Consider the following 144,179-nt stretch of genomic DNA (forward strand, 5'->3'; position numbering starts at 1 on the left):
TATCTCGGCTTTTGAATATGCTATCTAGGTTGGTCATAACTTTTCTTCCAAGGAGTAAGCGTCTTTTAATTTCATGGCTGCAATCACCATCTGCAGTGATTTTGGAGCCCCAAAAAATAAAGGCTGAGACTGTTTCCACTATTTACCCATCTATTTCCCATGAAGTGATGGGATTGGATGCCATGATCTTCGTTTTCTGAAATTGAGCTTTAAGCCAACTTTTTCACTCTCTACTTTCAGTATCATCAAGAGGCTTTATAGTTCTTCTTCACTTTCTGCCATAAGGGTGGTGTCATCTGCATATCTGAGGTTATTGATATTTCTCCCGGCAATCTTGATTCCAGCTTGTGTTTCCTCCAGTCCAGCATTTCTCATGATGTACACTGCTGCTGCTGCTGCTAAGTCTCTTCAGTAGTGTCCAACTCTGCAACCCCACAGATGGCAGCCCACCAGGCTCCACCGTCCCTGGGATTCTCCAGACAAGAACACTGGAGTGGTCTACCATCTCTTTCTCCAATGTATGACAGTGAAAAGTGAAAGAGAAGTCGTTCAGTCATGTCCGACTCTCTACAACCCCATGGACTGCAGCCCACCAGGCTCCTCCATCCATGGGATTCTCCAGGCCAGAGCACTGTATTTAAGTTAAATAAGCAGGGTGACTATATACAGCCTTGACGTACGCCTTTTCCTATTTGGAACCAGTCTGTTGTTCCATGTCCAGTTCTAACTGTTGCTTCCTGACCTGCATACAGGTTTCTCAAGAGGCAGGTCAGGTGGTCTGGTATTCCCATCTATTGAAGAATTTTCCACAGTTTGTGGTAATCCACACAGTCAAAGGCTTTGGCATAGTCAATACAGCAGAAATAGATGTTTATCTGGAACTCTCTTGCTTCTTCCATGATCCAGCGGATGTTGGCAATTTGATCTCTGTTTCCTCTGCCTTTTCTAAATCCAGCTTGAACATCAGGAGGTTCACGGTTCATGTATTGCTGAAGCCTGGCTTGGAGAATTTTGACCATTACTTTACTAGCATGTGAGATGAGTGCAACTGTGCAGTAGTTTGAGCATTCTTTTCCATTGCCCTTCTTTGGGATTGGAATGAAAACTGACCTTTTCCAGTCCTGTGGTCACTGCTGAGTCTTCCAAATTTGCTGGCATATTGAGTGAGCACTTTCACAGCATCATCTTTCAGGATTTGAAATAGCTCCACTGGAATTCCATCACCTCTACTACCTTTGTTTGCAGTGATGCCTTCTAAGGCCTACTTGACTTCACATTCCAGGATGTCTGGCTCTAGATGAGTGATCACACCATCATGATTATCTGGGTCATGAAGATCTTCTTTGTACAGTTCTTCTGTGTATTCCTGCCACCTCTTCTTAGTATCTTCTGCTTCTGTTAGGTCCATACCATTTCTGTCCTTTATCGAGCCCATCTTTGCATGAAATGTTCCCTTGGTATCTCTAATTTTCTTGAAGAGCTCTCTAGTCTTTCCCATTCTGTTGTTTTCCTCTATTTCTTTGCATTGATCTCTGAGGAAGGCTTTCTTATCTCTTCTTGCTATTCATTGGAACTCTGCATTCAGATGCTTATATCTTTCCTTTTCTCCTTTGCTTCTTGCTTCTCTTCTTTTCACAGCTATTTGTAAGGCCTCCCCAGACAGCCATTTTGCTTTTTTGCATTTCTTTTCCATGGGGATGGTCTTGATCCCTGTCTCCTGTACAATGTCACGAACCTCAGTCCATAGTTCATCAGGCACTCTACCTATCAGATCTAGTCCTTAAATCTATTTCTCACTTCCAATGTATAATCATAAGTGATTTGAAGGCGATCAGCCCTGGGATTTCTTTGGAAGGAATGATGCTATAGCTGAAACTCCAGTATTTGGGCACCTCATGCAAAGAGTTGACTCATTGGAAAAGACTCTGATGCTGGGAGGGATTGGTAGCAGGAGGAGAAGGGGACGACAGAGGATGAGATGGCTGGATGGCATCACTGACTCGATGGACATGAGTCTGAGTGAACTCCAGGAGTTGGTGATGCACAGGAAGGCCTGGGGTGCTGCGATTCATGGGGTCGCAAAGAGTTGGACACGACTGAGCAACTGAACTGAACTGAACTGAACTGTGTGGTCTAACGGTTTTCCCTACTTTCTTCAATTTAAGTCTGAATGGAGTTCAGCGTCTGAGCCACAGTCAGCTCCTGGCCTTGTTTTTGTTGACTGTATAGAGCTTCTCCATCTTTGGCTGCAAAGAACATAATCAATCTGATTTTGGTGTTGACCATCTGGTGATGTCCATGTGTAGAGTCTTCTCTTGTTTTGTTGGGAGAGGGTGTTTGCTATGACCAGTGCATTTTCTTGGCAAAACTCTATTAGTCTTTGCCCTGCTTCATTATGCATTCCAAGGCCAAATTTGCCTGTTACCCTAGGTGTTTCTTGACTTCCTACTTTTGCATTCCAGTCCCCTATAATGAAAAGGACATCTTTTTTGGGTGTTAGTTCTAAAAGGTCTTGTAGGTCTTCATAAAACCATTCAACTTCAACTTCTTCAGCGTTACTGGTTAGGGCATAGACTTGAATTACTGTGATATTAAATGGTTTGCCTTGGAAATGAACAGAGATCATTCTGTCGTTTTTGAGATTGCATCCAAGTACTGCATTTCAGAATCTTTTGCTGACCGTGATGGCTACTCCATTTCTTCTGAGGGATTCCTGCCCGCAGTAGTAGGTATAATGGTCATCTGAGTTAAATTCACCCATTCCAGTCCATTTTAGTTCTCTGATTCCTAGAATGTTGATGTTCACTCTTGCCATCTCTTGTTTGATCACTTCCCATTTGCCTTGATTCATGGACCTGACATTCCAGATTCCTAGCAATATTGTTCTTTACAGCATCAGACCTTGCTTCTATCACCAGTCACATCCACAGCTGGGTATTGTTTTTGCTTTGGCTCCATCCCTTCATTCTTTCTGGAGTTATTTCTCCACTGATCTCCAGTAGCATGTTGGACACCTACTGACCTGGGGAGTTCCTCTTTCACTATCCTATCATTTTGCCTTTTCATACTGTTCATGGGGTTCTCAAGGCAGGAATACTGAAGTGGTTTGCCATTCCCTTCTCCAGTGGACCACATTCTGTCAGACCTCTCCACCATGACCCACCCGTCTTGGGTTGCCCTGTGGGCATGGCTTAGTTTCATTGAGTTAGACAAGGCTGCGGTCTTAGTGTGATTAGACTGACTAGTTTTCTGTGAGTATGTTTTCAGTGTGTCTGACCTCTTGCAACATCTATCATCTTACTTGGGTTTCTGTTACCTCAGGTGTAGGTTATCTCTTCACGGCTGCTCCAGCAAAGTGCAGCCACTGCTCCTTACCTTGGACAGGGGGTATCTCCTCACCACCGCCCTTCTTGACCTTCAACATGGGATAGCTCCTCTAGGCCCTTCTGCACCCGCACAGCCACCGCTCCTTGGCTGTGGGGTTGTTCCTCCCGGCCGCCGCCTCTGGCATCCGACCCAGGGTGGCTCCTCTTGGCTGCCAACCCTGGCCTCGGCGGTGAGGTAGCTCCTCCGGGCCGCCGCCCCTGACCTTAAACATGGGGTAGCTCCTCTCGGCTGTTCCTGCAGAGTCTCAGCCTGGTGCTCTCGGCCGCTGGCCCTGACCTCCGAAGTGGGGTAACTCCTCTTGGCTGCCGCCCTTCGGGCATGGGGTCCTTCCGGCTTCTGCCCCTGACCTCGGGCATGGTGTAGCTCCTCTCGGCCGCGCTTAGTGCGCCGGTTGCAACCGCCCGCACTTAGTGTGCTGGTGCAGCCATGATAAAAAGATTCATATACTCTATCACCAAGAAAGTCCACTTCTAGATTCCTATCCTAAAAAACAAAAGCAATAGCAACAACAAAACCATCTTAGATATGTCCAAAGAGATCTGTACAAAGATATTTATTGTAGAATTGTTTAGAATTGTCAAAAGGGGGAATCCCAATTCTTCCTCAGTGGCGACAGTAGGAAGAGGGATAGAAATGGTGGAACACTCATGTAATGGAAAATAATAACAATAATCCCCATACATTATGTGCTGAATTGTGTCACCCCAAAACTCAAGTTTAAAAGCCCTAACCCTAGTGCCTCAGAATGTGATTGCTCTTGGACATAGGTCCTTTAGAGAGATGGTTAACTTAGAATGAGGGCCTTCTAAGTTAAGTGAAAGTTGCTAAGTCACATCCAACTCTTTGCGACCTCATGGACTCGAGCCTGCCAGGCTCCTCTGTCCATGGAATTTTCCAGGCCAGAATACTAGAATGGGTAGCCATTCCCTTCTCCAGGGGATCTTCCCAAGGTGGAGATCGAACCCAGGTCTCCAGCATTAGAGGTGGATTCTTTGCCATGTGAGCCACCAGGGAAGCCCAGGGTGTAAGCTAAGTTTGGGCCTTAATCTTATCTGACTGGTGTCCCTATAAGAAGAAGAAAGTTGGACGCAGAGAGACACCAGGAACACATGAGCACAGAGAAGACCATGTGACAACACAAAAAGACAGCCTCCTGCCTGAGAAGAAACCAAACCTACAGGCACCTTGATCTTGGACTTCAGCTTCCATGTGTGTGTGCTCAGTTGCTAAGTCATGTCTAATTCTTTGTGACCCCATGAACTGTAGCCCACTAGGTTCCTCTGTCCGCAGGATTTTCCAGGCAAGAATACTGGAGTGGGTTGCCATTGCTTTCTCCGGGGTAACTTCTCAACCTAGGGATAAAACCCGCCTTAGCAGGTGGATTCTTTACCACTTGAGCCACCTGGCAGGCTCTCCAGCTTCCATAATTGTGAGAAAATAAACTTCCACTGTTTAAGCACATAGTTTTGAGCATTTTGTTATGGCAGCTCCATAACTAAAATACACTAACTTCATGACCTCCTTAATCTTTACTACAATTAAGTGATATTGATATTATTATTCTCATATGATGTATAGGAAATGAAGATATATAAATTGAAGATTATATAAATTGCCCAACTTCATGTGCTTAGTTAATAGTGGTGCTCAGACTGGAGAATTCCAGGGATGGAGGAGTCTGGTGGGCTGCCATCTATGGGGTTGCACAGAGTCGGACATGACTGAAGCGACTTAGAGATACATGCCTAAAATATAATGTTGAATGTGTAAAAAGCCTCTAGCATACTGCCAATATATCAATTATGATTATTTTTACAACATACACAATAGAAGTTATACCTTTAGAAAAAGGAAGGAAGAGGGTTGGAGTTAGCTATGTTTCTTTCCTTTTTTTTTGTTTGTCTTAGAGAGAGCTGAAACAGATATGTCAAAATGTTAAGATGTGTTTAGACATTGTGAGAGATAATAAGTATTTGCCAGATTATTTTCTCTGCATAAAGTGTTTCAAAATTTTAAAAACACTTTCTTTTTAAAAGGCATAATATATTACTTTAGACATCATTCATTGTGGTGAAGTCAAGCAGTAAACCCTTTGTCATAAAAGAGCAGTTCATTCTTTCTGTCTTGAGTGCAAACACTAAAGAAAACGTTTCTTGCATGTTTGTTTGTTTTGTAATTGGAATATTAAAAGGGCAATTTTCTTTAACATATGTTGGTTGACTTGCAAAACAGTCTGGATCCCTTTACAAATCAGGTTCCTGAGTTGATCATACAGTGAAGACCAAAGAAAGTGATTGGAAACAGATGTGACATTTTAAAAGCTTCCATTGTAAAAAGCAGAAAAGAGACAAAGATGGGGCTGGGGCATGGTTGAAGGACACAGCATACTTCCACAGACATACCTCTGCTCTTACTAACAGAAAGCTTGTTGCTGCCCCCCATTCCGAATATATGGAGAAGATCATTTTTCTCTATGTACACAAGAAAAAACACTGGTTCAGGAGCTGATTGCTCTGAGATACCATTAACACTCAGACCTGAAACAGTGGCTGGAATCTCATGCTGCCTATTTAGAAGGAAAAAAGCATTAATATAGGATTTATATGCTGGAAAGCCCTACAGAAGCTGAAATAGAGTGGCAAGATAGTCTTAAGAAACCAGGGGGAGTTATGAAATTAACTGAGTTGACTAATTTCTGAAAGTGGAAGTTGCTCAGTCACGTCTGACTCTTTGCAACCCCATGGATTATACAGCCCATGGAATTCTCCAGGCCGGAATACTGAAGTGAGTAGCCGTTCCCTTCTCCAAGGGATCTTCCCAACCCAGGGATCAAACCCAGGTCTCCTGCATTGCAGGTGGATTCTTTACCAGCTGAGCCACAAAGGAAGCCCTTGTGAATACTTTCTGAGACCCTGGTAAAAATGCCTATAGGTCTGTTTGTTCTCTTCCAAAAGGAAGCACTATTACTCAGTGTTTGGTGGGGAGACAGCTGTCCATGAGTCTCTCCCATTTCTGTACATCTTTTGAGCAGAGGAGATGACATCTTTTGTTCTGAACTAAATTATCAAGGATATTCATACAGTAAACAACCTGAGAAAATAGACAGAGTGTCTCTCTCTAGAGAGAGGAGCAGGTTTGTTTGCTGTCCAACATAAAATATAAAGGTTTCCTGGCTCAGGATTTCTCAGCTGTGAAGCAAACCATCTGGGTCATGGCACATCACCCTCAAGGGATTTGGGAGTCAAGCGGAGCCAGTGAAAACAAACGCTCATGCTATTTGTTGTCCTTTGAGTAATGGCATTCCTTGTCTCTGACCCAGGGGTCTTATGACTTTTGTCAGCATCCATGAAGCTGCAGCAGAGTAACCGGTATATTCGCTTGGAGGTTGAAGAAAGTCTTAGACCTTCTACAACCCTTAACAAGTGTTACTTCTAAGCTTAATGGTTAAATATATCAAATATGGTGAAATGGTTAAATATTCAACAAATACGCAGTGATCACTTACCAAATGTCCTGCTGCTGCTGCTAAGTCGCTTCAGTCATGTCCGACTCTGGGTGACCCCAGAGATGGCAGCCCATCAGGCTCCCCCGCCCCTGGGGTTCTCCAGGCAAGAACACTGGAGTGGGTTGCCATTTCCTTCTCCAAATGCCCATTACTGTGCTAAGTGAGCACTTGACATCTATTATCTCATTTAATCTTCCATTGGCTCTAGGAAGAAGTGAGGCATAGCCAGGTTATATGATCCACTGAAAATCATACAGTTTATGAGGAACAGCTTCAGGCATCTAGCCCAGCCAGTCTGACTGGAGCAGTCAGTCCACTCTTATGATTTTCTATCTATACAGCACCACTTTGCTGTCCCTATTAACAATAAGGAAACTGAAATTCTGAATGGCCAGTGCTTGTTCAAAGTCACAAAATTCATGCATGTGAAGTTAAGATATATCAACTCCATGATAAAATGAAAAGGCAATGTGGCATTAAAAGAGTGATTTGTGCTATAATCTTCCAATATTGTCTATTTATTTTGCAAGTAAGCAAAAGAAGCACATAGTGGCAGATAAGAACAACTAAAAGATGCCAAAATTAGTGCACAATAGTTTGAAGAGAAAAGGGATTAACATAATTTCAAGTTATCTTGCCCCCAAAACTTATCAACTGAAAAGGGAAAAATAGTAACTTTAAAATAAAGAAACTTAGCAGATGCCAACTTACCCTAGTGATTAAGGTGCATTACCAGCAATAAGGCAATCAACATCCTTAACTCATTGATATGATACACTGGGAAGGACACATCATTTTTTCATATTCTTGCCAAAATGCCAAAATCTAATACATGTCTTATTCCAATCACGAGAAAACATCAGACATACACAGATTGAGGAATGTTCTACAAAATAGCTAATCAGTATTCCTTAAAAGTGTCAGGGACATAAAAGCCAAGGAAAAACTGGAGAACTGTTAAAAACCAGAAGAGACAAAGCAGAAATAACAAGAGACACCATGTGAGATGATGAATAGGACTTTGGAACAAACACAGACAAACACCTATGTCAAAATTGGTGAAATAAGAAAAAGTCTGTAACTTAGTTAACAGTGTTATTTTCTTGTACTTGATAATTGTGCTAAGGTTATTTAAGATGATAAGGGGAGCAGGGTGAAGAATATAAGGAAATCTTTTTTGTATTTTTTTTCAACTTTTGTAAGTCTAATATTAGTTCAAAATAAAATTTTTTTAAAAAAATCTATTACGTCACTTATATAAAACAATGTTTTCTGAAATGTAGTATAGTAGCGAAGAGCATATTCTCTCCATTTAAACCCTGATTCTTCTACTTGTATCATTTTGAACAAGTTATGCTAATCATTCTATGCTCCAATTTTCTCATCTGAAAAATGAATGGCATTACATGAAAAAAGAATCTAAAAAGTGTATATGATTGACTCAATTCACCGTACATATGAACACAACATTGTAAATCAACTATACTCCAGCAAAAAAAATTTTTTGAAAAGGGTCATAATAATTCCTAAGATTATTGTTATGAAGATTAAATAAAGGAATCCTAGATGAATGCTAAAAACAGAGGTTGTTCCAGAAAAACACTCAATATATACTGACTTTGTTGTTACTATGCAGCGGTTTACGTATGCCAGGCATGCTCGGGTTTCACCTGTCAAAGATGTTCAGAGACTGAAGTAGGCTCTTGGAAGAGAGGAGGGGGAGAGTACAAGGAGCAATGGTTGCCTCACCAGGGTGTCCTCTGAACTAGCTCAAATGCCAGCAAAGCCACACCTGAGACACAGTGAATGAAGGCGGTCTGGGTGGGAATGTGGTGAACTGGAGAGCCAGAGCCTCATCCAAGGAAACAACTGCACTCTTGCTGTCCCCTGATAGACTCTAGTCAAATATTGCCAGCTCTTCTAATTTTTCAAGAAAAGCAAGAGCCTTGGCTTTTAATAGGAAAACCCCTAACTTTGAAATGTTGATAAATTATTTAAAAATGTAAAACTCTCTGAGGTAAATACTATAAGGGCCCAATCAAACTCTTAGAAAAGAGCTGGATGCTGCAGGCTCATTTATAAGCCTGTCGTGAATGGCCAACAAATTGGCAGGTACAACCTGGCAACTACTGGCAAGAGGGCTGGGCTTTGAGGTCAAAATACCCTGGTGCAAAGTTGCTTCTGCCATGAATTAGTATAACCTGGGCAAATAGTCAGACATGACTGAGAGACTAACATTTTTCACACACATGTGTTTACACACACAGACACACACACACACACATCACCTAGTCAGATAAGCTTGGGAAATTCAATTAAACAAAATTAAATACAGTTTTTCGAATTTCAAGTCTCAGAACCTTCCATATGCTCGAGTCCACTGTGAATCCAGATTAGAAGCTCTGCTATGTTTTTCTTTTTTCCAATTTCATCTGCCACCCAGCATTTTTCTGAGAACTATTAATGGGACAAGGATTGTGTGAAAATACTTAGGGCACATAGGACTAGGTGATCACTGATGCTCTCCCTGCCTGGCCCTGATCCTCCACCATCCTGAGCCAGCAGCAGGACCACCTTTTCCTCTGTTTCCCATGGGTCTTTCTGTGTGGTAGACTCTTGGTCAGTGCTTACCAAACTAATTGCCTTTGCAAAGAAATGTGAGGCTCTCAAAGCAGCCTGTACTTCAACTTGAAAAGAAAGCCAGATGCCACGTTGGACTGAGCAAGCTTGCCGGTTCAGCCAGTTGGCTTTGATTGCTTACAGAGGAAAAGCCAAACAAAGGAGGAGGTGGAATTTATTTCAGTAAACAGTATCTTTCAAAGAGAAAGAACTCAATCTCCTCCAGGAGAGGCGGCCTCACTGCTGTTACAATCAGAAAACATTTGCAAACAACCACTTGGTTAAGGAAAACAACATGTTCAAACGACAGAACTGCAGGTTTCCTCTGGGCATTTGCGAGGGGTGTGTGTGTTCAGGGAGACATGCCTTTAACGTACCTCTCTCTGCTGAAGAGCATCTACTGTCCCAGGATTGAAGAGCAGAGGGTTTATGCACACAGTGCATTTAAGCACTAAGGGATCTCACTTTTGCCAAAACTCCTCAATTGGCACATGTGGGAAGAAGTCCCAGAGTGGCCGAGCGGCTTTGCCAAGAAATAGATTCCAGCCCTGTTCCCATCCTCCCCTACTCCCTTCTGCCTGCTGTTCTCTCCTCTATATACTATCTCTTAAAGGACAGGAGCATTTTAAGAAATGGTTTACAAAACCACAATTATAAATAGATAATACCAGCAACGAAAAAACAAACACACGTGGAAAATGGCAAAAGAGTTGAGCATTGGTCAAGGTGAGGAATTAAACAATAGGATGGCATACTCAGATCCAAAGAAAACCTGATCATGTTGCTGAGAGATTTTATAAATGACTCTGATAATAACACCCCCGCCTAGCGACTAGCATTTCCTGAGCTCTGCCTGTGCTCCCCGCTGTCCTGAGTGCTTTGTTCTCCATTGTGTTCAATCCTAACAGCCACTCTTTCTGTGAGAATGGCACCACTACCACTATTTCAACACAAGGAAGGGCTGAGGGTCAGGAGGTCTAACTAAGTAATGCCCACGGTTGTAACTGAGAAGTAAGCATGTTGGGACGTGAAGCCAGATCTGCCTGGTTCCAAGGGCTTCCCCAGTGGTGCAGTGGTAAAGAATCTGTCTGCCAATGCAGGAGATGCAAAAGATGTGGGTTTGATCCCTGGGTCGGGAAGATCCCCTGGAGGAGGAAATGGCAACACACTCCAGTATTCTTCCCTGGAAAATCCCCTGGACAGAAGAGCCTTGTGGGCTACAGTCCATAGTGTCACAAAGAGATACAACACACACACACACGCGCCTGCCTGGTTCCAAAGCCCTGAGTTGTTCTCCTACATCAAAAGGAATGAAAAAAAGCAACTTGTATATTTCAAAGTAGAAGTCAATTTTTGCATGTCTAAAGAAAATGTTCATTCTTAATCTACTATGCCCAACATGAGTCAGACACTGGTCCATGCTGAGGATGAAGCAGTGCATTAGACCCTGCCAGGGCACTCTAGGTGGGATCTGGGGAGGGAGAGGAAGGCAAGATAAGGATGCTCTAAGTCATAGGGGAGCACCATGGGGACATTACAGTCAATTAATCAGGGTTCTTGGAGGAGTACCTGGAATTGATGGCATTTCACGACTGAAGCGACTTAGCAGCAGCAGCAGCAGCAGCAGCAGCAGATAGTCCATGAAAGAGAGAAAGATCCTCAAAGGGGAGGCAGAATGACAACTCCATTCTTCACACAATGGAAAGATTGGAGAGCAATGGGATGTGTCAGGGAAAAGCATCCACTGAAACGTGACTGGGGCGTGAGTGTGTCAAGAGGTAGTGGGAAACAAATTCAGAAAGCCTGGGGATCTTCAACTTCAAGCTAAGCAATTTGAGTTTTGTGCTGTAGGTAATAATAATGGGATGGAGTAGGTTCAGTTTAAGACATGTGACCATAAAATGACCCAGGTGCCAGAAGAATTAGCCTGTATGGAGCACAGGTTAACAAGAACAGGGGGCAATCTTTTCCAATCAGATCTGTGTTGGAATTGCAGCTCTGCTACCCACTAGCTGTGTGACCTTCAAGCTCCTCACCTCCCCGAGCCTTTACTTCCTCATTTGCACAATGGGAATAATAAGAATATCTAGCTCACAGGACTGCTGTGAGGGTTAAAGAAAGATCTACACAGAGTGCTTCTGAAAGTACCTTACACATGTGAGTTATTATTCACATGGTGGGTCCTGATTTGCATAATGTTTGGTTTGTCAGTGGTTTGGGATAATCAATGCTAACATCTTTTTTTTTTTTTAATTTGCCTGCTGGCTATTATACACAGAGATTCCGCGGTGTAATAGAAAGGACCACTAGTTTCAGAGACAGGCAGTCTCAGTTTCTGATTCCGACTCCCCAGGTTGCTGCTGCTGCTAAGTCGCCTCAGTCGTGTCCGACTCTGTGCAACCCCATAGACGGCAGCCCGCCAGGCTCCCCCGTCCCTGGGATTCTCCAGGCAAGAACACTGGAGTGGGTTGCCATTTCCTTCTCCAATGCATGAAAGTGAAAAGTGAAAAGGAAGTCGCTCAGTTGTGTCCGACTCTTATCGACCCCATGGACTGCAGCCTACCAGGCTCTTCCATCCATGGGATTTTCCAGGCAAGAGTACTGGAGTGGGGTGCCATTGCCTTCTCCACCCCAAGTTGCTGGTGGAGCCTAAATTGAGTGACTAGGCCAATTATGACCCTTCTCTGAGATTTGGCTACTCTTTCAGCACAAGAAGCACAAATTGATTATCAACAAATATTAACGCCCTCTCTTCCTTTCTAGGCCTGGTATTGCCTATGATTTTAGTAAGTCACTTAACTTCTCTGAGCTTCAGTGTTCTCCTTAGGAAAATGGGAATAATAATCTGCACTGGGTACTTCATGGGATTATACTGGATATAACATAGCAGGCGGGATAATACAGACCAATGTTTTATAAACTGAATCTCTTTGTAAATAGGTGGGACCATCATTATAAATTCAGCCAATATTCAGATAATTTCATTGAAGTACTGAATCCATGAGGCAAGATGGAGTCCATATTGGCATAGCCACGTGAGCTCCAAGGAAGAATAACAATGAAACTTTCTCTCCTAGCCGAGTAATAGTGAGAAATGGTTTATGTTTATGAACCTCTTTATTGCTACTCCATGAAAACAGAGTTGTGCGTGTGTGTTTAGCCACTCAGTCGTGTCCAATTCTGTGACCCCCATGGACTGTAGCCTACCAAGATCCTCTGTCCATGGCATTCTCCAGGCAAGAATACTGGAGTGGGTTGCCATTTCCTTCTCCAAAAACAGAGCTAAATGCTGTTAAAGGAGGACAATAAGATCTACACAGTTCTATTTCCTGCCTCCTTTAAATTTCACCTCTCTCCTCAGCTCCCCAAAAATAGTCACCCCCAGTCTTATTATGGTGAAGTCTTTTATTTGTGATCATAAAAAGCACAACACACATTGGAAAAAATCACCCTAGACACACAGAGACACACATAAAACATGCACAGACACATATGCACAGGCGCATTAGCACATCCCACCCCAACAGCGTCTTTAAGAGACGACCAGTTGGGAAGAGCTGATTTGATGCAGTCACTGAGCAACCTTGAGCTGGCCATGAGCCATGAGTGTTTCTTGAATCCTTTCACATTTTCCATTTACCAAGACAAGGCTTGGTATATGGAAAAGCTTATCCTTGAATATTCAAGGCTTATTCAAGGCTTATCCTTGAATCAGCCCTGAAGTGACATTCAGAACCTAAATGCCCTTTAATTAAACAAAATACCAGAACATTGGTTCCAAGGGTCTGCAAGAGTTACCAATCAGTGGGGACTTCCCTTGTGTTTCTTTTTCTGTTATTGGGAAATGGAACTGTTACCCACCAGATCACCCATGGATATGTAACATCCTGATTTGGAAATATTGTATTTTACTTTTTATTTTTACTTTTGCTCCTTTGGGAACAGGGTGAAAGGCCTGGGCTGTGGTGGGGGAAAAAAAAGCAAACCACTGGACTTAAAGTGAAACTATCAGAACTTAAGTACTTATTGTTTCCCATATAAGCTATGCTATGTTGCGTGAGTCACTTCTCACCTGTAATATGGGGTAATGATGCCCACCTTGCAGGATTGTTGGGAGGCTTGATAGAAGTATTACAGAAATAAAGAGCCTTTTATAATTTAAATGTTGAATAAACATGAGCTGTCATCGCTCTAAAGAGCAGTGAATTAGAGCCAGGGGACACAGAGCTTGAATCCTGACTCTGCCACTAAGTGGCTGGGTTGACCTTCACAAATGATTTACCTCTTGGAGATTCGTTTTCCTCACGTCGCTCAAGAAATAGTCACAAAACCTCCCTTATGTGGCGGGTTTCTGTGAATCATTCTGTAAAGTGTTAGTGTTAGCCAAACATAAGGTATAAACATTATATTATTGACTAGTTACTGCAGTACTGGTTAATTATGTAAACTATAAAATGTCATCATTTCAACGCAGTAAATTTTCCTATGATCTACATTTCTAGATTATATTATAATCTATACTATAATTAGAATAGAAATGTTTTCTAGATTATATTATAATCTGAAATGTAAAAGTCTATTCTAATTTATGTTTTCCCAGGTTCTGAATATTAAATATGTTAAATTTCTGCTTGACCATTTTAGTATAGCCACATTGAGTAAGCTGCTGCAAATACTTTACAGAATGAATGTGATAGTGATATATAAACACACAAGTAAGAGTGGAGAGAAATCCTCCAGGATTAAAATTCACTGGTTTTGTCTGCATCTATTCCAAGTAAATCTCAAGTCATTTTCAAACCTATCCTAGTGTAAGGATTAAAATAGAAATACCTGCTTTTATAAGATTAAATAACACCTTACAAAAGGGAAGATACATCCTGGGACGGTTGCTTTAATTCGTATATATTATAAAAAACAATTATCTGTAGTTTTTCTGATAACCAGTCTTGAAAATGGGAGAAAAGCCTTGAAGTCAAAGAGTGTTCTTTGACAACTATGGATTGGTGGTAACTCCCACCAGGAAAGGGCTTGGGGGAGAAACAGAAAGAGGAGGATGCGACTGGCTACAGGGGCTACTTTTATGGACACCTACTATGAAAAGTGTCTTACATCTATACTTAAGGCATCTGACACCACCCTCTTCATAACTGCTCAAGCCCACATGGCTATGGAATTCAGACTGCAGTTTTTCCAACCCGATTTGCACCATCTTTCCACTCCATGGTGCTGATTCCCTTCCTATCTTCGCTGCATGTTAGCACATCCTATAGCAACAGCCTTGGGCTGTCCAAGGATGCCTCTGAAATGTGAATGAGTTTAACAGGGACACAGTACAACCATCTGACTAACCATCTGACTCCTGGCCCATAGCTGTTTCACACTGGCCACATACAACAAACTTAATAAAGAAACAGCCTGAGTCTCAGTGTATACTTCATCCAGGATGAGGAGGAAAAGCTTCTAGTTGTGCTTAAGAGAAACTGTCTTCCATTTTGGATGCTTGTATTACATGAGAGAACTCAGGTTGATATAATGGAAGGAGCGCAGAACTGTGTCATAAAGATTTTAGTTGAAAGCCAGCACCATAGCAGTTTTTCTATAGTAGCACTTTCTGTGATGATGGAAATATTCTATATCTGTGCTTTCCAGTTTGGTAGCCACTAGCCATGTGCAGTAATAGAGTACTTGAAATGTGGCTAGTGCAGCTGAACAACTCATTTTTCAATTTTAGTTAGAATTAACTCATTTAAATTTGGATGAACACACAAAGCTAGTGGACAGTACAGCTCTCTTTCTGCCTAGCTGTGTGACCTTGAACAAGTCACTTCATTTCTCTGAGCCTGATATCACTCATCTGTTCTTGATCTTGCCACCTCACAACTTCACTGGCCTGACAAGGTGAGAAAAGAACCACAAGAGTGCCTACCACAAAATTTTATACTTAATAAGTACTCAAGAGAATTTAGTCAAATCTGAAAATGTGAATCTCACAGCAGTCCAAGAGAAATCCGTGTTAAAAATCTAAGCCTAGATTTTTCTCCAGAATTAATTCCTTATGATTGCTTTTTTTCATCCAAACCTCATTTGCCTGCCAAGAATGACCTCTGAAAAAAGGAGGGCTGAAGACAGCCTTGCTAGTTATAGGACTGTGGGTAACATCCCTGCCTCTGACTACTCTGTTTCCCCCTGGAAGCTCTGACATGTCATTTTCTCCAGGTGGTAATGATGGGAGGAGCTGAAAGCAAGGCAAAGTGCTGTCCATCTGATGTAGCCACATATCATAGAATTTTTCCAAAATTTTCTCTCTTCCTCTACTTTTTAATCACGTTGTTTTCAGGAAAATTTACCCATCTGGTTCTGATTCATTTGCACTTAACTCATCAGAGGGTGGTGTTGTAATAACAGATTGACATGAAAAGTTCCAATTCACATATCCCCTAGCCTCTTTCCTTAGGAAGAGGAGAATGGGTTTGGCCAATAGATGGGCAAAGCGCACCCAAGATGGGACAAAGGGCACGAGATGGCAGTACCAGCTCTGCTGCAAACTCTGTGGGGTCTGGGTATCCCCTCCTGGGAAATGAGAGTTTCAACTAAGTGGCGACTCAGTTCCATACCAACAATAATAGTTCCTTAGTGTTGAAAAGTCAAGTGTTTTTACAAATAGCACTATTATCACTAAGAACTCACACAAAATTGGACAGTTTGATGAAAGAAGTCTAGAATATGTTTTGCAATGACCCAAAACAAAAGGAAATGTGGTTATCAGAAATTCAGAAAAATCAAACACTCCTCGGTTAGCCTTGCTCTCTAGCTGATAAAATCACTAGATTACTAGACCAGGTCTAATATTTGAATAGCTCTACATTGAATAAAGTCTTCTGGGATGATCTGAGGGATGAAAGACAGCAACGAGGACTGGATGGTAGTATAGTTTAAGTGGCAAATCCTGGAATTAACTGTCAGTTAGTTTGAAACCAGAAACCTACTCCATTTGCACAAAATTTTTATTAGACATCTGTTGGATACAGCGTATTCAGGACTTGCCAGGGCCGCCTGATGGACTGAATACCTCATGGATTCTTTTCTTTATTTTTATTCGTTAATTCATTTAATCATTTCTTCATTCATTACACACTTTCTCAACACTTCCTGAGTGCCAGGCTATGAACTTAGTGCTAACATAGCACAGATGAACAAATAAAATAAGGCTGACAGTCTATTGAAGAAGATTAAACTTCATTGGAAATTTCTCACCAACAATCAACACACAATCTGACTTTCCTGATTATCTTTTTCTCTGCTCTGTCTCCCTTTAAAGTCATTTGTAGTGCCTTTTCCTCCTCCCAGCTTACCCTTTATTATGATAATGACTTCAAACATCAGGCATTGCTATTCAGGGCACTGTGAAAATGTGTTTTTCCCATCAGTCCTGATGAAATAGTTTCCACTGTCTGTTTCCCTTGCAGATAGCAATCAAAGTCCGGTCGTAACAATTAAAAAAAAAAGTCTAAACTCTTGTCCGATATAGAATCTAAAACTTGTCCTTGGAAAGTGACACCCAAGGGAATTTAATCACAAATATTCTTCACTTGCATCAACCCATTGATGCTAAATACAGATTTGGAATGATCCGTTTCTGGGAGCTCATTTTCCTATTCTTCCCCCTTAGTCTTCCGAGAAGGCCAAAATAAGAGGGCTTTGAAGAATGTTATTCCCTTAAGACCTCTGCTGGGATCTCCAGGGTCTCACACCAACTCTCAACCTAACTCTCAACTTTTTCCTACCTCCTCTGGTTGTAGCCCCCTTTATACAGTCCCGTTCCCCTGAGCTCTTCACTTTCTCAGGTACAGGTTGACTTTGAATCACCAGTCAATGTCTATCACTTACTATCCACACCAGGCCCTATCACTTACTAGTTATATGACCTTGGATAACTATTCATCTCCTGGCCTCAGTGTTCCCATTGATTAAAAAAAGAAAAAGCAGTATACATCTGTGTCTCAGAGGATGGTTTTGAAGTTAAATTATGTAATATAGCAAGCACCACATGGAAACTGATTCTGAACTGGTTGGAGGACTATAGATTGTCCTCCTCACTGTTAATCTCTCTTTTCTCTGAACTTGTGTAACACTAATGGTATCAAACATAGAACTCACAGCCAGAATGGCCTTTGGAGATGGATCTGAAAATTCCATCTCAAATGCTTAGTACACTCACACACACATCACACACACACACACACACACACACACACACACACACACACACACACCCTAAACTGGGTATTTGGACATCTGCCATTTCAGATTCCAAGGATGGCGTGTCTTCACTGCTCTTGTCTCCTCTTGTGATTTGACCTTTGTAACTAGGAAAATAGCCCTGGTGGTCAGTCCAAAGAGGTTCTGAGAAACGCTGTGGGAAACCTAAGGAAAAGGGATGAGCTGTTTTTTCTAAAGCCTTTTGTTCTTTGGTGAGTTTAGACCCTATTCCCGTGTCCATGGGTGATGGTTGCTAACAAATAACTACGAAGTAAAGTATATACAGGACATTCACCCTCTATCAGGCACCATCTTGGTGCATTGCTTATAGGATGCATTTAACCCTTGCAGCACATCTAATCAGATACAGCTCTGAAGCAATCAAGCTGCAGGGGGAGCAGTCACCCCCAATATTCTCTATTGCCAAGGTCCCACTCAACAGCTGGAATCCCCACTCCAGCTTTGATCACTAGCAGTTAGAAGAGCAATTGTATCTCAAACTGTGACAAGCGATTAGCCAGCTAAAGGACACCATGGGTGCCGGTCTTACTGACATAAATGTTCCCAAAAAGTAACAAGTGGGCATCCAGGGATCAGGGACTATGGGACTGACTAGCACCTTTGCCATTTCATCATACTGCTAATGCCTGGTATCTCTCAGAAGTTCAGTCATTCCAGAGCCCTTGTGATGCTTGGCACTCTTGGCTCCAGATTATAATCAGTAAATATAGCTTTGTTCCTCCAAAAGCAGAGTGATTTCTTTAGAGACCAAGCCAGATGTTCTCTGCTAACCTATCACTGGCTGTCAGGTATGATTAAAGTTGTGGGCTTTTGCTGTCAAAGGGTAGCATTAACAATCCACCCATGTCATCATACCGTACTAGGATAGGACATAGCTATCCAGCCCCAGAGATTTACAGAGGCACGGGTTTCCAATGCCTCTGTAAATTTGGCCAGGCAACTCAAATTCCAGTGATATCGTTTATGGAGAGGGCTGTCTCCTTTGGGACAATTTAGCCATGTAGAAATTATTAAAAAAAAAACTACTCTTATCCCTTTAAATAAAATATAGAGGGCACATGTATCCTTAACATATATGGAAATTCTGAAATTTCAAGATAATACAAGACTAAAAGGACTGACTCCTGATAGGGTCAACATTTTCTGTTCCTGTTCCATCTCAGGGCTGGGTCAGATGCCCTAAGACCAACTTCCTCCTTCTCATTCACATTGCTGTCAGCTCCTAAACTGCTTTCGTGTTCATTAATCATTCACAATGACCTTGAAGGAGTATCATTTGTGTTTCCCAGATGTGGAAACTATGTGGAACAGATAGGATAAGTAACTCACCAAATGTCCCACAGCCCATGATGGCAGAGATGGAATATGATGATTTAGTGTTCACACTTTTGCTTCCAGCCAGCCCAGATTTCCATCTGCAAGTTGGTACCCACTAACATTCTAGGGGATGATCTAGGCTATCTGAGCCAGGTGAGTGGAAGAAGTAAGGCAGGGGTCCCTTTTAAATATTGGGAAACTCCATTTCTCCCCACATGCTGATCCCAATTGGCATTTGACTCCAATTCATCTTGAAATTGCAGCTCGATGTCATTTTCTCAAGTGGTTTTTCCTGACATCTCCATCTAAATTAGGGTTTCTACTGTTATCCCACAACATCTTGCCCTTCCTATTTAGTAATAGTCTTCATTTTCACAATAGCTTTTTCAATTGCTGTTTTATTTATTAAGCTATAGCTCAGTTGGTAAGGAATCTGCCTACCATACCGGAGACCTGAGTTCAATTCCTTGGTCGGGAAGATCCCCTGGAGAAGGAAATGGCAACCCACTCCAGTATTCTTGCCTGGAGAATCCCACAGACAGAGGAGCCTGGCAGGCTACAGTCCATAGGGTCACAAGAGTCGGACACAACTTAGCAACAAACGACCGCCACCACCAAGTGCCATGAAGGCAGGGGCCATATTCAACTAGCACAAACCCTAGTTTCCATTAGCACTCAAGACATGTATAGAATGAAAGAACAAAAAGTTTCCTCTCATAAAGAAGTCTGAACAGGGTCAGAGAGTGTCAACCCACCAGTCAGAAGGAGACTTACCAGAAGTAGCCAGGGAGAAGTACAAAAACATGACCAAGAGCTCAGCAGCTGGTCAGATGATGTAAACCATTTGTTGTCAGGTCTAAACTGGGGCTAGGAGCCAGGAGTAGGACCCCAGGGGAGGGGAGAAGACCCAGAGCCTTTGTTTCCAGCAGGGTGGGTCACTCAAACTAGGGGCCAGAGGACAGGCATCCCAATAACAAGACTAGAAAAATAAATTTCACAGCTCTCTTTGGTGCTGTTCAGTTAAAACAGGTGGCTCTGTATCTTTCCTTCATCTTCTATGGCCAAGCATTTCTAATAGCAGTTATTGGGGAGCTATAGATAAATGCACAGGTGGAATATCATGGCAGAAAGTGTATTTAAGGAAGATTATCGTGGCTCATTGGAAAAGACTTTGATGCTGGGAGGGATTGGGGGCAGGAGGAGAAGGGGACGACAGAGGATGAAATGGCTGGATGGCATCACTGACTCGATGGGCATGACTCCGAGTGAACTCCGGGAGTTGGTGATGGACAGGGAGGCCTGGCGTGCTGCGATTCATGGGTTGCAAAGAGTCGGACACGACTGAGCGACTGAACTGAATTGAACTGAACTGATTGTTAGGATAGAGAAAAACCACAAAAGAATCTGGAAGACCAGGGACTTCTCTGGCAGTCCAGCAGTTAAGATTCCATGCTTCCACAGAGGGGGCACAGGTTCAATATCTGGTCTAGGAATTAAGATTCTGCATGTCATGCATGGTGGCAAAAAGAGAGACAGAAAGAGAAGAGAATTTACTAAAAAAAAAAAAAAAAATCAGAATCAGGAAGACCAGTTAAGATGATAATAGACAAGAGAGAAGCAATGAGAAATGAATTCAAAAGGGACCATTTTAACAGAATGAAAAGAACTGAAATATATTTCAGAGGTACACTCTGTTGAGCATAACTGATAGTGTGTGTAATAGGATCCCCTTTGGATTTGTTTTCTTTTTACTAAGTACTTAACCTTATTAAAGCCTCCTAAGGAGCCTGTATGTTGAATAGATATGGACACAGGCTTGAAAACTGACCTGCCCATGTCAGAGAAGCTGGGCTGGGGCTGGAGTCCAGTCTCCTGACCACCATCTCCAGAACTCTAGACAGCTTCAGGACGTTGTGTAACTCAGAGTTACAGGAATGAGCTCACCTCACTCCTCAAGGATCAAGCAGTCTTTGATCTCGTTTGTGTACTCATGTTTATGTAAATACACATTTATAACTGTGCATTTCCCAGAAGAGAGGTCGGAGGATTTCCATCAGCTCTGGGAGTTTGATAACAGCTTCAGCAGTGGCTGCACCAAAGACCCCAGTGCCTCACGACAGGCTCTCTCCCTGTGAGTCAGACCTGTTCTTCATCTTTACTGTTTTTCCTGATTACTAAAGAAATTCCAGGGTCACTGTAAAATAACCAAATAAACTTTTTAAAGATAAAATACTGTATACTCTGCTTCAACTTACTCTTTATTTGATAATACAAAATACTTACTGGCATTTATGGATCCTCTATTAGTTGCCAGGCACTGGGTGAGTCACTTTAAATGAGGATCTCATTTAATCCTCACAACAGTCTCCCGCAAGTACTGTTACTACCCCTAGTCTACAGCTGAGAAAACAGTCTCCCAGAGAGTCACATACCCAAGTTCACAGCGCTAGAGAATGGCAGAAACAGAATTCTGGGCAGGTCCCGAGATCCGGAATGTACACACCTCACTGCAGCTGTGCATCAGGGGTATCTTTCCAAGCCAGACATGTTGTTGTTGTTCAGTGCTAAGTCATGTCTGACTCTTTGCAACCCCATGGACTGCAGCACATCAGGCTCCCCTGTCCTCCACTACCTCCTGGAGTTTGTGCAAATTCATGCCCATTGAGTCAGCCATATTATCTAACCATCTCCTCCTCTGCCATTCCCTTCTCCTTTTGTCTTCCATCTTTTTTTAGCATCAGGGTCTTTTTCAATTATTCAATCATATTTCGTTCTTGAAGAAAAGGTTGTTGTCTTCTCCTATTCCCAAGACTCCTATCCCCTCGAACCTTATCTTAGTAAACATAAGACTCCTATCCCCTTGAACCTTATCTAGAGTAAAAGGGCCAAACCATAATTCATTTTTTTGAGGCTTTGAAAATGCATTTCTTTTTTTATTGAAGTATATAGTTGATATACCATGTTGTGTTAGTTTCAGATGTACAGTAAAGTGATTCATTTATACATACGTATATATCTTTTTTTTTTCAGATTCTTTTCCCTTATAGGTTATTGTATAGTTCCCTGTGTTACAATAGGTTCTTTTTGGTTATCTATTTAATAGTTTATCAATATATATAGTAGTTTTTTTTTTCTTTCAAAAGCAGTCATATTCTTCAACTTAAGTAGGTTTTCTCATATCTACTTCCTGAGTCAGAAATCCTTAGCTATGTCCCCTTATCTATGGTGGATAAAGCACTTGGCTAAAACAAGAAGCTCAAATCTTGCGTTAGGTAATAGCTATACTATTCACCTATTGGGTGATCAGAAGCAAGTACCCTCTCTGCCTGCATCTCAGTTTCCCCAACCTTATAATGGAAATTTGGGGTGGATTCCAAGGACCCTTTCAGTTCATCACATGTTGTCTCTCATGATTTATTGGAAAGTAGATGGGCTTATTTTATAAGATCATTTATTTAGTTCTAATGAGGTGAATGAACCTAGAGATGTTATACAGAGTGAAGTAAGTCAGAAAAAGAAAAATAAATATCATATATTAATGCATATAATATGGAATCTACAAAAATGGTACTGATGAACTTATTTGCAGGGGAGCAATGGAGATGCCTGTACTAGTAGCTCAGATAATAAAGCATCTGCCTACAATGCAGGAGACCCGGGTTTGACCCCTGGGTAGGAAAGATCCCCTGGAGAAGGAAATGGCAACCCACTCCAGTATTCTAGCCTGGAAAATCCCATGGACCGAGGAACCTGGTAGGCTACAGTCCATGGGGTCGCAAAGAGTCAGACACGACGAAGCAACTTCACTAATGGAGATGCAGACATAGAGAACAGGCTTGTGAACCCAGCGAGGGGGCAGGGGAAGAGGGTGGGGATGAACTGAGAGTAGCAGTGAAACATATGCTTTACTAGATGTAAAATAGATACCGAATACGGAGGTGCTGTGTAACACAGGAGATCAACCCAGTGCTCTGTGATAACTTCGAGGGGTAGGATGGGGTGGGGGGTAGCAGGGAGGTTCAAGAGGGAGGAAACACATGTTTACTCATGGCTGATTCATGTCGTTGTATGGCAAAAACCAACACAACATCGTAAAGCAATTATAATTAAAACTTTTAAAATTTATTTGTAGTTGGAGGATAATTGCTTTACAGTGTTGTGCTGGTTTCTGCCACACAGCAGCATGAATCAGCCATGAGTAAACATAAGACTCCTATCCTCTTGAGCCTTATCTTAGACAAAGGAGGAAAGAAAACACAATGGAGAAAAGACAGTCTCTTCAACAAGGGATGCTGGGGAAACTGATCAGCTACGTGTAAAAGAATGAAATTAGAACACTTCCTAATAGCATATACCATAAAAAAAAAAAAAAAAGCTCAAAATGGATGAAAGACCTAAATGTAAGACCAGAAACTGAAACTCAGAGAAAAACATAGGTAGAACACTCTTTGACATAAATCACAGTAAGATCTTCTGTGACTCATCTCCTAGAGTAATGGAAATAAAAGCAAAAATAAACAAATAGGACCTAATTAAACTTAAAAGCTTCTGTACAATGAAGGAAACTATAAGCAAGGTTATAAAAGACAGTCCTCAGAATGGGAGAAAGTAATAGTGAATGAAACAACTGACAAAGGATTAAAATCTCTAAAATATAGAATGAGCTGTGTTCAGCTCAATACCAGGAAAATAAACAACCTAATCAAGAAGTGAACAGAAGACCTCAGTAGATATTTCTCCAAAGACATACAGATGGCTAATAAACACATGAAAAGATGTTCAACATCACTCATTATTAGAGAAATGCAAAGCAGAACTACAAGGAGGTGTCATCTCACACCAATCAAAATGGCCATCATCAAAAATTCTACAGACAATAAGTGCTGGAGAGGTTTTAGAGAAAAGGGAACCTTCTTGCCCTGTTGGTGGGATCGTAAAATGGTACAGCCACTATGGAGAATAGTATGGAGGTTCCTTAACAAACTAGTAATAAAATTACCACATGATCCAGAAATCCCACTATTAGGCATATACCTGAGAAAGCCAGAAGTCAGAAAGAAAAAGACAACTATCGTGTATTAATGCATATACATAGGATCTAGAAAGACGGTACTGATGATTCTATTTGCAGATCAGCAAGGGAGACACAGACATAAAGGACATACTTCTGAACACAGTGTGGGAAGGAGAGAGTGGGATGATTGGAGAGAAAAGCATTGAAACATACACATTACCATATGGTAAAATAGATAGCCAGTGGGAATTTGCTGTATAATGCAGGAAACCCAAAGCCAGTGCTCTGTGACAACCTATAGGAGTGAGATGGGGAGGAAGGTGGGAGGGAGGTTCAGGAAGCAGAGGACATATGTATACCTATGGCTGATTCATGTTGTTATATGGAAGAAACCACAATATTGTAATTACCCTCCAATTAAAGATAAATTTTAAAAAACTCTAAAAGTAAAATAACAATAATGACATGGAAAATAATTAATTAATTAATTTTAAAGATGTAAAAAAAAAAAAATTTTAACAGTGGAAAAATACATATAAAATGTGTCATCCTACCCATCTTAAGTGTACAATATACTAAGTATTGTGTAACCAGTCTTCAGAATTCTTTTCATTTTGCAAAACAAAAATTTAACTTTTAAAATGAAAACATATTAAATGACTATGGAAAAATGTTAATGTTCATAGTAACATTCAAAATAGTAGAATGGCTAAGGAAAGGAGATGAATGTTACATCAGCCTTCTAAGGTCATTGACACAAATGAGAGAATTTAGTTTGGGGAGTTCCAAAATCACTGCAGATGGTTACTGTAGCTATGACATTAAAGGATGCTTGCTCCTTGGAGGAAAAATTATGACCAACCTAGACAGCATATTAAAAAGCAGAGACGTTACTTTGCCAATAAAAGGTCCGTCTAGTCAAAGCTATGGTTTTTCCAGTAGTCATGCGTGGATGTGAGAGTTGGACTATAAAGAAAGCTGAGCACCAAAGAATTGATGTTTTTGAACTGTGGTTCTGGAGAAGACTCTTGAGAATCCCTTGGACAGCAAGGAGATCCAACCAGTCCATCATAAAGGAAATAAGTCCTGAATATTCATTGGAAGGACAGATCTTAAAGCTGAAACTCTAATATATTGGCTACCTGATGTGAAGATCTGACTCACTGGAAAAGACCCTGATGCTGAGAAGGATTGAGGGCAGGAGGAGAAGAGGATGACAGAGGATGAGATGGTTGGATGGCATCACCGACTCAATGGACATGAGTTTGAGCAAGTTCTAGGAGTTGGTGGTAGACAGGGACATCTGGCGTGCTGCAGTCCATGGGGCTGCAAAGAGTAGGACATGACTGAGCGACTGAACTGAACTGAACTGAACTGATACCCAACTGAATGCAGAGTTCCAGAGACTAGTAAGGAGGGACAAGAAAGCATTCTTAAGTGAGCAATGCAAATAAATGGGAAAGACTAAAGATCTCTTCAAGAAAGCTAGAGTTATCAAGAGAACAATTCATGAACATATGGGCACAATAAAGCACAGAAACAGCAAGGACCTAACAGAAGCAATTAAGAAGCAGTGGCAAGAATAAAGAGAAGAACTACATAAGGTTTGGCAGAAAATAGAAAAATTCTGTAAAGCAATTATCCTTCAATAAAAAATAAATAAAATTTTTAAAAAGTCTTAATGACTCAGATAACCACAATTGAGTGGTCACTAACCTAGAGCCGGACATCCTGGAGTGTGAAGTCAAGGGGGCCTTAGGAAACATATTCCCTCCAGCACTCAGAAAAGCCTCTGTAAATCATGATTATGATTCCTGTTTTAAAATGAGGAAATGTAGGACTCGCCTAGTAGTCCAGCAGTAAAGAATCTGCCTTCCAATACAGTGGACGTGGGTTGGATACCTGGCTGAGGAGCTAAGATTCCACATGCTGCAGGGCAACTAATAAGCTCATATGCCACAACTACAAAGAAGACCGTCCATCACAATTAGAGAAGCCCACGCTCTACCATGAAGATCTCACATGCCACAACTAAGACCCAATGCCAGCCAAATAAATACTAATAAAATAAAATGAGGAAATGTAATTCTTAGGTTAGTTGACTATTCAAAATGGTGCAACCGAAAAAGTCAGAGTTCACACCCTGTCCAAGTCCAAACTTCATACTCTTTCCCCAATTCATGCTTCTCCCCTTATCTCTAGCACCTACTACAGTATCTAGAACATAGAAGCCTCTTGAGGAAATCGTTGCTGGATAAGAATAATTCAAAAAGCAGAAAATGGAAGCAAAGACGTGTTTATACTATGCACGAGCTATGCTTCCTTTGTGATGCTGGAAATCACAAGGCATATGTGTGGGAGAGGACAAGCAGAGGCAGATAGAGCAGTGATACACAAAATAAAGTCTTACAACTCTCTACATTGCGTAAAGCAATTTTCACAGGTATTGTTGTATTTGATTCTCACAAAACACCTGGGAGGTATGAAACATCAGGAAGTAGATTCTTACTTTCAGAAATAGAAATATAATCTGAAGTGTTACCTAACTGTAATTCCTATGTGATAGAGATAGGACTCAAAGCCAGATCATAGGACTTCTTGTCCAATGCCTTTCCATCTGGGCAGCACTGCTTGCGCTTGCCGTGGACTCTCCCTGTAGGCCACAAATTCCTTACCAATAACTTGCTCACAGCTTCTGGGGCCAGCAGCCTTCCACCAGCCCCCTATTACAACCACAAGTAAACACACACATAAACGTCCTTTTGCTATATTTATAATGCCCTAGGAGTGAAGAAAACATGAATGGGAGACTTGAGGAAGGTATAGAGAATCTGTAAAGGGCACAGGATCCGACTAATGATACTGTCATCACAGCTTTCCCAGAAGTTCTTGAGAATTTTTTCCAATGGCTATTATAAATATACTGTATATGTGTATATATTTCTAGGTGTGACTCATGCTTGTGACTTAAGAAGTCATAGATCATCCAATATAGTCTTGGTGTCCTTGAAAAGCTTCAAAGTCAAACCTGTTTGAACACCCAGCTCTCTCATCCTCTTGCTGTGGGACAGTGGACCAATTTCTCTCACTTTATCTGTAAAAAAGAACTACATAATGATTTTAAGTATAAAAGTGACCATCAGTGTAACATGCCCAATACTATTAAAGCAAATAATTATTATTTAACCTATTCAGCTAACCATTAAATTCTTATGTAAAATGGATATATTTACATATCCATTCTTTGAAAATATAACAATTTCACTGCATTAGTGCAATAACTCTAATAAGTCACAAGTTATAAGTAAATTAAATGTAGCTTGTAAGCTCCTGTAGGCTAAAACCTCCATGAAAATGGAAATGGTTTACTTACTTAACATTCTATTTTCAATGTAAGATACAATGTCTGGTACATAATAAGCCATCAGTCAATGTGTAGTAGAGAAGGTGGAAACTAAACAATGAATTGGAATGAGTAAAAATATCAATTTAGGCAACCACAACTTTTACTCATATGTACATAAAGGGAGCGTCAAAAGAAGCTGTTTGAATGTATATTCTAGTTAGAAATTCACGTTATGTTTCAATTAGAAAAGGCTTAAAAATAATTTTGCTTAACACCAAGAAATCAAACTTGTTATTTCATACAGCAAATTTATAATTCCTAAATTATTATTTACTCTATTAGATTGTGCTGAGCATTTGTAGTTTTACCTACTTATTCCCTTTTCCCTTAACATCTGCACATGCCATCCCAATTTTCTTTTAGGAACCCCCTTACTCCACTCTTCACTCTATGAATAGAATTCCTCACTCCTGGACCCAAGGATGACAGTGTTATCTACCAACAAATGATAATACAATAGCATCCTGGACACTGCTATTGGCCCAGATATGGGCATGTAACAGGCAATCCCTGGATCTGAGTTAGATTATTGGTACACCATCTCTGTCTTCCAGTTGATATTTTCAAACTAGCAAAATACATGCCTAAGGATATGAAAATATTATCTTGTTGCCAAGAGAATTTGCTTGAGAATTAAGCCAGTAAGAGGAAAGCAGGTTGAGATAAGGAATGAGGTAAGTTGCTAAAGATATTACAAGTCCAGCCATGTCAGGTAAATGAGCCAATTAACTTCCCTTTTGTTTTCTTAAGTCAGTTTCAATGTGTTTCTTAAATAACCAAAACGTAATTCTAATACATATTATCACATTAAAATTACCAACGTTTTAAGAAAAATTGATAGGGAAAAACATAAAATTTGGACGCTTCTTTCTGTTAATTAATTTTGCTGTGTATGATAAGAGTACCATCATTTGCTTTTCAAGAGCAACTAACATTCAACATATGATCATCTAAATAGATGCAGTAAAACCATTTGACTAAATACAATATCCATTTATAATTTAAAAATAACTCAACAATATGGGTATAGAGGAAACATACCTCAACATATAAAGGCCATATATGATATACCTACAGCAAACATTATCCTCAGTGGTGAAAAGTTAAAAAGCTTTCCCTCTCAGATAAGAAATAAGACAAGGATGCCCACTCATACCACTTCTATTCAACAAAGAACTGAAAGTCCAAGCTTATCAATCAGGCAAGAAAAACAAATAAAAGGCATCCAAATTAGAAAGAAAGTAGTAAAACTGTCACTATTTGCAGATTGTGTGATACTATACATAGAAAGTCCTAAAGAATCCATCACAATGACTATTAGAACTAATAAATGAATTCAGTGAATTTACAAAATTAATACACAGAACTGTATTACATTTACATACACTAATAATGAACTATCAGAAAGAGAAATTAATAAATCAATCTGATTTACAATTGCATCAAAAAGAATAAAATACCTAGGAATAAATCTAACCAGGAGGTAAAAGACCTATACTCTGAAAATTATATGACATTGATGAAAAAATTGGGAACAACATAAATAAATGCAAAGATGTACCATGTTCATGAATATTGTTAAAATGTCCATACCACCCAAAACAACCTACAAATTCAATCCTTATCAAAATACTCATGGCATTTTTCACAGAAACAGAATAAATAAATGTAAAATTTGTATGAAACCACGAAAGACCCTGAATAGGCAAAGCAATCTTGAGAAAGAACAAAGCAAAGGGTACCACATTCCCTGATTTAAAATTATACTACAAAGCTATAGTAATTCAAACAGAATGGAACTGGCACAGACACACAGATTAATGGAACAGAACAGAAAGCTCATAAATAAACCCACATTTATACTGCCAATTAACCTATGGCAATGAAGACAAGAATATAAATTAGAGAAAAACAGTATCGTCAATAAATGGTGTAGGGAAAACTGGACAAATACTTGCAAAAGAATGAAGCTAGACCACTTTCTTATGACATGTACACAAGAAACTCAAAATATATTGAAGACTTAAAACTAAGATCTGAAATCATTAAACTTCTAGAAAAAACCATATAGGCAATACACTCTTTGGCATCAATTTTAGCAATAATTTTTGGATATCTGTCCTTCTACAAGGACAACATAAATGAAATAAACAAATGGGACTATGTCAAACTGAAAACCTTTAATACAGCAAAGGAAACCATTAACAAAATGAAAAGGCAACTGAGTGAATAAAAAGATAATTTCAAACAGTAAGTCTAATAGTTAATATTTAAAATACATATAGAACTCTTACAACTCAATATCAATCAAAACCAAACAACCCTATTAAAATGTGAGCAGAGGATCTGAATCTAATTTTCTCTTCCAAATTATACAGAGAGTCAATAGGCACATGAAAAAATGCTAATCATCACTAACCATCAGAGAAACGCAACTGAAAACCACATGAGCCATCACCTTACACCTGTCAGAATGAATATTAACCAAAAGACAAGAAATAATGTATTAGCAAGGGTGTGGAAAAAGGGAACCCTTCTGCACTGCTGTTGGGAATGTAAGTTTATCAACCCTTATGAGAAGCAGTATTAAGATTTAATAAATTGTAATAATTTAATAATAAATTTTAAAAGCTAAGAACAGAAGTATCATAAGTTCAGCTCAGTTAAGTCACTCAGTTGTGTCTGATTCTTTACAACCTCATGAATTGCAGCACACCAAGCTTCCCTGTCTGTCAACAACTCCCGGAGTACACTCAAATTCAAGTCCATCAAGTCAGTGATGCCATCCACCCATCTCATGCTCTGTCATCCCCTTCTCCTCCTGCCCTCAATCCCTCCTGGCATCAGTCTTTTCCAATGAGTCAACTTTTCACATGAGGTGGCCAAAGTATTGGAGTTTCAGCTTTAGCATCATTCCTTCCAAAGACTGATCTCCTTTAGAATGGACTGGTTGGATCTCCTTGCAGTCCAAGGGACTCTCAAGAGTCTTCTCCAACACCACAGTTCAAAAACATCCATTCTTCAGCGCTCAGCTTTCTTCACAGTCCAACTCTCACATCCATACATGACAACTGGAGAAACCACAGCCTTGACTAGACGGACCTTTGTTGGCAAAGTAATGTCTCTGCTTTTCAATATGCTATCTAGGTTGGTCATAACTTTTCTTCCAAGGAGTAAGTGTCTTTTAATTTCATGGCTACAGTCACCATCTGCAGTGATTTTGGAGCCCCAAAAAATAAAGTCAGCCACTGTTTCCACTCTTTCCCCATCTATTCATCATGAAGTGATGGGATCAGATGCCATGATCTTCGTTTTCTGAATGTTGAGCTTTAAGCCAACTTTTTCACTCTCCTCTTTCACTTTCATCAAGAAGCTTTTTAGTTCCTCTTCACTTTCTGCCATAAGGGTGGTGTCATCTGCATATCTAAGGTTATTGCTATTTCCCAGCAGTCTTGATTCTAGCTTGTGCTTCTTCCAGCCCAGTATTTCTCATGATGTACTCTGCATAGAAGTTAAATAAGTAGGATGACAATATACAGCCTTGATGTACTCCTTTTCCTATTTGGAACCAGTCTGTTGTTCCATGTCCAGTTCTAGCTGTTGCTTCCTGACCTGCATATAAGTTTCTCAAGAGGCAGGTCAGGTGGTCAGGTATTCTCATCTCTTTCAGAATTTTCCACAGTTTATTGTGATCCACACAGTCAAAGGCTTTGGCATAGTCAATAAAGCAGAAATAGATGTTTTTTTCTGGAACTCTCTTGCTTTTTGATGATCCAGGTGATGTTGGCAATTTGATCTCTGGTTCCTCTGCCTTTTCTAAAACCAGCTTGAACATCTGGAAGTTCACGGTTCACATTGCTGAAGTCTGGCTTGGAGAATTTTGAGCATTACTTTACTAGCGTGTGAGATGAGTGCAATTGTGCAGTGGTTTGAGCATTCTTTTGCATTGCCTTTCTTTGGGATTAGAATGAAAACTGACCTTTTCCAGTCCTGTGGTCACTGCTCAGTTTTCCATATTTGCTGGCATACCGAATGCAGCACTTTCACAGCATCATCTTTCAAGATTTGAAATAGCTCCACTGGAATTCCATCACCTCCACTAGCTTTGTTCATAGTGATGCTTCCTAAGGCCCGCTTGAGTTCGTATTCCAGGATGTCTGGCTCTAGGTGAGTGATCACACCCTTGTGGTTATCTTGGTTGTGAAGATCTTTTTTGTAAGGTTCTTCTGTGTATTCTTGCCACTTCTTCTTAATATCTTCTGCTTCTGTTAGGTCCAGACCATTTCTGTCCTTTATCGAGCCCATCTTTGCATGAAATGTTCCCTTGGTATCTCTAATTTTCTTGAAGAGATTTGTAGTCTTTCCCATTCTGTTGTTTTCCTCTATTTCTTTGCATTGATCTCTGAGGAAGGCTTTCTTATCTCTTCTTGCTATTTGCTGGAACTCTGCATTCAGATGCTTATATCTTTCCTTTTCTCCTTTGCTTTTCGTCTCTCTTCTTTTCACAACTATTTGTAAGGCCTCCCCAGACAGCCATTTTGCTTTTTTGCATTTCTTTTCCATGAGGATGGTCTTGATCCCTGTCTCCTGTACAATGCCACGAACCTCAGTCCATAGTTCATCAGGCACTCTATCTATCAGATCTAGGCCCTTAAATCTATTTCTCACTTCCACTGTATAATCATAAGGGATTTGATTTAGGTCATACCTGAATGGTCTAGTGGTTTTCCCTACTTTCTTCAATTTTAGTCTGAATTTGGCAATAAGGAGTTCATGATCTGAGCCACAATGAGCTCCCAGTCTTGTTTTTGCTGACTGTATAGAGCTTCTCCATCTTTGGCTGCAAAGAATATAATCAATCTGATTTCAGTGTTGACCATCTGGTGATGTCCATGTGTAGAGTCTTCTCTTGCGTTGTTGGAAGAGGGTGTTTGCTGTCATATAATCCAGCAATTCTACTTCAATGTATTTATTCAAAGAAAATGAAAGCACTTTAAAAAGTACATGTGAACCTCAATATTTATTACACCACAACTTATAATAGCCAAGATTGGAGACAACCTAAATATTCATCAATAGATGAATGGATAAAATAATAAACACTTATCTACATATATGCAATGGGATATTACTTGGTCATAAAAAAGAATGAAATCTTGCTGTTTGCAGCAACTTGGATAGACCCAGAGTGTACTATGCTAAGTGAAATAAGTTAGGCAAATACTGTATGATTTCACTTATATAGTGAAATATAAAACACAGAACAAATAGATGTAAAAGAGAAACAGACTCATAGAGGAAACAAAATGGTGATTTCCAGAGGCGGGAGTGAACGTCAACAAAATAGTGGAACAGAATGAAGTACAAAGTTCCAGTTATAAAATAAACAAATAACAGGGATGTAATGTATAGCATAGGGAATGTAGTTAATAATATTGTAATAAATTTGCATGGTGAGAGATGGTGATTAAACTTATTCTGGTGATGATTTCATAATGTATATAAATATTGAATACCATGTTGTACCTGAAACTAATATAATATTGTAAGCCAATTATAATTTGACTGAAAAAAAGGAACATCTAACACTGATTGCATTGATTGAGCACAGTCAATATTTACGAGCACTGGGCAAAGTCCTCACATGAACATACATAGGACTAGCAATTGCCTTTGAGGGTTGACACAATTAAAAAATGTCAATGCATGAGGATGGATGGGTTTTCCTTGCAAGGGCCATTAAGTTGGCTCTCTCTTATGTCTGGCCTGAAGCATGTAAGTGATTCTGAATGACTTTATTAAAGACTGAATTAAAGGTCAGAAGTGAATTTTCCTTAGTCCTTAATTTCCTGTATGTGTGCCAAGGGCAGAAAGGGGAGAGGGCATTGTGGGAGGTACAATGTGTTAAATCCCAGATGAGCATCCTGGGTCACTAGGACAGCTGTACCACAGGCCTGGTTAGTCAGGTCTGGAGGCTGAAACTTTGGAAAAATGATTCCACATCCCTGTGGTGGAATGTTTCACACTGTCAAGGATGATAGTTGAAGGGGTGATTAAAAAGGGGGAAAAAATCAGGGCTTATCATTTAAGCATATGAGGTGTAAGAGTAAGAAACAGATGCTCAGCTTTCACTACAACTAGGCAACTGAGGACACACAAAGTATCCGATGTCATTTTCCACTTTTTGGTTTGATTCTATTATTATATATCTTTGAAACAGTCCCCTGCCCCGGGCTTTCCTTGTGCTAAATTACCACAAGGAGTCAAGCTGATCTGGAGTTGAACAAAGGCTCTGTCACTGGTTTTCTGATTGCCTCTCTGAGCCTCGCTTTCTTCATTTTAAAGTCAGAACATCAAACTCGGCCTCTAGGATGGTATAAGAACTTTGTGGTGATGCACACAGAAGCACTTTAATAAAGCCTTGTGCATTCAGGAATACCACAAACACTCCCCTCCCTTCTCTGGGTCACATGGCATTTTATGGAGCAAGGTGGTGGAATGGGACAAAGACATGAGTGGGGTAAGATATGTGGAATGTGTATCTTGTATCTACTATTTACTACCCGTGAGACTTTGCAGACAGTGTTCCCCTTTAAAGTTCAGCATTTTTTAATCTTTAAAAGAAACATACCACTATTGTCTCTTCTACTTCACAGCATTGCTAAAAGGATCAAAATCAATCAACAAATTTTAAAATGCTTTGTAAATGGACGTGTGTCAAATATTAATATATGTGTGTGCATATATATATACACACATGTATACATAGCTATATGTCTATCAAACTGTACATTATCTAAAAGGCATACAAAAAAGTACAAACATTAAAAAAATATTGGTCTTCATGATGTTGGATTTGGCAATGAATTCTAAGATATGATATCAAAAGCATGAGTAACAAGAGATAATAAAAAACTGGACAATTTCAAAGTTAAAAACCATTTGTATATCAAAGGATATTATCAAGAAAGTGACTAAGCAAACCACAGAATGGGAAAAATATTTGCAAATCACGTATCTGATAAGAGTCAAGTAGTCACAATATTTAAAAATTCCCATGATTTAAACTATAGAGATTAAAGAAAATAAGGGGGCTAAAGATTTGAATACACATTTTATCAAAGAAGATACACAAATGGCCAACAAGCACATGAAAAGATGCTCAACATTATTAGTCAGTAGAAAAATGCAAATTAAAACCACAATAAAGTATCATTTCACACCCACTAGAATGGTTATTTTTTTTTAATGTAACAATGGAAGATAACAACTGTTGGGGAAAATGTGGACAACTCAGAACACTTGTATATTGCTATTGGGAATGTAAAATGGTTAAGCTTCTGTGGAAAACAGTTTAATATACCCTCAAACAGTTAAGCAGTGGCACCCCACTCCAGTACTCTTGCCTGGAAAATCCCATGGTCGGAGGAGCCTGATGGGCTGCAGTCCATGGGGTCGCTGAGAGTCGGACACAACTGAGCAGCTTCACTTTCACTTTTCACTTTCATGCATTGGAGAAGGAAATGGCAACCCACTCCAGTGTTCTTGCCTTGAGAATCCCAGGGACGGGGAAGCCTGGTGGGCTGCCGTCTCTGGGGTTGCACAGAGTCAGACACAACTGAAGCGACTTAGCAGCAGCAGCAGCAGCAGCAGCAAACAGTTAAACATAAAATTACCATATAAGAATTACCGTATCCAAAAGAATTAAAAACAGATACACAAGCAAGTACCTGTACACATATGCTCATAGCAGTATTACCCACAGGAGCCAAAAGATGGAAACAGTTCAAACATCCATCAATAGATTAAAGGATAAACCAATTGTAGTACATAGATTCAACAGACTGTGGAAAATCTTAAAGGGAGGGGAATAACAGACCACCTTCCTTGCCTCCTGAGAAATCTGTATGCAAGTCAAGAAGCAACAGTTAGAAGTGGACATGGAACAACAGACTGGTTCCAAATTGGGAAAGGAGTATGTCAAGGCTGTATATCATCACCCTGTTTATTTAACTTATATGCAAAGTACATCATGAGAAATTCTGGGCTGGATGAAGCACAAGCTGGAATCAAGATTGCCAAGAGAAATATCCATAACCTCAAATACGCAGATGACGCCATCCTTATGGCAGAAAGTGAAGAACTAAAGAGCCTCTTGATGAAAGTGAAAGAGGAGAGTGAAAAAATTGGCTTAAAAGCTCAACATTCAGAAAACTAAGGTCATATCTGATCCCATCACTTCATGGCAAATAGACAGGGAAACAATGGAAATAGTGAGAGACATTATTTTGGGGGGTTCCAAAATCACTTCACATGGTGACTGCAGCCATGAAATTAAATGACACTTGCTCCTTGGAAGAAAAGCTATGATCAACCTAGAGAGCATATTAAAAAGCAGAGACATTATTTTGCCAACAAAGGTCTGTCTAGTCAAGGCTATAGTTTTTCCAGTACTCATGTATAGATGTGAGAGTTGGACTATAAAGAAAGCAGACTGAAGGATTGATGCTTTTGAACTGTGGTGTTGGAGAAGACTCTTGAGAGTCTCTTGAACTGCAAGGAGATCCAACCAGTGAATTCTAAAGGAAATAATTCCTGAATATTCATTGGAAGGACTCATTCTGAAGCTGAAACTCCAATACTTTGGCCACCTTATGTGAAGACTGACTCATTGGAAAAGACCCTGATGCTGGGAAAGATTGAAGACAGGAGGAGAAGGGGATGACAGAGGATGAGATGGTTGGATGGCATCACTGACTCGATGGACATGAGTTTTAGTAAGCTCTGGGAGTTGATGAAGGACAGGGAAGCCTGGCATGCTGCAATCCATGGGATCACAGAGTCAGACATGACTGAGCAACTGGACTGAACTGAACTGAGATGCAGATAGAATGTTATTCAGCTATGAAAAAAAAGAGATATTGATATACGCTATGACATGAATGAAACTTGAAAACACCATGCTATGTGAAAAAAAAATCTAAAACATCACGTATTGTATTATTCCACTCATGAGAAATACCCAGAATAAATACATTTATATAGAGAGAATGAAGCTTGGTGGCTGCTTGGGGTTGAGGAGGGGACAGGGAAGGGTGAATGGGGAAAACCACTTAAGGTGTAAGAGGTTTTACTTGGAGTGACGGAATGTTTTGGAAATAGATAAAGGTGGTTATTCTCAACGTTGTGACTATACTAAATGCCACTAAATTGTTCACCTTAAAATGGTTAATTCTAGGGACTTCCCTGGCAGTCCAGTGGTTAAGATTCTGTGCTTCCCCTGCAGGGGGCACGGGTGTGATCCCTAGTCAGGGAACTAAGGGGCTTCCCCAGTGGCTCAGGGGTAAAGAGTCTGCCTGCAATGCAGGAGATGAGGTAAGATTTCTGGGTAAGGAAGATCCCCTGAAGAAAGAAATACAACCAGTATTCTTGCCTGGAGGATCCCAAGGACACAGAAGCCTGGAGGGCTATGGTACATTGGGTCACAAAATCAGACAGGACTGTAGTGACTGAGGACACATGCAGGGAACTAAGATCTTGCACGCCACATGGAAAGGCCAAAAACTGGAAAAATGATAATATAAAAAGCTTCTGTTTCTTAAAAAAATGGTTAATTCTATTGTGTGAATTTTATCTGAATAAATTATTTTTCAATAGATTGATAGCTTCAATAGTGTTCAAAGAAGGTCCTTCAAAGGACTATTCTACATCTAAATATTTTGAGTTTTTTTTAAAGAAATTAAAGTAGTTATTTCATAAATGTTTTTCATAAACCAATAAGTACATCAATAAATCAACTAATAATATCTTGGAAAAAAGTCTATTGTAAGAAATACAGAGCAGACTCCAAATAAATTTTTAAACAGCATAACAGAATCATTGCCAATGATATCACTGTTTTGTGTCAAACCATTACCAAGTGAAACTGAAAAAAAAATTAAAATTATCCATAAATTTGCCAAAATAGTATGTAATACTATGACATAATGGTAAGTTTTTCCAAAGTATGTTACTTGTTTATATTATTTTTTGGTAATTCCTGTCCTGTCTCTACTGAAGAATGTTCTTTCTTCAAATTAAAACTAGCCAAAAACTATTTAAAGAACACTAAGTGACAACATTTATCTCAGCTCTGAAGCTCAGTCAGCTGAAAAAATAAAGTTGAAAAAAGTACAATTAATTTTGTTATTGCTAAATCACAATGAAGACCATTCTAAGTTTGTTGATGATTCTGAAGTGTGCTTATATTGACAGGATATTTTCTTTTCTATTATGTGTTTTAAAGTTTCAAAGTTTATCTATGTGAAAATATTTCTCTGTTGCAAAGACTATCTGATCATTAATGAAAGTTGGTCTGTGTGTGTTTATATATCACTCTGAATCTAACCTGTTAAACAAAAACCTGTTAAACAAGTGTCTAAAATAGAAGGAATCTAATATAAGGAATTGGTTACACAGAAGATAAAAAGAGTGAGAAGCTACATGGATGACCAGGGGGCACTCCACATGTTAGTTGCTACCATCTATAAACTGGAAGGACAAAGCAAGGTGTCCAAGAGCCAAGGTCAGTTGACTAAAGTTGGAATCATCATGAGCTGGGGGTCATGGAAGAGATAAAGCCACAGTCTGCGAGAAAAGGCATACATTGAGAAGGGGAACACTCTGGCTTTTCCTTTCTCCCCGCTCTCCAATCTCTCGCCAGTACATCTCATTGGGGAAACCCAGGCAGAAGTTAGGTGATTGGCATAGGAGCCTGGGAAACAGACCTCAGGGCCAGCCCCCCTGCAACATAAGTACAAGCAGGGAAGGATGAGGAATGTATCTTAAGGCAAGATGGTCAAGGACCAACACAGAGGGCAAAACTAATGAGCGTGTGATGGGCGCAATAGCACACAAACTGCTAAGTCACTTCAGTCGTGTTCAACTCTGTGCGACCCCATAGACGGCAGCCCACCAGGCTCCCCCGTCCCTAGGATTCTCCAGGCAAGAACACTGGAGTGGGTTGCCATTTCCTTCTCCAGTGCAGGAAAGTGAAAAGTGAAAGTGAAGTCACTCAGTCGTGTCTGACTCTTAGCGACCCCGTGGACTGCAGCCTACCAGGCTTCTCCATCCATGGGATTTTCCAGGCAAGAGTACTGGAGTGGGGTGCCATTGCCTTCTCCGAGCACACAAACTAGAGACACGCAATCATAGACATTGAGTTTCTGACCTCAAGGACCTCACCATCTTCTTAGGAAACAGATTCTGTGATCATTACTTATTGGTATAGAGTTCAATGCTGGGTATAAAAACAGCATAGATAATAATTAAAACATTCTATTCCATGTATCATGAAATAGCACATTACATAGCATTTTCACATGCATTATTTCCATTCTTGAGATGATTAAAACTTAAGGAGTTGCCATGATCCTGAACCCACCATGAGCTTTGATTTCTCTCTTCATCAAATCCCCTCATCATGAAGTCCTAACTGTTTTTCTCTTTATTTCTCGAATTCATCCACTTCTTTCCACCTGAGTGGAATCCTTTACCCTGAGTCTGATCAATCTCTCGCCTGGACTACTATCATTAGCTACAGATAATTTCCTTGAGTCCACCCTCCAGTTTGTTTCTCTCACAGCAATAGTGACATCTCTTAAAAAGCACAAATATAGCAATGCTACTTCTTTACTAAAACCCCTTCAAATTCTTCCTGTTGCTCTTGAGTTACAGACCAAAACCCTAATGTAGTGTAAATTGACTTGTAAATCTGACCTCTCCTCAACATTTTATCACCTCATGCCCCTTCTCCCTAAGCTCCAAACTCACTAATCTAATACATCAGTTTTTCCCAAATGCAAGCCCCCTTTAACTCCAGGGCCTTTGCATATTCTAGTCCTTCAGCCTTCCTTCTGCCTGGAATATAATCTCCATCTCCCACCCCAGGCCTCATCCCATAATCCAAGTTGTTATGAAACAATAAATTGCTTTTTTATTTCTGGAAAAGATGATTTATTCATTCATTCAATAAATATTGATAACTCCTCTCACATACAAATTCTGCCTGTGTGGTAATTCATCTCCCTGCCTCTAAAATCTGCCCCATCTAGCCTTTCCTATAGAAACTAACTGCCTTCTTAATATTAACAATAACAGCAATAATAAAGGCCAAAGAAGAAATGCTACTGTTTAGAATTTTAAAGCCTTTGTGTCAGCCTGGACCATGGGAAGAACTGAGTCATCAGATCCATATATTCAAGTTGGCAACAAGCACTTTCTTGGTGATGTGGCTTTTGAAATCCTGCACATGGAAACAAGAAAACTTGAAATCCTTTGGCCCACGATATTGTTATAAGGCCTCACCCTAATAATGAGCAGTGTTTTTCCTATTTTCTCACTAAAAGATTTCAAGAGTCCTCCTTACCTGGGGCTCTAGTTGGCCTTCCAGCTATAACAGTAACACTAGAATTCTATAAGAATTACAACTGCAATAAAGGGAATCCCACTCAGCATGGAAGGATGAGTTTTAGCGCTGACCATCAGGGCTTTAGTGTAGAAGGATGAGTGCCCACACCCCCTGTTCCAGCTCTCTGAGAAGAGGAAGTATGGGCTGGTGTTCTCCAGGCCGCCTTCCACCAGCAGGGCTGGTCTTCCTGTGCCAATGGGGGAAGAGGGAGGGGCCCCTTTCACGCTCAAGTGAGAGAATAGACTATAAAAGAACAAAGAAGCCCCTTTGTGTCTATTCACACAATGGAAAGAAGCCTGGCTTTGTAATCACACAAAAAGTGAAAATTGAAAATGTTAGTTCCTCTGTCCTGTCCAAGTATTTGCAACCCCAGGTACTGTAGCCCACCAGGCTCCTCTGCCTTTGGAATTTCTCCAGGCAAGAATACTGGAGTAAGTATTCATTACCTTCTCCAGGGGATCTTCCTGACCCAGGGATCGAACCTGCATCTCCTGCATTGCAGGCAAATTCTTCACCATCTGAGCCACCAGGAAAGCCTCAGGGAAGCCCAAACTAGGGCTCAAATTCACACAGACCAAGGCTCAAATTCAAAGTCTGCCACTTGCTAGCTGTGTTATCTCCTAAAGCTGCACTGTCCCATGAAGTACCAACCAGTTCCTGGGCACTATTTAAATGCAAACTAACTAAGATGACATAAAACTTAATATTTAGTTTCTTAGTTGCACTGGCTACATGTCAAATTACCAGTAGTCTAGTTGCTACCATACTGGAAAGCACAGATGAAATATATTCATTACTGGAAAATTCTACTGTTAATGGATCATTAATGGATCATTCTATAGCAATGATCTAGAAAAAGTAAGTCAATCTCTCTCTCCCTCCCTCTCCTTGGTCCTCCATCTCCTCATCTCAAATGAGACCACAGGTGAGACCATCTGTACAAAGTGCAGCGCTTGGCACAGAGCAGGTTCTCAATGTGTTGTATGTTCTCTCCCTTCTGTTCTTCAAGGTCTATGTGTTACTTGGAGGAAAGGATCGTACTTCATCACTTTTGTATCCCCAGTGCCTTCCTAGCACAATAGACAGCTCAGAGGAGGTGCTCAATATTATTATTTATGTATGTGGCAGCCTGGATCGGAGGAGAGTTTGGGGCAGAATGGATGCATGTGTATGTATGACTAAGTCTCTCTGCTATACACCTGAAACTATCCCAACATTGTTCATCAGCCATACTCCAAGAGTGGGGACGGAGGTGGGAGGGGGTTCAGGATGGTGGGACACGTGTACACCCATGGCTGTTTCATGTTGATGTATGGCAAAAACCACCACAATATTGTAAAGTAATTAGCCTCCAATTAAAATAAATAAGTTAATTTTAAAATAAAATAAAAAGTTAAAAAATAATAAAAATAAGTAAATATTTGTTGAACTATACAACTAATCCTTTCAAATAGAGCTCAAATCTATCTTCCATGCCATCACCTGAATGCAGTGCACTAGGGATTAAAGAAAAGTTTTATATATAGTATATATAAAAATAATATATAAATTGAATAACATATCACTATTAATCATCAATTTTATGTTAATAAAATACAATACTATTAATCACTATTAATTTTATTTATTGATCATTAATACAATTAATTTTATATTAATAAAAATATATATAATGTAAGGAAGGAAAACTAGCTAACAATTGTCAATATTTATTCAATGCAGTGTGATGTGCTTTGTTTACAATAAGTCATTTAATCCTCATGAAAGTCCCATGACATGACATTTCAACACACATTTGGCTGATGAAGTAACTTAGGCTCAGATTTCAGAACCACAATTCAAACCCATATAATTCTGAGGTCAAAGTGCATGCTCTCAGCTGTTATATCCCACAACCTCCCAATGATGAAGGAATAATATTATCCCTTGACTACTCCAGCAGATTCTTGTGATAAAATGATCATACATGAGAACATCCATCATAAACTCTAAATATCCATGCAAAGTGGCCTAATCTCAAAATCAGAATATCAATCATCAGAATCAGAATATCAATAATAGGATAATAACACTTTTGTGTGCCTCATAGACTAATTGTGAAGATTATATGGATTAGTGTATTTAAAGTGCTTCTAATAGTTTCTGGTATAACTTTAGCCAACAATATCACAGTTATTACTATGTTATTACTTTTAAATGGTGAAGAAATGGGAATAAAAATTGCTTAGAACAGAAAGATATTCCGAATAAAAGTGAAGCCCAGTTCTCCAATATTTTTTTCTAAGTCAAAGTATGTGAAAGGGTTTTCCTTGATCTTAATCACTTAATCAAAACTCTCATGGGGACTATTCACCTGGAACATTTCAGTATTTGGGGGAGAAAAATTTAATCATTTCCCAGCCCAGGGTCTCATCAACAGCCACCAGATGTATCAGTCAGCGTACCACGGGGTTCAGCTCACCTTGTCAGGTGCAGACGCTGCAGGGAGAAAAATTCTAGGTTGTCATGGCTTAGAGAACAGAACCTGAAAACTGGCAATGAGGCCAACATTTCCTTCGGCAATCACAAAGCAAGTTTTAGAAGTTTCTGGACAACTTGCAGCAGTGACAGGTGGACAAAATTTCACACTCTCTGGTCTTGTGGAACCCCCAAGCCACTCTGTTAATAGTAAGAGAATGAGAATTAAAGTTAGAGTCTATTGTATCAATCTAACAGTATTTATTACTAACATACACACTTAGAATGATGCATCTCAAGTACATGTTCTTTCTTTTTTCATTTGAACGAGTATAAAAGACAACTCCCCAATAAAATACTGAGAACCTGGCTTAAGAGTCTAGCAGCCCTCCTCCTCCAGGTTCACAGAAAATAAGCGACAGGGATTCCTAGACCATAAGCCACTAAGAATTAGACTCACAAGTAGGAGGGACTTGACATCAGAATGGGACTATAGAAAGTGCTGGATGAAAAATTTCTATTCTTGATAGAATGTATTGAATATGATTGATAGTTGTTAAATGTGAATGACAAGAATAAGAATGTCTATAAAAGAACTCTAAGATTCTACTTAGCATTTGAGAAGACAATGGTGTTATTCGTTGAGAGACAGTTTAACAGGAAGAAAGTGGGATACAGGAGGGGAAAAGGGAGAAAACCAATTGTAGTAAACACCTCTATGTGCCAAGCCCCTGAAGTAGGCATTTCACAAACATCCTTTCATTTAATCTCCACTGAAATCTGTAAGGTAGATATTATCATCCCATTTTATAAATTAGGAAGTTGAGGTTCAGAAAACTAATGTAAGATATTACAGTTCTTAAATATTAAGATGCTATTCAGACTTAGGACTTTGTTGCCTGAAAGCTCATGATCTTGCTAAAACATCTCTATGAATTACGAGGGATATTATCATCGAGAATCCTCATTACACCTCATTATGTAGCTATTATTAGTCCCATTTTACAACTGGGGAAACTGAGGTTCCGAGGGATGCAATGATATGCCAGTAGAACTAAATGGAGAGAGCCTAAACTCTGGAGGCAGATAAGTCTTAGATTCGAATCTCAGTTTTGTTACGTAATACTTTCATCACCTGATGCAAAGAGCCAACTCATTGGAAAAGACCCTGATGTTGTGAAATGCTGAAGCAAAAGGAGAAAACGGCAGCGGAGGATGAGATGGTTAGATAGCATCACTGAATCAATGGACATGAATCTGAGCAAACTCCAGGAGATAGTGAAGGAGAGGAAGCCTGGCATACTGTAGTCCACGGGGTCGCAAAGAGTTGGACCTCACTTGGCAACTGAACAACAATGACAAAGTGATTATGATTTTTTAATTCCCTTCTGTCATATAGGAATCACATACTTTCTGAGGTTGCTGTGAGGATCTAAAAAGGCAAGACATGTTAAATACCTGCATGGCATGAATTCTCAATGCATTGTCATCATTATCCAACTTACATCTCCTTTGTGAAATTAAATGAAGCAATGTAAAGGCATAGCACACTACCTACTACACAGTAAGTACTCAATAAGTGATAGCTATTATCGTTGTTAAGTGACAAAAATTGCCTTTGCTCTCTCATCGCTGATTCAAAAACCCACAAGAGAAGTCTTGTCCGGTCTTGCCAGCAGGATTTCCTCCATAATAAAGCCCTCTGAGTTCACTCAGGTGCAATCTGATCTCTTCTCCCCTTGGCTTTGGTAACCACTGGTATTCCACCTCTCTTGACCTCCTTCTCCCCCTAGGCCCAGGGCAGAATAATATCCCTGTCCTTCCTCTGAGGGGTGTAAGGCGGCTTAAATAATTAACAGTTGTGAGATGCTTTGAAAAGAGAGTGCAAAACACCATAAATCCCAGGAATTAATTCATAAAATCAGTGGTGGGCTTGACAATTATATATGTCATATTTGTTCAGCTGTGAGAATGGTGTAGAACGTCAAAGTTTGGAGTGTGGTCCAAATCTCTCAAGACCAAGGATTTCCTGCAACTCTATATTGTCTGTGTTCTCTAAGACTAAGATTGTAAAATTCCAATCTCTTAAACACAGCATTAGGAATAGTTGCATTCTATTAATTTTTTTTTTAATTTAAAGTTCTCCACTAGTCAGACCTAACCCACATTGCAGTCTGGGTTTTGGAAAGCAAATGGTGGAATGAAAAGCACACAAAGCTTGGAGTTATCAGAACTTTCCTGGAGCTCTGGTTTCATCACTCTCTGACTGGGAACATTTTAGTTCATTATATGACATATCACAGTATTCACCTTCTCCTTAGAAAAAGACTAATAATTGTTCTAGTAATTCAGGTTGTTTTAATGAACTGATGAGATGCTGCTTAATACATTCATTCATCAGAAGATTACTGAGTATTTTATTCTGTGCCAGACTATTGGGCAATAGCAATCCAAAAAGCCCTTGGTCTCATGGAGATCAAACTTGTGGCTACAAAAGGAGAGAGGGGTGAGGGAGGAAGGGTTGGGAGCCTGGGGTTAGTAGATGCAAACTACAATGTATAGAATGAATAAACAACAAGGTCCTACTATATAGCATGGTTGTTGCTCTGTTGCTCAGTTGTGTCCAGCTCTTTGTGACCTCATGGACTACAGCACACCAGGCTTCTCTGTATAGCCTAGGGAACTGTATTCAGTGTCTTGGGATAAACCATAATGGAAAATAATATAAAAAGGATGCATTTATGTGTGTAACTGATTCACTTTTCTGTACAGCAGAAATTAACTCAACATTGTAAATCAGCTATACCTCAATAAAAATAAAAATTTTTAAAATGTCTTGGTCTCAGTAACCTCAAAGGACAAATAAACTGATTATTGCAATAGGATGGGCTAAGATCTTGTCATTCCAAGTGTGGTCCATGGATCAGCAGCAGCATCACCATCTGAGAGATTTTTTTTTAAATGCTGATTCTTATTCCCCACTCAGACCTATTAAGGCAGCAGCAGCACTTTCACAAGGTTCTAAGGTATTCCTATGCTTGTTGAAGATTGAGATGCACTGGGCTCAGGACAACACTAAGATAAGTACAGGGTGCTATGGAGAACTTAAGCTAGATAAAATATAATGTTGTTGCTATCTAGCTGGGTGGGGCAGGTGGGCAGTGAAGAGAGGCTGGCAGAATTTGTGGGGCATTTGATCCAAAGGGAGGGGTATATGCAAAAGCACAGAAGTATGAACCAGCATGGCAGCTTGAAAACTGTAAGGAGCTCAATGTTTCAGCACTGGGATGGGAATTTTATCAATAAAGTGCTACCGATTGTCAGTGGTCCTTGTCATTCAAGCATAACCCCTAAAAATCATCTGAGATCCTGTCTGAGATGTTTATTTTGGCATGCACTACATGCACATCAAACTGCCTCTGAACTTCAGCTTTAACTACAAGCGCTTCTGTCATACAAATTGCAAAGGCATTAACTGGCAAGAAATCTCCAAGAGGAAGTAGAGGGTCAGGTTAAAATCGATCACCTGTAGCCCCTCACATATGTTTGATGTTGTTGAAAGAAAGAAAGAGACACAGAGTTTGGGAGGAGGGTAGGAGGAAGGGAGGAAGAGAAAGAACAAAGGAAAAGAAAAAAGGGGAAAAAAGAAGAAAAATGCACATTTCTTTTAGGATTAGATTTTTTTCTGCATCTTCATGCCTGAGCTTTTGTTCTTCAGGGGACTTTCGTCGTTGGGATCTTTCACTCTTTTTGTCTTCTATTGAGTTAAACTTTGTTGTTTTCGTACGTAGTTTTAGAGATGCTTTGCATTTGTTCAATATATTTAAACTTGTCCAAACACCTCATGTCTGGCTCATAAGACCTTCATATCAGGCATTTCTAACTTCATTCAATTCCTTTTCCCAGTAGCAAGCAAAAATAATTTTGCTTCCAGAGAATACTCAGCTGTGCCCCATTCAGTCCTTTTGAAATACTCTTTCCTCTGCCCGAGCCCCTTTATCCTCAGGAAAATCCTCATTCTTTAGTAGAAACGGTTGCCATGACTACCACCTACTTAGGACCAATTACATGTACTCAATTTTTATTCACTCTTTTCTTTTTTTCTCTTTCCAATTTTATTTATTTATTTATTTATTTTTTGCATTTATACTTTTTTTTTATTTTTTTTTATTTTTTTAATTTTAAAATCTTTAATTCTTACATGCGTTCCCAAACATGACCCCCCCTCCCACCTCCCTCCCCACAGCATCTCTCTGGGTCATCCCCATGCACCAGCCCCAAGCATGCTGTATCCTGCATCAGACATGGACTGGCGATTCAATTCTTACATGATAGTATACATGTTAGAATTCCCATTCTCCCAAATCATCCCACCCTCTCCCTCTCCCTCTGAGTCCAAAAGTCCATTATACACATCTGTGTCTTTTTTGCTGTCTTGCATACAGGGTCGTCATTGCCATCTTCCTAAATTCCATATATATGTGTTAGTATACTGTATTGGTGTTTTTCTTTCTGGCTTACTTCACTCTGTATGATCAGCTCCAGTTTCATCCATCTCATCAGAACTGATTCAAATGAATTCTTTTTAACGGCTGAGTAATACACCATTGTGTATATGTACCACAGCTTTCTTATCCATTCATCTGCTGATGGACATCTAGGTTATTCACTCTTTTCTTATTACTGGGTTCTTTTTCTTAGGGAACCCAAACAATAACATTAAAAATTTGCCAAACACCTTCACATTGATGTTCTCATTTTAATCTCAAACTATCCAGGACTGTATGTATCAATTATATTTAACAATGATTTGAAGCAATGATCATTATTAACTGGATTTGAATATTCATTTATTCAACAAATGTTCCCTGAGCAGCTACTATATTCTAGGCATTGTTCAGTACAGTTTATCACTCTTCTTTCTCACACTTCTGTAAAATCTGATTTAATTCTTGCCTTGCATGTTTTCAAGCTCTTAGGTTTGGTTGACCTTTGTAGTCAGCTCATCCAGCCTTTGGCCCCACATAGAGGGCCCACCCAGAGCACCCTTGACTATAGTCAGCTTCTGCCTGAGCACTTGTAGTTGAGGAGAAATACTTTCTCTGTCCTTTATCATAGTCAGCCAAAATCTTCCTACTGTATCTACCACCAACCAGTCCAGTTCCGCTCTCTGTTCCTTCACAGAATGTCAGGGCTTGCTTTTCTTTCTTTCTTTTAACAGAAACATCAAATGAAACTCAAGTATCATCTTCTACAGTTTCCTCATTTCAGACGGAAGTATTGAAGCAACTTGTCAATAACAAACTGCACATGAGTGAAATGCCTGCAATGAAAACCTTCTCATTCTAGGCCAATGCTCTTGCCCTGACAGTGTGTGGCCTCTTATTCGTTCTGAGTGATTTACCCAACACGCCAGCCCCTTATGCACGTTTCATGTGTGTGTTCTTTCTGTTGCTTCTGCTAACAGCTCTCAGCCTTGACAAGACTTGTTAAATAAGCAAAGATTTGTGGTTTTACTATGTCTTATTAAAAACTCAGTTGCTTCTAATTAGAGTAATTAAATTAATATTTAAATTATCTTTCCAGTTTCCATAAAGATCACGATATCTTATGGAAGACCAGCTTATTCATTCAACAAATGTATATTCAATGTATTCTGTGTGTCAGGCTGAGAGTCACACAACTGAAAGAGCCATGGCATCTGCTGTAGAGAAGCTCACAGCAATCAAGTTGGGAAGATATATATATATATACACACTAACGCAGAGGGTAGGGGTATGGACTCCAGTGTCCGAAGGACATGTAAGAGAACCTAGCTCTCCCACTAGCTAATTACATCACACTGGTCAAGCTATCTAGCATTGGTAGATCTCTATTTCATCATTAGTAAAATAAGGTTATGTAATACAGTATTAACTTCAGTGTACTCTGCTGATGATTAAATGCTTAATAAATTATAACCATCTTTATATGGTATGTAATTACCGATTAAGTAGTGACAGCCATTATTACAGCTATTATAATTAATGAAAATTGTGTTAGTTTAGCAAATGTTTATTATGTTTTTGCCAAGAGGCAAACTAGTATTTATAGTTGACATGGATATGGGTCATCCAGATTGCCTTCAAGGAAGGACTTTCTGACCAGCTGTGGAGGTGCCAGCAACATCAGAGTGCATTAGCTGGAAGGAGCTGCTTTGCCTGTGGTCCTGCCTTCCCCAGAGAAGCCCTATCTGGAGACTAGCAAGGCAGAAATATAGAGGTCCAGCCAGCCCAGCCCAGGTCAGATCAACTATAATGAGCAATATATTCCAGCATTCTTCACCAGCTCTGCCCAAATTGAGTTCTCCCTCCCCCCATCTTGCTTTCTCATAGGGGCCCTGAACTCTTATCTCCCCATCTGCCTCCAGAGAACCCAACCAGAAACAGTACTATAACCAAGAACATGGGTTCTGAGCCACACTGTGTAGGTTTAATTCTGACCTCCACTCTCTGGTCTCCCTCAAATGAGTCACTCAATGGTATGTTTTCTTGGTTTCTTCATCTACAAAATGGAAATTAGAGTAACACCTACCTCATAGAGGTGTTGTGAAGACCAAATGAGTTAATCCGTGTTAAGTGTGTCTGGCAATTTTAAGCATCCAGGAATGCTGGTTGTTATCCTTTCCAACATTACTATATACTCAGCACCACACCACACCTTGGTCACACAAAGACCAAGTGTGTTGGTCCTTGCCCGTGAGGACTTCTATTAAGTATTATGATAAATGTGTCTGTTCAGGAAAGACATTCTGTCATTGCAGAGTGAATTGTTTTCTGTGATAATCCTTAATTGGGACACAAGATCCTCCTGAGGCTGAAAAAAATATGGGGAGATTTAATCAGGCATTACTTCATAAAGGAGGGAGGCACTCATGTGTTTGCACAAAGAATGAAGAGAAGGGTTTAAATGAGGTCCAGGTCACTGTGATATCTAGCCTACTTCAATTCTGCCCTAAACAATGGTGAAAAGTGAAAGTGAAAGTGAAGTCACTCAGTCCCCATGGACTGGAGCCAACCCAGACTCCTCCACGCATGGACTTTTCCAGGCAAGGGTCTGGAGTGGGTGGCCATCTCCTTCTCCAGGGAAACAGTGGTGGATATGGACAATAATGCACACTGCTATACTGCCAGAACAGAAAGGATTTTTCACTTCTGCTCCCTTTCTGTTAGTTTTTGCTTCCATCCTGAATTCTGCACTCAGGGATTTCTCCCATTCACAAGCTTTACCAGTTGGGACAGCAAAAAATGAACATATATAATATTAGCCCCTCTGAACTATTTTTTCTCATAAATTTTATTTATAATGCAAATAAAAGAACAAAGTTTGTTACTTGTACTTATAACCCTTTTGAAGACAGAGTAGGGTGATTTTTATGTTTGATTACCATCTGTTTGACTTATGTATTTTAATAAAACCAGTAATGTGTATCTATTCTCCCAATATTCATGGGAGGTCATGGGAGCTGTAAATTACATTTACACTAACTTGCTTAGGATTGACACTGTTACACAAAAACAAATGACATATTCAGCTTTTTTTTTTCTTTTACTGAGTCTCCATTTAAAGAACCAAATGAGAAAGAAAAGTATGAGGAAGGAAGAAAACATGTTCATTTTACTCTCCTGACAACTTTAATGAAACAGAGAAAATCTTACTCCCATTTTCCATGTAAGTAATGAGGCTCATAAACAATGGAGTAAGACAGATGCTCAATGGCTAAAACAATCAAGACCAAAATAAAATAAACAAACAAAAACAAGTGCTCTGCTCTGATAGGCATGCTGTATGGGAAGAATTCAAGGTTTGGAATCCAAAAGATCCAAGTTCAAATTGTAGCTTTGCCATCCATTGTTTGTGTGACCTTGGGCATGTTTTGAACTTCTTTGAGCCTCAGTCACTTCAACTGTAAAATGGTAGGCAGAGCAACACTAGTCACTTACATCCGTGAGAAGTAAACGAGGTGAAGAACGCAATAGCTGTTCAATATTTATTAGTTGTCCCTTGTTACTTCTCACCATATTCCCTGGATCTCTCACTCCACCTGCAAGTGGGGGGTTTCTAGGGTCACAATGTCAAATCATGATGCCCCATCCCTGTTAACTGGATCACTATAGAGCAATAGCTCATAGCTGGATCCCCAGTACAACCAGCTCAGAGTCCTAATTCCCCTTTCCTGACCCCTCTGATACCACAAAGAAATCCTAACTTACTCCACTATGAACAGCTTCCTTTACAAGGAGATTATAACCCAGTCTGGGTCAAAGCCTGGAATTCCTAGAATCTTGGCAGTGGAAGGATTTCCTTACACACCCAGCACAGAACTTTCCCAGCATGAGTTCTACAGATCATTTGTCCCATAGGATATTAACTAATGCAATTTCAGGTATGGTGTGTCTCGCTTGAGGTATCACAATGTCCATTTTCAAATCAAGTGAACCAAAAAGACTTGCAACAAAGGCATATCCTTAACTTTGTTTTCTCAGCCATTTTCAAGCTCTATCATTCTCTTTTTGCAGAAGACTTAACAACACTTTGAAGAACTGGCACTCTACAACACACAACTTCAAAGATATGGTCTCAATTATAGTAACTTAGATATAGAGTTAGCTTCTAACCCACAGAGACTCTTACTAAAACTTTAAGTTCTAGGACCCAGGAGGTAAGAAGACACTGATCATTATCTAAGTCCAACAGGTACGAGGTTCAGAGATGGGAAGTGATTTTCCCAAAACCAATCAGTAAGCTGGGGGCACACGTGGCCCCTGTACCCAGTTTCCTGGGCCTCACATCGATATTCTCTCTGTAACCACAGGGCCTTTCTGTTTTAAGCCTGGGCCACAAATTGAAGTAAGTGGGTTTGCCTAGTGCATCCATCCATTGATACACTCATTCATTCATTTGCAAATCCTCCTGTGTGCAAGAAAAGACACTAAGCACTAAAGACATAAAAGCTTTGACCTCTCCCTTCCAGGAGCTGACATTGTCATGTAAATGAAGACATACAAACAAACAAATAGAGAACATGATCTGGTTCTGCTTTCAGGGCTGTATGCACAACAGAGAAGGAAAATAGAGAGGTAAGAGATAGAAGGAGGAGGCATCTACCATGTGACTAAAGTCTGGAGAAGAGGATGGCAGAGGGCATGCCAGACACAGGACAAGGCTTGTACACAAGTATGGAGGCTTGGGGCAGGGTGGGGAGCTTGGACCCTTGATGACATGCCTCACTTGGTGCATGTGAGCGTGCTAAGTTGCTTTAGTTGTGTCCAACTCTTTGCAACCCTATGGAAACTGAACACAAATGGGAAGGTCTGAGGTGTTCCCAAAGCTTGGACGTGTCATTTCCCTTCCTGCTCTTGTTTATTCATTCATTCATTCACTCATTCAGTCATCTGACAAATATTGAATAGCATTTACATTGGGATCTGGGTATGTGGGATACATCAACGGGTCCTTCCAAGCCACCCTGCCTCCAAGCCTCTACTCATTCCCTCTTCTTTCTCTCTCCCCCTCCTTTCTTTCACACATGCCCACACACACACATCCTCACTTGCACACACTCAGTAATTTCTTTCTCCTGGCTTAATGAGCACAGTAGAGAATAGTAATTGTCCTGAGCATAAGAGATACTCCATCAACCAAAACTCCCCCTGGCCTCTGTGTTTTAAAACTATCTGCTCTCCTGACTCCGGGCAGTTCTCACAGTTCATAAGTGCCCACTGCTCTTCCCTGAGACTATTCCAGGGTAACAGTTGCCTTTCAGAGGGTTGTGCTTTGCTTCATGAATGGGAGAGAGTTTAGTCTCCATCCACCATGTCCACTGATACTGCAGTATTCTGGCTCCTATTCAGAGTCACAGAAGCACTTCTTACAGCTCAGGCCCAACTCTTAATAGATTACCTGTCTCTGAGATTGAAAGAAATGCCATCCACCTTGAGACAATAGATCTTTTTTTTCCTTATGAGAATTTCCTTTGAGGAGATACAGTATGAAGCACCAGCAAAGCACTGAGCTTGGTCATCTGAAAGAACTGAGTTAGGTTTTTGAATGATTTTACCTTTCTGAGACTCAATTTATAGCATTACTGAAATGGAGATAGTTGGTCCTTCCCAATAGGCTAATTACTAGCATTCAATAAGATAGTATGGGTAAAACCCTTGAAATATAATACAGTAGGTGTGTAGTGGCTATTCTAGCTCTTCTTTGGCTTCAGCCAAAGTTGAAGTTGCTTGTTGACAAATGTTGAGATCTCAAGTCTCCAAAGGCAACCAAAGGCAGAATTCACAGAGAGTTTAATAATTAGCTTCTCTTTCTATTTCCTTGAATTAGTAGCTCATTAATGTTTCTTGAAAGCTAGATGTTACAGTTCCTTGTGGGTCAAATTACAAATGCTATTTATCTATGGGAAATTCCACATTTAATTCATAATTAATGAAACTAGAATTTTTTTTCATGGTTATCCATTTGAAAGTTGCACTTCTTACAAATAGCCATGTATCCCTAAGCTGGTAACCTATGTTCTTTGACTCTCAGTTTTCCCAACTAATTATATATGTCATAAAAATATGATGAAGAATGAATGAGAAAAATGTACATACAGCACAATTTTTTCAATGTTATTTCCATGGTCTTTAAAATGAAAGAAAATTAAAACTCTCCCTGCCTCCCCATCAGTTAGTGTTCAGGAAAAAAATAAAAACAAACAAACAAAAGAAAAAAAAGTTAGCTGTTAAATAAAGAAACATTCATTATGAATTTTATTACTTCAACTACTGTAAACTGTGTAGGAATCTGAGCTGCAAAGCTGCCCATTAAACTGTCTGCTCTTTCCTGTTTAAACAAGGCCCCTCTTGGGTCCTGGCTGCCTGAGCCTTCATGAGTCTGAATCCAGGAAGGAAGACGTTTCTACGGTAACCGCTGAGGCCTTCTCTGGAGGTTCTCTGGGAGAGGCCAGGGTCTGGTGCAAGTGACAAACCCCAGTTCCCTTGATAATGCACAGAGAGGCAGCAGCCATGATGTCCAAGCACGAGCAGAATGAGAGCATTCAGGCGTGAAATCCCTTTCAATCGCTCGTTTGTTTCCCATGATGGAGAATTCACTTTGTGCAGCTCTTGAAAAATGGTCGATCTAGGCTCAGGGATGTATAAATAATAAACGTTCCAGAAGGAAAGATATTTTTGTGACTTGGAAAAGGGGCTATTGACACCCCAACATCATTGGGGTCAAAGATTTAGATCATAAAGAAGAGTCCAGTAGACTTATTTTGTAAACTGTGAAATAGATCATCAGAAGGGAGTAGGAGGAGGTGGGTTAAAGTCATCTAAGGAGGCTGGAATCAAAAAACATCCTAAGCTGCTGGTGAATAAGGTTTGTGTTGTACAGTCGTGACTGTCACCATAAAGTGTGGTAAGTGCTCAGAAAGAAAGCTGGACAAGAAGCAGCGGGAATATGAAAGGGGGATACCTGAGGTGACCAGACTCAAAGAAGAGATAGAGCTTGAGCTGAGACATGAAGAATGAGTCAAAGTTGCTATCATTTATTTATGTAGCATAATGAAGGAGAAGGGGGCAACAGAGGATGAGATGGTTGTCTGGCATTATCGACTCAATGGGCCTGAGTTTGAGCAAACTCGGGGAGATAGCAAAAAACAGGGAAGCCTGGCATGTTGCAGTCCATGGGGTCAAATAGAGTCAGACATGACTGAGCAACTGAACAACAACAACAGTGTAGCATTTGGGCTTCCCCAGTGGCTCAACTGGCAAAGAATCTGCCTGCCAATGCAGAAGGTGCAAGAGACACGGGTTCGATCCCTGGGTCAGGAAGATCCCCTGGAGAAGGAAATAGTAACTCAATCCAGTATTCTTTCCCTGGACACAGGACCCTGGCAGGCTAGTCCATAGGGCCACAAAGACTTGGACACGACTGAAGTGACTTAGCATGCATGCATGTAGCATTTATGTATGACAATGTGCTAGACACTTTCTATGCATCATCTCATTTAATCTTCACAAGAGTCCTTTTGTATGGACACCATTACTGGTCACTGTTTTTAAGATGAAGGAAATAGGCCTAAAGAGGTTAGCTACTTTCCCACACAGCTAGTGGATGGCAGGGTTAAGATTCAAATCCAGGTCAATCTAATTCCTACACCCAGCTCTTTGACTATTGGCATACAGTCTTCCATAAATAAGTGCAAGAATCTAGCATGTGGGTAAGTTGGGGGTAGTGTTCTGGGCAGGAAAAAAAAAAAACCAGCACAAGCAAAAGTACAAAGTTACAATGCGTGTTTGATCTGGTACTTATCGATGCTTAGTGGCACCACCTATCTTCCACAGCCTTGTCTAAGGATATGTGAGCCTCAATGTTGCTTCTGACTCCTAACAATCTGGCCATAGTGAGACCATCTGATGCTTGCTGCTGCTGCTGCCAAGTCGTTTCATTTGTGTCCGACTCTGTGCGACCCCATAGACAGCAGCCCACCAGGCTTCCCCATCCCCGCGATTCTCCAGGCAAGAACACTGGAGTGGGTTGCCATTTCCTTCTCCAATGCATGAAAGTAAAAAGTGAAAGTGAAGTTGCTCAGTCGTTTTTGACTCTTAGTGACCCCATGGACTGTAGCCCACCAGGCTCCTCTGTCCATGGGATTTTCCAAGCAAGAGTACTGGAGTGGGGTGCCATGGCCTTCTCTGATCTGATGCTTACCCAATAATAAAAATCCACACACAACTGGTGGCCTGGATGAAGTCCCTACATCTTCCATAGAAGTCAGAACGGTAAAAATCTATTAGGAACCACTGTCTCTTTTACAACTCACTTTTACAGCCTGTGGATTTCTGGAAGCGCTCATCATTTGAGTCTCCCTGTATTCTGCACACTCAGAGTAGAAACAATTTCCATCTCAGTTTCTTTCCACGGGGACATGCTGACCCATGGTGCTTAGAGTCAAAGTAGTTCCAGTTCAGTAAAACGGCTTTCATGGAAAATCCATGGTGGAGCTTGGTGGAAAAAGTGCCTGCCCATGCCAAACACAGTGAAAAATAAAGAAAGTTATCCAGATGTCAAGGCCAAACTGGCCACGTAGTGGTAGGAGCTATCCAGGTCATAAGAGCCAACATTAAGTGCTTGCTCTGCAGGTACTCTTTAAAATATATATATATTTATTTTTAATTGAAGGATAATTGCTTTACAATATTGTGTTGGTTTCTGCCATACATCAGCATGAATCAGCCATACGTATACATATGCCCCCTCCCTCTTGAACCTCCCTTCCATGTCTCACCCCCCTGGGTTGTCACAGAGCACTAGTTTGAGCTCCCTGAGTCACACAGCGAATTCCCACTGGCTTTCCGTTTTGCATACGGTAGCGCATATGTTTTCATCCTGCTCTCTCATTCGTCACACGCCCTCCTCCTAACCGCCCCCACCACGGCCACAGGTCTGTTTTCTTTGTCTGTGTCTGCATTGCTGCCCTTCTGCAGGTCCTCTTTGTATATAGATTCTTATTCTTATTCTCTCCACAATCCCTCTTTGCCTCTGTACAGAGGAAGGATCTGAGTCTCAGAAAGGTTTGGTTGCTTTTCAGAGATCATATAGAGTATTCCTACCCAGGACTCTCTGAGCCCCAAACCTCCACTTTTACACATCATTTCAAAATCATCAATCTAGTAGCTGATTGGAATTATCATAATTTTGCCACTATTTTGCTCTGGGTTCCACTATTTTGCTCTGGATGTCCACTGGTTAGCATATATGCTGATGCTTTGGCGAGAAAGTACTTTCTGTGTCCCAGGTTCTCTGCTGGGTCCAGAACATTTGGAGACTGCTTCATTCTGTGAGTTAGTCAGTCACTGAATATTTGCAAGGACCGATTACATGCAAAGTGCTGAGGCTAAAGGGGTGAGCCAAAAGCAGAGACAGACCTTCATGAAATACCCTCACACTGTAGTGGGTGCCATGAAGAAGAGGCACGAGGAGCTGTGAGTAGATGAAACGAGTGGGGGACAGGACTTGGTGCTTCCATTCAAGTCAGAGGAGTCCCCAAAGAGGTTCCTGGGCAAGATGGGGCAATAGTGCGGGTGAGGGAGATAAGCTGGAACGACTGATGAAAACCGAGAGGAATAGGGACAAGTAAAGCAGGCAACTATAGGAGAGAGATTCAGTATTACAGTCAAGTAAGCCACGAAGCCAGAAGCACAGAGGAAGTGGAGTTCACCTGTCTGAGGGCAGGGGTAGCTGGAGAACACCTTCAGGAGGTAGTGATGTCTAAGCCGAGAACTGAGGCTGCACCAGAATCCAACAGAGAAGGGGCTGTTTGGTGCACGCAGAGGAAACAACACACACAAATCCAAAGACAAGAGAGCATGTGATTTGTCTGGGGAACTGCAAGTGCTTGTCTATGTCGTGGGGGACCAAGAGAACTAAGACAGACCCAGGATGAGGGTAAGTCATGCTAAAGGGAGCAGCTCTGGTGTTGAATAAAAATAGTGCTGAGGAGCATTATTCTGATGGCAAATGCGCAGTCAGAGCATGGGATGTGTCCTGCGGATATTAACAAGGCAGATGCCAGCATTATAAATGGGGAGAGAAATGGGGAAGAGGAAAGGAGTAAGAAAAGGAACTGATATTTATTTGATATGGCACCTACTAACTGCCAGATACAGTCAGGTAGAGCTCCATTCTTTAGATGCACCAGAAAGTGAAGCAAATTGTCTGTGGGAACATTCATGCTTCATTCTTCCTCCTTGACTCCCAGAACTGTCTTGTTCCTCTTATTTCCAAGGGCTGTTCCTCTTATTTCCTCATCCCTCCAGAATATTACCCAAGTGGGTGATTAAGATTGGCATGAGTCAGGACTCTTATCTGTAAATGGCGAGAATCAAAATTCAACTAGCTTAGGTAAATGAGACACAGTATCTATGTCAGAATTAAGGAAATTAATAAGGAAATGTTTAGCACTAAGGCATAAGAGGGGCAGGAGTTCACCTGGGGCTCAGAAACTGCTAAATTCACTAGGGCCCTCTGTCTCTCCTCTGTAACTCTCTACCCATAACTTTATTCTCTCTTACTACCAACCATTTCCTTCTTCCATATTAGCAGGAGCTTGGTCACCCATAGTTCTGGGGCTTTCTGCTACAAAAGGACATGCTCTTTGTTTCAGTTTTTAAGTCCAGGGAAAGATTTCTGATTAGGCCAGGGTGGGTGGTATCCACTCATGAATCAATCAGCCACAACCAGTAACACAAACATGGCTATCCAAAGGTCACCCCTGTGATTTGGAGGTCATTCTCCCAAACTCTTCGTGCATCAAGAAGCCATTCCGAAGAGGATCTACTAAAATCATAGCAATATTTGCCATTAATGGGATATTTAAGGCATGGCAGGCTCTGAACATTGTTCACATTATTCTTTGATAACCTTATTTGATTTCCCCAACAACCATGAGAAGCAAAGATACCTAATTTATATATCGGAAAGCTGAAGCTCAGAGAGGCCTATTGATTTGTTCAATGTCCCACAGCTAGGAAGTGGTTGGAGCAAAATTTGAATCCTGGACTGACTCCAAATCCATGCCTTTAACTCTCAACCTAATTACACCTACTTTGGCTTCCTTGGGAACTAAATGGAGGGTGGTAAAATCCAGGAGTCCTGGGATCCACCTCTGCACTGTCGAGCTGTGTGGCCTTGGACAAAACCCCTAAACTCTCCAGTTTTATTGTGTGCCAAATAAGGATAACAATTACTGCTCATTTACTTTTATAATCATAAGATTAAGTGAGACTGAAAGTGAAAGAGCTGAGAAAAGAATTTCATGCTAATGAAGATGAGGCTTCACTGTCATTTTATTCCTCCATATTCCAGCATGCCATGGTTTTGAAACATCCTGTAAAGCACTATTCTTTGAAATAAGAGTACATTTGTGAAGAGCCAACAGACAGACCTGCATATTTTACATTATATTTTTTTAATAATTCCAGATTGACAGACTTTAACTGAGGAAACAAAAATAGAGTTAATTTATCCTGGATCCAAATGTTAGGCTCCTCTAGGTTTTTTTCAAAACAGACATTAATTTTGTTCCTCTGGATTCCTTCTGTGCTGACACCACCTGGTTTCTGCTTACTTTTCTTTTTCACCTGTTTCTGTGACATGAGATTATAATTGGTTTCTGCTGAACTTTCTCTTGCTGTGATGTACTGATTAACAAAGAAAATGAAATTTTCCTTTCATTTAGGCAATGAGTTCTGCCCCACTGCAATGTTTCAGATGGCAATCCTTTAAGGAACTATGGTTCTGTGGAATAATTTCCATACTTAGGAAATAACTGCAAGGTTCTACTGGAAGCCTTTGTCAGCCAACATTCTCTCTATGGCCCATCAGCTACAAATTTGCCCAGACTAGGAACTGTGGCGTAATCCTCCTACTCCTAAACCCACACATGAAGTCAGGCTCTAGGCCAGGTGATGGACTTCCCCAGCCCACCTCCTGTCTGGGTCCCCTTCCACTTTGTGTCACAGCCTCAGCCCAGGCCTTCGCACTTCCACCCTGGGACTGTTTAAAAAGCCTCCTAATCAGTCATTCACCTCTACAATGGCGCCAGGGTGATCTTCATAAAACAGAGATTCTGACCACATCAGCGCTGCTGATCACCTTTCTGCTGCTTCCTATTTGCTAGATAATATGGTCCTCCATGGGCTTCCCTGGTGGCTCAGATGATAAAGAATCTGCCTGCAGTGCAGGAGACCTGGGTTCAATCTCTAGGTCAGGAAGATCCCCTGGAGAAGGGAATGGCTGCCCACTCCAGTATTCTTGCCTGGAGAATTCCATAGACAGAGGACCCTGGCAGGCTACAGTCCATGGGGTCGCAAAGAGTCAGACATGATCAAGCAACTAACACTTTCACTGTCTTAGGGTCCTCTATAACTTGACCTCTGCACATCCTTCTAGCAGCATCCCATTGCCGCCCTGGCCTACCACACCATCAGGATCCACCTTACTCAACATGACAATGATACTAACACGTTTATCTTTTATTGCATGTCTGAGTCTGTAGAACAATTTTTCACAAATTCTCAGAAACATCCTACAAGATATTTTATACTTTTATTATACTCAGATTCAGACACTTAAAGAATCTACCCAGGATCACACAGCTGATCTCACAGGTGGCAAACTTGAGACCCAAACCCAGGTCCATCTGATTCCCAAACTCTTTGTACTCTGCCATGTGAACATTCTGAAATACTGGCAGTTCTCTGAATGAGCCATGCCCTTTATACCCTACCATCATCTTTGTAATCACTCTTGCTACAGCCTTTAATAATCTTCCCTTTCCTTGGCTGGCTGGCTGACTGATACTCATGCCATAAGGTTTGTCTGAAATATCACATAGGGCTTCCCTTGTGGCTCAGCTGGTAAAGAATATGCCTCCAGTGCAGGAGACCTGGATTCGATCCCTGGGTTCAATCCCTGGGTTGGGAAGATCCCCTGGAGAAAGGAAAGGCTACCCACTCCAGTATTCTGGCCTAGAGAATTCCATGGACTCTATAGTCCATGGGATCGCAATGAGTCAGACATGACTGAGTGATTCCACTTTCACATCACATTGGAGTGAAAGTCTGAGCAATTGCAGACGCAGAGTTAAAGAAAGAAATAGAACCAGACTGGAAACCAGGAAACTAGGTGAGTCTCTGCAGCTCTGTTCACAAGATTCCTTGTATGAAATCTGCATAACTCTGCCTGCAACCTGGAGTTTCGAGGAGGATCAAATGGGACTTTATATTTGAAACCACTTCACAAACTATCAAGCCCCATATAAATATGTTATTATTCATTGTTATGTTAATTAAGTAATTAAATCTCAGCTATAATAATGAACCTTAAAAATAACTGTTAATGGCTATTAATCAAAATACAGGCTGAGAGTAATCATACTCATTAAAATTGTCAGTAATAATGATAATTGGCCCTGATACTGAGAAGTGGTCCATGGGGCGTGGATTCACATGAAACTGGGAAGTAAATAACACAAGTGAGAGTTGGCAAAGGGACCCAGAAGCAGGCTAATAACAAAACAAGCAGATGAGCCACACTATTCCTGGCTGAGAGTGCTGCCATGCTGAGGGAAAAGGGATCGATAAACACCAAAACCACCCAGTGTTATATGAATATTTGGCTTGCAATGGTGCATATAGTTATCTGTCTCTGTACATCTCTGGGTGGTAACACCTTCATATTTAGCTTCACCACATTAAACTACATGTGAGTCCATTATCATGCTGTTCCCTAATACTACCTACTTGTCAATCCTAAAGGAAATCAACCCTGAATATTCATTGGCTGAAGCTGAAGCTCTAATACTTTGGCCACCTGATGCAAAGAGCTGACTCATTGAAAGCGACCCTGAGGCTGGGAAAGATTGAAGGCAGGAGAAGAAGGAAATGACAGAGGATGAGATGATTCAACGGCATCACCGACTCAATGAACATGAGTTTAAGCAAACTCCTGGAGATGGTGAAGGACTGTGAAGCTTGGTGTGCTGCAGTCCATGGGGTCGCAAAGAGTCAAACACTACTGAGCAACTGAACAACAACAATCACATCACCATGTTTCCTGACAAATCCAAGATTCTTCATGGCCTGATTCATGGCCTATTGTATGAAGACTTCCTGGATTTTTCCTGGGAGACTAGGGATGTTTTTCTGATCTCCTTTACCGCTATAAGCCTTCCCTTGGAAATTACAGTCCCAGTCCATCACTTACTAGCCGAGTTTCAAGATGTTACTTAGCACCTCTTTTATATTAGCTAAATGAGGATAATAGCAGTATGGACCAGGCAGGATTGTTTTGAGAATTAACTAAGGTGTCTAAGTCTTTTAGAATAGGATTAGACACATAGTACTCCATTACTGTTCATCATTATTAGTACCATTATTGCTGTTGCAATTATTTGTCTCTATATCTATCACTCTGCCAGACTGTGAGCTCCTTCTCTTTGTGTCCCTTATTCCTGGACTTACTACATAATAGCTGTCCCTTTCATTGTTGATGTTACAACGGAAATGGATGAAGAATATTCTTGAGGAACCTGTGGACAAGACTAAGGGCAGTGAGCTGGAAAATTCATTGACCATGAAGTCATATTTGATTTAAATCTTGATTCTGCTACTTATTTAGACATTGGTTTTGTGCAAGTCACCTCCCCTTCTAGACTCAGTTTTTTCATCCAGAAAATAGAAACAATAATCTCTGGCCTATTTCCTTCCATCATGGGGTGGGAATAAGGACACAGATGCGAAACCACTCTGTAAACTGAAAGTGAAAGGAAAGTCGCTCGGTCGTGTCCAATTCTTTGACTGTGTCCAATTCTCTGTTACTGTGGACTGTAACCTACCAGGCTCCTCCATCCATGGGATTCTCCAGGGAAGAATACTGGTGTGGGTTGCCATTTCCTTCTCCCGGGGATCTTCCTGACCCAGGGATTGAACCCGGGTCTCCCACCTTGCAGGCAGACGCTTTAACCTCTGAGCCACCAGCACAAATCAAATATAAAATACTTTTACTGTTATTAGAACCATCTGGAAGTTGTTTGGACTTACAAATTGATAGAATCAGTCAGCACCTACTTGACTTACACAAAAAGCAGTTGTTATGCTTGGGTATTTTTTAAGCCCTTAACCCTATGGATATTCCAAGTCTTTTCTCCAGATTCACGCCCAATTTGAGAATGTTCAAGTTTATTTTCCCAAAAACTGAATAACAATAGGAATTCAAAATATAGCTAAGGCTGAAACTTCGCTCAAGATTTCAGTTTCTATTTCCCTTAAGGAAGTTGCTAGAATCCTAGCTCATAACTGAATTATTAAATGCAGCTCAATTCACAGGGCTTGTCAAGGTAAAGGGAAGCTCAACCTTAGAGGTTGCTTAAAGGTAATGGAAGTTTAAGATGGAGAGTAAATTGCAAAACAAGAAAGAACCATATAGATGGTAAGAACACCGGACTAGGCGTCAGAAATCCTAAATTCTAACCTAGCTTTGCAGTCTTCTAGTTTAAACATCTTCCCTATCTGGGCTTTAGTTTTCTCAGTAAAACGTAGATAACCTCTCCCGGTTTCATTAACCTTTGCCATAGAGTAAATCACCTCAAAATTCAGTGATGTAGAAGAGCAAGAGCTTCTTTCCCACAATTCTGTGGGCTGGTGGATAGTTCTGTTCATCTCTCTGGGCCCACTCAAGGAGCAGCATTTAGTTGAGGAGTCAGCTGGGACTTGGGCCCCATGGACACAGTTAGGACTCTGAGCCTCTCTTTCTGTACAGAGTCTTGCATACTTAAGGTGCTAGACTGGGCCTCCTTACATTCTGATGCTGTTCCAGGAGAGGAGAAGTGGGATTGTAGGGGTGCTTAAAGCATCACCTCACACAGAGTCACTCTCCTCATGTTCTATTGGTCAAAACAAGTTACAGGGTCTGCCCAGACTCAAGGATTGGGGAAACAGACTAGACTCTTTGATGGGATGAAGGCAAAGTCAAATTACAAAAAGGGACATTGGTACAGAGAGGCATGATTCATGGGGATTCATGGATGTGGGGGCGGGGAGCTTTTTGTACCACTCTAACACACATCTGTCCTGCCTCCAGGGCTATTTGCAAACATCTAAGCTAATATAATCAGAGACACTTTGTAAAGGATAAAGTGCTATGTCATACAGATGGAAGAGCATTCAACTTTTGTTCTACCATTTGTATTCATATTATTTAACTGATTTCAAGATGATCTGGATTAAGTTTTCTGATTTTGATTCCCTGTTAGTTAAGAAAAGTGTATGTGAATATAAGGAGAAGCGTCCAGACAGGTAATACAATATCATCGTTCTGCAATCCATCATGAATTAGTGGATGTAGGCTTCAAGCATCCGTGGCTTTTCACCTTACAAAACCCAGGACAATTTGATCTTTTTTTTTTTTTTTAGTTTTTTATTTTTTAAATTTTAAAATCTTTAATTCTTACATGCGTTCCCAAACATGAACCCCCCTCCCACCTCCCTCCCCATAACATCTCTCTGGGTCATCCCCATGCACCAGCCCCAAGCATGCTGTATCCTGCATCAGACATAGACTGGCGATTCGATTCTTACATGATAGTATACATGTTAGAATGCCATTCTCCCAAATCATCCCACCCTCTCCCTCTCCCTCTGAGTCCAAAAGTCCGTTATACACATCTGTGTCTTTTTTCCTGTCTTGCATACAGGGTCGTCATTGCCATCTTCCTAAATTCCATATATATGTGTTAGTATACTGTATTGGTGTTTTTCTTTCTGGCTTACTTCACTCTGTATAATCGGCTCCAGTTTCATCCATCTCATCAGAACTGATTCAAATGAACTCTTTTTAATGGCTGAGTAATACACCATTGTGTATATGTACCACAGCTTTCTTATCCATTCATGTGCTGATGGACATCTAGGTTGTTTCCATGTCCTGGCTATTATAAACAGTGCTGCGATGAACATTGGGGTACATGTGTCTCTTTCCATTCTGGTTTCCTTGGTGTGTATGCCCAGCAGTCAAGACAGTATGGTACTGGCACAAAGACAGACATATAGATCAATGGAACAAAATAGAAAGCCCAGAGATAAATCCACACACCTATGGACACCTTATCTTTGACAAAGGAGGCAAGAATATACAATGGAGTAAAGACAATCTCTTTAACAAGTGGTGCTGGGAAAACTCGTCAACCACTTGTAAAAGAATGAAACTAGATCACTTCCTAACACCGCACACAAAAATAAACTCAAAATGGATTAAAGATCTAAATGTAAGATCAGAAACTATAAAACTCCTAGAGGAGAACATAGGCAAAACACTCTCAGACATAAATCACAGCAGGATCCTCTATGATCCACCTCCTAGAATTCTGGAAATAAAAGCAAAAATAAACAAATGGGATCTAATTAAAATTAAAAGCTTCTGCACAACAAAGGAAAATATAAGCAAGGTGAAAAGACAGCCTTCTGAATGGGAGAAAATAATAGCAAATGAAGCAACTGACAGACAACTAATCTCAAAAATATACAAGCAACTTATGCAGCTCAATTCCAGAAAAATAAACGACCCAATCAAAAAATGGGCCAAAGAACTAAATAGACATTTCTCCAAAGAAGACATACGAATGGCTAACAAACACATGAAAAGATGTTCAACATCACTCATTATTAGAGAAATGCAAATCAAAACCACAATGAGGTACCACTTCACACCAGTCAGAATGTCTGCGATCCAAAAATCTGCAAGCAATAAATGCTGGAGAGGGTGTGGAGAAAAGGGAACCCTCCTACACTGTTGGTGGGAATGCAAACTAGTATAGCCACTATGGAGAACAGTGTGGAGATTCCTTTAAAAATTGCAAATAGAACTACCTTATGACCCAACAATTTGATCTTATATGTCTACTGAGGCGGAATGGATTACCTAGGAAGCTCTCTTGCTAAATTTAAAAAAAAAAAAAAAAGATCCTTGATTTGATCAAGACTTTAGTTCAGCTATCAATTTTCAGGGAACACAGAAGACAAAGGAACATGCTAAGCCATACCACAGAAGCATCATCTGCAAATTCAGACTAGGAAAAACCACTCTAGGAAAACAACCTGGTTTCCTCAACAAATAAATTAGGAAGGGGAAAAACAGAGCTGGGGAAGAAGCATGTGCGTTAAGAGAGACCAATAACAATGTGTGGAAGTTATTTGGATCCAGACTCAAATAAACTACTTTAAAAATTATGACATTTTTATCATTTTGGAAATATATAAACTGACAGGATAATGAAATTAAAAACTTAAAGCTATGTTTAGGGGTGAACTGTTATTATAGTTATGTATTTTTAAAAGACTCCTTAGACTTTAGGGTACATATTGAAATATTTTCTTGTGATTTGATAACATGTGTGTGTGTGTGTGCACATGCTCAGATGCTGAGTCATGTGCAATTCTTTGCAACTCATTGGACTGTAGCCCACCAGGCTCCCCTGGCCATGAATTTTCCCACCAAGAATACTGGAGTAGGTTACCATTTCCTCCTCTGGGGATCTTCCTGACCCAGGGATTGAACCTGCATCTCCTGTTTTTCCTGCATTGGAAGTGGATTCTTTACCACTAAGCTACCTGAGAAGCCTGAGCTGATATTATAGCTAAGATTTAGTAATACAGAATGGGAATAGATGGGTGGGGCTAGACATGAAACAAAAGTATCCCTGAATTGATAACTGTCTAATCTAGGTGATAACTACATGGGCATTGATTATTCAGGTCAGGCTACTTTAGTATACGTTTGAAATTCTTCATAAAATTTTTTAAGTAGTTCGACAAGAAGTCAGACAGCCCTGGATTCAACTAGCAGCCCCCATATCTCTTCTCTTTAACCATATGTTCCATGGAAATTCACTTCACTTTTCTAAGCTTCCATTTCCCTAAAAATAATGTAGACATAATCTCCTTTCATTATTTCCAAATGATACTCTAAGGGCCAAATGAGTCCATGAAGGTGAAAACACTTTATAAACCATGAAAGGCTATAAATATGCTCAGAACTGTTTTTGTTACTATCACTATTGACCTGAAAATAATTTAGATCTTTTGGGTTCTGTCTTACCCTTAGTAACATCCTTGGTCTCTTCATCCTTGGTCTGTTCCCATGTAAAATTAACCACAGACAATTCAGAAAGCTTTGGGGCAGTGGTTATGAATTTGACAAAGGGTCTGAAGATAATTTTTTAAATTTCATATTTTCCCTTTATCTCAAATCCAGATGGGAAGAATTTCTGCTACGGGTGAAGTAACAGGGACTGTATTTGCCCTCCCGCTGGATACAACCAAGAAATAGACTATATGTATGTTATTCACAAGAGGTGGCAAGAATACACAGAAGAACTATACAAAAAAGATCTTCATGACCCAGATAACCACAGTGGTGTGATCACTCACCTAGAGCCAGCCATCCTGAGGTATGAAGTCAAGTGGGCCTTAGGAAGCATCACTATGAACAAAACTAGTGGAGGTGATGGAATTCCAGCTGAGCTATTTCAAATCCGAAAAGATGATGCTCTGAAAGTGCTCCACTTAATATGCCAGCAAATGTGGAAAACTCAGCAGTGGCCACAGGAATGGAAAAGGTCAGTTTTCATTCCAATCCCAAAGAAAAGCAACACCAAAGAATGCTCAAACTACCGCAAAATTGTACTCATCTCACACGCCAGCAAAGTAATGCTGAAAATTCTCCAAACTAGGCTTCAACAGTATATGAACTGAGAACTTCCAGATGTTCAAGCTGGATTTTGAAAAGGCAGAGAAACCAGACATCAAATTTCCAACATCCATTGGATCATAGAAAAAGCAACAGAATTCCAGAAAAACATCTACTTCTGCTTTATTGACTATGTTAAAGCCTTTGACTGTGTGGATCACAACAAACTGTGAAAAATTTTTAAAGAGGTAGGAATACCAGACCACTTTACCTGCCTATTGAAAAACATATATGCAGGTCAAGAAGCAATAGTTAGAACTGGACATGGAACAATAGACTGGTTCCAAATTGGGGAAGGAGTATATGTCAAGGCTGTATATTGTTATCGTGCTTATTTAACTTATATGAAGAATACATCTTGCAAAATGCCAGGGTGGATGAAGCACAAGCTGGAATCAAGATTGCCAGGAGAAATATCAATAACCTCAGTTTTTGATACAGATGATACCACCCTTATGGCAGAAAGTGAAGAACTAAAGAACCTCTTGATGAAAGTGAAAGAGGAGAGTGAAAAAGCTGGCTTAAAACTCACATTCAAAAAATGAGGATCATGGCATCCAGTCCCCCTCACTTCATGGGAAATAGATGGGGGGACAATGGAAACAGTGAGAGACTTTTTATTTTGGGGGTTTCCAAAATCACTGCAGATAGTGACTGCAGCCATGAAATTAAAAGACACTTGATCCTTGTTAGAAAAGCTATGACCAATCTAGACAGCATATTAAAAAGCAAAGATATTACTTTGCCTAAAAAAGTCCATATACTCAAAGCTATGATTTTTCCCATAGTCATGTATGGATATGTGGATTGGACCATAAAGAAGGTTGAACACCAACCAACTGATGCTTTTGAACTGTGGTGTTGGAGAAGACTCTTGAGAGTCCCTTGGACTGCAAGGAGATTGAACCAGTCAACCCTAAAGGAAATTAATCCTGAATATTCACTGGAAGAATTGATGCTGAAGCTCCAATACTTTGTCCATCTGATGTGAAGAGCTAACTCATTAGAAAAGACCCTGATCCTGGGAGAGAATGAAGGCAAGAGGAGACAGGGATGACAGAGGACGAGATGGTTGAATGGCATCACCCACTCAATGGACACAAGTGTGAGCAAGCTCCAGGAGATGGTGAAGGACAGGGAACCCTGGCATGCTACAGTCCATTGGGTCTCAAAGAGTCGGACATGACTGAATGACTTAACAACAGCAGCAATGTTATTTGAGTATAGATTTATATATATTATATATATATACACATACACATATAAATTATATATATATACACACACACATAGGTTTACATATATTTACATATACATGAGAATGATTTTTAAGGAACTGAGTACCAGGCCCAAAAGGATAGTGGTCACTGATGTGTAAGAAGCAAACAAGTTGAGTCTCACAATTACCTCAGTTTCCTGCTTCAATTGAGACAGTTTCCAGACCCCCAAAAAGGGAAAAAAAGATATCCATATTGGATGGGAAGAAGTGAAGCTGACTCTAGTCACAGATGACATGATCACCTATATAGAAAATCTAACAGAATCTACAAAAAAAAAATAAAAAAAGACAATCAGAACTGAGTGACTTTAGCAGGTCTATAATGATCAATTATATATATATATATAGTAGCAGTAAAATATCAGAAGTTTTACATATCAAAAATACGTCATTGTCAATAGCATAAAAATGTGAAATATTTAGTGATGAATCTGGAAAATCTGTGAATTATCTATACACTGAAAAATAGTAAAACATTGCTGAGCGATGTTTAAGAAACTCTGAGTAAATGGCAAGATTACTATGATCATATGCTGGACAACTCAATCCCCAATATTAAAGATATTCTCCCCAAATTTATGGATAGATTCAATGCTACCCCAGTCAAAATGCCAGCAGAATATTTTTTAATAAGTTGACAAACTGATTCAAAAATTCATATGAAAGTGGAAAGGATCTAAATCAGCCAAACGAACTTCTACAAAGAACAAATTTAGATAACTTCCACTATCTGATTTTATCTGATTTCAAGAGTTATTAGAAATTACATTAATCAAAAGAGTTGTATTGGTATGAAGATAGACAATAAGCTCAATGGTACAGAATAGAGTCCAAAGATATAAGGAGATGTATATATATATATATGATATATATATATATGATTTTTAATATAAGTGCAAAGACTATTCTGTCAAGAAGAGTAGTCTTTTCAACAAATAGTGCTAGATTTGGATATACTTGTGAAAATAAATAAATAAAACACAACTTTCAATCTGTTTTTTGTTCCATAAACAAGAATTAACTCTAAATGGACCATAGACCTACATGTAAAATCTGAAACTATGCAATTTATAGAAGAAAACATAGGAGAAAACCTTTGTGATCTTGAGCTAGTGAAGGTTTCCTGGGATCCAGCATCACAAGCACAATCTAGGGAAGAATGAAGTGGGTTGAGGACAGGAGGATTCACTCTGCTGGTAACATCATTACTAGATGGTCATTTAGGTTCTGGTGAGAAAGGGAAGAGTTCAATGAAAGTTCCTATGAAAATCTGTGAGAAAATTCGACTCAAATAGGTTTTCTGAAATTCCTTGGAGACAAAAAGGCCATATCTGAAAAGATCAGTTCCATTTTAGTTTTTGTTTTTTTTTTTAAGATCTAAAACTTCCTTTTTGTTTTGTTCTGTCTCAGCATTTGCCACCACCAACCCTCCTCCTCCCCCTTAGACTTCTTTCTCTGTCTTTTGAGAATTGGGGAACTACTGTTCAGACTTTTCAAACTTCCTCTGGCTTTCAATAGCCTGCTCCAACATTTTTACATAACCACTGTGCAACCACAGATGAGATATTAAGACTCTTTATGTCTCAGTTTATAATAAAGCTTTTGGAGGACCCAGTCTATAAGATCTATTTAACTTTGAGCCCCTTATTCTATGCTTTCCAAGAAGAATGATTTAACAATAAAACAGCATGAACAAGATTTTTTTTCACTTTGATAGTAGATTGTACCCAAGAATAGGAGGGATTGTACCCAAGAATAGGTGTATGTGTTATTGACATAATTCATAAACTGCGTTGGAATGAAGCTACATTGGATTTAGACAAATTCTGGGGTGTCTGTTAAATAGCCACTCATATTTCCTCTTGGCTCATACTTTCATTCATTCATCAAACTAATATTTACTAATGACTTACTACACCCCAGGTACTTTTCTGGGTATTAAGATGCAGGGTTCACATCTGGCGAGTAAGACCAACAAAATTTTTCCCACTACAGTGTCTTTACACCTCTATGACTTCTTCCTGGGACAGCCTTCCCCTCCTCTCTTCATCTGGCCAACTTCTATTTTTGATTTAAAGAACCCAAATGTGACTTCTATAGAGAGAACTTGCCTTCCATGAAGTGAATGCAGTCCTCCCATTACTTATTTTCTTGTGCCTCTCTACACTTTTTCCTTCCCAGCCTTTAACAAAATCTAGGACCATTTTATTTCTCATTGCATTTCTCAGCACATGTGGCACAGTCCTTGAAAGGAGCAGTTGCTTAACCAACATATATACATTACCATGTGTAAAACAGATAGCTAGTGGGAAGCCACTGCATAGCATAGGAAGCTCAGCTCCGTGTTCTATGGTAAAGATGGGTGGGACGGGGGAAGTGGAGGGAGGTTTAAGAGGAAGGAGATATACGTATGCTGCTGCTGCTGCTGCTGCTAAGTCGCTTCAGTCATGTCTGACTCTGTGCGACCCCATAGACAGCAGCCCACCAGGCTCCCCCGTCCCTGGGATTCTCCAGGCAAGAACTCTGGAGTGGGTCGCCGTTTCCTTCTCCAATGCATGAAAGTGAAAAATGAAAGTGAAGTCATTCAGTCATGTCTGACTCCTAGCGACCCCATGGACTGCAGCCCACTAGGCCCCTCTGTCCATGGGATTTTCCAGGCAAGAGTACTGGAGTGGGGTGCCATTGCCTTCTCCGAGATATATATACACATATAGCTAATTCTCACTGTAGTACAGCAGAAACTAACAAAGCAATTGTACTCTAATACAAAAGCAAATAATAATAAATAATGAAATAAAGCTAAAATCATCATAACAACACTTAAAAAATACCTGTAAGGTAAGTGAATTAACCAATGAACAGATAAAGGGCACATAAATGGATGGGAAGAAGGAAGTTGGAACGGACTCCTAGAATTATTAGGTCTTTAGCGTGGCCAGGATTTAGGTGGGTGAAAGGTGAAGGAAATGGACAAGCAGATGTCTCATCTCCAGTTCACGATCTCTTATCTGGGAAACAGTCCCCTAACAGGTCTCAAAATTTTTGGTCTCTTTAGTTTTTCAGGCTAAGAGTTATCACACTACAAAGTCAATTATATGACATCACTTAACATCTCTAAAATGCAGTGGACACCCTACTGGAAAATAGCCAAATTCTCCTGCATCGCACTACCCCCTCCCCCCAAAATGATCTGGCTTTCAACCCTTTGTCTGTATGTATTTCCCAGTAAATCCACCCACTTAATTTACAAAGCAGTCATAATGAAGAGGCCATCCCCCACTGACCAGATACATATCCTGCCCTTTCCTGTTTCCACGCTATGCGCTTTCCTCCATTCTCCCTCTGCTAAAGTTGTCATCTGATTCAAGTATGACTCAAATGCCATCTTCCCTAAAGAAGCTTCTATGGCAAAGCACCCTTCCTCCCCTGAAGGAATCTCTCCTCCCTTTCTGCATCCACTTCACGTGCTTATACTTCCTTTTTGTGCACCTAAGTCATTCTGCTTCACACCGCGGTTCCTATCTACATATCTTTCAGTAGCTGATGAACTCTTCTAGATCAGAGGCAGCTCCCAAACTGCCCCCAAAATAAGGTAAACACTCAGTAGATGTTTGTTGGACTAAATGGCCTGATATATCCACCCAGGGATCCCTTTCTACTATCCCTTGCTACCTGTGGTGTTCACTAGGAGAGCATTAAGATACAGTCTTCTCAAAAACCAGACTGTATAGCCTTCCCCCAACTCTGGTAATTTATTTATTCATCAGATGTTCATTGAACATCTATCATATTTTAGACACTTTTCTAGTTACTGAAGATACCAAAAAATAGAAAATATTTCTGTCCTCAAAGCACTTATATTTAAGTGCGTAGGAGACTCAGTATACTATGAAGTGCATCAGATAGTGAAAAATACTATAAGAAATATAAAGTACAAACGGGGATAGAGAATCATTGCCTCCTGGAGGTAAGTGATATTTTAAGGAGTGTTCCTACAAGTCCTCTAATAAAAGGTGACTATGGAGCAAACTCTAAGAAAATAAAAGAGCAGGCAAATAGGAGAGTGTGAGGCACACCAGACAAAGGAATATCTAGCACCGAGGCCCCAAGGCAGCACCAATGGCAACAATCCAATTTAGAGAAAATGACCACCTGTTCTGCAATGGTGTATTTAGGATCAAGTCTGAGACCAGTGTGGGTAAAAGAGCATAAGCGAAAGGACAAAGCGAGTAGATAAGGAGGAAATGGGATGTGGACACATAAAGCCTAAGAGGTCATAGTAAGGACTTAGACCTTCCCTGTCTGTGAAATAGGAAGCTGTTGGAAGGTTTTGAAGAGCAAAATGAGATCGACTAATATGTGTTTTAAAAGCATAAAAGTCTGGTTGTGGTGTTGAGGAGACATCACAGGGGAGTGGGAGCAGAAACAGACAGAGAGCACTGTGTGCAATAACCCAGGAATGAAGGAGGCTCTGGACAGAGGGCCGCAGGTGCAGGCTAAGAGGTGGACAAAGTCAGCCAACACTTGCTGTCTGTCGTTTTGATATAATAGCCATCCCAATGCCTGTGAGGTGAGAATCTCACTGTGAAGACTATGAGAGAAACAGAGCTTGTGGAAGGACAAGGATTCAAGAATTCAGCTGTGGGCCATTGAAGTCTGAAATGGTTTTATCATCCAGGTGAGATGTCAAGTTGGCAATTAGAAAGAAGAGTCTAGAGTTCACAGAAGAAGCCAGAGCTAAAAATATAAATTTGGGACATATCAACCTAATGAGATGATTTCAACTTATGATTTCACCAAGGGGGATAGTAAAGACAGAGAAGAGAAGAGGGCCTGGGGCTAAACCTGATATTAAGGGATCCAAGATTTAGGAACCAGTACAAAGAAAAAGCAGCCAGCAAGGTAGGAGAAAAACCCAGGGGGGTGGTATATAAGCGATGAAGGAATCACTTACGCCAACTGTTGGGCCAAAATAAAAGTGCACAATTGACCATCAGTTCTAACAATGTAGAAACTGGTGAACTGAACAAGGTTTTGTGAACAGTTGCACACAAGCTTGCTTAGAGGAAGGTCCTTGAGCAAATGGGAGGAATGGAACTAGTGACCGAGTGTAGACAGGGCCACCATATGCCTTTGTTTGCTATCACAATCCCAGTCTGCACCTGCAGGCGAGTGTTATGGCCTGGTCAAAAGCGTCCCAGTCTAGATGGTAAATCATAGAACAAAACAATCTTAAGTATAGACAGCTCTGTCTAGGTTTCTGTTAACACACTGTATATAACAGTGCACTTTCCCCTTTCTAATTTTCCTGATGTAAAGAAATCTCAAATCTCTCCCAGACCAGAGATCAAAGGCCTAGAGAACTCTCCCTAAAGTAATAATATTCAGTATGATGCTGTGGCCACACAAAAAGGACCAGGGCTTTAACCTCAACAATTTTAAATTCCATTAATCGGACATATAGCCTGGGCTTATATCTCCTCCAGGAGATTCTAGTGTGTAGCCAGGGATGGGGACCACTGCGCTGATTAATGCAGAAACAAGCAGGTGAGTCTGACGGAGGTTATTATGTAAGCCTCTTCAGCCATCTCTGCAGAATCTTCCTCCCTGTCCATCCCATAGTCAATGCTCTGGTTCATGTGGTCATTTTTTCTCCCTGGACTATTGATGTTGCTCTCTAGATAGTTCTTCTGCCTCTGGGCTTACCTCCTTTGATTCATTTCCTCTCATATTACTAACCTATTCCTTTGAACTGACTGTTTTTCTTTCTTTCTTTTTTTTTAAAATTATTTATTTTTTAAAATTTTTTATTATTTTTTTAATTTTATTTTTACTTTATTTTATTTTACAATACTGTATTGGTTTTGCCATACATTGACATGAATCCACCATGGGTGTATACAAGCTCCAAATCCTGAATCTCCTTCCCACCTCCCACCCCATATCATCTCTCTGGATCATCCCCATGCACCAGCCCCAAGCATCCTGTATCCTGTATCGAACATAGACTGGCACTTCGTTTCTTACATGATAGTATACATGTTTCAATGCCATTCTCCCGAATCATCCCACCCTCTCCCTCTCCCTCAGAGTCCAAAAGTCCATTCTATACATCTGTGTCTCTTTTGCTGTCTCGCATCCAGGGTCATCATTACCATCTTTCTAAATTCTGTATATATGTGTCAGTATACTGTATTGGTGTTTTTCTTTCTGGCTTACTTCACTCTGTATAAGCAGCTCCAGTTTCATCCACCTCATTAGAACTGATTCAAATGCATTCCTTTTAATGGCTGAGTAATACTCCATTGTGTATATGTACCACAGCTTTCTTATCCATTCATCTGCTGATGGATGTCTAGGTTGTTTCCATGTCCTGGCTATTATAAACAGTGCTGCGATGAACATTGGGGTACATGTGTCTCTTTCAATTCTGTTTTCCTCAGTGTGTCTGCCCAGCAGTGGGATTGCTGGGTCATAAGGCAGTTTTATTTGCTGTTTTTTAAGGAATCTCCATACTGTTCTCCATAGTGGCTGTACTAGTTTGCATTCCCACCAACAGTGTAAGAGGGTTCCCTTTTCTCCACACCCTCTCCCGCATTTATTGCTTGTAGACTTTTGGATCACAGCCATTCTGACTGGTGTGAAATGGTACCTCATTGTGGTCGTGATTTGCATTTCTCTGATAATGAGTGATGTTGAGCATCTTTTCATGTGTTTGTTAGCCATCCGTATGTCTTCTTTGGAGAAATGTCTGTTTAGTTCTTTTAAAACTTCTGATGTCACTTTATCGACTTCAGATTAAAGTTCAAATTTCTTATGATGTCATTCAGAGTCCTGTGAGTGCTCCACAGTTATACTGGAGTCAAAGCACTGGGGTAAACAGAGACATATACAGCGAAGGAATAACAGAACCAACAATATGGGTGCAGATGGGGAGCTTTTAAAATCCCATCAGAACTTTAAGGATGTTACCAGAGGGACAGGAGGGAAGGTTGGGAAGCATAAACTGGGAGATTGGGGTTGACATATACACCCTATTATATATAAAATGGGGCTTCCTAGGTGGCTCAGTGGTGAAGAATCCACCTACCAATGCAGGAGATGCGACCAGGGTCAGGATCCTGGAGAAGGAAATGGCAACCCATTCTAGTATTCTTCTCTGGAAAATCCCATGGACAGAGCTACAGTCCATGGAGTGGCAAAAGAGTCAGACACAACTTCAAGACTAAACATAAAATTCTTAACTAATAAGGACCTACCCTATAGCACATGGAACTCTAACCAACTTTCTGTAATAACTTAAAGGGGAAAGCATCTTCAAAAGAGTAGATATATGTATATACATAACTGATTCTCTTTGCTGTACACCTAAAATTAGCACAGCATTGTAAATCAACTATACTCCAATAAAAAAAATTTTTAAAGAATGTATGAATCTATAAATGGTAAGGAATTTCCCACTAGACATATTCTCTAGCACATTTTGCTTGTGCAAACCTGTCAGACATGAGTTGGAATACAGAGAAGAGAGGAAAAGTGGGGAGTGAGATGCTTCATCTCACTTGTGTTCACTCCATCTTTACCCTACATCCACCAGGAAATTACATTCATTCCTCAAACAAGTCATGTTTTTTTACCTCTAGGATATAACACATATTGTATCCTCCTCCTGGATTACACTGCATCTCCCTTCTTTAAGTAGCTAATTTCTACTCATCCCTGAGATCTCAGCTACATGATGAATTCCTCTGACAAAACTGGCCCAACGCCTGTCATCCTCTACTTGACCAGCTTCACTCGGTCTGGATCGAGGGTGTTTCCTGCAGTATCCCGCACTATCCTGGACTTCCTCCACCATGGCCCTTCTCTCACTGAATTGTAATTGTCACTTTACGTGTCTGTTTTTCCCACTAGATTACCAAGACCATACCTATTTCGAGGTTCAAAAATTCTTCGCTAAATGAACACTAATATGAATTCAATCTAACAGGCTGGTAGAAAAATCGATACATAAAACAAGTACTCACAACTTACAGGTACGGAACTCTCCTTTGCAATTTGACAGCCCCAAGGATGTCCTACCTAACCCTGGTCTTGCTTTGCCCCACACCCACTGGTGGACATGTGCTTCCCATTGGCCTCGGTGTCCGTGACATGAGTCATGCTGAAAGCACATTGGAAACCCTCATCTTTATAGCTCTTTTCTGAGAAAATTACCCAATCTGGCACTCCTTCTGGCCCCAAGGCCACTTGACAGATCCCAATGAGCCAGGCCAGATGGGAGGGGGGATGAACTCCACCATCAACTTGTCCAACGCCTAAAAAATGTTGGCTTTGGGATGCTGCAGGTCCTTTTTTGTGTGTTGCCTATAATTGGAGGAAGGTGTTCTCCGCCAGGCCAAGGCAGTGAGGTCTCTGTGTTCCTGGCTGAGGCCCCCAAGTCGGTTCTGTCTCCACCACAGAGCTCCCTGCCAGGTGGAGTGTCACAGCTGTGGAATCAGAGAAGTTGTGCAAGAGGAGAAAAAAAAAAGTTTTCCAACTCAGCAAAAGAACAAGTTTTGGAGCGAGAGAGCTAGGGGAGAGTAAGAGTCCAAACCAAGGCTGAGAATCATGAAATAAAGTCCACGTAGCAAGAACTAAGAATCGTAGCAACTGCAGTAACTAGAGGGAAGTAAATGAGCAGAAAGTTAAAGAGAAGAATGAGTGTGGTCAGGAAAACACAAGGAATTTCACTGCTTTCCTATAGTCCAAAGTTTGTTGCAAAGCATTTTATAAGTCATATGTGTATGCTCAGTCACTTCAGTCCTGTCTAATTCTCTGTGACCCTGTGGACCATGGCCCGCCAGGCTCCTCTGTCCATGGAATTCTCCACCCAAGAATATTGGAGTGGGTTGCCATGCCCTTCTCCAGGGAACCTTCTGAACCCACGATGAGATGAGACTCCGGATCAAATCCGAGTCTCTTACATCTCCTGCAGTGGAAGGTGGATTCTTTACCACTAGCGCCACCTGGGAAATCCTCTACAAAGTCAAGTCATATATTAATTAACTCACCAAGCACTTGCAGATACTTTGGACTTAACCCCCTTGATCTGCACAACTCCCTAGCTTCTATTATTATTCCATTTTACGAATAAGAAAAATGAATTTCAATGAGATTCATAAGTGACCAAGAAAAACTTCATGCCCGGGACCTGTCTGATCACAGGCCCATCTTCTGGATGGTAGCCCACCCCAAACCACCTTACACACTGGGCAACCCTGAGGAAAGTCATGCTCTTTGATCTTATCTATAAAATGAGAATGCTATAACCACTGAGATAATCTATAGGAAAGGATTTCTTCAACAGTAAAGCATCATGGAAATATGAGTTACATATACTGGTTTATTCACTAGCTTGTTTCTTTATAGTCTATTTCATTTCGCAATAAGGCCGAAGTGAGACCACACACAGTGAAATAATACTGCTCAGTCATCCAGATATCAGTGCCAAAGAGATTAAATTCTCCATTTGTCAGATCTTCATGGAGGAAGACTCTGCAGGCACAAACCTTGTGGATACCAATCTCACATTCATAAAAGCAATCGCCTCAACATGCCCTTACCAAAACCCTGTGTGTGCATGCTCAATTGCTCATTCACCTCTGACCCTTTGCTGTCCCATGGACTGTAACCCACCAGGCTCCTCTGTCCGTGGGATTCTCCAGGCAAGAATACTGGAGTGGGTTGCCATTTCCTTCTCGACGGGATCTTCCCGACCCAGGGATCAAACCCCTGTCTCCTGCAGCTCCTGCATTGGCAGGTGGATTCTGTACTGGACCAAATCTGGAGGCAGTATATAAGTGTGAATAAAACAAGTCCCTGCCCCCAGGATCTCACAGTCTAGAAGAGACAGCAGAATAATAAAGATGACATTTTAAGAGTGTGCTCAAGAAATTCCCTGGTGGTCCAGGGGTTATGAATCCACCTTCCAATGCAGGGGACACAGGTTCGATCCCTGGTCAGGGAACTAGAGCCTACATGCCTCAACAAAAGATCCCATGTGCCACAACCAAGATCCAATGCAGTCAAATAAATAAATATTTCTCTAAAAGTGTAAAAAAGACTGTGCTCAGCGCAACAGGAAAGGAGAAGACATCAAGTTGTAAGCCTGGAGAACGTGACAGAGGCACTTAACCCAGGAAAGTGCTTCTGGAGGTAGGAACTACTGAGCTGTTTCCCGAAATGGACTGGAGTCTACCAGGCAAAGCTTGGGGGTGAACAAGAAGTAGAATGTTCACACCCAGGGATGGGAGGGTATGTGAGCTGGCAGTGTTGTGGGTCTGCAAATAATTGGCCTGGCTGAAGCTTCGAGTTGCAGGGGCGAGCAGGATGTGTAGGAAGAAGCTCCTAGAACAAAAATAACTTCCTTGGCTCTGCTCATGCGTGTCCTCACTCCAGGGCACAGTGAGACATCCAGGAGGCTGCCAGAGCCCTCCAGAGCCTTCCGCCTTACTCTGACACATCAGCTTCCCTAATTGCTCCAATAAGTAAACCAGGCCTCAGCAACCTCTTACCTAAATGACATCTCGCATTCCACATAAGCAAAGACAAATTGCCCAAAGCCTGAACAGACTGTGTCTATTTCCCTTCGCTCAGTTGTAATGGTTCAGACCTTGGGCCTGGAGTTAGACTGGCCCACCTTGCAAGCCTGTTATGGCTGTTTCCCTACTATGTAACACTGGGAAAATAATTTACTTTCTCATATCTGTTTCCTCATCTGTAAAGATGGTCAATAATATCACCTGCCACATAGGGTTTCTGTGAGAATTCAATGAGATAATACAAATAAAGAATAAGAACAATGCCTTCTACATAGCAGTCATTCAGTAAGTGTTAATAATTATCATTATTATAATAATTACCTGAAACATCAACTTCTACAACCCCAGTCACTTTACTTTGAATTATAATTCTTTCCAGTAACTGGGGAAATGTGCATCAAGAGAGAATGAGAAAACATACGCAGAAGAATCATTGATTAATATGGGAGAAAGAACACAAATACCCAGACCACAAAGTCTCACATGGCTGGGATGGTTTCGTTTCAAGTTTGACGTCCAGTTTCCTGGCAGCCAAAGCAGAAGGGAGAACCAATTTGTAATTGCTTTCCCAGGACAGGTCCAAAAAAAATTTCTTCCACCAGCTTCACAGAGACAAGACATGACGTAGTGAACATATCCACAGTGGGGTCCGGATTGGTCTGTTGGAGCTGCCGTAAGAGAGAACCACAGACTGGGTGATTTAAACAACAGAAATTAATTTGAAATTTATTTTCTCACAGTTCTGGAGGCTAGAAGCCAGAGATCAAGGTGTTGGCAGAGATTTTTGCTCTGCTTTGTTGGGTTTTTGTTGTCGCTGTTGTTGAAAACTCTCTCCTTGGCTTATAAATGGCTTTTATCTTTTTAAATCTTATCTTCACATGGTCTTTCCTGTGTGTGTCTGTGTCCTAATCTCTCCTTATAAAACCACCAGTCATATAGAACAAGAGCCCACCCATATGATCTCATTTTCCCTTAATTACCTGTCAACTACAAATGGCCACTTGCCAAGAGCATTGCCAGCAGCTCAACAACAACAGAAAGGGCATTTGCCATCTGCCTCTGTGGAGGCCGAACCCTGTCCTGCTGCAGCTGGTGACCTTCAGCAGTCCTCCCTGAGGGAGTTCAGAGTGGAGTGAAGCACTCTGTGTTCCAGGGACCTGGTGGGACAGGTCTTTAGATAGTTGGATATTTTCAGGAACAGATTTCATGATTCTAATCTTTGCATCTCTTCATATCTAGAGAAGCCCTAAATCCCTTCATGGTGACGGCATCTCCTTGTGACTAGCAGAACATCTTTTGTAAAATAAGCACTTGATTGCATTGAAGTCCCCCTTCGCCAAAATCTTATATATTGACCTTCCCCAACTTTGGAGCAACCTCTCAGAGCTATTTGTGGAGCTCCATCCTGGCCTGCAGTCCTCATTTTGGCTCAAATAAAACTTAACTTACAGCTCTCACATTGTGCATCTTTTTTCAGTCCACACCTCTTGAAAGTCTCTATTTCCAAATACAGGCACAGCATGAGGTATTGAGGGTTAGAACTTCAACATATAGATTGTGGATGGGAACACACAATTTAACCCATGATAATGTCCCTGAGGCAGAGGCAGGGAGGAGAAAACATAGCTTGACTCCACAAGTCTTCCTGACTCTGCAGTCCTCTGACCTTCTGATGGCCCAGCTGATTTCAGAAGAGAACCCAGAGAGTCTAGAGTGGTGGATGGACTATTTACATTCCAAAGATTTGGGGAAAAGATCATGTCCCTCAACCAATACTAGAAGGTGAAAGTGGGGTAAGAGAAATAGAGACCCTACTTCACACTGTGAGCCTGGAGTGTATTCAGTATTAGTTTGCTGGGTAAGGAACCTTTAAAAAGGTAATATTGCTTTAAAGCATCATTCTCGAGCAGCGGTGTGTGGCTAAGAGAAAATGGGAAAGCAGTTAAGAGTGGGTTGGAAATACTTAGGTTAAGGCTGCAATCTAAACTGGGCCATGTCAGTGGAGATAGATGCCAGGAGATGGATCTGCCTCATGCAACCTACTTCATGCTTATGGTTCAGAAAAGGTCTCCACTTGGTTAACAAGTAGAAAGAAGTGGTGAGGATGATGAATGGAGCAGGCTCGGAGGAGAGGATTTCAGTTTCCAGTTAGGACAGATCTGAGTTAAAGCCTCTGGAGCAAGAGTCATTCTGCTCTGTGACTGCTGTGGACCCTGCCCTCCTGGAAATGAAGAGTGCCCTTTACTGATAGGGTCTCTGCAACAGTCACAGAGTCGATCTGTATTATTACATTTGATCATGTGATTCCCAAACTAGTTAGATGTTATTTTCTGTATATAATAGTAAGGAAACTGAGGATCAGAAGAGTAAAGTAAGTCACTTAAGGACACATGGTAAATGACAGAGGCAGAATTCAAACCATTCTGATGACTTTAGTTAGTGTGACCTTAACCAATGTACAGTCAGTGCCCCACCCACATTGCTGGGTGCTCTAGGATCAACTGAGATTTCAGAGGTTAACAGCCTTCAACATATTTTAAAGTCAATCAGCAGCAACTGACACAAACTTGCTCTTGCCCCCTTGATCACTGAAACCACCTGAAACCATTTTTCTGAATGGAGGTACCAGAGTCCTTAGTCGTCTGCATTTTCATGGACAGAAATGGGATAGAAAACGTCACAAAGCCATAGTAATGCCAGGGCTCCATAGCCTCTCAGACACCTTTTCTTGGGCCTTTTAAAAGCAACCCAAACAACTGAAGAACCATCTAGTCAGCATCCTATTAGCATCTATGAAGGGCAACTCCAAGACGCCCCAGATTCAAGTCTCAGAAGAGAAAACACAGATTCAGAGTACTTCACAGAATTCTCATTCCCAGAGGAAAATGTCTATCTTTTTCAGCATTCAAGAAACCAGCTGCCCTCCCATTTCATGAGGTCCACTGCACCCCTTGACTGTCCTTCATGTGAAATAAGGAGATGGAGGTGGGCCTGGAATGGACAGCTTCCTTCACTCAGTACATGTGTTGAGCCCCCTGTTGGGGCAGCTAGGCACAAGGAGGAGCAAGAACCTCAGCATTAGGTTTGACCTGGTTTTGATTCCCACCCCTGCCACTGGGTGACCTTGGGTGAGTCATTTAAACTCTCTGAATTTCAGGCTATCATCAAAAATAAAAATGCTGGTGGGACGCAGACTACTAGGGAGTGTCAGGACTAGCCAGTTCCACTGAAGTAAAGCAAACCAGTGGGCCAGCATGCAGGGGCAGAAAGTTACAATTAAACACAGTCAGGCTCAAGTCTCAGCTTCACTACTTACAAGTCTGGGATGCTGAGATCTCACTTAACTCTTTGACCTTCCATTTCCCCACTATAAAATGGGTTAATAATACTTGCCTTACGGAGCTATTATAGGAATGAGAAACACTTTTGCCTCTGAAATACAGCAAGTTCTTAAAAAGTGGTGATTGTCACTGTTTATGAGATGCCATGCTAGGCTCTGGAGATGTGAAGATGAAAAGTCAGCGATACTCTCTACCATCAGAGTTCACATCTCTGGGTATCCAGTTCCTTGTCCATCGTATAAGGTAACATGCCCTTCCCTGACTTGTTCATAGGGCTAATGATAAAATTAATAGCACAACTGTAATTATAGTATCTATACTAATTGAATATGATTACAATGTGGCTAGGCACGTTATCAAGTGTATTAGCTGAATTTTTTATTTAATCTTTTTGGTAGGCAGAATAATGGCCCCCAGAGATGTCCATACCCTGATCCCTAGTACTTGTGAATATTAACTTAATGGCAAAAGTGGCTTTGCAGATGTGAGTAACTTAAGAATTTTGAGATGGGAAGATTATTCTGGATTATCTGGATAGGCTCAATCTAATCACATAAGACCTTACAAGCAGAGAAATTTTTCCAGCTGGAGGCAGGAGAAATGAGGCAGAAGGTGAGGTCAGACAGAATATCTGAAGTGTCAGGGCTTGATACACGGCTTGTTTTGAAAGTGGAGGAAAAGAGCAAGGACACAAGAAGTCCAAGTGGCCCCTAGAAGCTGAGGATGACAATCAAAAAGGAAAAAGCAACCCAGTCCTGTGGCCGCAAGGAACTGAATTGTCAGCTTCCTGAAAGAGCTTAGAAGGAGATTACTCTTTTGTGGCCTCCAGAAAAGAGGACACTACTACTGACGCCTTCATTTCAGCCTTGTGAAGCCCAGAGCAGAGAACCAACTGAGCCAGGCTGTGCCCCTTTGAAATAATAAATGGGGATGATTTTTAAGGTATGACATCTTCAGCAATAGAAAATCATCAACACAACCATGTAAAGAAAGAGTCATTGTAATTCCCATTTTGGTGATGAGAAACTGAGGCAAAGAATGGTTAAACTCATCCAAGATCACACAGATATTAAGCAATAGAATTATTTGATCTAGTCTGATTCAAGAGCCTTTGTTCCTCAAAGCAGTATGTATGGCTTAGTACAATAGGTACTCAAAAAAATCTGTGAAGAAAATGGATGGAGGGAGAGATGAATGAGCGGTGAGAAACTGTGAGTGTGAAGATGCTGAGGACATAGAAAGAATTGCCACTTGTGTTACACTGAGCAGATCCAAATCTGTCATTTCAAGAATAGCCTGAGACCATCAGAAGGTACAAACTTCCAGTTACAAAATAAATAAGTACTAAGGGTACAATGTACAACATGTTAAAAATAACTAACACTGCTGTATATTATATACAAAAGTTATTAAGAGAGTAAATCCTGAGTTTGCATCAAAAAAAAATCCTTTGTTTCTTTAATTTTGTACCTGTAGAGATGAAGAAGGTTCACTAAATTTATTGTGACAATCACTTCATAATGTATGTAAATTAAATATTATGCTGCACACCTTAAACTTACACAGTGCACTGTAAGTGCAATTATATCAAGATCAGTGCAGTATCAATTTTATCTCAATAAAACTGGAAGAAAAAAAAATTTTCAAAGAATACCCTTGGAAATAAAAGGAAATTTGGCAATTTGAGGAAAGAGGACTACACCAGGAGGCCTATATTTTGTTCCTGTTTTTCGCATCTATTTTCTGTGTGACTTAAACCAATCTCTGCACTGCTCTGAATCTGGTTTTTTTTTCCTGTAAGATGGAAGTGATAAACCCCATACAATCTCCCACTCATGGGTGCCACGAGGCTCACATGGGATGTTGTTGTTGTTCAGTCACTCAGTCATGTCCAGCTCATTGTGACCTCAGGGACTGCAGCACACTAGGCTTCCCTGTCCTTTACTATCACTCCGAGTTGGCTCACTCATGTCCATTGTGTCGATGATGCCATCCACCCATCTTATCCTCTTGTCGCCCCCTTCTCCTCCCGCCCTCGATCTTTTGCAGCAACAGGGTCTTTTCCAGTTAGACAGCTCTTCACATCTGGTGGTCAAAGTATTGGAGCTTCAGCTTCATGGGATGAGGAAATGTAAAAATAGTTTGGCAAACTGTGCTCCACATCCATTCCTCCATTTGGTCATTAACATTTACTGAGTGCCTCCGCTGTAGCAGGCAGTGTGAGAGGAGTTACAGGTGAAAGCAAGCCTATCCTAAAGAGCTGCAGCCCTGCCATGACAACGTGTACAGAAGCACGTTATTGGAAAACAAGAGAAGATGTGCTTAAGGTCAAGTCAGACCCCAAGAGAAGAGTTTGACCAACCCTCCATGGTGTATGTGTGTTGGGTGAATGAGTAGGTGGGTGGAGGTGCAGGGAAGCTTCCCAGTGGCTACATTTGAGCCGCTTCCTGAATAACTGGGAGTTGATTAAAGTGTTTGTGGGAAGGGAAGACGTCTCAGACAAAGGAACAGCCTTTCAAAAGGCATCTATGTCCTGTGCAGAAGGTTTCTATGTGGTCATTAAGGATGGTCACCAGTATCCCCTCCTCCTCCCCTTTCAAGCACATGTTGGGACAGCACTGCCTTCCTCTTGGAAGTTAGGTGGGGCCTGTAGCTGGCATTGGTTTACGAAACGTGAGCCAGAGTGACTGCTGTCATTTCTATAAGCCATGCTTGCATACTCAGTCGCTTCAGTTATGTCTGACTCTTTGTGGCCCCATGGAGAGTAGCCCACCAGGCTCCTCTGTCTGTACAATCCTTTAGGCAAGAATACTGAAGTGGGTTGCCATACCCTCCTCCAGGGGATCTTCCTGAAACAGGGATCAAACCCTCATCTCCTGCATTGCAGGCAGATTCTTCACTGCTGAGCCACTAGGGAAGCCCTCTGTAAGAATAGATGTGATTTTAAAATTCCCAGCAGTCATATTAGCCACATTTAAAAAAAAAAAAAAAAGGTCAAGACAAACAGGCAAAATTAATTTTAATAATTGTGAAATATTTTAATATAATATATTCAAAACATTATCACTCACTGTATAAGCAATATGAAAGCATTAATGAGATATTTTATATTATTTTTCACACTATGTGTTTGTGTGGCTAGGCCAGTTTGGGCTAGGCCCCTTGCAAACGCTCAGTAGCCACATATGCTGGTAGCTGCCACATTGAACAGAGGTGGGGTAACTGGTTGAGTCTCCATGACCCTTGGTTGGTGAGTGAGAGACACAGAGCAGGGATCCAGAGAACACTCAATGAACACACAGCATAATCAAGACATTGTTTCTGTACACCACAGAGACCTTTTTTGTCTGTATAACTTAAACCAACCAGCACAAACTTCATGTTGCTAGAATATAAAGTAAAACCAAAGGAGATTGGAAAGCACAACAGGAGTTAGTTAAAGGAAGGCCTTTAAATGAGACACTTCAGTTCAGTAGCTCAGTTGTGTCCAACTCTTTGTGACCCCATGAACTGCAGCACACCAGGCTTCCCTGTCCATCACCAGCTCCCAGAGTCTACTCAAACTCATGTTCATAGAGTCGGTGATGCCATCCAGCCATCTCATCCTCTGACATCCCCTTCTCCTCCCACCTTCAATCTTTCCCAGCATCAGGGTCTTTTCAAATGAGTCAGTTCTTCACATCAGGTGGCCAAAGTATTGGAGTTTCAGCTTCAGCATCAGTCGTTCCAATGAATATTTAGGACTGATTTCCTTTAGGATGGACTGGTTGGATCTCCTTGCAGTCCAAGGGACTCTCAAGAGTCTTCTCCAACATCACAGTTCAAAAGCATCAATTCTTCGGTGCTCAGCTTTCTTTATAGTCCCATTCTTATATCCATACATGACTACTGGAAAAACCATAGCTTTGACTACATGGACCTTTGTTGGCCAAGTAATGTCTCTACTTTTTTTTAATATGCTGTCTATGTTGGTCATAGCTTTTCTTCCAAGGAGCAAGTGCCTTTTAATTTGGGGATGACCCAGAGAGATGTTATGGGGAGGGAGGTGGGAGGGGGGTTCATGTTTGGGAACGCATGTAAGAATTAAAGATTTTAAAATTAAAAAAAATAAAAAACTAAAAAAAAAAAAGAGTGAAAAACAAAAAATAATAATAATAATTTCATGGCTGCAGTCAGCATCTGCAGTGGTTTTGGAGCCAAAACAAATAAAGTCTGCCACTGTTTTCATTGTTTTCCCATCTATTTGCCATGGAGTGATGGGACCAGATGCCATGACCTTAAGTTGAGTTTGAAGCCAACTTTTTCACTCTCCTCTTTTCATCAAGAGGCACTTTAGTTCTTCTTTCTGCCCTAAGGGTAGTGTCATCTGCATATCTGAGGTTATTGATATTTCTCCCAGCAGTGTTGATTCCAGCTTGTGCTTCATCCAGCTTGGCATTTCGCATGAGATACTCAGACATTTGAATTTTATTCTGCAGCAAAGTTAACAGGTCTTCTGACACCATTCAGATCTTATAGGCCAGACTGGGGGACAGGAAAATAAATAGGAGGCTGGTGCAACATCCACATAGTGAGGCCTGGTATTGAGACAGATGAAAAGTACATATAGAAAGGCATACACACCATTCGCCATCAACCTACAAATGGAGTAGCTTGTTTGACTGCGTGTAAAAGGGGATTTTTGTGGCCCAGTCAGTGAGCGAAGCATCAGCCTGGCCTCAGCCTGGCCTCTTACATTCTGCTGGGGCTTCAGTTTCATCTTGTAGCTGGTATGTGAGGAATGATTCCACAGATCCATTATGGTAGAAGACTTTGCCCTGATGCAAATGATTATGGATCTGTTTTAAGGTCATTTTCACCTATCTAGGCCATTTTTTCTTATTTTTCTTCTAGCCTGGGGCAGATTTCAAGACTTCCCGCTTTTCAAAGCACTACAGCTGGAGTGGAGTATTCCACCCCCCTCCGCCCCCTGCCCCACCAGTGATATGCCAAGTGAATGTTTGGGTAATTCTGCACCATTCATAGAGAAGGGACAGGGTGGCTAAAGATTACCCTGCAAATAGATTGGTGTTGATTTGAGGTCTATACATCAAAATCCATTCCATTGGTTTGAACTGTTGTATTTTGAGAAATCAGTTGTTTGTCTTTTTAAGCAGGGCTGAAGGACACACTTCATTCTTCCATGACCATAAAGAACTCTTTTGGAAACAATTTGGTAAAATGACAGTCATAGCCTTGAGAAAAATTTGTTTAAAAATGATTTTAAGTCTTTTTGCTGAGGGTTTAGAAAGATGTCTGTTGCAGTGATTTTCACATTTTCTAATCAGCCTTAGCTCTGACAGTAACATGGCTACAAAGCCCTTTACACACAGGCACATGGGCACCAGGAATTATTTGTTAGCTGCTCCATAATTAAGCTGAACTCAAACTAAGTCTTAATTCTCCCACTTACTTGCTGTGTGATCTCAGGCAAATCCAATAACTTTCTATACCTTGGTTTCCCCATCTGTAAATTGAGGGCAATGATCCTTACTCCTAGGAATGGTTGTTAAGAATACAGTGGAAAAACTGGCATGTTATGTCCCATAAATCTCAGTTCATTATCTGAGTAAAGAAGTACATGGACTTGGGGCCAATAGTCTTAGGATAGAGATCCAGCTCTGGCACTCCCTAGTCACATGGCCTTGGACAGCTCATGCATATCATTTGTCTATAGTCTATAAAATGAGATGACAGTACTTTCCCCAGTTAAACAACATGATGTATTTAACACTTGATTTTTGTCTTTATCATCTATAAAGCAGTCTGAGGCAAGGATTAAAGTGCTGGGACATCTAGTTGGAGGTGGAAGCCAAGGGAGGCCAAGGTGAGGGAGAAAAGCAGAAATGAAAGCAATGTGTGATTTGTACGTTGCCAGTATTGCACTCTTCAGGGTGAGCTACAAAGAGATGCTGATTCTGCAAAGGCGTGTTTATCCCTTTAGCCACTATGACATTCCAGAGAATTTTCAAGCAGATGCTGCAACTCAGCAGACAGGAGGAAAAAGAGAAATGAATCTGCCTTGGTCCTCCTGGTCTCCCTTTCCCGTTGATCAGGGTTTACTCCATAAGGAGCTAAATCCCCTCCCCTCTGAGTCCTATCATGGGGCCCCTCAAAAGCAGATCAGGAAGCAGTTTATCTACCCCAGTGGAAAGTTACCTCTGTGTGGTCCAACTTGGCCTGTGGGCCATGTGTGTGATGCTTGACAGCTCAAGGAGCTCCATCACCAACAGCGGCACCAGAGCACTCCAGCCTCTTCATGCTGGGCTCTGACTGTGTAGGGGGGAAGACAGCATCAGTGATACAGAGCAGGAGTGAGTGAGATTTCAATTTAAAAAAAATATTTTGAAAGCTTAAATGTAACCTGTTTTTAAAATGAAAAGTTGGAGGCCCAGAGAGGGAAATGGGCTTCCCCGCTGCACTGCTGCCATTGTCAAAGTCCATCAGACCTCTGCTCCTTCAACTCTGTGCTCCTTAACTTACCTGGCAATCTTGTTTGGAAGGAGATTCTGACCCAGTAGGTTTGAGCTGAGCCAGTGATCAGGATCTGTGAGTTATGTTTTGAGTAGCAAGGTTTTAAACAGCCGGAGCCACCTTGGAAATCCATACTACACACCACATAAATGAGACTTCAGCACATTTCCTTCTTTCATCCACCACCTTAGTCCAGAGTGGTCCCCCTTGCCCATCGCTTGCACCTGACTCTATCCTGCTACTGAATTTCTCCTGACTTTGCCTGTGATTTTCTCAACACTGTCTTTGCCTTAACAAGATGGCTCAATGCTCCACTCTTCCTTCTTGGCAAAGATTCTGGGTCCCTCACTATCACTCAAGCTCTACCACATGAAGATGTGCTGAGTGCACGCTCTCCCTTTCTGCAGCTCGGGCCCAGAAGCCTCCAGCCACAAGGCATTCCTTGTGGTCAGTGCCTATAATGGGCTCCACCCAGCTTGTTTTATGTGAAGATGAGAACCCCAGTCTTCCAGGCACTTTTCACTGTGCCACCCAGCCTTAATTCTAAGGTTTAATAAGGCCATAGGGGATTTGTAGGGCACAAGAATATTTTAGTGCTGGAATGCGTACTTGTTCTCAAAAAAAACCCGACAACACAAAGCTTACATTCAAACTGGAATACTCTGGTTTCCTAAAAATCACAACCAAAATAGATTTTCTTTCCTGTTCTCATATGAATCAGATTGTGCTTCAGAGTTACTGATTTGCAAACAAATCTGAAAGTATTTATGAAATATCTACTGTCTCCAAAGATGTAGCAGAGAGCACAGAATGGGCTAGTGTCAGTGAAACGGAAACAGTCACTAAAGGTGAAACTTAAGGAGAAAAAACAGGTGAGTGTGGATGGGAGAACCGTGGGAATTACATTTCCCAAGCTCTTTGTTTACTATGACCTAGAGCAGGTGGCTTCAGAGAGGCAGTTTCTCATGGGTAAGAGTAGGGACTCTGCAGCCCAACAGCAACAATTCAAAGTCCACTCTACCATTCACCACTGGTGTGATCTTGAGCAAGTTATTAAGTGCCTTGTTTCCTTGGCTTCCCCACTTGTAACATGGGACTAATAATAGTACCTATCTCATGGAGCTGGCATAAGGATTACTTGAGTTAATCATGTAAACACACCCATTTAAATTTTTCCCACCACATAATAAGCACCCAACAAATGGTAGCCAGCATGCTGCCAGCTGAAACTTCACTGCTTTGACTCCCACTCAAAAAATTATATGATAGCAGAATGCAAGTAGGTGAAAGTGAAAAGAGAAAACAAGTCTTCTTTATACACTTGAGAAGATTGAAATCATATCAAATGTTTTTTTGTGTGTTTGTTTGTTTTCCTGTCCACAAAGAAATATATTCTGATATATCAAAGTATTTATGCTAATTTCTTCAGGAACCAAGATTTTTAGTGTATGGGAAAAGAGAAACAAGTGTAATTCAATAACGTTAGACTTTATATTACTATATTTGGATTGTCAGTGATTAGCATGAATATAGTTTTTTAAATAGATTTTTTTTTTTAGCTTTGCCCACTAAAAGTGCTTAGAAGCAATTACAGCTTCATGGCAGTGAGCAGCCCTAGCACCCAAATTGTGGCTCCTGAAGACCATTCCTCTCCAAAAAGGAACAGGGACTCCTCTGAAGAGAGGATGATGATGATCTAGACCAAAGAATTTCCAGAGACTTCTTGTACCGGAATGGAGGGAAGCTATCAAAGAGTGTTGTAGATATGATAAAAGGACCCATGGCAAATGTATTAAAATATGCTGCATATAGAACCCATGTGCTCAAAGTGATACCCATAGAAGAATAAATAACCTCAGCACTCAGTGTTCACCACTATTAAAGGGACCGGATCATTTACCCTGCCTTTCCTCCATGAAAAAGAATTCAGAGTAAACAGATATTCATGATTTGTCAGCACAATGGGTCCATACAGAAGAATTCCAGCCAATACATAAGAAAGGAAAAGAGAACTAGTAAAAGTGCCCATCTTCAACTCCTAACAAAATAATTGGTTTAAGCAGATTGTCTGTAGATGAAACCATTAGCTGAAAGTCTAAAGGAAATCTTGGGATAGAGATATTAGACTGTTGCTACCTGAAATTTTTGATTAAATTAGCATCATAAAAATGGTGCAATCAGACTTTCTGTGCCTCCTGATGTGACACAGCATGAAGTATAAAGTGCCAGCAATGAAATGCTCTTGGGGAAAAACCCTGGACTTGAATCTCCTCAAGACTTAACTAGCTTCTGGCTTACTATAAATGGAAAGGACACAGAAATCAGTTAAATGACACTACAATGATGCAAACAGACACATTCAGAATGTAGGATTTTCTATAAGACCTGGTTTCTTCAATAATAAAAACAGCATAAAAGGGGCAGAATCAGGGAAAGACACCAGGGGAAAAGGGCTGTTGTAGTTTAGATGAGACTTAAGAAATACAACTGATTGCAATATGTGTGGATTTTTATTTATATCTTGATATGAACAACAGTGCCTCACATTCTTGGGATAATTAGAGAAATCTAAGTACTACACCAAGGCATAATAGTGAATTTCTTTAGGTATGATGATAGCCCTGTGGCTAGCCCAGAAAGTGTCCATATTGGTGGTGGGTGAAGGATGCAACATGTTTTTTTTTTTTGTTTTTGTTGTTATTTTTGCTATTAGTGAAAAAAATCAAGGATTGCAAATATTTTTTTAACAAAATATGTATTAAGTCTGAGACATACCCTGGACTATTCATAAGTGAAATGACATGAGATTTGGGATTAGAAAAAGCAAACAATTGGATGGAATGGGGTAGGTGGGCAAGTGATGAAACAAGACAGGCAAAATACTGATGTTTTTTATATATATACACATAAGTGAAAGTGAAGTCGCTCAGTCTTGCCCGCCTCTTTGCAACCCCATGGATAGTAGCCTGCACCAAGCTCCTCCATCCATGGGATTTTTAAGACAAGAAGTACTGGAGTGGGTTGCCATTTCCTTTTCCAGGGAATCTTCCCAACCCAGGGATCGAACCCAGGTCTCTCACATTGGAGGTCCTTGTATATATACACATACATACATATATACACTAACACGCATACTGGTTATATGTAGTTTATTACATTATTGTACCATATTGTGGGCTTCCCTGGTGGCTCAGATGGTAAAGAATCTGCCTGCAGTGTGGGAGACCCAGGTTCAATCCCTGGCTTGGGAAGATATGCTATACAGTACTATTCTTGTACCATTATTATTATTTTCTCACCACTTCGGACTTCCCTGGTGGCTCACACAGTAAAGAATCTGCATGCAATGCAGGAGACCTGGGTTTGATTCCTAAGTAGGAAAGATTTCCCTGGAGGAGAGCATGGTAACTCATTCTAATATTTTTGTCTGGAGAATCCCATGGACAGAGGAGCAGGTTGGGCTACAGTTCATGGGGTCACAAAGAGTCAGACATGACTGATCAACTAACACTTTTACTTTCATACACATTGTATATATAGGAAAGTTTTCATAATAAAAATTTTTTTAATAATATGGGAAAATCTAAACTCAGACTTAATTTTGTTAAAAAAAAATATTTGTGATCCTTTATTTTTTTCACTAATAGCAAAAAAATTAAAAAACCATGTTGCATCCTTCACCCACCACCAAGCCAAGGCCTCACATTTGGTCACCACTTATGCTGTGTGTGTTCCATCCTTGAACTAATCAGGCTGAATGAAATGGGGGTGTTCATTTGTCTCACAGTCACTAGACTGTAGCTTGGTAGCAGGAAATGTGTCTTATTCAACTTTGAACCCCAAGCGATGGTACACAGCCATTGCTGGGAGTAAATGCACATAATAGGTGAATATTCACAGGAATCAACCAGAGATTGTCTAAAATACTGATCCCTAAACCTCAACTCTAGAACTGCTGAATCAGAAAGTCTGTGTGGGGTCTAGCGAGTGTTCGTTTTTAGTAAATTTCCCAGTGATTCCTATGCACACGGTTTGGAGTCCACTCTGAGCAACTCTTATTTCTCTATTACACAGTCATGCAGGACAGTTTCACAGGGGAGCTCAGGAATAAATAGAGTCAGTAACTGCATATAGATGGCACGTATGCAGTTATTAGTTTCAGAGGCCCTGATTTCTGAGGTTAAATAATGAGAAGGCTGATTAGCAAATACAAAGGGTGCAAAGCAGCTTCAAATGCAGCATTTGATTTCAATTTCATTTTTATTTAAATGGAAACATCTGCAGGAGTCAAAAGCAAAGCTTCTTGGTTACAGACAGAGCAGCCATGGGTGAATATAAATCCTAGCTTTCCAGAAGGCTTTGTGAGAGGGATAAGGAGCACACGACACTAATGAGTGTGATTATATAAGGCACGAGCTTGTTATAAGGCACGAGCTTGCAATAAGGCTTACACGAATAGGGGCTTCCTCAGAGTCCAATTTGTAAAATTTCTCATTTTCTCCCATCAGCCCCATGGGCATCTGTTTACATCTGCCAGCTCATTGGTCAGAATAACATTGTTTCCACACAATTCCCAATATCATGCCAACCTATTGTTAGGGGTAGGGAGTTAATTGCCTCATGAGCCTGGAATTTCCCTCCCCTGGTGTCCAAGTGGAGGACAGGGGGATGATCACTGAATGATTACCTGGTCTAAGAGATCCTACATTGGGTCTTGGAAATAAAGGTCCCAGATTCCTGCAAATTCCAGTCCTCGGTTGCCCCTTAATTTCTCCCTGTCTCCAGGCTTGGAAAATGTTCTGCCCCTGCCTAAAATGCTCCTCCCCTACATCCCTGCCTGACCAGGTCCATTGAGCCCCAGCTTAAGAATCTGCTTTTCCAGAAGATTCTTCTGACCTCACCCTAATGTAGAAGCTCTTCTCTGTTCTCTTGTAAGTAGTCTGAGGTTACCTCCATCATAGTATAATTGCCTTTTAAATTTTGTTAGCCTTGCCTCAACTGAGAGAATGCTATCTCACTCATTGCCACATCCCAGGTATCTTGCACAAATTTGGCAGACTGCAAATACTCAACAAAGGCAGTAAAACTGAAGGAATAAATGAGTGTGTGCTTAACCAACACATCTAAGTTACTCAGCCAATCCAATTCAAGAGAATTATGCTCCTAAGTTGAAATCTTAGCAGTATTTTGAGGAATTTCTAAAATACTGGAGAGTTAGAGAAATGCCACAGACAGGAGATAGATACAAGTGTTAGTTTTTCAAAAGGCAGTTGAAGGTGAATTTAAGACCATCAGCAAATTAACTTATAACTGATTATTAGCAAAATTTAGGAGCATTTTAAAGCAAAGAAGTGATCATTGGGTTATAGTAATGCATAGTTTTTCAAATCATCAATCTCCCAAACTCTGTCTCCCATTCAAGTATTTAACAAACCATGTATAAGGTCCATATGAAAAAAGAAAAACATTAGCAGAAAGATAATGCTATTTAGACAAATTTTAGTTGGTTAAATTTATGTGCTAATGAATATATCAAGATTAGTCTGCAGGGAGAAGGCTGTCATCACTTCTTTGCTTTCCTGATTAACAGTTATACAAATTACTTGATAAAGATTCATAAGATAAGCTCATTAAATACATCCATCCATTCAATAAATAACTGTTGAGCCCTTTCTTTATGCTTTCCCATGAGAAGCTCATTGCAGAGTAAATACCTAATTATACTATGTGACAGATTATACAATGTGACAGATGCTATCACAGATTTTGAAGCAGAATCTCAAGAGACTGGCCTAGAAATCACAGTTGTTAATACGAGCTCCAGGTTTTCCTTGAATTCAGACAAGGATCTAGAAAATTATGTCAGATGATACAATCAATTTTAAAGTATCTCTAGCCAAAACTGAATAAAGGAGAAAAATGAGAGCAAAACATTTAAATACCTCCACTGACAAGAACAATGTGTTGAAAACTAAAGGAGAAATGTAATGATTAGTAACATTAAAACATGAAAAAACTGGGCTTTACCAATTATACAAGAAAATAATGTGTGTGACCTGGTTTGCTGAGTCTGTTAAATCCACATATCTCTAACTTACTATCTTTACTACAGTAGTAGATAAAAGAATATAATCATAGCAATATGATTTCTTGAGTCTCAGGGTCCTCATACATTTAGTGGGCCTAATAATAGGAGCTGCCATGAGGACTTGTGGAGTCTCTAGGTATAGTTGTATAGGAGAAAATTAAACAAGAAAATTAATTTGCTCATAAAATATTTATTGACTCACTACCATATTTTGGTGATAAGCTCTGGGTATGTGTAAAGTGCTTTGTACCATGCTTAGCACATAGTACATGTACAAAAAAATGGTACCTGTTATTATTATTATTAAGCCCACTTATAATGATCCCGGTTAGCCACTCTGCAAGCAGAAACAGAAACTGCACTTGGTTTTTTGTTTTGTTTTGTTTTTTAGTTTCAACAACAGGAGGGATTGTGCTGGGCTGAGGAAGTTAGCACATGGTAAACCTCTTCAGAGCTCTTTCCTTATCAAGTGTCCTTGAGAGTTCCAGGCACAGGCAGACTCTCAGGATGGTGTCCACTGCTAGACTTGTTAGGACAACTGTTTTCCATATCAAGTCACAATTAGTCCCAGACTAGACCAGCTTTCTTAGGAGTTCACCTTTGAACTCCTAAGAATTGTTAGTCTGTAACACACTGCAGAAGACTTCATTTTACTATCTTGGAATAGAAAAAAAAAAATGCTTAAGATTGTCTTAAAAGGTATTAGTTAAGAGCCTGGACTTCTTGGTGTCAGACAGCCCTAAGTTTAAAACCCTAATTGTCTGACCTTGGGAATGTTATTTTATTTCATCATTAGTTCGGTGCAGTACTTTGAAGATTGAATGAGATTATTATGTACCTCGAAGTGTAATAGGGAAGAAGAGATCTTATTCCATATTGGATCTGTTTCTTTATTGTAATCTTTGTATTCTTTAACTTTTGTGTCAAATTTAGAATGTCGTCTGTAGCCCAAAATATACAGGATAGTTTATTGTCAAGGTTCTGACATTTAAGGATACAATACTTTTCCATTCATTTAAAGATTGAAAGCTGCAGAACAGAGAATAACATTTGTCATGTTGGAGGTTTACAGAAACATCGTCATCTGCCCTACATCGACAGCTGCAAGAACAAAGGATTCCAACACCAAGAAGTTTGAAATAACCAGTGACACCCCCCTCCCAATCAGTGTAATAAAAAAAAAAAAAAAGCCTTGATTCTGACTTGGGTGAGATGGTTCTCTAAGATGTTAGTCTGCCATCTTCTCTGACTCCCAGTTTTCCAAATAAAGTCATTATTTCTTGCTCTGACACCTCAGTCTCCTGACTTATTGACCTGTTGTGCAGTGAGTAGAACAAGCTTGGACACAGTTACCGGGAATCCATTGAATGGTAGTGGTCAGGAGCAGTAACTGCTCATTGGTTCACAGTTGGCTGTTAGGAAGTTCTCCATGAATTGAGCCAGGAATTTCCTTACTGTTTGTTCTTACCAGTGGTCTAAAGTCTGCCCTCTGAAGGTAGAGAATCTTACCTTTACTTTCTCTATTTCTCCAGGAAAGTGCTTCAGATAGCTGGAGACGCCAGTGATGTCTCCTTAGGGTGACCAACTATTCTAGTTTGCCCAGGACTCAAGGGTTTCCTAGGATATGAGACTTTCAGTGCTAAAATTGGGAAACTTCCAGGTAAACCAAGTTGGTTGGTCACCCTATCTCCCTCTCTGTTCTCCTCCAGACTGAATAACTCCATGGTCTTCAATTATCGCTCTTGAGACCCATGTGTGATCTCTTACCTTCCTCTCTCTCACCTTATAGGTATTTGTTTTTATCATTGTCCTTCTTCATGTATAGCACAGAAACATTTATACTACTGTATAGATGTGGTGACTTCACTTTCACTTTTCATTTTCATGCATTGGAGAAGGAAATGGCAACCCAATCCAGTGTTCTTGCCTGGAGAATCCCAGGGATGGGGGAGCCTGGGGGCTGCCATCTATGGGGTCACACAGAGCTGGACACAACTGAAGTGACTTAGCAGCAGCAGCATAGATGTGGTAGATTTTCTTTTGTGATAAATGACATTGGTTCTTTTTCTTTTCCCCATCTCAGGTACAAACATCATTCTAAGTCCATGGGTCACTACGTGCAAGATTCCCTGTTTCTTTATCCTCATTGTCAGCATTCCTGACATTTATGCCTCTTTCCTGATTAGGCACTCATTCTAATGTGAGAAAGATGAGATGAAGATTTATGTCACTGTCAACCGTGTAGTTGCTTTTTATGCATGTATCTTTCTATTTGCCTATATGGCATTATGCTAGAGACTTCATTTTCTTTTTCTAAAAAAAGTAAAGGTTATTATAAAGATCTGTCTACATTACCATGTAGACAATCATTTTCTTGACTCTAATTGCTGTATAGTATTCCTGAGTGTATATCCAACTCATTCTCTAAATCCATCTCCTCAATGATGATAAACATATACTATTGTGATGAGCACCTCATTCAGGTCCCATTTAAGAGAAATTCTCTTGGAACAGTTTTACTTACCAGAATCTCCCTGAACTTGTTTCAGTTCAGTTCAGTCACTCAGTCATGTTCAACTCTTTGCGACCCCATGAATCTCAGCACACCAGACCTCCCTGTCCATCACCATCTCCCGGAGTTCACTCAGACTCATGTCCATCGAGTCCATGATGCCATCCAGCCATCTTCATTCTCAGTCATCCCCTTCTCCTCCTGCCCCCAATCCCTCCCAGCATCAGGGTCTTTTCCAATGAGTCAACTCTTCGCATGAGATGGCCAAATACTGGAGTTTCAGCTTTAGCACCATTCCTTCCAAAGAACTCCCAGGACTGATCTCCTATAGAATGGACTGGTTGGATCTCCTTGCAGTCCAAGGGACTCTCAAGAGTCTTCTCCAACACAATAGTTCAAAAGCATCAATTCTTTGGTGCTCAGCTTTCTTCACAGTCCAATTCTCACATCCAATACATGACTACTGGAAAAACCATAGCCTTGACTAGACGGACCTTTGTTGGCAAAGTAATGTCTCTGCTTTTCAATATGCTATCTAGGTTGGTCATAACTTTTCTTCCAAGGAGTAAGTGTCTTTTAATTTCATGGCTACAATCACCCTCTGCAGTGATTTTGGAGCCCAAAAAAATAAAGTCTGCCACTGTTTCCACTGTTTCCCCCTCTATTTCCCATGAACCCAAGTGTGTATATATATATACTTATAATAGTATATTATATAAATTTTATATATAATTATATATATACATTTATAAATATTTTTATATACAACTATTATATATATATATATATATATATATATATATATATAAAACAGAGAGAATTCTTATCATTAAATAATTGGAAGAAAGAAAGATTTATGCTGAGCTTCCAAGAATGACACCTGGAACTACACAGCAGAACTGGCCCACCAGGGAGCAATGGGGCCAAAGGACCTAGAAACCAACGTGACCTCTCTGAAACTAGGGATTTCGATTGCCCAGTTTCTTGACATTCACATATTAGGACCAGATATCAGACCCTCTACTGAAAAATGAACTGAAAAATGAACTGCTGCTATTTAAAAGTCTTTGTGACCACACATACCAACAAAAATAACAGACACAGCAGAAAAAAAGACCTCTGTCTTGTGATAATCACTCTCACCTTCCAAATAGTATATATAATATCAGATACATATATATAATAAAAATATCACATACATGCTTTCCTTGGAGGAAGCTAGGTCATTAATGGAACCTGAACAATAAGGGCATCTGGAAGATACAGATTTTTGCATTTCTTTCCCCTAGGAAATCAACTTCTAAGTGAGGCAGAAGGAAGTTGCGTGAACCAGTCTAGAGAATTTGCCAGAAACCGAGAGTGGGGCTGTTGGATCATGGGCATATACAAACTTAATTTGCTCAAGTTGTGCCAGATTGTTCTATAGAATGATTACATAAGTCTAGCCTCTCTCCAACAGTGCATGAGGGGTCCTGATCCCCTCTTCCCCAACAACACTTGGCATTACACAGCTAAAAATTGTTTGCCAACCTAGTTATGATGCCAAAGTAAAAGGCACATTTTTAGTGCCCCAGCACCCTGTTGGAACCAACTGAACTTGACTTCTAAAAACTTTTCCTAGTGTTTCTGATGTGAGCTGCTACTGCACTAATTTTCCTGAAGCCAGTAGTTCCATTATGTATATAATCTTAAATTCTGGACTTGACTTTTTTTTTTAATTTCTTGTAAGTAGTATTAGCCCACTGAAGAGTTGGACACAACTAAGCGACTTCACTTTCACTTTTCACTTTCATGCATTGGAGAAGGAAATGGCAACCACTCCAGTGTTCTTGCCTGGAGAATCCCAGGGATGGCGGAGCCTGGTGAGCTGCCATCTATGGGGTTGCACAGAGTCAGACACAACTGAAGCGACTTAGCAGCAGCAGCAGCAGCTGGTCTATCAAGATTATCTTAAAATCTATCTAAGTATTGTCTATTTATTAACTGATCCTTTCTACTCTGAGAGAGTAGAGGGAAAGAGAATTAATTTTCTATTTTATACTTGAGAAACTCAGAAAAGGTAAATAACTTGCTCAAAGCCACCCAGTGATAAGTGGAAGAGACATGATCTGAACCAGGCATATTTGCAACCAAAGCCTTTCACTCACAGTGTTATATGGTGCTTTGCAAAATCATACAGTGTATGGAGTGTCTGAGGACTAACCCAGACTCTCTTTGACTTGACAATTTAAAACTATTTTCAGAATTACTATTTCAGAATAGTTCTTTTTATGGCCTTTATAAATAAAGTCTAATGAAAAGACACCAAATGGAAAAATTTTAAGATCTTAAAATGTATTATTGTAAAAACTAAGTTTCTCATTAAAAATGGTTCAAGATAGGGAACCATTTCTGTGACCTCCATACTTCTGCACTTGCTGTTCACTGGAAATCTCCTTTCTCCACCTGGGCAACTCTTGCTCATCTTCCAACACCCAATTCAAGGTGATTCCTTCTGTTTTGTCTGCTGGAATCCTTCAGAGAGATTCAAATTGAGACACTTTTGATATCAGAACCCACCCTCTTGATTTTTACATGCAAAAGTTAGTGTGGAAAGAAACAAAAACAAACCCATGAAACAATGCGATTCACCTTGTAAATGATGTGACGCTAAGGCACAAAGGGCACAGAGAGGACGAAGCATCTGACTCAACTGAGAGAATCATGGGAGCTTTTTAGAGAGTGCAATTGTTGAATTGAACCTTGAAAAAGGAGCGGGATTTGGCGGGTAGACAAGGTAGAGAGTAAAATTTCAGAGAGAACTGCAGCAGCAAAAGCAGGGAGGAATGAAAGAGCATCTTTCTCCTCAAAGCATAATGATACATTCTTCCCCCAAAGATCAGTCAGAAGATCCCTTTTAAATAACTCTGAATCTTGGAGATCATCTTTGTAGTAAATTTTTACTTTAAATTTTTTTAATGTACTCTAAAACTACCTTGTTATCACTAATCAATGAATGGTATGACTAAGGTTGCTGGTGTTTCCCCAAATTCTCTGATAACAAGACTTGTCTGGGATTCTTGTTAAAAACACAACTTCCTGGGTTTCCCGGGTGGTCCAGTGGTTAAGAATCTGCCTGCCAATTCAGGGGATACGGGTTCAGTCTCTCGTCCAAGAAGATCCCACATGCCACAAGGCAACTAAGCCTGTGTGCCACGTGTGGTGTAACTATGGAAGCCTGGGTGTCCTAGAGCCCCACGCTCCACAACGAGAATCCACCATAATGAGAGGCTTACACACTGCATCTTAGGTCCATGAATCAAGGCTAATTGGGAGTGGTCAAACAGGCAATGGCAAGAGTGAATGTCGACATTGTAGGAATCAGTGAACTAAAACGGACTGGAATGGGTGAATTTAATTCAGATGACCATTATATCTACTACTGCAGGCAAGGATTCCTTGGAAGAAATGGAGTAGCCATCATGGTCAACAAAAGAGTCTGAAATGCAGTACTTGGATACAATCTCAAAAACGAACAGAATAATCTCTGTTCGTTTCCAAGGCAAACCATTCAATAGTAATCTAAGTCTATTCCCTGACTACGTTTCCCTGGTGGTTCAGTAGTGAAGAATCTGCCTACAAATGCAGGAGACATAGGAGACAAGGGTTTAACCCCTGGGTTGGAAAGATCCCCTGGAGGAGGACATGGCAACCCACTCCAGTATTCTTGCTTCCCACATAGCTCCGTTGGTAAAGATTATTCACATGCAGTGCAGGAGACCTGGGTTCAATTCTTGGGTCAGAAATATCCCCTGGAGAAGGAAACGGCAACTCACACCAGTATTTTTGCCTGGAGGCTCCCATACAAGAGGAGCCTGGCGGGCTATAGTCCATGGGGTTGCAAAGAGTCGGACACAACTGAGCAACTAAACCACCACCATGCCGCAAACAGTAATGCTGAAGAAGCTGAAGTTGAACGGTTCCATTAAGACCTACAAGATCTTCTGGAACTAACACCCAAAAAAGATGTCCTTTTCATTATAGGGAACTGGAATGCAAAAGTAGGAAGTCAAGAAACACCTAGAGTAGAGTAACAGGCAAATTTGGCCTTGCAGTACTGAATGAAGCAGGGCAAAGGCTAACAGTTTTGCCAAGAGAATGCACTGGTCATAGCAAACACCCTCTTCCAACAACACAAGAGAAGACTCTACACATGGACATCACCAGATGGTCAACACTGAAATCAGATTGATTATATTCTTTGCAGCCAAAGATGGAGAAGCTCTATACAGTCAGCAAAAACAAGACTAGGAGCTCATTCTGGCTCAGATCATGAACTCCTTATTGCAAAATTCATACTGAAATTGAAGAAAGTAAGGAAAACCACTATACCATTCAGGTATGACCTAACTCATATCCCTTATGATTATACAGTGGAAGTGACAAATATATTCAAGGGATTAGATCTGATAGATAGAGTGCCTGAAGAACTATGGACAGAGGTTCATGGCATTATACAGGAGGCAGTGATCAAGACAATCCCCAAAAACAAGAAATGGAAAAAGGAAAAGTGGTTGTCTGACGAGGCCTTACAAATAGCTGTGAAAAGAAGAGAAGTGAAAGGCAAAGGAGAAAAGGAAAGATAAGAGCATCTGAATGCAGAGTTCCAAAGAATAGAAAGAAGAGATAAGAAAGCCTTCCTCAGTGATCAATGCAAAGAAATAGAGGAAAATAATAGAATGGGAAAGACTAGAGATTTCTTCAAGGAAATTAGAGATACCAAGGGAACATTTCATGCAAAGATGGGCTCAATAAAGGAAAGAAATGGTATGGACCTAACAGAAGCAGAAGATATTAAGAAGAGGTGGTAAGAATAGACAGAAGTACTATACAAAAAAGATCTTCACAATCCAGATAATCATGATGGTGTGATCACTCAACTACAGCCAGACATCCTGGAATGGGAAGTCAAGTGGGCCTAAGGAAGCATCACTATGAACAAAGCTAGTGGAAATAATGGAATTCCAGTTGAAATATTTCAAATCCTAAAAGATGATGTTCTGAAAGTGTTGCACTCAGTATGCCAGCAAATTTGGAAAACTCAGCAGTGGCCACAGGACTGGAAAAGGTCAGTTTTCATTCCAATCCCGAAAAAAGACAATGCCAAAGAATGCTCAGCTACCACACAATTGCATTCATCCACCTGACCTGCCTCTTGAGAAACCTATATGCAGGTCAGGAAGCAACAGTTAGAACTGGACATGGAACAACAGACTAGTTCCAAATAGGAAAAGGAGTACATCAAGGCTGTATAATATCACCCTGCTTATTTAACTTATATGCAGAGTACATCATGAGAAATGCTGGGTTGGAGGAAGCACAAGCTGGAATAAAGAAAGCCAGGAGAAATATCAATAACCTCAGATATGCAGATGACACCACCATTATGGTAGAAAGTGAAGAGGAACTAAAAAGCCTCTTGATGAAAGTGAAAGAGGAGAGTGAAAAAGTTGGCTTAAAGCTCAACATTCAGAAAACTAAGACCATGGCATCTGGTCCCATCACTTCATGGCAGATAGTTGGGGAAACAGTGGAAACAGTGTCAGACTTTATTTTCCTGGGTTCCAAAATCACTGCAGATGATGACTGCAGCCATGAAATTAAAAGACGCTTACTCCTTGGAAGGAAAGTTACATCCAACCTAGACAGCATATTGAAAAGCAGAGACATTACTTTGTCAACAAAGGTCCATCTAGTCAAGGCTATGGTTTTTCTGGTGGTCATGTATGGATGTGAGAGTTGGACTATAAAGAAAGCTGAGCACCAAAGAATAATGCTTTTGAACTGTGGTGTTGGAGAAGACTCTTGAGAGTCCCTTGGACTGCAAGGATATCCAACCAGTCCATCCTAAAGGAGATCAGTCCTGGGAGTTCTTTGGAAGGAATGATGCTAAAGCTGAAACTCCAATACTTTGGCCACCTGAAGCGAAGAGCTGACTCATTTGAAAAGACCCTGATGCTGGGAAAGATTGAGGGTAGGAGGAGTAGGGGATGACAGAGGATGAGATAGTTGGATGGCATCTCCGACTCAATGGACCTGGGGTTGGGTGGACTCTGGGAGTTGGTGATGGACAGAGAGGCCTGGCGTGCTGTGGTTCATGGGGTCACAGAGTCAGACACAACTGAGTGACTGAATTGTACACAGGCTAGTAAAGTAATGCTCAAAATTCTTCAAGCCAGGCTTCAGCAACACATGAACTGTGAACTTCTAGATGTTCAAACTGGATTTAGAAAAGGCAGAGAAACCAGAGATCAAATTCCCAACAACCGTTGGATCATGGAAAAAGCAAGAGAGTTCCAGAAAAACATCTATATCTGCTTTGTTGACTATGCCAAAGCCTTTGACTGTGTGGATCACAACAAACTGTGGAAAATTCATCAAGAGATGGGAATACCAGACCACCTGACCTGCCTCTTGAGAAATCTGTATGCAGGTCAGGAAGCAACAGTTAGAACTGGACATGGAACAATAGACTGGTTCCAAATCAGGAAAGGAGTGTGTCAAGGTTGTATATTGTTACCCTGCTTATTTAACTTATATGCAGAGTATATCATGAGCAACGCTGGGCTAGATGGAGCACAAGTTGGAATCAAGATTGCCGTGAGAAATATCAATAACCTCAGATAGGCAGATGTCACCACCCTTATGGCAAAAAGCGAAGAACTAAAGAGCCTCTTGATGAAAGTGAAAGAGGAGAGTGAAAAAGCTGGCTTAAACTCAACATTCAGAAAACTAACATCATGGCATCTGGTCCCATCACTTCATGACAAATAGATGGGGAAACAATGGAAACAGTGACAGACAGAGTTTATTTTGGGGGGCTCCAAAATCACTGCAGATGGTGACTGCAGCCATGAAGTGAAAAGACACTTGCTCCTTAGAAGAAAGGTTATGACTAACCTCAGCTCAGTGCAGTTCAGTCGCTCAGTCATGTCCGACTCTCTGCGACCCCATGATTCACAGCACACCAGGCCTCCCTGTCCATCACCATCTCCCGGAGTTCACTTAGACTCATGTCCATCGAGTCCATGATGCCACCCAGCCATCCCATCCTCGGTCTTCCCCTTCTCCTCCTGCCCCCAATCCCTCCCAGCATCAGGGTCTTTTCCAATGAGCCAACTCTTCACATGAGGTGGCCAAAGTACTGGAGCTTCAGCTTTAGCATCATTCCTTCCAAAGAAATCCCAGGGTTGATCTCCTTCAGAAGGGACTGGTTGGATCTCCTTGCAGTCCAAGGGACTCTCAAGAGTCTTCTCCAACACTACAATTCAAAAGCATCAATTCTTCAGTGCTCGGCCTTCTTCACAGTCCAACTCTCACATCCATACATGACCACAGGAAACACCATAGCCTTGACTAGACGGACCTTAGTCGGCAAAGTCATGTCTCTGCTTTTGAATATACTATCTAGGTGGGTCATAACTTTTCTTCCAAGGAGTAAGCGTGTTTTAATTTCATGGCTGCTGTCACCACCTGCAGTGATTATGACCAAACTAGACAGCATATTTAAAACAGAGACATTACTTTGCCAACAAAGGTCCATCTAGTCAAAGCTATGTTTTTTCCAGTAGTCATGTATGGATGTGAGAGCTGGACTATGAAGAAAGCTGAGCACTGAAGAATTGATGCTTTTGAACTGTGGTGTTAGAGAATACTCTAGAGAGTCCCTTGGACTGCAAGGAGATCCAATCAGTCCATCCTAAAGGAAATCAGTCCTGAATATTCACTGGAAGGACTGATGCTGAAGCTGAAACTCCTATACTTTGGCCACCTGATGTGAAGAACTGACTCATTTGAAAAGACCCTGATGCTGGGAAAGATTGAGGGCCGGAGGAAAAGGGGATGTCAGAGGATGAGATGGTTGGATGGCATCACCGACTCAATGGACATGAGTTTGAGTAAACTCCAGGAGTTGGTGATGGACAGGGAGGCCTGGCGTGCTGTAGTCCATGGAGTCGCAAAGAGTCAGACATGACTGAGCAACTGGACGGAACTGAACTATGCACTGAAATCAGAGAGTCACCCCCACTGGCCACAACTAGAGAAAACCCAAGTAACAGCAATGAAGACCTAGTCCAGTCATAAAAAACAAACAACAGGTGAAACAGCTTCCTGGGCCCCCTAGAGCTTCTTACTCAGTGGGTCTGAGATGAAGCCAAGAACTTGTAAAGTTTAACAAGCATGCACAGGAGATTCCCATCAACAGAGAAGTTTGGAAAACACCGAGCTAGCATGGGCCCTGACGTCCAGCACTCCTCCAAGGACTCTCTGCAGAGGTAAACTTCAGTGCAGCAGTCAGCCTCCCGGTCAGTTAATGATTAACTCGTGGGAACCACTGCCCTGTATAATTTAAAGATATATTTCATTAAAAAATGTGACTGTGAGCACTATGCTTGATGATCTTGTGGCTCTGTCTCTTGCTTCAATGGTGTTTGGACAGAAAAGACCCAGGGAAGTTCCCTCCTCCAGGCTCTAACCACTTGCAAACATTTTTCCTATCAAACCTTCGGAACCAACCACTCAGCCAGCCTCAGACTCTGGGACAAGCTCACACCATTTTTTGAGATTAATTTCTTATTGCTGATCAACCACATGATCCCACATTCATCAGAATTATTCCCTTCAGGAGGAAGCTGCCATTGACCTCCCGGTCAACCTGCAGCTGCAAGCCTCCTACACTACCTCTCTCTGGGCTTCTATTTCCACCACAATGATATGACTTTGGAGGGCATGGGCCACTTCTTCTGTGAATTGGCTGACCCCCAGGTAGGGCTGGGTAATTATCTCTTGCAAAGGCTCGCCCTCAAGCAGCACCAGGAGGCTCTGGAGCCCAGCAGCCTTTGAGAAGCCCCCTCTGGTGTCAATGCAGCCACCTGACACTCTGCAGCCAGTGGGCTGCTTTTTAACTATCCTGAAGCCCTATCCAAAGACTTGGACTAAATACAAACAATAAATCTTTTTGCAGCAAAAATTAACAATAATAGTAGTGTGAATCCAGAAGCTTTGTACCACATTTCTCTTTATGAACACAGTGCCTGACACTTATCCTGCAGAGTCTCATCCAATCCCCTCAACAATCTTGCCAGGTAAATTTTTTTATTTTTTATTTTCTACATTGTACAGATTTGGAAACTGAAGCTCAAGAGATTTGGGGAAGGTATGGGTCATGCAGCTTATAGTAAGTAGCCAAATTGAAATTTAAAGCCAAATTCATCTGAATCCAGAGATCATGTTCTTCCCATTATCCCAGATTCTGGAAGGGTCTATGGCAGAGTCTTGTCACAAAGTCAGTCTATACAAATGTCTGACCATAATTTAAATCTGCTTGCCTTTCCTCAGCATCTCTCCACTTTAGGTTGACATTTCACTGACCTTTTCTCCCCGACCCAACCTGTTTTACTCCAAGAAGCCATCCTGTTTTCTCCTTGCCACTTTGTTGCAATTTTTCACCCAGATTATTTGTGTCTCTAACAAGTAAGGCCACACCAATGTCTGGCATTAAAAGAAGCATGAACCTTCATTCCTGAGGTAATAAGACCTTTTTTTTCCAAGTTCCTTCCTTCGAAGTTCATGAACTTCAGAAAAAAATAAGACCCACTCTATTACAGCCCAGACCTCTGCTGCAGGACGCCAAGGCTGAGTAAAGGCAGTGCCTGCATAAAAAAGAAATGTATCCATAGATTAGCACTGACTTTGTCTTCCACCAACCAAATTCAGAGAAAGACACAGTAGGAGGCACTCTAGCCCACATCTGAGCTTCCTGGTTATACACTGCGGGTGACATTCATGTCCCAAGAACTAAGTGGACCTTGATACAGAGATGTTTGTAGTCTTTATTGGGCTTCCCAAGTGGCACTCAGTTCAGTTCAGTTCAGTCGCTCAGTCATGTGCGACTCTTTGCGACCCCATGAATCGCAGCATGCCAGGCCTGCCTGTCCATCACCAACTCCCGGAGTTCACTCAGACTCATGTCCATCGAGTCCGTGATGCCATCTAGCCATCTCATCCTCTGTCATCCCTTTCTCCTCCTGCCCCCAATCCCTCCCAGCATCAAAGTCTTCTCCAATGAGTCAACTCTTCACACGAGGTGGCCAAAGTACTGGAGTTTCAGCTTTAGCATCATTCCTTCCAAAGAAATCCCAGGGTTGATCTCCTTCAGAATGGACTGGTTGGATCTTCTCCAACACCACAGTTCAAAAGCATCAATTCTTCGACGCTCAGCCTTCTTCACAGTCCAACTCTCACATCCATACAAGACCACCAGAAAAACCATAGCCTTGACTAGACGGACCTTAGTCGGCAAAGTAATGTCTCTGCTTTTGAATATGCTATCTAGGTTGCTCATAACTTTTCTTCTGAGGAGTAAGGGTCTTTGAATTTCATGGCTGCGATCACCATCTGCAGTGATTTTGGAGCCCCAAAAAATAAAGTCTGACTCCGTTTCCACTGTTTCCCCATCTATTTCTCATGAAGTGATGGGACCGGATGTCATGATCTTTGTTTTCTGAATGTTGAGCTTTAAGCCAACTTTTTCACTCTCCTCTTTCACTTTCATCAAGAGGCTTTTTAGTTCCTCTTCACTTTCTGCCATAAGGGTGGTGTCATCTGCATATCTGATGTTACTGATATTTCTCCATGCAATCTTGATTCCAGCTTGTGTTTCTTCCAGTCCAGCGTTTCTCATGATGTACTCTGCATAGAAGTTAAATAAGCAGGGTGACAATATACAGCCTTGATGTACTCCTTTTCCTATTTGGAACCAGTCTGTTGTTCCATGTCCAGTTCTAACTGTTGCTTCCTGGCCTGCATACAGATTTCTCAAGAGGCAGGTCAGGTGGTCTGGTATTCCCATCTCTTTCAGAATTTTCCACAGCTTATTGTGAATGGTAAAGAATTTGCCTGCCAATGCAGGAGACCCAGGATCAATCCCGGGGTCAGGAAGATTCCCCAGTAGGAGGACACGGCAACCCACTCCAGTATTCTTGTCTGGAGAATTCCATGGGCAGAGGAGCCTGGCCACCTACAGTCCATAGGGTCACACAGAGTCGGACATGACTGAAGTGTCTTCATGACTGAAGTGTCTTAGCACTCAATGGTCTTTGTCTGGGCTTCCCAGGTGGTGCAGTTGTAAAGAATCTGCCTGCCAGTGCAAGAGGCTCAGGTTTGATCCTTGGGTCAGAAAGATCCCTTGGAGTAGGAAATGGCAACCCACTTCAGTATTCTTGCCTGGAAAAGTCCATGGACAGAGCAGTCTGGCGGGCTACGGTCCATGGGTTCGCAGAGTCGGACATGACTGGGCAACCTGAGCATACACAATCTTTGCTTATGGTCTTTTCTACCTCTAGGAAATAAAGCTTTGGAGAAGCCTAACACTTGACTCTTCAAAGTTATCAGAGATTTTCATCCATCTCCACACAGAATAGTGTGGAAGACCCAGGGATGCACGGAAAGAGTTACCCCCGGCTGTTTCTCATCGGCCTCCTGTTCCTCAATGCCAGTGGCCATTGCCACATGCTTCTGCAGCTGCCCAGTAATGGTCCTATGGTGGCCATCACTTCATAACTCCCGATGTCTCCTCCTCTGAAGCTCTTAAAGGCCACTACCCTCGCCTGGTAACCCCAACTCCTAGCAGCTCACTGCACTACTGCACTGAGGCATGCATCCCTAGACCCTCCAGGAACTTGGCTCACCTGCCCATCAACTCCCTGCTAGCATTCCAACGCCCGTTCAGAAGACATGTTCTGAGGACCAGTCATAGTCTCGACACGAAGGAGTCACCTTGAATGAGATCCGTCCCTGCTTTTCCAACAGCCTCATCTCCTCCCCTGCCCAAACTCTCCCCTCCCCTTCCTACAGACCCTTCATTCTGCTCCACCCAGCCACCTATATTCTCTTCTTTGGCTGCCAAGCTGCTGGAGAAGCTTGCCTAACAATGCTGAATTGCAGTAGAAAGGAATTAGCCAGCTCTACCTTGGCTTCAGTTTCGACATTGTAATGCTATGATGAGAAACAGGAGGAAAAGAATCCAAAATCCCTAGTATCCTATGTAACCCAAGAAGGTGTTCAGTAGATATCCCCACCACCCACTTGATGTCTGAATTCTAGCAGTCCATCCAGTTGCTGTGTCCTGTGAGCCATTGCCCTCTCATCAGGAAAACAGAGGCAGAAAAGTCTTCAGGCCACAGAGAGGATTTAAAAACAAACATGTCAACAGCCATTATTCCCCTGTGCTTTCCCTAAATGAATGTGGTCTCTCTGGGCTTCAGATCCCACACCATTACCTGAGTTCTAGGTGGCTTCAAATCAGCAGCTTTACCCTACTGCATCAGAGGAGCTCTGCTGATGACAGGTTTAAGACCTGCTAGACTCCTAGAACCTTTGCCATTGCCTCCTAATTCTCAGCTAAGACCATTGAGAAAAACTGTAAAAAGTCTCAGAAAACAACTCTCAGGAGCCCCTGCACCCCGGGAGGTTTGGTGCAAGCGAATATAACATGCTCAGCGCTCTGAGGCCCTCGGCCCCATCCCAGATGTGGTGGGCAGCGATGATGAGGAGTGGGTTGCATTTCCTATGAATTAAGCCATCAGGCGGGAGAACAATATCGTCATTGATGGGGAAAGGTCACTGAAATTCCAAGGACACTTGAAGCCTTTCACTGGGTTGAGACAGAGATGCCTAATGTTAATCCGACGTAATACAAGTCCCTGACAACCCATTTTCTAATGGGCCTACTGGCAGCTCAATTGGCCATTCACTGTGATTCAGTGCATCCTCAAGGAAGTGGTTTGGAAGGGGGGAACCTATTTTTTAATCTGTGGTCCGAAACTCCCCCAGAATATATTAGCACGGGCCATTCTGATTCTTGGGGAAAAAGGTGCTTTGCTCCATTCAAGACTTAATTTACTTGCCGATGGGGGGGTTCCAAGCACAGTGAAATCAATGTTCTTTCATTTATTAAATACACATTAATGGGGCACAGAGTATAACGAACACACAGGCTGTTTCTGCTGCCCTCCTCAGGGTGGTTTCTGGCCTATGACCTCGGCTCTAAGGCCCACCCCTTTTCCCTGGTACTTTAGAGTTTCATCCCTTTATTTGATGAATAATTCACGTGTGCTCGTCTTCTTGCAGGCACTGTAGGAAGCAATGAAACGGCCAACATGACACAGCTTCCCCTTACATGGTTTACTAACTAACTGGAAAGTCAATCCATGACTTTATTTATTGCAAGTAAGTGGCATGGGTGTAAAGCTTGGGGAAGTTCAGGACCCCCTGTGAACGTACAGCAGGCCCTCTATTAGGGGAGGAAGTAAAGGGAATTTGAAGACGTTTGGAGAAACTGAAATTTCAGCCAGGCCTGGACAGTAGGCTAAGAGTTAGTTGACAGAAGGGGAGCAAGAAATAAGGGAGCTAAAAGGAGGGCGCTGTCCCTGGGCTTTAGGGAGTAGGGAGGGGAAGGGGGGAGGTGTGGCTGAAGCAGAGCCAGCGGATAGAGGGCAGGGCTACTTGTTCCACTCACTCCGGCTTCCCAATCTGCATGTAGTCTCTAGACCTGCTTCAGCTTTTCAACCTACAGTCCTTAGTGAGAGCCCAGCCCCCAGAGTGCCAGGCGAGGCCCAGCTTCCCAGGGGCCACTTGTAAGGGAGGGGAATCCAGACCACCTCCACTCACATCTCCAGGGTCTTATTATCGTGATTAGAAGAATCAGTGTGAACTGGGGAGGCATAATTTGTCCACTAAGTAGTACCTGTGATGCAGTGTTTAGGACTGAGCAAGCTCAGTTTCCCAGCTCTTTTTCTTTGTCTTTGCTGGCAAAGAAATAACCTTTAGGAGAGGAGGGCACAGAAGTGAACCATTTGTCTCCCTAAATGAGTTCTCACCTGCTCACCTTCTGGGTTGAATTAGACTCTGTCCAAGAAATGAGCGATGCTACAGATAAAACTTTAAGGAAACATGAAGAACAAGGGCAGAGTTGAAGGACAGGAGTGTGGCCAACATTGTGTTTACTTTTCACAGTGAGAAAAAAGTAGGCACAGGAAATGTCACCAGTGTCCTTGACACTGAGACCAAGCGAGGATGGAGGCACACAATCAAAGGCATTAGAGAAGAATATCCAGGACATTGGAGAAGGAAGCAGCAGTGAGCACGGGAGCAGCTCACTCAGCTGGCTGCCTTTTAGTGAACAGATATGAGTAGGCGGTTTAGTGAAAGTCCATGGTTTCTCTGGGATTCAACAAAATACATGCCAAACACTCCTTGGCAATCCTCAGGCTACATTCAACAAATGTGCTCTAATTATGATGTGTCTGCAGAGTCAAGGCCAGAGTGTATGAGAGCATGGAACAGTCACCTACCCAGCCTGTGGCAGGTCTGAAAGGCTTCCAGAGGGAGGCTGGAGGCTTACCTGAACAGAGAAATCACACATCTCTGGCACATGGTAGGGGAGAGGCTAGAAGCAGGTGGTACAGCATGGTGTGAACTCTGTAGCCAGCCTGCCTGGGATCAAAGAGGGCCCCTACTGATCACTAGCTGTGCAACCCTGGGCAAGTTCCTCTAACCTCAGTGTGCCTCAGTTTCCTCATCTGTAAGATGAAACTGATAATAGCACTTACCTCATAAAGAAGTCTGAGCACTGAAGAATTGATGCTTTAAACTGTGGTGTTGGAGAACACTCTTGAGAGTCCCTTGGACTGCAAGGACATTAAACCAGTCAATCCTAAAGGAAATCAATCCTGAATATTCATTGGAAGAACTGATGCTGGAGTTGAAACTGCAATACTTTGGCCATCTGATGTGAACAGCTGACTTACTAGAAAAGACTCTTATGCTGGGAAAGATTGAAGGTGGAAGAAGAGGGCGACAGATGATGAGATGGTTGGATGGCATCACCAATGGACATGAGTCTGAGCAAGCTCCGGGAGATGGTGAAGGACAGGGTGGCCTGGCGTACTGCAGTCCATGGAGTCACAAAGAGTAGGACATCACTGAGAGACTGAACAACAACTTAAGTTTGATGTGGAAATCTCTGAAAAGAGTCAATATATACAATTACTTAGAGCAGTGCCTAATAAGTGCTCTATAAATGTTAGCTATGATTAAGGAGATGTGTGATTAAGGTTTTTTTAATTAATAGACTTTATTTTTAAGCAGTTTTTAGATGTATAGAGAGAGCAGAAAGTGCAGAGATCTCCCATAGGCCCCTCCCTTTCACACACAATTTCCCCTACTTTGGGCATCTTGCATGAGCGTGGCACCTTTGTTAAAATGAGCCAATACTGACACGTTATAACTAACTACAATCCACACTTTACACTAGGGTTCACTCTTTGAGTTGTACATTCTATGGGTTTTAACAAATGTGTAATGTCAGGTACCATTACAGAATCACACAGAATAGTTTCACTCCCCCCAAATCCTCTGTATTCCATCTCTCCCTTCACCCAGCCCCAATTTCCTATTCCCTGGTAACTACTGTTTTTCTTTTTTTTCCTATCTCCATAATTTTACCTTTTCTGGAATGTCAGATGATTAGAACCAGACAGTACATGGCCTTTTCAAACTGATTTCTTTCGCATAGCAAAATGCATTTAAGTTTTCGTTGTGTCTATTCCCTGATTAAGTTCTTGTAAGGAGGAGGTATATTCATACCAAGTTGAATGGCAGTACTCAAAGGAAGCTAAATAAAGGGTCTTTGCTTTGTCACTCTATAGAAAGTTCTGCTAATATTTACCTTTGGAATCCTGCTACTTCAGCCTCCAGTGAGTTCCCACTGTTAATGCTTTTTGCCGCTAGTTAAATGACTCCTTTAAAATACAAACATTCCTGGGAGGTCACATTTTAAATATTTCATGGCTAGAACTATAGCATTGTTCAGCTTAAAGGGAGCCTCAGCACCAAACGTTCGTTCTCAAACCCTACGTTAAAGATGGGAATCAGAGAGAGAGGTGACTTACTGAAGAGTACACAAAGACAAGTGGCATGTCATTCATCTAAGAAGTCACCTGTGACTTGAATGCAAGTTTGGAGAGACAAGGGCAGTAACCACACAGCTTGAACTGAAGAATTAAAACACAAGTTTCAACAAAAAAATATTTTGAGTAGCAACCATGAACATATACAACTATTTATACAATCCCTTAAGTATTTCATTTATAAACTTTATCAACAGTAATAAATTAAGTCAAGACTATACATTTATTGACTTAGTTTAATGCTGTTACTGTTGATAAAGTTTATAAATGAAATTCTTTGTGCTTCCTAGGTGGCGCTAATGGTAAAGAACCAGCTTGCCCATACAGGAGACTTAAGAGACTGGGATTCGATCCCTGGGTCAGGAAGACCTCCTGGAGAAGGAATTGGCAACACTCTAGTATTCTTGCCTAGAGACTCCCATGGACAGAGGAGACTAGAGGGCCACAGTACACAGAGCTGCAAAGAATCGGACATGACTGAAGCGACCACACACGCACGCACACATTTAGAGACATACTTACTGGGTGTCTACAAAATGCAAGACAATAAGCTAAGATATGCATGTAAAAATAATATGTACTTACAGAAAGTAGGAATCAATGACTGCCTGGGTCAAACCAGGAAGGCTTCCCCAAAGAGGTGGCATTTGATCCGGTCCTGAAAGATGAGCAAACGTAGGCGGGGAAGAAAGGACACTGCGGTGACCCTGGGATGAGGAACGTGGGTGACGTTTATCCAGGAGCAGTGAACAGTTTTAACTGGCTGGGAGGAGGGCACAGAGGGGGTCACAGAAATGGAGCTTCACTTTCCCCATCACAGGGGCAAGGTGACCGTAGGCTGCGGAGGGACTGGGCTGGGCAGAGCCCTCAGAAGGCTGACTCCTCCGTTCACCACTGTTCCCAGGACCCCGGCTGCTCCACCAGGGTAAAGTGTTCAGCTACCCGCGTGAACGCTTGCCAAGAGACTGTCTACAGCAGGTTCTTGGAGAACTCAAGGACTCCCAGCTTCCTCCCTGTGTCCTTGGAGGTCGTGTCCTCATTGTGCTCTCTAAGGAACAAGTTTCCTCTCAAAGGGCAGACAATAGAATTCTTCCGAGAGAGCCTTCACAGGCAGGAGATGTCCTAAGGCAGCCTTCATTCAACCTTGGTGGTGGGGGAGTGGAGGGTGGGCTTTCCTTCCTGGAAGTCCAGCTTATTAGCGAATTGCCTCCCCACCCTTCTCCCAACCCTGCTGGCGGCCCTGCCCTTCCAGCCCCCTTCCTCTGCTAATGCAGCAGCCCTTGCAGTCAGGATGGGCGTAAGCAACTTTCTCCATTAAATTCCAGACTCCTTAGTTGATGCAACTGTTTTCCCACCAGGCTTCCCAAGCTTATCAGAGCAAGGAAGGCTCTGAGTCTACAAGACACCGCATTCAAATAAACACCCAGGCAACAAGCAAGCATCATGTTAAAGAGGAATCAGGAGTGCGGTTGACAAGGAGAGGTCTTGGGAAAATGCGGGCTGTTTGGACTGGTCCCCTGCCAGTCTTTTGAACACTTGTCTCCTTCCTACCTGCCTTCTATCTCTGTGGATATAAGCACACATATGTATACATGTACACACACACACACAACTCCAGCCATCCTCATTCTCTGTGCGTGTGTACATGATCAGTCATTTGATCATGTCCAACTCTTTGCAACCCCATGAACTGTAGCCCGCCAGGCTCCTCTGTCCATGGAATTCTCCAGGCAAGAATACTGGAGTGAGTTGCCATTCCCTTCTCCATGAGATCTTCCTTGACTCAGGGATTGAACCCACGTCTTCTGCGTCTCCTGCCTTGGCAGGTGGAACCTTTACCACTGAGCCACCTGGGAAGCCCCTTATTCCCTATACTCACCCCCATAACTGACCTCTACCACCAACTTTCCTGACCCCTCACATCCCCACTAATTCTTACAGCACCATGAGCCTCAATACCACAAGATACAGTGAGGATGAACTAGTGAGGACACCGGCTTTAAATCCTACAGACAGGGGCTGTATTGTAACCCTAGTACCTGTCTGGTGTCTGTACCATATATAAACCTTCCTCAGCTTCAGTTTCCTTACATGCAACCTGGAGATAAAGAAAATGAAAGGACTAAAGGATACAAAGTGTGAAAATAACCAAGAACTCAGAGTATAATCCCAAATGATTTCCTCTCCTCTACCTCCCTTAACAAATTAAACTCAATTGCATTCAAACACACAGCACCAGACTGTCCCTTCAAGGTCACAGAGAGGCATTATGATGGGACAGACAAAGGCTGAGAGACAGATCCTGTCTCATAGAATAGAGGCCCCCAACCCCCAAGTCATGGACCAGTACAGCCTGTTGGAACCAGGCCACCCAGCAGGAGGTAATCAGCGGGTAAATCTAAAACCATCCCACCCACTCCCCCATCCCCAGTGCATGGAAAAATTGTCTTCCATGAAGCCAATGCCTGGTGCCAAAAGGGCTGGAGACCACTGTCATAGAAGATGAATCATTTTTGCAAAGAACAGAAACCCCAACTCAAAATGGCTTGAGGGAGGGGAAAAAAAGAGTTTATTGCTTTGGCAAAACAGATAAATACTCCCAAGATCCATTCTCCCATCCTTCCCTTTAGTAATAGGACTCCCTACCTCTGTGATCCAAAGGTTGTGACCAACTCTCCCACACATTCCAGAGACCTCTTCACCTGGCCTTCCTTGCGTCTAGATGTGGCTGTATATTAGAATGTAAATGAAGGAGGTAAGTATGTTCTCAGGTCACTTTCTTAAAAAAGATATTACTCTCCATATCTCTGTTTGCTCTTCTCCTGGGTTGAGAAAAGAGTCCACTGAAGCAATCACTTGGTACCTACAGATGGAAGCCACATGTTGAGAATGGCAGACCTACTCTGGCAGCCTCTGGGCTGTTATGCGAAAGAGACCTTAATTTGTATATTACTTAAGTCCTGTTGCTGAGGAGTCTGTGTAATAGCAATCTGGCTGCCAACTTATTAACAGTTTCAGGTGAGACTTGATTCAGCAATTTCCAACAATATCAGTGAGGACCCAGTCTCTTTCATTGTCTCTGCTCTGTTTCCAATTGTGTTTATCTTGTTTTCAGACTCTGTGTGATCCCCTCCTATAACTGGCCACTACTCTCCCAGAACAGCTCCAGGGTCTCCCGGATACTAACAGAAATTTCTGCAGCCAACGTGTGCTTAGTCGCTTATCGTGTCCAGCTCTTTGTGACCCCATGGACTGTAGCCCTCCAAGCTCCTTTGTCCATAGGGATGCTCTACACAAGAGTATTGGGATCTTCACAACTCAGGGATCGAACCCAGGTCTCCTGCATCACAGGCGGATTCTTTACCATCTGAGCCACCAGGGAAGTCCATACAGCCCTCAAATCCTCACACAACACACTGTAGAGAAGAGGGATATTTTCTTCCCTTGTCATCACAAAATGGCAGGAGGGAGGCTAAAGGACAGAAAGATAAGCCAGCGAACTTAAATGGCCTACAGTTATTCATTTCCTCCTTTGAAATCTTGCTTAACTGTTTAGCTAGAGCCATTAGCTTAGGACTTACACCAAGTACAATAGACTTTAGAATCCAGCTCTAATATTCAGACTGTGCTTCTTCAGAGACCTCGTGGGTTTCTATTGTAGGAGGCAAGCACCTATTTCAAACAATGTCCAAGACACACAAGAGAGGAAACTAATTCCCCAAATGAAATTAAGTGCTGTAAGGAAGTGGAAATCAATTCTGGGAAGCTAAACAATGGTAAATGTCCATTCCATCACCTATATACTGATATCATCCAAACTTGTAATTCTAGCCCAACCTCTCTCCTGTGACTCAGACAGGGCCAGGACTAGAGTGAGGCAGGAAAGGAGCCCAGGGTGAAAAATTTAAGGAAATACTCATTCTCAAGTTCAGCCCTCACTTGTTGAACCCTGAGAGTGAGTGCCTCCTTAAATTTTGCTCCCTAACCCTAGCCTGGACCCTTAACCTTCCAGCCTGTGTTCAGTTCAGTTCAGTCACTCAGTCATGTCGGACTCTGCAACCCCATGAATCGCAGCACTCCAGGCCTCCCTGTCCATCACCAACTCCCAGACTTCACTCAGACTCACATCCATCGAGTCAGTGATAACCATCCAGCCATCTCATCCTCTGTCATCCCCTTCTCCTCCTGCCCCCAATCCCTCCCAGCATCAGAGTCTTTTCCAGCCTGTGTACTGGTCATTGATCTACCAGAATATTTCTTTGGCTTCCTACCTTCCAGCATGATTAAGATAGATTCTACCACCTACCCCTCCCCTCCCTCTCCTACACTCCCTGTTTTACTACCTCCTGCCACCAATATCTGGTTACTCAAGACAGAATCCTGGAAACACTCCTTGGTGTCACGCTCTCTTCACCTCCCTCCAGACAATCACCAAGTCCTAACCATTCAACTTTGTACAATCAGCCCTCCACATCCACAGATGCAAAACCCATAGATACAGAAGACCAGCTGTACTCATTGTACTATTCCATTTTATATAAGGGACTTGGAAATCTGCAGATTTCGGTGTCCAAGGGGCTCTGGAACCAGTCCCTCACAGATACCAAGAGATTACTGTCCATATCTCCATAATCCATCCACTTCACCAAGCCTACCATCTCTGTGTCACTAAACTCAACTACTATCATCTTTCCACTGGAAATCTGCAACAGCCCCATACCTGGTCTTCCCGCTTCTGATCTTGCTTTCCTCCAATCACTTTTTCTTATCATAACCAGAATGGTCTTTCCTAATTTGGCTTACAAAATAATCTCCCACAATCCAACCGCATCAACTTCTCCAGCCTTGGTTATTACAACTACAGGTATACCGTCTTCTCTTGGTTCCTCAGTTCCTGAATGCTTCCAGGAATTTATGTGCTCTCCCTCCTCCCACCCACCTCCCCCATAAGGTACTTATTCTTAGAGTATTAGCTTGAATTTTAATTCCTCCCAAGGCCTTCCTGACTCATAAACTAGGTGAGCTCCCTCTCTATGCTCCCAAAATACCTAGTTCTACATTTACTTAGAACTACTTCCTGCCAGTGAGGAGAAGAGGATTCAATCCCTGGGTTGGGAAGATTCCCTGGAGAAGGGAATGACAATCCACCCCAAGATTCTTGCCTGGAAAATTCCAAGGACAGAGCAGCCTGGTGGGATACAGTTCACAGGGTCACAAAAAGTCAGACATGACTGAGCAACTAGCAACAAATTCTCTTCTAGGTAGGGGAGATAGGTATAATCCAATAAAACAAATGCTATAAAGTATAAAGCAGCTGAAAGGGCAGAATGAGAAAGAGCAAAGGAGCCCTTACATTTGGAGGAATACTTCACAGAGGAAATTTCTCTTAAACAGAGCTTTCTTAAAGACCCACAGTCAAAACAGAAAATTCCCAACAAGGTACATAGCGGAAAGGAAACTGTGGCATATGACAGAATGTGGCATGTTATGGGACGTGTGGCAGTTCTGTATCACAGCAGGGCTAAGATAGGGTGTATGAGGGGTAGGAGCTGAGGGCATGGAGAGCAGCAGAGGCTCCAGGAAACCCTGCCAAGGACAGAGCTATGTTTGAGGCTCCTACAGAGAAAAGCTGCCTGGGTTTTCCTGCGGATAGCCACTCAGAGGGACACAGAAGGTTCACCATCCATCGACACATGTGCTTTCCCTGCTCCTGTTTATTTACACTCTGCGTGGCTGGAGGGAATCAAGGCATAATTCATGACCCACCCCTTCAGCACCCTGCAGAGAGAGGGAAACAGAGGAACATCCCTGTCAAGTGCCAGATGTTTGGCAGGGCCCTAAGGGCTGCTGATGGCTTTGGAGGTGAAACAGGAAACTCTTCTGGGGCAGGAAGCCTGAAAGTGCAGGAGTTTGCTGAATGAAAGGCAAGTGGCTTCAGAAAATTAGGGACTGATGAGATGGTGTCCAGTCAGACAAATCTGGGTTCCAGTCTCAGCATGGTTCCTTCCTGGCTGAGTGGCCTCTGACAAATCACTTCCTCAACCCAAGCCTCAGTTTCTTCCGCTCATGTCCCTTCTAGAGCTCTGAGGTTCAAGGATGCCACAAGGCAGTACGTGAACTTCACTTTGTAGGTTGTTACCCCACTGCTCCTTTTCACTTTGAATGAACAGACCACCAGATGAGATGTCTTTGAACCAGAAGGAATTTAATGAAAAAAAAGTTCAGAGGCCTATCCACCTGACTTTAGAGTGAACAAAGACTTTTCAACACAGGACATACAGAATGCTAGATTAACGGGGGCTAGGGTTGGGGGAGATTCATACACTTATTTAGAAATGCTGGTGGGCTAACTTTCACTTTCACTCGGTTACTTTAGTTCCAAACTGGTAGCTAAGTAAGAGCTCATAAACTTTTGCTGAAGTTTTTTCCAGTCTCCTGTTCCCTCTCCATCCTACTCCAGCCATGTTGAATAAACCACTCTGTATGCTCCTAAAATGTTCCCATCTTCTATGCTTTTTGTCTTTGATCATGTTGTTCATTCATTCATTCAACAAACACTACTGAACAGGAGCCTCTCTGGCCAGGGTTCTGAACAGTGGGGAAAAAAAGACATGGCCCCTATTTTCATAGCCATGTAGTCTAACATGAACTAGATTAACCAGATAGACACAAACTAAAAAGTGGTGCACTAAATAGAAATGTCAGAAGTTGTACATGCTACTACTCTGGGGCAGAATATTGTTTATGAGAGCCATAGAAAAAGACATTGATTTAGTTATGGAGGACAGAGAAGGCTTCTGGGACTCAGTAATGCCTTATACCCTTCCTTTTAAGGAGAACATTCCATTCAGCTTTTCAAGACAGCTCAGATATCTCTGTGAAGTCATCTGCATCTCACCAAGCAAGATATTCTTTCCTTCGGGATCCGTAGGGCTTTTGTTAAGGACACTAACAGAGCTCTGGGGCCACTATGTCAGTATCTTGCGCATGCGTACGTACTCAGTCGTGTCTGATTCTTTGCAACCCTATGGACCACCAGACTCCTCTGTCCATGGGATTTCCCAAGCAAGAATACTGGAATGGGTTGCCATTTCCTCCTCCAGAGGATCTTCCTGACCCAGGAATCAAACCCACATCTCTCACATCTCCTGCAATAACAAGCAGATTCTTCCACTCATTGTACCCCGGTTCTAGTGTGTCTCCTCACAAACTGATAGCACAAGGCCTGTTCTGTTCAGATGCTAAGTTGTGTCTGACTGTGACCCCATGGGCTGCAGCAGATCTGCACTTTCTTGTCCTCCCAGAGTTTGCTCAAACTCATATTCATTGAGTCAGTGATGCCATCCAACCTTCTTATCCTCTGTCATCCCCTTCTCCTCTTTCCCTCAATCTTTCCCAGCATCACAGTCTTTTCCAGTGAGTCAGCATTTTGCATCAGGTGACCAAAGTATTGGAGCTTCAGTTTCAGTATCAGTCCTTCCAATGAATATTTAGGGTTGATTTTCTTTAGGATTGATGTGTTTGAGCTCCTTGTTGTCCAAGGGACTCTCAAGAGTCTTACCCAACACCACAGCTCAAAAGCATCAATTCTTCAGCACTCAGCTTTCTTTATAGTCCAACTCTCATATCTGTACATGACTACTGGAAAAACCGTAGTTTTGACTATACAAACCTTTGTCAGCAAAGTGATATCTCTGTTTTGTTTTGTTTTGTTTTAATATACTGTCTAGGCTTGTCCTAGCTTTTTTTCCAAAGAGCAAATGTCTTTTAATTTCATGGTGGCAGTCACCATCTGCAGTGGTTGTAGAGCCCATGAAAGTAAAATCTGCCACTGTTTCCACTTTTTCACCATCTATTTGCCATGAAGTAATGGGGACAAAGTTGAGCACTGAAGAATCAATGCCTTTGAACTGTGGTGTTGGAGAAGACTCTTGAGAGTCCCTTGGACTGCAAGGCGATCCAACCAGTCCATTCTAAAGGAGATCAGCCCTGGGTGTTCTTTGGAAGGAATGATGCTAGAGCTGAAACTCCAGTACTTTGTCCACCTCATGCGAAGAGCTGACTCATTGGAAAAGACCCTGATGCTGGGAGGGATTGGAGGCAGGAGGAAAAGGGGACGACAGAGGATGAGATGGCTGGATGGCTTCACCGACTCGATGGACGTGAGTATGAGTGAACTCCGGGAGATGGTGTTGGACAGGGAGGGCTGGCGTGCTGCGATTCATGGGGTGGCAAAGAGTCAGACACAACTGAGTGACTGAACTGAGCTGAATGGGACCTAATGCCGAGATCTTTTTTTTTTAATGTTGAGATTTAAGCCAGCTTTTTCACTCTCCTCTTTCACTTTTGTCAAGAGGCTCTTAGTTCCTCTTCACTTTCTGCCATTAAAGTATCATCTGCATAGCAGAGGTTGTTGGTATTTCTCCCAATGATCTTGATTCAAACGTGTAATTCACCCAGCCTGGTATTTTGCATGATGTACTCTGCATATAAGTTAAATAAACAGGGTGACAATATACAGTCTTGTCGTGCTCCCTTCCCAATTTGGAACCATCCATTGTTCCGTGTCTGGTTGGTTCTAACTGTTGTTTCTTGACCTGCATACAGGTTTCTCAGGAAACAGGTAAGGGCGACTGGTATTCCCATCTCTATAAGAATTTTCTAGTTTGTTGTGATTCACACAGTCAAAGGGTTCAGTGTAATCAATGAAGCAGAAGTAATATAGGCCTACATTACCCATTTCTGCAGCACCAGTGCTGTGCCAGATACAAATGGCATGAAACTGGAGTTAGCTGAAAATGTAGATTGGCTGCAAATTCAAGGTATTTTTTTAAGAGAGTAACTCATTTCACAATTAGCAATCTAAATAATATTCTGATTCAGGCTAGTTTTTCTTAATAAAACAAATTATTTTCTAATAAGTTTCCCTGGATATATTATATAATTAGTAAAAATAAGCCATGTATGAAAACTCTAGACTTGCCATTCAAGTAACGGATCATAAAATTCCTTCACTGGATTTTAAAGACATTCATCTGTAACTTCTCCATAAGCCCAAAGTCTGGCTGTCAAAGTGACTGAAGTAGTGAGGTTTCTTATTTCAAATATGAATTTTTATGATGTGGTCTACCTATGTGGGCAGGAGCACTTAGGAAAAGGCAGGTGGGTTTCTGGGCTTTGAAATAGAAATAAAAAGAAGTTGGTGAAAGTCCATTTCTCAGAAGTAAACACGTCTGTCACCTTTCCTCCTTACATGGTAGACTTGTTACAAAATGGGGCCCAGAATTATTTGGTTTCCTATCCCTGGGCAGGAAAGTGCCTTATACTTGGCCCATTCAATTACCTCCACCTAGCAAGTTTTTGCTCCCATCAAAACCCTAAATACCCTTCAATCCCCATCTCAAACATATCCTTGTTTATTTTACCAATGGTTGGATGGTTGGAATTTGCCCAAGGTCACAAAACACACTAAACATACTAAGTGGCAAACGAAAAGAACAGGCCTCTAGCCATCCTGGCCTGTATTCCTTTATCCATGCCAGGGTTGCCCACAGAGCATGGGGTCCCGGGTATTTGGGAAACCTTATCTATCTCCCTCTCCCCCTTTCTAGAGAAGTCTTAATCCCTATTAACACACACACACAAAAGTTATAGTAAATCCTGTAGCTTAGGTGCAATTTAGAAACCATTACTTTTACTTTATTTAATGCAGCATTTTCCAACTCATTTGAACCCTTTTCCCCACCACATCCATTAACTTCTCCAAGAATTATTTTTCCAGAAAACACGATTTGGCAAACACTGCTCACTGCCATGGTTACTCTCCACTCACTTTCTCCCCATCTGTTTTGATGAAGGACTCAAAGACTGTTATCATATAGGTGAGATGTTAAGATACTTGGATAATCACCTTTCTTCATGCTATGAGACAACTATTTTACATTTGAATAGGAGTCAAATCCAAAACCAAAAGGGAAAGGAATGAAAAGGCAATTTATGAAGGTAGAGGCAAATTGTCATTTAATACATGGGAAGGTGCTATGTCTCACTAAGTATTCAAAGCAACACAAAAATGAAAAATTAAAGGATGGTTTTTATAAACAAAATCTCTGCTCCCCTTTCTCTTTCTCTAGAGCAAAAAACAAATTTTTTCACCTTCTCAGGCACAGAAGTTTGCCTATTCTTTCCTTGCTTAAGTTCCTAATAGTACCTTTATTCTCAAATAGTTATTCTCAGTGTTACTACCAACTCCTGTTTAGATATGATCTTTGGAACAGCCTAAGAATATCTGTCACCCACAAACTCATCAACAGCAGTATTGTGGATAAGATTTTTGCATCTTTATTTTGTCCATATATTTTTATGTCCTTGAGATCATTCTATATATTTCATACTCTGTTTTTCTACTTAGCATGATATTAAAAGTATGTTCCCATGGTTTTACATTTTTAGACACTTTAACAATCACATACTAGTCTATTATAAAGATCCACCATAATTTATTTACCAACCCTTTTATTACTGAGCATGTAGATTGTTTCCAGCTCTCAATTATTATGAATAACGCAGTAAAACTTTGTATTCTTTCCTTCAGCTAAAATCCTAGATAAAGAATTTCCGAGCCAAAACACATGAACTCATATTCCATATTGGTATATTGTTATCCAGACCCTTCATGTATCTGAAGACAGTGATCCTACCCCTAAGTTTTTCTCTGAGTTAAACACTCTCAGGTCCTTCTACCACTCTTTATCCAGTTCAGTTTCCAATGCTGCCACCATTCTTGTCCTTTTCCTCTGGACCAAAGCCCACACCTCTAAGCTGGTTCAGGGCTCCTCCCCTCTGACCCTCTTCATCTGCTGCGTCTCATCTCGTTTCCCAGGCACCCTCCCCTCCAACCAGCCATGGCTCCCTTTGTACGCCTTACTCTTTCTTTCTGCCACCATTTATTTATTTTATTCCTTCAGTCCAGATGCCTTTCACACTCTTGATGCCTGGGAAACTCAAGTTCCTTTTTCAAGACAGGACTCATATACTGCTTCTCTGAAGCCTTCTTGGTTCCCTTTTCCCTGCCCTGGGGAGAACTAGTTACTTTGTCCATCCTTCTTCTATGCTTCTCAGAACAGTAGCAGTTAGAGTCCCACCACAAAACAAATGACTCACTCAGTTTTAGGTAATTCAAGAAGGAATTAATAAAGGAATTATTTAGGAAGATGTGGGCAGGATGTGAAGAAAGTATAGGGACTAACACATACCCATGGGTCAACAGGTTTTAACATCCCTTCACCTGAAGTAGTGAGGACAAGGAGAGGTTACTGGATCTTGCAGGAAAGGGTCATATTGAGAATATCTGTGACTTCCATCAAGGGACAAATCAGTCCAAAATAGCCCCAAAGAGAGGGACGTGGGAGAGTAAATCCCTTGCTTGACTCCACTCCCCTCTTCCCTTTCCATCTCTTGCCTGGGCTTCCATTAGGAAAAAACTAACTAGACTCAGAGGGCTAGGAAACCACCAATATAGTCGCTGATATAGGTCAGCCTCTGAGACAAAGAGCATGGTGGAGAAGGGTGGGGAATAGATCTAAGAGGCAAAGGAAAGAGCTCCATGTCACCATATGAAAGTTCATTATCCTTTATCACCATTCACTGTCAGAAGGCATGCTCCCCTTTTTAGACTAACTCAACTCCAAACCATCTCCGACCCTGTTGTAGGGCCAACGTGCTCCCCTACACAGCACTCGCCAGTGCCCCACCGTGCCCCTGTCCCATTGCCTGCAGAGCCAATTATAAATTCATCAGCATGACTAATGTCCCTCATGACAGGGTGCTGGCCTTTCTCACTCCTCAGGGCCACCTCTCCCTTCCTCCTACTTCACAATCCACCCTGTAGATTGTGAATATGTCACTTACCAAACACAACATCCATTCTAAAGAGTCTGTCCTCTGGCTCTGAACACACATTCCCCCCCCCCCCCGCCCCGCAAATCTCCTCCTCATTCTCTAACACAAACTCAAGGGCTATTTACCCAGTGAAACTCCCTGCCTCCCCAGCACACTCTGGGAGTCTCCAAAGACTACTTGAACAGTTTATATTTTATAGCACTTTATATTATCGATGTTTATCACCATGTCTCCCCGGATAAACTACCACCTCCCTTAAGGCAGGGACTGTGTCCTACTCATCTATTTTCCTGGTACCTAACAGAGTCTCTGGCACACCATAGACACTCAATATTAAATGAATGAATAAATCGTTGCATCAAATAAAGATACTTGCAGTTAATGTAGATTTCTCATTTGGTAGGGGTATTTAGTGTTTCGTTTTATTTGTTTGCTTGTTCTTAATGTATGCTTGCTGTTTATGCACTTCTGGGCTGCTTTGGTGGCTCAGATGGTAAAGAATCTGCCTGTAATGCGGGAAACCCAGCTTTGGTCTCTGGGTTGGGAAGATCCCCTAGAGGAGGGCATGGCAACTCACTCCAGCATCCTTGCCTGGAGAATCCCATGCACAGAGAGGAGGTTGGCAGGCTATAGTCCATAGCATCGCAAAGAGTCAGACACAACTGAAGCAACTTAGCTCAGCACAACACACACAGGGTGTGTGTGCAACAGAAGCTTATGTCCTAGACATCTCTTGTTATCAGCTGGCACTGGCTTCCCTTGGTAGAACCTCTATGTAAAGGTAGGCATCCTTTTGAGGGCAAGTAGGAGACAATCCATATAAGGCCTCTCCATTATACATCCATTTGACAGATGGACCCTGTTAACAGGTAACTTGCCAACAAGCCCTTAGGAGTTCTTGTGTCTGCTTCCTAAATCCATTTTGGAGCAGAAATCCATTTTATTAGCTGAAGACAGAATAGACCAATTCCAAATATTTGGAAAAGCTTAATCTTGCAAATTAGTTAGCTGTCCTCTGGCCACATGGTGGCCACTTGTGTGGGAGGAAAGCATACCCATCTCAGGACAGACCTTTCTCTGTTTCTTGAGAAAACACAATAAAACACCCTTCTCCTTTCATCCACATCTGGCGGCTGCAAAAACAGTGACCCGTGGAATTCACATTTTCATACTTGACTATGGTAGGCCAGCGTGCAGAGGTTATTCTTGCTGTGTTTATGAAAGGGCGAAGCCTGTCAGGATAAGAAGGCTTCTGATGGAGTGCTTATTGAGAAAACATGCAGCGATTTCTGTTTCCCCAAATTAGAGAAGGAGCTTATGATAAGAATCCTTTTCATTGATTTTTCCTCCTCAACTGCTTTCCTGCTGTCTTGCAGTATAATTACAAGCCCCGAGGTCTAGCCTCATGAAGGAAGTTGGAGATAAAATTCCCCAATGTAGAGTAGTTCAGGGCGTCTTAACTCTCAAAATTGCACAAAGCTTCAAAGAAACCATATTGTAGCCGTAATAGGGTCGCCACGCTAAGTGAACTGTTGGCTGGCACTTTATGCATGCTGACGGTCTGATTATCTTCCATGGGTAGGTGGGAATGCCACTGGGAGAAGAGAAACACACCTTCTGTGTGTACCAGAATGGAGGCAGGTAAATCAGATCATTAATAGTGACCATCAATACAAATGGAGCTTAGCGAAAAAGAAAAAAGAGATATACAGATAGATAGATAGATATGAGGACAAAGAATTCAGAGATCAGGGGCAGTGCTGGTTCAATATTCAAGTGGGCATGGGGTGTATGAGGGCAATTTCTAAGCTAACTAGCAGGCAGCTTGATCAGTTTTATCTGTTGCCATGTTTACAGGCCTGAATCTGCTGAGAGCATTGAGGGAACAATCAAAGTGGACATTGATGAGATATTATATTCAGCAGTACTTTTTGCCCTGGTTAATATAAAATTGGGAGAAATTAATTTGCAGAGTTATTGACTAGTGCCTTCAACAAACTCTGATTTCTAACAGCTGCTGTTCAGGGCCCTGAATTTGCAAAGGATGGAAATCATTCTCTGTGCACTTGAAAGGCTTGTGGATGGAAGAGAATTACTGGTCTCCTGATCACCACGCTGACACTTTACTATCTATTCCTCCCTAGAGCTGGAGGATTCTAAGCCAGAAAGCAGGCCAGACTAAACCCTGTAATGGCTCCTTTTTATAAAAAGAAGGCAAGTCTCAGCGTTTTAGCATGGCACATGGACCCTTCCTACCTCTCCAGCCTGACCATCCCAACCCAAACCAGATCTGACTCCAGGCCTTTGCTCAGGACTTCCCCTCTGCCCATACTGACATTTTTCCTTCTGTGTCTGGCCAGCTCCTTCTTAGCCTTCAGCTCTTCACTGAGATGTCAGGGTCTTTAAGAAACCATCTCCTATCCCAACACCAGATCAGTGATCCTCCTCATATTCTGCCTTTATAGCCCACGTGCATCTCTGTCCCTGTAAGCATCATGTACTGCGCCGCCCTAACTGCCTGCTAGTCTTGCTTGACTCGTTAGATTGAAAACTTCTTGAGAATATGCTTTTATCCTCTTCCCCTTCATTTTCCCATACACAGTACAAGAAATAGAACTTAGAGTCAAAGCTCAAAATAGCTATTTATTAGCCACCTACTACATTTCACACCCTAGGCCAGGCACTTTCAAAAATATCTCATCTAACTTTACAAAAATCATCAGAAAATCACTTTATAATCTCACCTTATAGATGTGAAACTATGACTCAGAGAGGGTCAGACAGCTGCTCGAGATCACACAACCCTGAAATGGTGGGTGGCATCAGGGTAAAAGAGTATTCTCTCTCTTCCTCTATCCAGCAATGATTTGCAGTGAACTTCGTGTCACATCTGGGCTATTTGCACTTAGTTGGAACCCTTATATCCGACCTGGGTGGAGAGGAAAGAGCGTAATAGGTTGTTAAAAAATAAATAAATAAAAGCATTATTTTCTGTCTTCAAGGGGATAATCAAGGCCACTGTTATGTCTTATCCCTAAAGACAAAAAGATGTAGCTTTCTTTACCTTATTGCTAGGGATTCAGGATCTAGTCAAGGAAACACTAATCTCTTTTGAATGGGCTACTGAACATAAATTTTTGTTGTTCGGTCGCCAAGTCACGTCTGCCTCTTTGTGACCCCATGGACTGCAGCATGCCAGGCTTTCCTGTCCTTCAATGTCTCCTGGAGTTTGCTCTACTATAAATCCATTGAGTCGGTGTTGCTCTCTAACCAGCTCATCCTCTGTCTCCCCCTTCTATTCTCACCCTCAATCTTTGCCAACATTAAGGGCTTTTCCAGTGAGTTGGCTCTTCACATCAGGTGGCCAAAGCATTCGAGCCTCAGCTTCAGCATCATATTAATGGGAGAAAATATGCAGAATGAAGGCCTCTGTGTGTACAGTTTCCTAGAAATGTGGGAACCAATCTCCAGGCAGAAGACTAGGGAAGGGACCCTGAGTGAGGCTCTGTGACCCAGCTTCCGGATCCCGCTCCTGAAGACAACGAAGAAGGAGTGAAACAGCATTGGCCCAGAGGACAGCGTCCAGTCCCCAGGCCAGGAATCCCTTACCAGGCAGTCTCGGGGGATCAGCGGCCTGCAAACTTTTTCCTACTGTATCCTTAAAACAATTTTGTAAAAGCTTTGTATCCCCTCACACATTTTAAGTTGACATCTGAAATTTTTCATCAGAACTTTAAACAACATGTTGTAAATATTGAGATTTTAAAATAAAACTGTTACATTACAGTTTTTGCATGTACCCAATTTAGTCTAAATACCATAGTGACTTAAAATTCACCACAATCCATTTGAAAAATGTATAAACATGCTCTCCTTTAACAGTTGGAAATTTTACATTGCTCTTTTTTTCTTTTTGAAGCACTCAAACTCCCATTTGCTTCTGTTTCACTTCTCCCACAGAATTTTATCCTAGTGCATTAGATTTTCATGTTAGAAATGAGTTTCCTATCGACCATCTGGTACTTGGGTCAACTGTGTGTGTGTTGAATTTTTAGCTTATTTTCCTGAAACCATAGAGCAGTAGGTGTTTAAAAGGGAGTGGAGTATAGCACAGGGAGCTCAGCTCTGTGCTCTGTGAGGACCTAGAGGGCTGGGATAGGGGAGGGGGTGGAGAGAGGCTCAAGACAGAGGAGAGACACAGGTATACTTAGAGCTGGTTCACATTGTTATACAGCAGAAACTAACACAAGATTGTAAAGCAATTAACCTCCAATTAAAAATGAATTTTAAAAAATTAAGTAAAACAATATAAGAGTGTGAGGAAGGGAGATTATGAAAGGGGAGGTAGGAGAGAGGGGAGAATCTTTGCCAACAGGAAAGCTGGTGCCATCAATGCTGAGAAAGAATGAATATGGAAACTGCAGAGTTAGACACTGATTCCTCTAGAACTATCTATGCCTGCACATCTCTTGAAACGTCTGCAGGCACCTACAAGGGGGTATTAACCTCAGGTTGAAGACCACCAGCCTGAGGTCTGAGTTAAGGCTATGTCTTCCTGAGCCTGGACCCTTTACCACCAGTTGTCAAGATGTGTGATGGTCATGGGGGGGATATTATCTGTTTCCACTTGGGCCTCAAGTTCAAACCCCAAGTCACTTAGCAATCCCAAGAGGCTATTCAGAGACTTCTGCAACATCTCAGAACACCCATTAGCCCTCAGGGAACCATTGTATACCCACCAGGGAAGAGGACTCCTGCCTGTGCTGCCTCAGGATTAGACTGGAGCCCATGAGCTCACTGTGATCTGGGAAGGGAACTATGGTCACCACCATAATTCCCACAAGCTCTTATCTCCAGAGCCTGTTCTCCATCTGCCATGCCCCCAGCTACTCCAAGTCCTTTCCTCACCATGCCATCCATGCTATGTGTTCAATTGGATGCGTTCATCCCTTTGACTGGAAATTCTGCTTAAGTATCACCCTCTTCTGACACTTATCTGGCAAGGTTAATTACCACAGCCTCTGCAGTTAGGTAGAGTCTATTATGAAACTTAGCACATTGTACTACATGTGTGTGAATGACTGTGTGTTGCCTTCTTTGGAGGCATGCATCACATCTAACACGTGGTGTTCTAGCTCAATGATTGGTGAATAACTACACTCACAAGAGGACATTCAAAGGAAGTGTTTTCAGACATATATTTAGAGAACAAACTTACGGTTACCAGGCGAGAAGGGGAGGGATCGATTGGGAGTTTGGGATTGACATGTACACATTCTATGTTTAAAACAAATAACCAATAAGGACCTACTGCATAGCACAGGGAATTCTGCTCAAAATTATGTAACAACCTTATTGGGGAAAGAATTTGAAAAAGAACAGATTTATGTAAATGTATAACTGACTCACAGTGCTGTACACCTGAAACTAATGCAACATGGGTAATCAACAATCCTCCAGCATAAAGTAATTTTTTAAAAAATGAAAAGACATACATACACACAAAAGAGGTTTTTTCTAGAATGAATTTTTTTGTGGACCAATTATATATATATGAGATTTAGGTACTTTTAGCACCAGTTGTTGAAGCTATTTTCTTTTGCCTCTAAGCAAAACTGCCCAGGAGAATGACTTGACCAGCACATTTCGGGAGCTAGAGCACACAGCAGAGCCTGCATTCACACTGTGCTTGCATTCTATTCACTGGTGCTCATGGTACTGAAAAGATCTTTTCATTTCAGAAAATACAGGTCATCCCAGCCAACAGAGGGTAAGTTCATCAAGAGCTGTGTGACCATTTTATGAGGATGTAAAACAGTACATTCAACCAGGATCACCTCAGCTTCTAGAGAAATGTGTCATCAAACATTTCATACAAACCACTTTGCTGGGCAAAGTGAAATTTATTTTGACCCTTCAGATGTTGACTTTTGATTCATCAGGTATTCTGACCCTACCTATCCTAAGGATGCATGTTACTTATGGATTAGGACACTTAAATCATTATTGTACTATAGGTAAAATGTGCTTAATTCCTCGATCTCCACTTTCATGCTCTTCAAAATCTTCATTTCAATTGTAATAGAGTTGATTCACTGATTCACTTCATTTTTTCTATCTTATTTTATTAACTGTAGCTTCTGTCATTGCAAATCATGGAAAATAATTATTTTCTATTATTTCCAACAAATCGAATTGCTCCCATCAAAGAATATAGATCTAATTTAGACAAGAAACCTTGATTCTTCCATCACTTTTGTTTTTCTTGGTTCAGTAATAAAGATTAGCCTGTGCCATTTGAATCACTGCCAATTTTATTTTGTGGTGACTACTTCATCTGAATTCAATGTGCCCTGGGAAAGATTTTGCAGTTTTAGATGATACTAACACATTGTGAGGCTTTGGTCGGGCTTAATCCAAATTAAAAATAAGATGGAAAATTTTAATCAAGTCTTTTCTTTGTCACAACAGGAAGGATTAAGATGGGGGGAGGAGGTCAAGCCATCCTGTTTCCTGGAACAGCCTGGCATTTAAAGGACCCAGGATACAGAGCATCCAGATAAGGCTGAAATAAAACAGCTTGTGGATGAGATTGAAAGGTGAGGATGTGAATAGTTTATGAATGGCCTTGAACACAACTAAGGTGCAGTTAAACTATCACTGCTGTTTAAAAAACTTCCCCTCTTCCCAAGTTTCTGCGCCTCAGTTTCCTGACTCCTGGGAAGAATTGTTAGTCTGAGGTCAGGCCCCAGACTAGCCATGGAGTGCACTGTTCTTGGGAACTCTGCCTTCGGGGCTTGCTCCCGTGTGCTCTGCTTCCTTCACTGCCCACCGGCCTCGAGGCAGAAACTAACCACAGTTCTGAAGGGACAACTGGGCATATCCCAGGTGTTTCTGGGTCCCACATCCAAATACAGTTGTGTGTGTTGCGTGCCCAGTTGGCTCAGTTGTGTCTGAGTCTTTGCAGCCCCATGGGCTATAGCCCTCCAGGCTCCTCTATCCATGCAATTTTCTAGACAAGAATACTGGACTGGTTGCTATTTTCTGCTCCAGGGAATCCCCCAACCCAGGGACTGAACCCACATCTTCTGTGTCTCTGGCGTTGGCAGGCAGATTCTTCATACCACCAGCGCCACCTGGGAATCCTGAAGCTCTCACTGCTCTTCCTAGCATACTGTGGGACTGAGCAAGTCGCCTAAACTTTTTGAGGGTCCTTTTCCTCATGGACTATAGCCCTCCAGGCTCCTCTGTCCACAGAATTTTCCAGGCAAGAATACAGGAGAGGGTGGCCATTTCCTACTCCAGGGGATCTTCCTGATCCAGGGATGGAACACACGTCTCTTGTGTCTCACATGTTGGAAGATGGACTCTTTACCACTAGCGCCAGCTGGGAAACCAGCAAAAGGGTCACAGGTCATACCGCAGGGCTAAGCGTACAGTTGATGTGATTACATTTGTGCTTTAGAAATATCAGTCTCTAATGCCAGTCTCTAATATCAGTCTCTAATATCAGTCTCTCCTCTCCCAAAACTAGGCCTTCATCATCCTCCCTAGGGTGTGGGAAGTTAGAATGAAAAATAGTAAATTCAGACCACAGAATATAGAACAGGAAGGGCCTTTAATGTCAGCTGCCCCAGTCCACTCTTAACTCAGTTGAGGAAAACGAGGTGCAGGGGGAGGACTGGAGGAGAAACCAAAGCAAGTTCAAGTGATGTTCCCAACTGGGGCTCTCACCTAGGTTCTACCGCAGTGTTCTTCACCCTAATCCCTGCAGGGTTTCCTCCCAAGCCCTTGGAGAAAGAGTTAAAAGTATAACCCAACCAGAACAAAAATATTTACAAGAAGCCCATAGGCACACATATCCACAGTCAGACCTCCTCCTGCGCTCTCGGATTTCTCTGCAAATAACAGTCACCTTATCTTTTGCAGTTCCCGGTAAAGTTATCACTGGCCTTTTCCTGGGAACAGAGGCACACAAGGACATTGACTTCTGACTGTCAGAATAAGGAAAACATTTGAAGTGGGGCTGGAGGCAGGGGGATTGCAAGGCTTCAGTTCTTCCTTTGATGTTTGAAAGCACTGTTTAAACCCACTGCAAGCGCATCCGCAGCTTCGTTTCCCCTCCTTTCCTTTCCCTAGCTCTCACTAGAAGTGCCTGGGTTCTGGAGATAGCCAACTTCAATTTGGATCATAACTCTGCCAATGAACAGTTGGTTAAGCAAGTCTCTAAGTTACTTAATTTACTTTAGCTTCAGTTTCCAAATCTCTAATTATATCTTCCTCAAAGAGCTATAGCAAAGATTAAATGGAATAGCAAGTATAAAGAGCACTGTTTGTAAAATCTCTAGAAATGACTTCCCTCCCTCTTTTTATGATAATCCTGGCAGCAAGTCTTCTGAATCAAATTAAAGAGGAATAGAAGAATGAAAACGTTGTCCTATTTTTATAGCGCTCGAGACTGACACAGTAGTTTTGTTTGACATTGTTGCTTTTTTTTAAATTTACTGATATATTGGTAAAATTTCATTCCTCAAGTATTCATTAAAATTTAAGAGCAGTGACCTCATTGTGCTGCTGTAAGAATTAATATATTCAAATATTTAGAAAAGAGTAATTTATTATGATTTATATTGTTACTATTATCATAGTAACCAAGATTCTTTGATAGGTGCTAAGGACACAGAGATCAATAAGACACAGATTCTGCCCTCAAGAAGCACAGAGGAATCTTCCTAACCTTATTTAATAGTGAATGAAAAGAGGTCCAGAAAATTCATTGACTTGCCAAGGTCATCAGTTGATTTGTGACAAGATCAAGGCTCAAACCCAAACCCAAATCTTCTCCCTCTAATTCCTGTGCTCTTTATACCATGTTATCAGATAACGCTATTTAATCTACTGTTCTCCAGCATGATCATATCTTTGATCTTGACCCTTACTATCACCTTTTCCTATGATTCCTACCACCAGATACAGCTTGGGTTTCAAGTAGAGAGGATAAGGAGGAAGAAGGTGTCAAAAATTTATATATATGTATAGACATATACATATATTTCTATATTTGTTTATTGAAAGAAAGAAAGTGAAAGTCACATTCAACTCTTTTCGACCCCATGGACTGCAGCCCTCCAGGCTCTTCTGTCCATGGAATTTTCCAGGCCAGAATACTGGAGCAGGTAGCTATTCCCTTCTCCAGGGGATCTTCCCAATCCAGGAATCAAACCCAGATCTTCCGCATTGCAGGCAGATTCTTTACCAGCTGAGCTACCAGGGAAACTCATTTATTTACTCAGTTCAGTTCAGTTCAGTCGTTCAGTTGTGTCCGACTCTTTGTGACCCCATGAATTGCAGCACGCCAGGCCTCCCTGTCCATCACCATCTCCCAGAGTTCACTCAGACTCATGTCCATCAAGTCAGTGATGCCATCCAGCCATCTCATCCTCTGTCGTCCCCTTCTGCTCCTGCCCCCAGTCCCTCCCAGCATCAAAGTCTTCTCCAATGAGTCAACTCTTTGCATGAGGTGGCCAACATACTGGAGTTTCAGCTTTAGCGTCATTCCTTCCAAAGAAATCCCAGGGCTGATCTCCTTCAGAATCTCCTTGCAGTTGGATCTCCTTGCAGTCCAAGGGACTCTCAAGACCACTTCTCCAACACCACAGTTCAAAAGCATCAATTCTTCGGCACTCAGCTTTCTTTACAGTCCAACTCTCGCATCCATACATGACTACTGGAAAAACCATAGCCTTGACTAGGCGGACCTTAGTCGGCAAAGTAATGTCTCTGCTTTTGAATATGCTATCTAGGTTGGTCATAACTTTTCTTCTAAGGAGTAAACGTCTTTTAATTTCATGGCTGCAATCACCATCTGCAGTGATTTTGGAGCCCAAAAAAATGAAGTCTGACACTGTTTCCACTGTTTCCCCATCTATTTGCCATGAAGTGATGGGACCGGATGCCATGATCTTCGTTTTCTGAATGTTGAGCTTTAAGCCAACTTTTTCACTCTCCTCTTTCACTTTCATCAAGAGGCTTTTTAGTTCCTCTTCACTTTCTGCTGGCCAAAAAGTTCATCTGGGTTTTTCTGTTAAATATTATGGAAAAAACACAAACAAACTTTGCCCAACCTAACATATATATATATATATATATATATATATATACACACACACATATATTTATTTATTTATTTATTTATTTATTATTATAATTATAATATAGCATATATATTATAGAGAGAGAGAAAGAGAGAGAACAACAGATAGACAGACATAGAGACAGAGCCAAAGAGAGAGACAGAGAGAAAACTTGTCATTTATCAGGTACCAAATTAGACACTTTTACTAGACTTTCATGTCTCACTTACAATGAGCATTATTGCTCTTGTTATTATGGCCAGAACTAAGTCTTACAAAACAGTATACATTTTCCAAATAGCTGGTGGATCTGGGATTCAGTCCACCCTCCAAGTTGCAGCTCCTAAACTTAACTGTTGCATAAACTACATTCAAAAAATATCAGGGCAGTATTGGAGTTATATTTTTTCCTGGTTCTGTGGGCCTGATATCCAGAGTTTCATAGGGATATCAGATTTCCTGTGTTCAGTCCTTTTTTCTGTGTTGATTGAACAGTTTCTATGTGCTGGACGCTGTGTTGGGGGGCGGGGTTCAGAGATATATACAATGCTGTCCTGGCCCTCAAAGAGAACTATACAAAGATAAATAGTGGTAGAAGATGAGAAGAGAAAAATGCATTCATCATAAGTCCTGAAGCTGAGTTGGTTAGGAGGGTGTCATACTCACTCACTGTGACATAAGAGAAAAGACAATTTGGGGAATGACATAAAACGCACTTAATAAGTAAACAGATGAAAGGTACGAAATCTGGATAACCACCTGGAAAGGCCAGCATCTGGAGGGTAGTCTCTGCTCTACTAACCACACGTGTTCTTTTTCCTCTACATATCTCAGTCCACAACACGTATTGAGGACCTACTGTGTGCTTGGCACAAGCTTTACAACCATAAATCTGATTGGCATCAAAAACTCAGCATAAAATAAGAATCCAAACAAGCCAACACAAAGTGTACATTCCAATGAATCAAATATGCACATTAGACCAGTACTCATGTGGGATGCATGGGCTGTGATGGAAAAAGCAACTTCATACGTCTCTCACTGTCCTTCTGTCCTCTCAGTGGGGGTATTCCCTCCTATATTCCTGGATGAAAGTTGAGGTAGGCCCTCTGAGTTCCTTATTTAGTCTTAGATAATCATAAGTTTGGTAGTCATTTAAAATGTTTTAGTATAGTCTCAGTTCAGTAGAGTCAATGTAAAAGTCTCCAAGTTCATTTAAGATGAGGAATCATTCCTCCTCCATCTCTGGCTTATTGCAGCCCAGGGGAGGATTGCAGACAATGTCTTCTTCATTTAATGCCCCAGCTCTTCCTCTCACAACTTGCTAACTCTGGCCTGTGAGCACATTCTGGAGTTGGATTGGTAAAGGGACAAGAGAGAAGATAAAATGGTAATGGACAGAGTGGGAGAACTTTCACTTCACATGAATTGTCATCAACTAGCACTGGCTATCTTGTCCTGGTGCCTGATAAAAGGATGATTAGCTTGAAAAGATGCATGCACCCTAATGTTCATAGTCAATATTTTATATAACAACATTATAAGCCTTAAAAATTGTAAGTACTGTATCTGTAATATACATAGTATTGTGCATCAACTATACTTCAAATTTTAAAAAAGATAATTAAAGCTGGAAGAGGGGACAGGATTTATGGCCTTTACAAGGATCCTTACTAAAAGCATTTAATGACACTATAAGGAAGTAAGTGATGGGTGTGTCATTAAATGGGGCTGGCTTAAGCTGGCTCTCCCCTCCCCAGGCCCAGACCCCTTTCCCAGCAGCTTGGCTCACATAGCCTCTCTAGTTATCCCTCCCTAGTTTGGCTTCCCTGGTGGCACAGACACTAAAGAATCAACCTGTAATGCTGGAGACCAGGGTTCGATCCCTGGATTGGGAAGATACCCTGGAGAAGGAAATGGCAACCTGCTCCAGTATTCTTGCCTGGGGAATTCCTTGGACAGAAGAGCCTAGTGGGCTATAGTCCACAGCATTGCAAAGAGTCAGACATGACTGAGCAACTAACACTTGCGCTTTCTTTCCCCAGTAAGTGGCTTGGGTAGAATTTCAGTGGCTCCAGGCCTGCTGTCTCCCAAGTGGTCCATATCTATTCTTCAGGAAATCCACACATCTTTGGCCTGACAGACTCTGGGAGGCTGGCTAATCCAGTGCCTCCACCTCTCCATCCTTCCAGCCATCGGCAGCTCTCCAGGCTGCCTCTGCTGCCAGCTCTCCTGGGCAGCAGGCAGAGCCAGCCCACTGAGTCACCCTCACTGCTGAGGACCTTCCCCAGCCTCCCCGAGTGGCCCCGAGGGGGCCTACACTCTTGTTTTGAAGAAAGAGGGATGAGCTCTTACCTCATCCTTTCCCTGGCAGTGTGGAATTCAAAGCACAACTCATGTCAAAGACATTTTCCTCTCAAATCCTCTATTAATCCTCAATTTCTTCACTTACACCAGTATTTTATGCCCTTAATGTGGATACAGAATCCAAGGATTCTGAGCCACAGACTGGATTTGGGGCTCTCTCCTTTGTAAATTCCACTCCTGGTGAATGCAGCTTCTAAGGTGTATTGTGGTGCCATGGCCAACTTCCTCCCAAACAGCCTATCACACACATGTTCAGTGTGCCCCACTTATCATGTTAGCCAGTATACAATGCAGAACTCATTCCCAAATTATCCCTTACATGGAACCTTCCCTCTGAAAACTGTTCTTATCAGCTGTAGTCCCACCTCCCTCAAGCTGTCTGCACTGATGGCCTCAGCAGACAGTGACATCACTGCACCCCTCACTGTATGAGCCACGAAGTGGCACAAAGTCTATCTAGCTTGTCAAGGGCCCTCTATGATTGATCTGAAGAGTCCATGGGCTGCAGCTGTATGATATTACTTGTTCCCACTATATTCATTGCCAGTCTTCCTAAAAGTGCCTTCAGCATGCGCTCAAGCATAGTGTCATGGAAGCCACATACCCTGCACCATAGCTATTGCCCTTAAGGCATTTCCCTCCTATAAATACTAGAGAGAATTAATCCTTCTGGAACCCCTGTATGTCAAATACCAGTCCTTATTTCACTTATTTTCCAAAATCACCCAAAGGATATCTATTACTTTACCACTTTACCAGATAAGAAAACTCAGTTTCAAGCAGGTTAAGTAACATGCCTGAAGACACATAACATATAAATGATAGCATTACACTTAAGTACCTTTGATTTCAAAACCCATGGTGATAATGGAAGGCAAAGTTCATTCTGAGGCAGGAGACCAGGGGTTATTCCAGCCTTGCCATTAATTTGACTGAGGCCTTGTATAATTTCCTTCCCCTGTCTGAGTCTGAGCTTCCTCATCTGTAGATGAGACTGGATATGGTGACCACTCACGCCCTTCCAGTTGCAGAGTTCTGAGCTACTAAAAGGTGCTTATGTTACTTACATGGGCCTGCCCAGATGTTTTAATTCAGAATTTCCCATGTGGTAATCAGTCTCATCTTGTTATTTCCTGCCTGCACTTCTAACCTCCCTCATTTGGGATCACTTATATTGCTTTTTTGTATTGCTCCTGTTTACAGAGGGCCCGATTTAGAATCATCTGCAAATTTCATCAAAGGGTATTTATTCACCCACCACCTACCCAGGGAAACTTCATGGGCCAAGTGAAATACTAATGGCAGAGCTCACATTTTGATTGCCCTCTTCCTTCTTCCATATTTCTCTAAGTATCTGACCTCCAATTGGGTTAGCACTATCACGAACACCTGTGGTTTGGGGTCAGCCGGACATGAATGTGAACTTGGGCAAGTTATTTAACCTTTACTTAACCTTTCTGAGCTTAAGTTTCTTCATCTGGGGAAGAGGAAATTACGATGCCACCCCCAAGGATTATTTGGAGTATTAGAATCGGGTGTGGTGTGGGGAGCATTCCAATGCAGGATCAGAAATCAGTCACTCTCCTCCCTGTTACCCATCTCTAAAGGCTATGAGAATGGCCATCAAGCAAACAGAACTTCCCAAACAGATTTCTCTCTATATGAATAGCATTGTGGGGTGTTTTCCTAGCAATGGTATATAAAACTATCCATATACTTTTTTACACTCTTGGGCATATAATGTGTATGAGTGACCGTGGAGGGGTTATTTAGTCTTGCTAATTTATTGGAGAAAGAAATGGCAACCCACTCCAGTATTCTTGCCTGGAGAATCCCATGGACGGAGGAGCCTGGTGGGCTACAGTCCATGGGGTCGCACAGAGTCGGACACGACTGAAGGGTCTTAGCAGCAGCAGCAGCAGCAGCAATACCATTAGTGGAAACAGAGAAGGTTCTTGGTATGTGATAAAACCTACTCCCTCCCTTTTCCTGAATGTTTCTGAGTTGTGCTATCATGATTAAGAACAGGTAAGGAGTCTGATGTTAAAAAAAAGAAAAGTAAACATGCACAACTGCAAAACAGGCAAAATGTATTCCTTCCTTTGACAGGTCCCTAAGAGTTAAACTTGGATGTAAGCAAGTAGTTGAGACATCAAGATGGTTTTCCATAAATAAAAATTTCATTAGCGATCACATTTGGTTCATATCAAAATCACTCAGATCCAAAGATGCATTCCAAGCAGTTGACATCTATTTCAGTTGGATGCTAATCCAATTTTTAAAAATTAATCCAAACTTGACAAGAAGCTGATCTCATGTATCTTACCAGAACATCCCACTCCCAGTTGGTTTCTTGGGAAGGAAATGGGTAGCTTGACTGTCCGAAACAGAACTGAAGACATGCCTTTTCCTCATTTCAGCTGGAATGGGCAATTTCAGAGAGGATTTGAACAGCCCAGTTGTCTCATAAATTACTCCTGTCACAGCCTTTTTGCCTTACCCTTGAGATTTACCAAAAAAATGAAAGAGCTCATGTATTTTCCTATAATAATTAGATCTTGGAAACCCAGCATTAGAGCAGCCTTCAAAAAGCTTGTCTTCTCCTGTTTCCATCAGCACATACAACAGTCACAAAATCCCACCAGTTCTATCCTCTTGCCATTTCCCAAACTTATCTCTTTAATTTGATTCCGGCTTTCATTCCCTCAGTTGAGCCCTCGTCACTTCTCACCTAGACTATTGCAATCATGTCCCAAATCATCAGGACTCTGCCAGTCTATCCTCCATATTGGGGTCAAAATCTTTAATATGTCAACAGGCTCATACTGCTGCTTGCTTAAAATCCTCCAGTGGCTCAGTGCAAAATGCTTAGTTTGGTCATTGACACTCGGTGCATTCTGGCCACTGTCTATCTTCTCAGATGCCTTCCTCTGCCACTACCCTCTTTATGCTTTCAACCCAGCCATGAGTGACTTTGAACTTCTCTTTTGTTTCTGGAAAGTATTAATGCCACATGAACATCCACTATGTGTATATGACTGTGAACCCAGAGATGAACATGAGTCCTACACTCAGAGACACTACAGCCTGAAGGCATAGCCAACACATAAATACATACATATCTATGAAGACATAGCCAATACACAGAGGCAAAAAATAATACAGTGTGACACAGTAGAAAGAAGCGCAAGATACACTTACAGGAGTCCCAAGGAGGGCACTGAACAATCCGTGGATGGAGAGGGATGAGAAAGGAGAAAAACGCTTCTCAAAGGAGATGATACAAGTTATTTCCTTTAAATCTGAACTGTGTTTAGACTTCCAGAACTGCAGTTAAAAATAAAAAATGGCAGACTGGGCATCCCTCCTAAATCAGTTCAGTTCAGTTCAGTTGCTCAGTCATGTCCAACTCTTCATGACCCCATGGACTGCAGCACACCAGGGCTCCCTGTCCATCACCACCTCCTCAAGTTTACTCAAACTCACGTCCATTGAGTCAGTGATGCCATCCAACCATTTCATTCTCTGTCATCCCTTCTCCTCCCACCCTCAATTTTTCCCAGCATCAGGGTCTTTTCAAATGAGTCAGTTCTTCACATCAGGTGGCCGAAGAATTGGAGTTTCAGCTTCAATCTCAGTCTTTCCAATGAATACTCAAGACTGATTTCCTTTAGGACTGACTGATTGTATCTCCTTGCAGTCCAACAGACTCTCAAAAGTCTTCTCCAACATCACAGTTCAAAAGCATCAATTCTTCGGCATTTAGCTTTCTTTATAATCTAACTCTCACATCTATACATGACTACAGGAGAAACCATAGCCTTGACTAGACGGACCTTTGTTGGCAAAGTAGTGTCTTTGCTTTTTAATATGCTATTTAGGTTGGTCATAACTCTTCTTCCAAGGAGTGTCTTTTAATTTCATGACTGCAGTCACCATCTGCAGTGATTTTGGAGCCCCCCAAAATAAAGTCTGCCACTGTTTCCACTGTTTCCCCATCTATTTGCCATTAAGTGATGGGACCCGATGCCATGACATTAGTTTTTTGAATGTTGAGCTTTAAGTCAACTTTTTCATGCTCCTCTTTCACTTTCATCAAGAAGCTCTTTAGTTCTTCTTCACTTTCTGCCATAAGGGTGGTGTCATCTGCATATCTGAGGTTATTGATATTTCTCCCGGCAATCTTGATTCCAGCATGTGCTTCATCCAGCCCAGTGTTTCTCATGATGTACTCTATATATAAGTTAAATAAGTAGGGTGACAATATACAGCCTTGATGTACTCCTTTTCCTATTTGGAACCAGTCTGTTGTTCCATGTCCAGTTCTAACTATTGCTTCCTGACCTGCATACAGATTTCTCAAGCGGTAGGTCAAGGGGTCTGGTATTCCCATCTCTTTGAAATTTTTCCACAATTTATTGTAATCCACATAGTCAAAGGCTTTGACATAGTCAATAAAGCAGAAGTATGTTTTTCTGGAACTCTCTTGCTTTTTTGATGATCCAATGGATGTTGGCAATTTGATCCTAGATAAGACCCCATCAAACAGATAAAATAAATACAAGTTGGAATATATATTTTGATGGCTCACTTTTTTTTTTAAAGATACAGTGCGATTAACACACCATTTTCTGAAAGATGGAAAGCAAATGGGGTAACTGAAGCATAAAGGGTCAGTCCAAAACCCAGACAGAAGACTGCAGTGTGTGACCTGATATGACCTGATTGAGCAGGTTTGGGGACAAAAGAGAGGGCTATGGGATGAACATCCTGAGGCAATCAAGACTAGCCTGGGGAGGGCCTGTAATCTAGGTGGAGGCAGGGGGGAGGCAAAGAAGAGTTCAAAGTAAATTCATACTTCCACCTTGACCTGAAGAAAAGGAGGAAAAATGCTTCTACCTAGAAGGGAAAAATAAAAGTACTGCAGTGAACTCTTTCATTGTAGGAACTATAGAAGTTCGAGCATAACCAGTCTTTATGGGCAATAAAGACAAGTCTGCTATTCATCAAAAGCTTCTCATCTGCACAGAGTTCTCCATCTGCCCTCCAGTGTGGAGAAAAAGGTCTTTGGTGTAAATGGACCTACTGGATTACTGAGAGAAACCATGCCAGGTACCTATGCTGCTAAATAAGAGATTTGTAGATAAAAGTAAATCAATTTGGTCAACATTTGAGGAAAACTGATGAGAAAGACAAAGCCCAAGATTAAAAAATGCAAATAGCAGACCCTGAAGGAAATAGAAATAAGCGAGAAATAGAAGAAGATTTTTGAAATAAATTTAGTAAGGAATCTCAGAGAAATTTGAAAAGTTATTGTTCCTGTGAAAGACAGGCAGCCAAGGGTTCTTGGAAGTGTGCACTATTTTGTCCATATTTTTTAAATGCTATGTATTTGTCATGGTTAAAGACCACATTAGTAATCTGGAAGATGAAATCAAGGAAATCTCATGGAACATGTAAAAGTGAGGAGAAGGAAAATATGAGATTTTACAAAGAAAACTAAAAGTTAAACTAAACAGAGAATAGATCCAGAAGGCTCAGCACTCTTCTAACAGGGAATTCAGACATGGAGAGAATAGATGTCGATATTAGTGATGGTCACTAATCATTAGTGATGATGAGGAGGAGGGTGCATATATTGAAGTTAAAATATATATATATATATATATATATATATATATATATATATATATATATATATATATATTCTTGTCCTGAAATAGAGATTCAAGTTCTCAGGAAGAAAGAATCTTTTCAGTGTAAAATCTGATAGATGTAAGCAAAGCAAATGCAGAAAACAAAAACCCATTCCCAGTCATTATCTGGTAAAGTTTTAAAGAGAGAATCCTAAAAGATGCCAGAGGGTGCGGCAGTAACATGCCTTATAAACAATGAATCAGACTGTGCTCAGGTCTTGTGTCAATAATCATTGACCCCAGATGATGTGGAATAATGTCTCCAAAGTTATAAAGACACATATTTTTGAACCTATAACTCTATAATCAGTCTGAGGCTAATTTAAGAAATTTTAAGACTTGGGAGGACACCAAAAGTTTATGTGATAAGCAAAAGAATGACCTCTCCCACAAAACTGTCCACATCCTAAATCCAGAAAATTGTGAATATGTTACCTTACATGCCAAGAGAGTCTTGGAAATGTGATCAAATTAAGGACCTTGACGTGGGTCATTAAAAGTGGGAAACCTTTTCCTCTTGGTCAGTGGGAAACGTGACCACGGAATCATGGTCAGAGAGATGTCACATGGCTGGCTTTGAAAGGGGAGGAACAGGAACCATGAGCCAAAGGATGCGAGTGACCACTGGAGGCTGCAAAAGACAAACAAGGTCTGAGTGGCTGCAGATAGGAATCCAGCCCCGCTGGTGTTCTGATTTTACACGTATAGCCCATGGGACTGCTACAGTAACACATTTGTATTATTTTAAGCCACTAAGTTTGTGGTGATATGTTACAGTAGCAACAGGAAACTTTACAGTTACCTTTCACTTTTCTCTTCTTAAAATTACTTGAGGGTGTACTCGAGCAAAAAAAAAAGAAGAAGAAGAAGCTAAGTAAGAGAAATATGTGTGATGCAAGAAACAATAGAACTAATTCAGAGGCAAAATGTAAAGACCATATTTAGAGTTGTGCAGGAAATCCAGCAAGCATTCTAGAAAAA

General features: G+C 41.4%; 1 long non-coding RNA gene across 2 annotated transcripts; it reads right to left on the reverse strand.

Annotated features, from left to right (window-relative positions):
- Positions 1–42,190: 42,190 nt before the first annotated feature.
- Positions 42,191–114,115, reverse strand: LOC138441533 (uncharacterized). 2 transcript variants are annotated; one of them, XR_011257395.1, is made up of 3 exons: positions 113,687–114,115; positions 88,177–88,290; positions 42,191–42,637 (listed from the first exon to the last, which is right to left on the reverse strand). It is a non-coding gene; the product is annotated as an uncharacterized lncRNA (long non-coding RNA). The 2 variants fall into 2 exon arrangements; XR_011257388.1 differs by lacking the exon at positions 42,191–42,637 and adding an exon at positions 82,359–86,555.
- Between the last annotated feature and the right edge of the window lie 30,064 nt (positions 114,116–144,179).

The sequence above is a fragment of the Ovis canadensis genome, chromosome 1, assembly GCF_042477335.2.
Source record: "Ovis canadensis isolate MfBH-ARS-UI-01 breed Bighorn chromosome 1, ARS-UI_OviCan_v2, whole genome shotgun sequence".
In the NCBI taxonomy this organism is placed as follows: Eukaryota; Metazoa; Chordata; class Mammalia; order Artiodactyla; family Bovidae; genus Ovis; species Ovis canadensis.